Here is a 121896-nt window from a genome sequence, read left to right as displayed (position 1 = left end):
AAAACCCGAGTCCATAAAGATCTGTTTGAATTTTTATCATTTAGTTCCTTGGATAGTTTAGTATTTGGTTCATTTGTAATAGATATTGAATTATGTATTTGATCCAATATGCATGTTTTATTAGATTATGATGAGTTTTATCTTTTAGAGAGTTATCATAGGATTAGCATTCTTTTCCTATAAATATGGGAAAGATTTAGGATTAGAGATAGTCAATTTTGAGAATTCAGAATTAAGATTAAATTTAGTATTTCTAATTATTTTGATTTATTTTATGTTTTGAATTAATTTCTTACAATTTCTATTATTCTCAGTAGTTTCCTTGAATTTTCAGATATATATTTTTTTTATTTTTTGAGATAATTCATAGTTTGGTAGTTTTATCGTAAATTGATCCCTCTCGGTTTACATCAATACGAAGTATCCGTTAAAGAGGTGGATAATAAGCTAGGCTAGTGCTGTTAGAGGTGGCAGGGTTTTATAAGGCTTAAAAATCTATATGTTTATTTACACGAATACCTCTCGATCAACTTGGTGCAAGTTGTTTTGATTCAATCGGACCTCAATGTGGATTCAATATGGTCCAAATGCTGAGCATTGGCTTCAGATCATGTTTTCTCAGCCTAAAAACACGATTTGAAATGTCTAAAAAATTTGTAAGTGGTTGATTTTTTAATCCTTATAAAACCCTGCCAACATATAATTGGAGAGTTTAAGTGTCGACTAGAACTAAGCATGACATGTAGATCATATTTGTAAAGTTAGTTTCACAAAAATTGTTTGGCTTGTGTTGGTAAAATCGGTTGCTCAATCATTGTTTTTTAGAGGAAAACCAATTTTTGTTGAGATACAGAAGAAATTATGTATGTTGAAGATCCATTCTTTCCCTAACTCGATGATACCAATCTGGGTTGAGCATCTAACAGATTTGGAAATAGTCCAACTCAGCTTCTCATTGGCCAAATAGCCGATTGAGACGGGAGTCAAAGTGGAGCCATTGCAATTTTCAAGGGAAATAAATGTTTCACTTTCAAAAAGATGGTTGAAAAAAAAACGGCATAGAAAAATGACTTAAAAATATCCTGAAACAATACATACAGGTTAATTCAGTTTCAATTTTATAAAATGGGATAAAAATGGACATGTATATGATATTTTTCTTCGAAAATCAAGTTACGGTATACGAACTATGGGATTCAGACTCATGAATGATTGTGATTCTAACCAAGGTACGATCCAATTGGATCTATAATTGAGTTTTTTAGAAAAACATTTTTTAAATATAAATTTTCATGTTCTTCCTCCCAAAAGAATGTGCTTTTTTACCATTTTAAAAAAATAGAGGCTTTTTTTATTTTCAAAATTTTATTGAAAAAGATATGTTTTAAACAAAGTTTTGCTAACCGTGTTCAATACCGGTTTGTCCAGTGTCAAACATTTTATATTAGCTTTGTGAGTGTTCTATTAATTGAAATGTTCAAAATACTCTAAAAAGCAATTCCGACTTTAAAAAAACATATCATAAAGTCACTTTCAGGATTTTAATTTTATATTGTTAAATACCTTTTGAAAAGTTTATTCAAATTTTTTATCCCCCCAATCAAAGGACACATTTTAACTTAAAAAGTAACAATGTATTTTCAAAATGTCATTAATTTTGAGAATGTTTATCCATTTTGATCGATTGAATACTGATAGTTTTAACATTAATAAATCCTACATGTAAGTATTCCTATATTTAGTTAATGAAACCATTTTTATAGGAATGAACAATTTTTATTGAAGTTATAATTTTTTATGGATTAATTTTAGAGTTCTAAAAATCTTCATTTCCTATGTTGTTCATGATATTATTGTGTTACTAACATGATTTTAACATTTTTATATTTTCAACGGTTTATTATATTATATATATTTCTTATATTTTTAAAACTTACATGTACCAATAATTTCTCAAAGATTTTTCAGAGTAAAACGTTTTTATAATATCACAAAATTATCCCATGCCTAAAAAAGTCGTGATGTCATCAGCAGCAGGGCAGACACAGATCTAATTGGATTCGGGTATGAGATCAGATCCGGATCTTCACCTATGAGTTGTAGTATGCCTCAGCCACTGGACACAGTCGATCGATCGATCGAGAGAGAGAGGTACGACTTCTCATTCTCTTCCTAGAGATCGGAGATTTCTTGTTGCATAGATGTTGGTGTTGACAATCCAAACGAGAATTTTGGTTATTTATCCAGAAATGCATTCGATCTGTATGATTGATTCTGAAAACTGTTGTTGATCTCTTCTGCAATTTTCTGTTTGCGGTTTCATACTTGTGCATTTACTCTTTGCGTTCTGTATGATTTGCTTCTTCTCCTTCTAATCCATTTTTAGATCCGTTTTCCTCGGTGAGGGGGGTGTTCCGATGGATCCGCTTATTCAGAAAAGTAGGATAAGTTGGGATAAGGTGGATATCCCAACTTATTCTGCTTTTCTGGGTAAGTGGGTACATTGTTTTCATCGGTATCGTGATCTGTGGGCTTGCTTGTTAGAATATTTACCTGCGATATACTCTTTTTATGAGATTTCCAGGGGATAATGTGTGTAAACTGAAACCGACTCATGGTGGTTTTCTTGAATTCCTTGTTTTTAGGGAGCAATGGGCATTTTGTCATGGTTGCCCAAGTTTGTATTAGTTTTTTGATATTACAAGACTGATATAATGTTAAACATGACCAGAATGCATATGAAATTTATAGAAATTACAGCCACTATGACCAACTGCTTGTATACTTGGCTATTCTTTTGGGTCTATTTTATTCCATTCAAATCTCATTTTTTTGTCTATTGAACTTGTGATGAGTTCCTTAAGTTATCCTTAATTATTTCTTTGGAGCATCATGATCCTTCAAATAGTTCAACAATGAAATTGACTGAGTAGTATCACAAAAGTACTGTGATGACTGTGTGTTTTTTTGGTGGCATTCTCATATGCTACGATATTTTTATTCATCTTAGCTGTTTCTACAAAGACAGTTATTGGATACATGATACAGCTGCTTTCGTGGGATTTCTTGCTAAGAATAATGGATTATACATAGGATATAGCATCCTAGCCATTTTTTGTACTCTTCAAATTGTTATTAGTTAAATCTAGAATTACATATGCAATTATCAAAATGTTGATTTAAAGTCTTGCTCATCAATTTATAAGAAATATAGTGTCATATTTTGTTATTTTTAACAGATGAGTTTGATTTTTTTTTCCATGGCCTCTAACTGTATTAGACATGCATGGGGTGGTTGGTTTTGTGCTGTGAAGGATATGGCAGTCGAAGATCCAGTACTGCCTAAGATTGCACTACTTGGTGCTGGTACTTTTGTTCGTTCCCAGTACATTCCTAGGTTAAAGGAGATAGCACATTCCATGGTTCTTAAAGCCATATGGAGTCGTACCGAGGTATACTTCCATGCAAGTTCTATTTATTGATGTTTTAAGTTCATGTCCTTCTGAATAATGATTTTGATAGAATGATCATGTTTCAACTAGCTCACTTAGTCATCTTGAAGCAATAGGTAGGAAATTTTACTTATTATAGAATTTATTGCTTAAGTTCCATCAGAATCAACCTCAAACTTGGTTTATTTCATTTGGTTGGTTCCCAAGATGAAGGTATGTTAAACTCAAGAATTAGTCCACCTATTGAAACAAGGGAAGAAGTTCCCTTGCTTAAAATTGTCCATTTGTGCTTAGTCAAGCCTTTGTATGGGTACCGTGTATTTAAATTACTTGTATTTATTTCTTGAGCTTAACTAAGGGTAATTTCATGAAATTGATACCAAATGATGAACCAAGTATGCCACTGATTGTATTAAATTTTTTCATGGAACTCTATGGTGTTGCTATTGGTTAATCAAATATAAGCAAAATCTTTGACAAATTTTTGACGTTTTTTTGCTCAAGGTTACTCTAACCCTCATGCTGCCAGAAGTGAGTCACCAATCATGAAAATAGATTGCATCCTTGGCAAGCTCGAGTTGTTTTCCCTAAGAAGCTTGCTAATAGAAAGTTTGTTGTGCTAGATAATTATTATCATGTGAAATCATTTTCATACAAAGATGAAAGCATACAAAAGTGTTTTCTCATGAAAACTTTTTTTTATTATGCATGATAGGAGGATGAGTTTTTTTGTTTAATAGATTGGAAAATAGAATTAAATTTAGCCACGCTAAATAAAATATTTTTTATGTCTATTCTAAATTTTCAGTGTGCTCGTGTGAAAGCTTCTTGGTGGAAATTTCATCAACTTAGATCTTCCAAAACCTCCATTCTCCATTCTTTTCTTGTTCTTTCTCTCTCTTTCTTCCTCTTTTCTCTCTATGGTCGATAAAGAAGTTGTCACCGTTCCCATCAAATTTGATGGGAGCAACTATAACATGTGGGCCATGACGGTGAAAAGAATTCTTATGGGTAAGGAATTGTGGCAATATGTTGATGGTTTTGCTCCATAACCTCAACCTATTCTTTTAGAGACTACAGTTGGAAAAGATGGACAACCCAAAGAAGAGACCCTTAAGGGAGTGAAAAGAGAAAAAACTTTGTTAAAATGAAAAAAAAAATGCCTATAAGGAGTCGGAGGTGGGCCATGCCAAGGTCCTTTCTCTTTTTATGGAAAGCATAGATGAAGAACCATGCTCCAATATTCTTGAGTTTGAAAGGGCGGTTGAAGGTTGAGAGTTTGTTAGACAAACTTATACCAAAAAAGATGTCGCTCATAAATGAGATCTAAGAGATAGGATCCATAATTGCAAACAAGGTAACAAAACTGTAAAGGAATACTATGGTGCTCTTAAGCGACTTTGGGATCAAATGGCTAAACTTAAGCCAATATGGGAAACACCAAATGATGCACTTCAAAGAAAGAAGAAAATTATAGAGGAGCTATGTAACAGGGATTCAGCTAGCAGGGTGCCGCACCAGTGTCGACGCGGGTGCGGCACTGGGTGGGGTCAACCCGACTTTCGGTCCAATTTTTGTTTTTTTTTTAATTTTTGCCCTACGAAATGGGCTGCGGAATTTTAATTTTTTTTTTTTTTGGAGGGGGGGGGGGGGGGGGGCGGGGGGAACCCCCGGAGCCTTCTATATATATATATATATATATATATATATATATATATATATTTTTTTTTTTTTTACATTTTTGCCCTTGCCGCACCCCCGCACCCAAGGTTTTTGAAAGTGCCGCACCCCCGCACCCGCACCCATGTGACATAGTAGAGGAGCAATTCTTTCAATTCATAAGAAGCTTTAGACCCAAATTTTAACAAGTTCGGGTAAATATCATTCATAGGGAAAAAACCCTTCCTCTACATGAAATCTTGGCTGAAGTTTGTATGGATGAGACAAGGTTGAAATCCATGTCCGAATCTAAAGATAATGTGTTGGTCATTTTTAGACTGGGCGCCAACACTAATACCTATAAACCACCTTATTTTTCAAAACCTTACTACGGGAAGATTTACAATAATGAGTTAAAAAGATTGATTGTCACAATTGTGGAGAACCGGCACATCAAGTCCTATTGCCCAAAATTCAAAGGAAGAGAAGAAAAGAAGGTGATGTTTGTAGGATCTTCATAAAATGATAAGAGTTTAACCGATGAAGACTCTAAATCCATTGGAACCATGACGTTGTCCCAACTCGTGGAGACTCTTCAACCACTTTTCAAGACTTTTTCTTCCTCAATTTCGGTAGTCACAGTCTCTACATCATCTCCTCCTAGTAAGGTCTCTTGGCTTTTAGATTTCGAAACTTCATTTCATATGACCCCAAATGAATCTTTACTTTCTGATTGTGACACTAATTCAACAAAAATTCATGTTTTACCGTTGATGGAACCTCCCTTGATATAAAGGGTATTGAAAATTTTAAAAGTTTTTCAATTTTTTTTCTCAAAAACTAGATTTGTTCCAAAATTAAATTTGAACTTTCTTTTCGTTTCCCAAATTGTGGACCATGGGTGTAGTGTCGCCTTCTCATCAAACCAATGTTGGGTGCAGGATCTGCACTTAGGAAAGAAGATTGGGTAAGGCCATAGAGAAGAGAATCTCTTCTACATGGTTTGACTTGTCCTTCCAAAAGAAACTTTTTGTTATAATGTACAAAATGTGGACATTGTTTTGTGACATCAAAGGTTAGATCATCTTAGCATATCCAAATTGTCTTGTGTACCACATTTGAAAAAAAATTGGTAATGAAGAATTTCATTGTATTGATTGCATTCTTGGCAAAATGAAAGCTCTTTCTTTTCCTGATAGAACATTTTTCTCCTCTAAGCCGTTTGAATGAGTGCACTTGAATGTATGGTGTCCTACTTATGTTCTTTCTAAGGTGGTTATGCTTACTATGTGATATTTGTTGATGGCTATTATTGATTTTCTTGGATTTATTTTCTTAGGCACGAATATGAAGCCTTTCAAATATTCAAAAATTTTCATAACCTAGTCAAAAATAAATTCAAAGCTAATATTTTCATCTTCCGCTCTGGCTCAATGGAAGACTTTATGTCAAATGATTTAAAAAAATATCTTGAAACAAATGGAATTTTGCATCAAAGATCTTGTGCCTATACACCTAAATAAAATGGTTTGGTTGAAAGAAAACATAGGCACATAGTTGAGACAATTAGGACCCTTTTGATTTCAAAACACGTTCCAAAAGAGTTTTGGGCCCAAGCTTCTTTGATTATCGTATATCTTATCAATAGAGTTCCTTCCACCAAACTCCAAAACATTTCTCCCTATGAGCAACTTTTTAAAATCCCTCCTGATTATTCTAGACTAAGGTACGATTTTGCAAAGGACAAACTTTATGTTTCTCAAAATGTCTATTTTGTAGAAAAAGAGAGTTTTTTTTATCAAAGTGTGCCTAAGAAAAATAATGAATATTCTTTCTTACTTGAGTTATTGCCTAAGAGCAATAATTGCATGATTAATGATGATGAAAATGAAGAATGTCATCCCAATATCCACGATGGTGCAAATCTTGATCAAATTGAACCTATATGAATCCGATATAGTAGACGTGAAAATGACAACCAACCCAGTGCCCTAGAAAACTATTCCAACTTAGAAAGACTAATTAGGAGAAGTGACTGACATATTTGTTTCATATGAATCACTCCCTCTCCTATATAGAGCCTGCCTAGCTAAAATCATGTCCTATTTTGAACCAGCAACCTACAACCAAGCTAAGAAATACCTTGAATGGAAAGGGGCCATGAACGATGAACTAAAAGCACTTGAAAATTCCAACACTTGGGAAATAATAGACTTACCCAAAGCTAAGAAAAACTATAGGTTGCAGGTGAGTCTATAAAGTTAAAACTATGGCTAGATTAGTTGCAAAGGGCTATTATCAAGAGCATGTTATAAACTACGATAAAACCTTTGCACCCATATCTAGGACCACGATGAAACCTTTGCACCCATATCTAGTATGACATATGCTAGGAATCTTATAGTAGTAGTTGTTGTCAAGGGTTGGAAAATTTACCAAATAAATATAAAAAATGTCTTCTTGAATGGGGATTTAAAAGAAGTTTATATGGATTCACCTCTTGGATATGAGGTTCCTTCTGGAAAGGTATATCATTTGAGAAAAACTTTATATGGTTTAAAACAGGCACCTAAAGCTTGGTATACTAGATTTATTTCTGTTATGCTTACACTTGGATTTAAATATTGTTATAATGACATTGCTATGTTTATTAAGAAATCTAATGCTGAGATTGTCATTCTTCTACTTTATGTTGATGATATGATCATCGCAGGTGAAGACAAATAGGAAGATAATCATATTAAAGTTATTCTCAAAAAATATTTTGAAATGATTGATCTTGGTTTTCTTAGATTTTTTCTAGCAATCAAGGTTGCTTATTCTCCTTGAGGTATCTACTTACTCAAACCAAGTTTACTAATGATATTATTGACAAGTCCGAGATCACTAATGAGCAATGTTATAAAAACGCGCCTTGAGGCGTGACCTTCTGTGCCTCAAGGCGCAAGCCTGAGTCGCAAAAAAAATTTTTTTTTTTTTTTACAACAAGATTTCTGAGACAATCAAAAAGACTTTTGTAGGTTAATCTCATATATTTTTCAGTTATTTCAGTTATGTAATCAGCTTCTTAGTACATTACTATATTTTAACTTTTGTTGGTTAATCTCGTATATTTTTCAATTATTTTAGTTATGTAATTAGTTTCTTAATATATTTTAACTTTTGTTGGTTAATCTCATATATTTTCCAATTATGTAATCAGTTTTTTAGTTACTTTTATATGTTAATCTCATATTTTTTAGAAAAATCTCATATATTTTAACTTTTATAGGTTAATCTCATATATTTTCCAGTTATTTCAGTTATGTAATCAGTTTCTTAGTATATTTTAACTTTTGTTGGTTAATCTCATATATTTTCCTGTTATGTAATCGGTTTCTTAGTATATTTTATCTTTTGTTGGTTAATATTATATATTTTCCAGTTATGTAATCATTTTTTTAGTTACTTTTATATGTTAATATCATGTTTTTTAGAATAATCTCATATATTTTAACTTTTGTAGGTTAATCTCATATATTTTTCAGTTATTTCAGTTATGTAATCAGTTTCTTAGTATATTTTAACTTTTGTTGGTTAATCTCATATATTTTCCAGTTATGTAATCAATTTTTTAGTTACTTTTATATGTTAATCTCATATTTTTTAGAATAATCTCATATATTTTAATTTTTGTTGGTTAATCTCATATATTTTCCAGTTATGTAATCATTTTTTTTAGTTACTTTTATATGTTAATCTCATATTTTTTAGAATAATCTCATATATTTTAACTTTTGTAGGTTAATCTCATATATTTTCCAATTATTTCAGTTATGTAATCAGTTTCTTAGTATATTTTAACTTTTTTTTGTTAATCTCATATATTTTCCAGTTATATAATCAGTTTTTAGTTACTTTTATATGTTATTCTCATATTTTTAGTACTTATTTGAGATTTTCTATTTCTTATTGGTTGTTATTGAAAGTTTTCCTCTGCACTGCACCTGCGTTGAGAAAGAGAAGAGAGAGAGAGAGAGGGGGAGAGAGAGCAATTACGGCTGTCACGATTTCAGTAAATGAAATCGTGATCTAACTTGAGTATTTAAGTTACATTACAGTATGGGTCCGGGTCTGGTGTATCCAGACCCGATAAATGTAAAAATAGTTACATGGTTACGTTACATGTTACATGGATTGGGTACATGGATCGGGTCAGATCCTATGCACCTTTTTCACCCCCCCTCAAGTTGATTATGGTTTTGAACCATGAACAACTTGCTTTTAAGCATCCAAAAGCGGTCCTTGGTTAACCCTTTGGTAAATATGTCTGCAACCTGTCTTTCAGTGCTGACAAACTCAGGCTCAATCTTTTTTTCTTCAATCTTCTGTCTCACAAAGTGTTGGTCGATCTCAATGTGCTTGGCACGACTGTGATATACTGGATTGAAAGACATGTTGATGGCACTTTGATTGTCACAGAGCAAGGTAGTGTGGGAGATCTTTTCTCCTACTTCAGTTAGAAGATGCCTGATCCATGTGACTTCGGCAGTGGCAGCAACCATGGATCTATATTCTGCCTCAGTGCTTGATCTAGCGATAGCTTTTTGTTTTCTACTGCTCCAAGAGACTAAATTTCTTCCAATGAAGGCACAATATCCTGATGTAGATCTTCGTTCGTCAGGATCCCCTGCCCAGTTTGCATCACAATATACAGTAATTTCGTGCTCGTCTTGGCCATATGACTATGGTAAATATATCAATCCATCTCCAATAGTCCCTTTCAGATATCGAAGGATCCTCTTGACTGTTTCCATATGTCAAGTACGTGGCACATGCATAAATTGAGACACTTGATTGACTGAATAAACAATATCAGGTCTAGTGAATGTGAGGTATTGTAACATTCCTATTATGCTACGATACCTGGTGGGGTCATCACACAGATCTTCATCATGAGCGCTAAGTTTTTGATGAAGTACACTCGGAGTTCCCAGAGGTTTGCAGTCTTTCATGCCTGCCTTGCTGAGAACGTCTACAATGTACTTGTGTTGAGTGAGTATCAAGCCATGAGCCTGGTTATCAACTTCTACACCAAGAAAATAGCGTAGAATTCCAAGATCTTTCATTTTGAACCTTTGACCTAATAAGTCTTTTATTTCTTGGATGTGGTCCGCAGAGTTTCCTGTGATGATAATATCATCGACATAAATTAATAATAGAGTGGTCACAGGCGGGCTTTTAAAAATAAATAATGAGTGGTCCAGCATGGAACGTGAAAATCCATGTTTCTGAATCTCTAGCGAGAAGCTATCAAACCAAGTGCGAGATGCTTGCTTCAGGCCGTAGATGGCTTTTTTTAGCTTGCATACATGAGTTTTACAATTTTGTTCTTGATATCCAGGGGGTTGTTCCATGTATACTTCTTCCTTCAAATTCCCACGTAAGAATGCATTTTTTACATCAAGCTGACTCAACTTCCATCCATGTTCAACAGCCAAGGAGATGATGATTTGAATCGTTCCTATTCTTACAACCGGACTAAAAGTCTCATCATAGTCTTGCCCTGCTTCTTGAGTGAATCCTTTTGCTACAAGCCTTGCCTTATATCGTTCAATGGTTCCATCTGGCTTGTACTTGATTTTGTAGACCCATTTGCATCCGACAACATTTTTATCAGGTGGTCTGGGAACAACTTCCCATGTTCCACATTCATGCAAGGCTTGCATTTCATCATTCATGGCTTCTACCCATTTCATAGAAGCGGCTGCCTGATAATACATGATGGGCTCTTCGTCCTTATTGATGGCAGTTAAAAACAGTTGAAGATCCAAGGAGAAGTTGTTATAAATGACCCACCTGTCAATAGGATGTCGTATGCGGTTTGATTTTCTGGCTGCAAGAGTATGAGAAGGCACAAGATTGGCGATTGAGACATGATCTGAATGGCTTGATGTTGTCAGTCTCTGTCTAGAATAGACAATACCTTTGTATCTGCCCAGTACTTCCTCTGCATTCTGTGACCCCGACGTCCCAGTGTTCTCAAACACATCTTCTTCTTGTTGCACACAGTCTGAGGAACATGCTTCATTGGAGCCAACAAAATGTTCTGAGCTCAGCCAAGGATAATAAATTTCAGTTGGCATATTCGTTGTGTCAGCTCCGTGATCAAAAATTTGTTCATCAAAGACAATGTTTCTTGAGGTTCTGATGCGTTTGTTGGTGGGATCATAACACCTATATCCTTTGTAGTCATTTGCATATCCCACAAATCTGCACTTTTGGGCCTTGTCTTGAAACTTGTTTCTCAGGGACTGATCGATATGTACATAGCAGACACATCCCAAAACACGCAGATCATAATAACTAAGATGAGTTCCAAAAAGACAGTGATAAGGAGACTTATTTTCCAGAACAACCATAGGCAGTCTATTTATCACATGCACGGCAGAATGAAAAGCTTCTGTCCAGAGGTTGATGGGAAGATTGCTGTCATGAAGCATACTCATGGCACTTTCAACGATATGCCTGTGTTTTCGTTCAACAATTCCATTTTGTTGAGGGGTGTGAGGACAGGACACCCTTCTTCCTATTCCGTTATTTTGAAGAAAAGAAATAAAATCACGGGATGAGAATTCCCCACCTCCATCACATTGAAAAAATTGAATGGACTCAGAAAATTGATTTTTGACAAGGGAAAGAAAAATTGAAACAAAGAGAAGACTTCCGACTTATTTTTTATGAAATATATCCAAGTGTATCGAGAATAATTATCAACAAATATTAGATAGTATTTGCTTCCAGATCTAGAGGCAATTGGAGCGGGTCCCCATACATCAGAACAGATTATCTCAAAAGGTTTTGAAGCTCTCTTATTAATAGAATGAAAAGGCAATACATGACTCTTGCAGGAAAGACAACTGGAACATTTGTGACTTTTCTCATCCCTATTGAGACTTTCTTTTGGAATGAGATTATTAGATACAAGTTTCTCAATAAAAGGACTCCCACAATGTGCTAACCGACTATGCCATAAGAATGACTTATTACATTCAGAAATACTAAAAACATTAGCAGAAGAGGATGAACACGACTCTAGTGAGGGATTTGAATTCAGGTGGACAGGGCGAACGACATGACAAGGAGCTTCTTCAAAGACATACATATTGCCTTGTCTCTTTCCTTCAGCGAATGTTTCCCTCGTGCGTAGGTCCTTGACCTGCACAGAGAAGGGAGTGAATTCAACTGAAGCATTATTATTATCAATAAGTTTGGAAACAGAGACAATATTTTTCTTAATGTCAGGAGCATGAAGAACGTCTGAAAGAGTAAGAGTGGAATATGACATGGGAATGACAGTTTTCCAACATGAGAAACAGGATGGTGGGATCCATCTCCAGTGACAATCTTACTTTTTCCAAAATAAGGAATGGGATTAGAAATCTTACCTGCATCGCCTGTCACATGACTCGCTGCCCCTGAGTCGACAAACCAAGTACCTTCATCACTTTGCTTCAATTTCAACTTTGACAAGGCAGATATTAGCAGATCTTTAATCTCTCCACTATTTGATAACTTCCTTTTGCTTTCTTCTGTGGACCCTTTCCTTTATTCTCTGGATTATGCCAACAATTCGATTTGATATGCCCATTTTTGTTACAAAGGAAGCAAGTAGGAATGGTTCTTGATCCCTGCGCATGAGCTGACGTATTTGGAGTGGGAAGCAGACCACGCCCTCTGTGTCCACTGCGCCCTTGTCCTCCTCGTCCTCTACCATAAGTCACTCCTGTGGCAAAAACTTCCTGGGAATTTGTGTGAATGTGAGATTTCTTAGAGAACCCTACTGAATCAATTTTGCTCGCAACTCATCAAAGGTAGGAAGGGTAGGAAGACACAATAGTGAAGTGACGATCATATTGTAGTCAGATCCCAATCCACTCAGAGTCTGTTGCACCATATCACTGTCACTCACCGCGCATCCTATAACTGCAAGTTGGTCTGTGATAGTCTTCATCTTGTTCAGATATTTCATGATGGTCATGAAATCTTTTCTCAGCATTTGAAATTCCCTCTTGAGAAAAACCATTCGTGCCTGCGAAACTTGTGAATATGTTTGAACCAATTTTTCCCAAAGTTGCAAAGCAGTACAATTGTCGGGAATTGCAACAAGGATCTCTTGGGACAAGGTGGAAGTGATATATGCAACCACCGACTGATCTTTCCTTTCCCAGTTAAGGTACTCTACATTCTTGACATACACAATTGAACTTACTCCTTTGTCATCTTTTTCTTCTCTCATAACAAATTCGAGTAGAGCGAGAGTGGTTCCATCAAGGTGACCTAAGAGACCTTGACTCCTTATAAAAGGAATGATTTGTCTCTTCCAAATCAAGAAGTTTGAGGTAGTTAACTTTTCAGAAACGAGTTGAGTGAGAAAACTTGAAGAAAGATTGGATGAAGAGGAATGAAGATCCATGAAGAAGAGTTTTAACAAGAAAAAGGAACCCCTTTTTGTGTTACCAGAGTACCCACAGAGTGCTCGGTTTGCAGCCAGAGAGGTTTGCTGACTTTTTTTTTTTTTTACGACTAAGAAACTCGAAAATTGGCGACAAGAGGCTGTCAAAAGAAATGCAAACTGTATTCCAAGACTGAGTTTACTCTTCTACTTTTGTAAGGTCGGATATTTAATCAATGAAAAGAAATTCAGACTGTAATTTTAATGTGGAAGCAATGAGGAACGGAAGAAAAAGAAGAAGAAGAAAAAATCCATACTGTATTTTCAATGTGGATCCCACTCGTAACAGTCAAGAGGAATATAATACGAGAAAGGGGTCTGAGAGTCGACTCAAAAGAAGTTGTCACATAGCAGGCTAGACATCAAAGGGGTTTAGAATCCCAGATTTGATGTCGCAGGTCTGCCCCGAAAGCACGATCAGACTTGGATATCCAGCCCAGTAGAAGAAGGAATATCCTGAACCGGGTTTCACGTGATATCGTGAACCAGAAGAAGGGATATCGTGAACCAGGTTTCACGTGATTCCCTTACGTGAACAACTTAGGGATTCACGTGAGACGTGAATCCACTAAAAAAGGAGAAGAAAAGACTGAAGAAAAACAAAAAAGAGAGAAAACGAGAGATGGAAATTGGGGATGGAGGTAGAGACAAAAATCTGAAGAAGAAAAGAAGATGGGAGATGAACGAACCTCAAACCTTTGATCTGTCGCACCTTTGGAATCCTCTTCAACCCCTAGATGGATCTAAGCTCTTATACCATGAAAGTTTTCCTCTGCACTGCACCTGCGTTGAGAAAGAGAAGAGAGAGAGAGGGGGGGGGGAGAGAGAGCAATTACAGCTGTCATGATTTCAGTAAATGAAATCGTGACCTAACTTGAGTATTTAAGTTACATTACAGTATGGGTCCGGGTCTGGTGTATCTAGACCCGATAAATGTAAAAATAGTTACATGGTTACGTTACATGTTACATGGATTGGGTACATGGATCAGGTCAAATCCTATGCACCTTTTTCAGTTATTTCATCAATAAAGCATTTATTTATTTATATTTTTAGATATTTTTTTATAATTTTTTTAAAGTTTTCAAAAAAAATATTTGAGGCTTACGCTTTATGCCTCGCCTTGGTTTTTGGTGGAGCGCCTCGCTACGCCTCAATGTTTTCACAACACTGCTAATGAGAAAAGGGTGGATACTCTAGAAGTTATCAATACTAAAATGAAAAAAGATGATGATCACCTCTAGAAGATCCAACTCTGTATCACCATATGATTGACGCCTTGAGCTATTTAAATATTATCCGACCTGATATTGTGCATGCAGTCTAGATTGCAAGTCAGTTTCAACATTCTCCCACTACAATTCATATGAGTGTTGTGATGAGGATTATTAGATATTTACATAATTCTACTGCTAGGGGTCTTTTATTGTCTTCATCTCCCTCTCTTGAGTTAATTGCTTATTCTGACTCAAATTGGGGAGGAGATCCAAATGATTGACGCTCAACTACTGGTTTTTGTGTCTGTTTAGGTAATTTTGTAGTGATTTGGAGGTGAAAAAAACAGCAAAAAAATATCATTATCATCCACTGAAGCTGAGTATCGTGTGATGGTTGCTATAATATCAAAGATTGTTTGGCTATAAAGTTTGCTTGAAGATATGGGGGCTCATTTGCAGACACCCTGCAGAGTATCATATACATAGCTGACAACCATACATTTCATAAACGGACTAAACATATTGAAATAGATTGTCACTATGTCCGTGAAGAATTCCTGAAGAAGACCATTATCTTTTTCTATGTCACCTCAGAGTATCAGTTGGCTGACTTCACCAAGGCGCTTTTGTCACCTCGATTTCATTTTCTCCTTAACAAATTTTCAGTTTTTACTCCATAAGTTTGAGGGTGACTTTTAACGTACATTGTGTATGGATATGTATATATATGCTATATATATGTTTTTTATGTTATATAAAATATCTATCTATAGTAAAATATGCAAAAATACAAAACGAGGGCCTCTAAGGGCTTACAAGATCATAAATACAAAGTGCATATGCACATACACAAGTCCATCTAAAGGACAATACAAGAGCACAAAGGCATAACACAAACACTAAGCACATTCAAGACATCAAAGAATTAAAGAGAGGAATACAAGGATGTAAAAAATATTCATCTTATTGAGCATGAATGCTTAATAGAAGCATTCGATACAAGAGGGAGAATTGCCCCATTTATAGCCAAAAGGAGAGGACTTAGAACCCTGCGGACCACCCTCAATGGCTCTAAGCATGGTTTTAAAACTCGCCGAGTCAACTCGGTGACTCGGTTGACTCGGCTCGGCTCGGCCCTCCAGCGAGTCAACCCAATAGGGTAAACTTGACTCGGCCTTGACTCGGCCTAACTCGGTTTGACTCGGCCGAGTTCTGGGATATTTGAAATTTGATTTTTTAGGTATTTCAAAATAACAGTTTAATAATAAATAATAAATTACAAGACAAACCAGTTCAAAGATACAATAATCTATCAATCTTTATGTGTTGATTAAACATATTGGCAAAAAAAATGATTCAAAGATCTAACAAAAAAGTGAAGCATACACGTATCGGTGCTTGTACTTCATGTTCTGGTGTTGGGTGCCTTTGAGTGTTGTTTTATGAACACATATCATATCCTTCATTGTATATAAAAATACATTTTTGTACAAAGTCTGTATCACACCTGTGCATAACAATCTGTACCCTGTCATCCTTATTTTTTGACAGAAACACCCATATCATACCAGTTGTGTTGATCTTGTACAGTATGCTTGTACATGTATCCATGTGACAACATTTCCCTTGGTCATAATTGGAATTTCTTCTGGTGATTCATTCTCTTATTGTTGTTTTACCTTGTTGCAACTAATTCAATCTGGCTTTTTATGCAAGATGATGTGTTGCTGTTCTCAATGAGGTGAGATCACTAGAAAGGAAAGCTAACAAAAGCTAGGGTGTCTTCTGGAGAAGTTTAGCTGAAATTCCTAAACCATTCTATTTAGAAACTTGAGTTTAAGTATGTTTCTAGACTCAGTTACATGGGGCCTTCATTGAATACCAAAGACATGCTTGTTATGAAGAAGTTTCTTCATGTAACTTGATCTTTCCATGTGACCTTGTTATGAAAAAGTTTGTACTTTTTCTACTCTGAACTTGCAATTTTTTATTGTCCACTCTTTAGACTATATGTTTACTGGAAAACATGGTTTGAGACAAATTATATATTGTTTTTCTTTTAAAATCAAAAGTTAACAAAACCCGGTCCGAGTCACCGAGTTGACCCGCCGAGTCATGAGTCAATAAAGAACGAGTCGAGTTCCGAGTCACGGGTTTTAAAACCTTGGCTCTAAGAGCTAAGGACCATAATGCCCTTAGCTCAAAGCAAAAATACAGAAAAAGAAAGAAACAAACAAAGACTAAAGTGCCCCTAATGGGCACTTTCTCTTATAGTTCTGTAAAATGATGAAAATATCTCTACAGAGCATTACCTATTATATCATTATAAATAAGATATATACATATATATATGAATATAATATGTATATATGTACAATATGAAACATATATATATATATATGTATATATATATGATAATACATATGTATAAGAACTGAACATATTAGGCCTCATTTCTCGTTCTGCCCCATTCTTCATAGTTTTGAAGTGCTTTATGATAGATCTGAACTGTTAGATGTGTTTAACATGCTCGATTTAGTGGGTTTCGACTCTTGGATCATGTTTTTTCGACGAAAAAACATGTTTTTATGAGCCAGGGAAAACTGGTACCTTTATAGCCATTGATTTTGGATCACCAGAAGGTCAGATTCCGGTGATCCAAAAGTCGGTTCCCACTAAACAAAACCTATAGATCACATCTATGGTGTCAGATGTGAGAAAAATTACCAAAAAAATGTGATTTTGAGAGTGCAGAACGAGAAAGTGGGCAGCGCCACCGCATTACTCCACATATATATATATATATACAACTTAACACTATCAGGGGTATTTTAGTCTTTTCTTATTTGTAATAGGGTCGGACTAGTAGGGGTTGGTTTTCTAATTTTGTTTTTACTTTTTTGCTTTTTATTTTTTATAGTTTTTATATTTATAGCTGTTGGGACAGCCCAACTAGTCGTTGGGCTAGTCCCAATGGCTATATTTGTAGCAGTTGGAGCTAGTCCAACGACTAGTTGGACTGACCTCTTTTGCTTCTTTTGTGTCTATATATAGGGGAGTTACCCATTGTAAATCCCATGCTTTCCTAAGCATTTTGTGAAGCAATACAAGTTATATTTTTTACATTGTTTGCTCTCTTGTGATTTGTAGTTGTGTATATCTGTTGCGAGATTGTATTTGGCCCATAAGCGGCCCTTTTGTATTTGTGCTCTCTTGTAGCCCTTAGTGTCATTCTCTTATATTTTTCATTATTTCATTACAGAAAATAGGTGAAATTCTTCCATCATAGGCTAAAGCCTATTGAATTAAATCAAAGGCTCAACGTGCTTTTAGGTATCACCATCATTAAATTATTCCAACTACATGGGATTGGTTTGATGAGTTGTTTCTATATTGCTTCCTATCCAGGGCTACAGCCTAAGTCGGTCTACACTATCATATCCTCACATCCATCCTCCAAATCTTCATCCGTATCCCTCTTTACCTAATTCCTTATGCTTCCATCTTGTTCATCTTTCTCACGGATGTTGTGATAGGATTATTTAGGTATTATCATGACTACTCTAATTACCATTTGGCATTCAAAATGAGGACTAAGGTACACCACCTCTAAAGAGTCTCTTAGCGGCCTATGCCATGTGAGAGATCACCAATGAGTGTGCTTATTTTTCTATAAGGAACTTGGGAAAAGCTAGATGATCATGCCCAATACAAAGAAGGAAGAAACAGTTACTTAGCCAGGACCTCCAACCCTTAAAATTATAACGATCCTGTCTTCTTTCTTCAATCATCTCTTCTTTGCATCTAGAACAAAATTGATGTCCTCATCCTAGTATGCAAACCATTTTTATTTAAAATATGATGTACATGTGCTCCTGCCCCTTGACATTTCCTTTGTCGATGTTTTTTTGTTACTCTTAATGTCCTTTGCAGTAATTTTTATGCCAATTTAATTGTAAACTGAAGATTTTATGAAGCATTTCATGTTTTTATTTTCCTTTCTCACCATTTAGTTGCATAGTTTGCATGTTACATATCTTGTGATGTTCCTTTAATTCTTCATTGTCAGGAATCTGCCAGAACTGTTGCAGATCATGCACGTGAATTTTCATCAAATATAGAATGTAAATGGGGAGACTCAGGCCTTGATGAGATCATAAATGACAATTTGATACAAGGTGTAATAATCGTATTGGCAGGTCAAATCCAGGTATTACAATAGTCACTTCAGTTTACTTGATCTGTGGGAAGATTCTTGTTCTTTGAAAATGTGCACACACCCAGTACTATAAGGTGCTTACCGACCAAATTTCTTCTATCTGTATCTAGTTATTGTGCATATGCATGCATACATGTGTGTGTGTGCATGTGTAAAGCGTGAAGGTATTATGCCAACATGAAGTGTCTGAAGAAGGCTTTCTTCAGCTCATCTGATGATTGGAAGCTTGCCCATTCTGGCTATTGTTAGATTTAGAGGGTTCACCGGAAAATATTCACAATGAGTGAAGAATAAAGCTGAGGAAGAAGAGACTGCTGCACAATCAGCGCCGTCAGACTTACAGCCTGGGTTCTATTCATTTAACAATATAAAGAGGGTTACAAAATATAAGGGGTCGATTCTACCCCTGATAAAATACAAAAAATTACAACTGTAACACAAACTAAAAAAAATGCCACATGGATCTGGATCTGGACTAAACAAATCCAGTCTGATCCAATCTCCTTTTCTTTCACTCTCCCTCAAGTTGTACATGGTTTTGAACCATGGCCAACTTGCCTTTTAAAGCCCAAAATTTGTCTTTCGTGAGACCCTTGGTAAACATATCTGCCACTTGCTCTTCTGTATGGACAAAGAGAGGTTCTATTTCTTTGTCTTCAACTTTCTGTCTGATAAAATGTTGATCAATCTCAATATGTTTTGTTTGACTATGACAAATCAGATTGAAGGAAATGTTCATAGCACTCTAGTTGTCAGACAATAAAAATGATTGCGAAATGGGTTCTCCTATCTCAGTTAATAGATGCCGCACCCAAGTAGCTTCAACAGTCGCAATGGCCATCGCCTTGTACTCGGGCTCTGTGCTAGACCTAGCAACCACTTTTTGTTTGCGGTTGCTTCAAGACACTAAGTTTGGACCAAGGAAAATACAATACCCTGAGACAGACTTTCTGTCATCTGGATGTCCTACCCAATCAGCATCAGTATAAATAGTAATTTCATGAGCACTTGCCTTTGTCAAATTTGGTCTATATACAATTCCATCTCCAATTGTTCCCTTTAAATAGCGCAATATACGTTTTACCGCTTCTATATGACCAGTACGAGGCTGATGCATGAATTGGGAAACTTGATTGACTGAATATACAATGTCAGGATAGATAAATGTAAGATATTGTAGCATTCCCACTATGCTACGGTATCCTGTTGGATCTTGATATAAGTCTCAATCTTGTTCACTAAGCTTCTGATGCAAAACACTAGGAGTACTGAGAGGGCGACAATACTTCATCCCTGTTTTGGTAAGAACATAAAGAGTATATGTGTGCTTACTTAGTTAGTTTTGCTTTATCTCTGTCAACTTTCACTCCAAGAAAATAACATAAATCTCTAAGATCTCTTATCTTGAATCTATGACCCAAAAGCTTCTTAATGTTCTCAATATGACTCCTGGAGTTACCTGTAAGAATAATGTTGTCCACGTATATAAGAAGGATGGTAACAACAAACTTTTCTCTAAACATAAACATGGAATGATCAAAGGCTGAACGACAGAACCCATGCTTTTGTATCTCAAGAGAAAAACTCTCAAACCATGATCGTGAGGCTTGTTTCAATCTATACAAGGCTCTTTTCAGCCTACAAACATGTGTCTAAGTGTTCTTTTCTGCATATCCAACTGGTTGCTCCATATAAACTTCTTCCTTCAATTCACCATATAGGAATAAATTTTTGACGTCCAATTGACTCAATGACCATTCATGTTCAGTAGCCAAAGATAGAATGATGCTAATGGTTCACATTTTTACCACAAGACTAAAAGTCTCATCATAATCCTGCCCATGCTCTTGGGTAAAACCCTTTGTAATGAGCCTGGCTTTATACCTCTCAATGCTGCCATCTGGTTTACGCTTGATTTTATATACCCATTTTGATCCCACAACATTGCGATCAGTTGGCCTAGGAACAATCTCTCAAGTACCACATTCATGTAAGGCTCCCATCTCTTCATTCATAGCTTCTACCCATCTCTTTGATGTAACAACTTGATAGAATGTAGTCGGTTCACTCTTCTGTTCTAGTGAGGCAAAAAATAATCGAAGAACCATAGAAAAATTTTCATAACTAACCCACCTTTCAACTGGATGTCGAACTCTGCTAGACCTTCTTGGACCAGACGATTCATCAGGAGCAACATCCAAAATACCTGTCCCTGTGCTTGGATTTGAAACAACACTAGTATCACGTCTCACATGTTTAATTCCACTGAATTTATTCACACTTGGATCTGTTGAATGATTGCTATCATTCACTTCTGCCGTATCAGGAGGCAATGATTCTCGTATGCATTCTGATAAACAACCTTCTCCTGTATTAGCAAAAAGTTCTGCATTCAACCAAGGATGATAAACCTCAATATGTGATGCTGATTCTTTCTTATAGAGGGTTTGATCAGCAAGGTCCATCTCATCAAATACAACATTCCTTGAAATTTTGATATGACCATTTGAAGAATCGTAGCAACGGTATCCCTTGTAGCTGTTGTCGTAGCCAACAAATCTGCATTTCACTGCCTTTGCCTGAAATTTATTTCTTAAGGAACGGTCAATATGAACATAATACACACACCCAAAGGCACGTATATGATTATAATCAGGCTCAACTCCATATAGGGACAAATAGGGTGTTTTATCTTCTAAAATCGTCATGGGCAACCTATTTATCACATAAACAACCGTATGAAAAAGCTTCGGTCCATAAAAAGATGGGAATTCTACTGTCATGTATCATACTCATCCCACTTTCAACAATATGACGATGCTTTCTTTCCGCAACTCCATTTTGCTGAGGCGTGTATGGACAGGAAACTCGTCGATTTATCCCATTACTTTGGAGATAATCAATGAATTCTGTGGAGGAAAATTCTCCACCTCCATCACATTGAAAATGTAAAATATTCTCAAAAAATTGATTTTTGACAAAAGAATGAAAGGAACGAAACAACCCAAACACTTCAGATTTTTTTTTTATAAAGAATATCCATGTATATCTGGAATAACTATTGACAAAAATGAGGTAATAACGAGAACCAGATTTCGACACAACTGGGGAAGACCCCCAAACATCAGAACATATAAGCTCAAAAGGTTTCGAAGCTCTTTTATTGATGAAATTAAAAGGTAATACATGTCTCTTACAAATTTGACAACTAGAACACTTTTGACTACTCGACTCTTGTAAACTGGACTTTGGTAAGACACCATTTGACCCAAGTTTTTCAATAAAAGAATTACCACAATGACCAAGACGTGAATGCCAGATATTTGGCTTATTACATTTTGACATACTCAAAAGAGACTCAGATGACAGACATGGCGATGATGCAGAACTGGTGAGCTTCGAAGAAGAGGGACGAATAGACATTGTTGGATCTTCCTTGAAGACATACATATTCCCATGTTGCTTTCCTTTAGCGAACGTCTCCTTCGTGAGAAGATCCTTCACATACACAGAGAAGAGAGTAAATTCAACAGAAGAATGTATATCATCAACAAGTTTAGAGACAAAAACAACATTTTTTTTATATTAGGTGCATGTAACACATTGAACAAGTTGACAGAAGAATAAGTCATGGGAATAGTAACATTTCCAATATGAGAGATGGAGTGATGAGATCCATCCCCAGTAACTATGTTATTACTTCCAAAGTAAGGGACAAAGTTCGAAAGCTTACTAACATCTCCAGTGACATGGGCTGCTGCCCCTGAGTCCACATACCACACACCTTGATCATTCTGCTTTAAGTTAAGCCCAGAGAGAGCCGCCAACATGAATTCTTTCACTTCTCCATTGACTTTCACTGTATTTGATTCCTTTTTAGGATCTTCTTTGGGTTGTTTCCCTTTATTTTGGGGGTTGAACAAACAATTTGCTTTAACGTGACCTTTCTTGTTGCATATAAAGCAAGTGGAAACGGGCCACTGATTTTGATTGCCTGGAATAAAAGGTGAAGGAGAACTAGGTATAGGAAGTATACCTCTTCCACTAGAATAACCTTTTTCTTGCCCATGCCCTCCCTGAAAAGCAAAAGCCCGACGTCCACGGCCATTGCCAGTGTTAGTCATGAGAACATCATGCATAGGAGTCAATGTTAAAGATTCTTCAGAAAAGCCCTTGAGACTCATCTCATATTGCAGAAGCTTGGCAGGCAGATCCTCAAACTTTGGTAATTCAGGCAGGCAAAGTAATGATGTGGATAAGACGTGATATTCCGGGTCTAAACCACTGAGAGCTTGTTGTACCTTTTCTTTATCTGTTACCTCATGTCCAACTACACCCAGCTTATCACAAATATTCTGCATTTTGTTTAGATACTCCATCACTGACGAGGAACCCTTTTGTAACAACTGAAACTGACGTTTAAGATGCAACACACGTGCTTCAGATATCTGAGAGTATGTGCGAACAAGCTTATCCCATAATTCTGCTGCTGTACACTCATCTGGGATTCCGATCAACACTTCTTGAGAAAGAGGTGAGGTAATGTAGGCAACAAGAACCTGATCCTTTTTCATCCATGCAGTATAATCTGGTTTCAGACAACCTTAATGACAGCAACCTCTTTTTCATCCTTCTCCTCTCGAGAGATAAATTCTGGTGGGATCGGGACTGTTCCATCAAGATGACCAACAAGATCTTGACTCTTAATGAATGGGAGGATTTGCCTCTTCCAAATTAGGAAATTCGAATTTGTAAGCTTTTCAGAGACATGTTGGTTCAGGAAACTTGAAAAAGGAATAGAGATTTGAGAAGATGAATCCATTTCCATGACAAGCAAAAAGGAGCAAAGAAAGATTAGAGATATTCTGCCTTTGCTGCAAACAAAAAGTCATGGCAGAATGAAAGTATGAAAAGAAAGTAAGAAAAGCTCTTACAAACTCTGGAAAGAGAGAAAAGAAATCAAGGAAGATAGAAGATTGAAGGAAGACAGAATGTCGACAGTGCAAGAAACAAATTTTAGGAAGTCGACAAAAGGAAAAAGGTGAAAAAGGGAGGGGACGTCAGATCTGTATATTTTTTTACGTCAGATCAGATATGTTTTGCGTCAGATCCGATTTTGATTTTTTTTTGTGTCAGATCAAATTTGTTCTCCTTTTTTTGTGTCAGATCTGATTTGCGTCTCCCCCTTTGTCAGATCACATCTTGAGTAACACCAGCCAAGAAGGAAGACATTTGGGGCAAAAAATATATTTAAGAAAGATTTGGATGAAGAAAGACTAAGAATAATGAGGTAAGATGAAAAGAGGAGTCAGATCTAGAGGTTTGAAGCAGAGTTACCGGAAGCGCCTAGGTAAAAGGGGAAGCGCACTTCTCCGAAGCGCGAAACGTTGCGCGTCCCCCTTTTTTGGGAAGCGCACTTCCTATTTATGGGAAGCGTGCTTCCCCCATGCTTTTCCCACGCTTCCCCATTTTTTCATTTTTTTCGCTTCCCCCTCGCTTCCGGTTCGCTTCCTAGGTCGCTTCCGAGACGGTTCAGAATTTTCTTCTAAGTAGTCTCACGCTTCCCCGCTTCCTAAATTTTTGAAAGTGCCTCGCTTCCCGCTCCCGCTTCCCGTATCGCTTTCCGCTCCCGCTTCCTCGACTGGTAACTCTGGTTTGAAGAGAGAGATCAGAAAGAATAAAAACTTGGAAGAGAAGAGACGATCTTTCTGGTCATTCCTTCTGGAGATGAAGTCACAGATCCATGTCTAACACCCGCTCTGATACCATGTTAGATTTAGAGAGTTCACCAGAAAATATTCACCATGAGTGAAGAATGAAGATGAGAAAGAGGCTGCTGCACAATCAGGCGCCGTCAGACTCACAACCTGGGTTATATTCATTTAACAATATAAAGAGGGTTACAAAATATAAGGAGTCGATTCTACCCCTGATAAAATACAGAAAATTACAACTGTAACACAGACTAAAAAAAAATGCCACATGGATCTGGATCTGGACTAAACAAATCCAGTCTGATCCAATCTCCTTTTCTTTCAGCTATTAGGTATATTTGGTTTATAACTGTTTGATTTGTGGCACTCTTAAGGATTGCACTATCAGAATTCTTTGAACTATTCTGTGGTCATTTGGTTTAACTTTTGGAGTTCAAATAAAAACTGCAATTGCTGAATCTGTTTATGCAGATTGGCATATCGTTACGGATGCTAAGAGCTGGGAAGCATGTCCTTCAAGGTTCGGATTTCTGTGTGCTTATTCAAGTAGAAAAGGAGTGAACCTTTAGTCCATATTCCAAAAGTCTTCTGCATCATAGGCTATCATCTCTGTATGAGGGGAAGGCTTTATGGCCATTCTTGATATGACAGGCTGGAAGATATCAAAAGAAAGAAAGAAAAAAGGCAATGACCTTAACAGCAACTTGTCTATCCTTGCATTTGTGAGGGTCAAATGAGATAACAGGGTTATTAGAAACATGCTATCTTAACTGAGTTATCTTGAATTTGAACTTCACCAGAGATCACTCCCTCAGCTCAGCTATTAAGAGGGGAACAGAAATATGGACTTGGGGAGACATCCCTAATGGTCAACGATGGTCGTGCTCAGTGTTTTGAAGTTCTAGTTTTATTGCACGAGTTTCCCCTTTCCCCAAAATGATTCCTAACCTTTTTTGTTTCTTGTTTCCTGTTTATTCGTTTAACATGTGGACTTCGTGGACTGAAGAGAAACCTGCTGCTAGCTGTAAGTCTTATTTTATTTAATTTTCTCCTTGCGTACTCTATGACATCTATGTTTACTATATTGTTGTGGGTGTTGAAAGAGGTTCCAACTCCTGATTTTGAGATTGCTTCTTGAAATAGTAAAAATGTCACTAGGAATGCAAATGGGTCAAATATGGGATAGGTCACACCTTGACCTGATACTATTTTGGTTTAGCAGGTCCATATCTGGTTCTGGATCTGACTTTGAGTGTAACACCCCAAAATTTCAAGCTTGCAAACCTTTCGAAAAAAAAAAAGACGAGACTAAAAAGGAATCTCTTCATCTCAGAGATGATTTACGAAATCAGCGGAAGACTATACTTTTATTAATTTCAGAAAGGCAAGCTGACAACTTTGAGCGCGTTAGCTAAAAGAACCAAAACGCACAACACATGCTACTTGCGGACACTTGGAAAAGCCACTTTCATTTAAGAAGTTCTCCAAATAGAACAAAATTAGGATCTCCCAAGGAAAATCCGTTACAAAACCCCAAACAACAGGACGCGAGCTAAGAGCAGGAAGAAGAACGTCTTGGAGCCATCTAGCCATCGCGCCATCGCCTGTGGTGTACCTAATCATCACCTGTACCCATAGAATGGGTTAGTTTCACGAAAAACTAGTAGGCGCACAAGAGAGACTACAAGGATCTGAATTATGTAATTTAATTCAGTAAGTTACACAGTTTAAAGCAAATATGCAGTTAAACATGTAAGCAATGCATGCAGATAACCAGTGCAAACGCGTAAGTAGTGCAAGCGAATACGTAGTGCAAGTGAATAAGTAGTGCAACGAATCAGTAGTGCAAGCAAGTCGGTGGTGCAAGCGAGTCAGTAGTGCAACGAATCAGTAGTGCAGCGAATCAGTAGTGCAACGAATCAGTAGTGCAGCGAATCAGTAGTGTAAGCGAGTCAGTAGTACAGCGAATCAGTAGTGCAGCGAATCAGTAGTGCAACGAATCAGTAGTGCAGCGAATCAGTAGTGCAACGAATCTCACGGCCCAGCAACCAAAGTGAACAGACTTTATGTTCCGATATTACTGGCCTGCGGGTACGCGCAGGCAAAACATAGAAACAACTGAGACTAGTTCGGGCGTCTATTATTCTATGTATTTTCAATAACCCGAATAGCTAGTTGAGTCCGCTCCAAAGGGGACGGCTTTAGCCGAGAGAGGATTCCCCAGAGGCTGAAAAGCAGTGCCACGGATGCATCCAACTTCTGCAGAAGTGTTAAGCTAACTATTGTAGCCCCTTTCCCCTAACTCCAATGACTGGGGAGGCCGGATCTTTGCCCGTGGGGTGGTTGTTAACAACCTGTCCATTGGAGTTTTTGTACCGATCTGTCCTCTCCCTTGACAGACAACCAGAAGCGAACGGGTGCGTTAGGGGTTGCTTAACTAACGACCCATTCTATGCTGTGGTCTTTAAACCACTCGAGCATCTTGCCTGTGAAGGCGAATGTGAGGCCATTTATGTGATTACAACAGTTTGCATTTAGCGTTGTTCGAGGTCGCACGACCGTCTCATCCGATCATCGCAGTACTAGACGTGTCGTGCACGACTATAAGTACTCTACGATAAAGGGGGTATAGCTCCTCAATAGAAGTCTCAACAGGAGTGTTTCACAAAGATGTAAAGTTTATCAACTTTACTCTATCTTTTGAAACAGCAGTACCTTGTGCCAACATGATGCATGTGATTATCTCGAATCACATCCGCTATCGGGGTATCTACATGTCTCGCATGACTCGATACCGGCCTCGATAGACGAGATACGGGTTTCTCAACAGAACACCCGCTAAGAAGTTCGCTCGCTCCCGACTAAACTCTTGTCGCAAGAGGGAGAGTGGTAAATGCTCCTTGCATCCTCCACGAGGATGCCCTTAAGGCATCCGCAAAGAGCAAGAACCTGCACGTCATCTGCAACAGCCAGGCAATACCAACACGTATGCAAAAGCAAGAGGCTAGGCGCAGAGCGCGACGGCAAGGTAAAGGGCAAGGATTTGCGAAACCGCATCCTTGAGTGAAGTGGATACTCGTATAAATATATACATATATATATATATATATATATATATATTCAATGGTCGCTTTTAGTTCAATTGAACTTAATTCAAATATCCAAGTCTTCCGTGCAATTTTCCCCTACCTTGGAGGGTTACGAGCTTGCTGACGTCTGCGGACGTACACGATTGACGGCTCGGGTCGCGGAGCGCGAGTGGGATCCGTCGTAGCTGCAAATATGCGATATTAACAAGCAAACTCTGACAAAAGCAAAAGCAAGGCAAAGACTCGACTTTTCCGATACATAGGGTTGGGGCCAACCGTCCCAATTGACTCGAAAAGAAGATGGGGCAGGATCAAAAGACTCTAGCTGCCAAAAGAGGGGTGTAGTCAAATGCGAACAGATGACTCACGCTACTAGGAATTCCTCGTTGGAGACCAACAATTGTAATGATCTGTCCCCATCACGATATAGCTTCCAAAGATTCCCCGGGCTTGTCGGCCAAGGGTATCGGCTTGCGCACAAAGGGCAGGGGGCCATCGGCCCCTGCTGGCAACAAAAAGGCAGGGGCCATCGGCCCCTGCTGGCATAACAAAAGGCAAGGGCCATCGGCCCCTGCTGGCATAATAAAAAGGCAGGGGCCGATGGCCCCTGCTGACAAACTAAAAAGGCAGGGGCCATGGGCCCCTGCTGGCACAAACAAAAGGCAGGGGCCGATGGCCCCTGCTGGCATAACAAAAGGCAAGGGCCATCGGCCCCTGCTGGCATAATAAAAAGGCAGGGGCCGATGGCCCCTGCTGGCATAATAAAAAGGCAGGGGCCGATGGCCCCTGCTGGTACAATAAAAAGGGGCAAGGAGGAGGGGCTCGGCCCCTCCCCTGCCGTAACAAAAAAAACAGGGAGGAGGGGCTCGGCCCCTCCCCTACCGAAACGGAGAGCAGGGAGGGGTGTCGTGCCCCTCCCCTGCTAAAAGGGGGCAAAGGGAGGGGGTTTGACCCCTCCCGTGGCCACACAGAGAAATGAGGGAGAGAGAGAGAAGAGACGGAGAGGGAAAAAAAGGGAGAAAGAAGAAGCGATGGCGTACCAGGGGGTTTTCGGAGGAACTCGCCGAAGAGGAGCTCGCCGGAAGGAAAAGGGGGGGGGTCGCCGATGTCGGTGGCGGCGGCTGTCGGGGGTCGCCGGCGTCGGTGACCGTGGACGAGCGAGAGAGGGAAACGGAGAGACAGAGAGCGAGTGGCGGTGAGGGGGGTTTCGTAACCCTCCTCCCGCCTGCCTCGCTGTCTTTTAATGACAGCGAGGGGCGGTGGCCCGGGTCGGGTCCGGGTCGGATCCGGATCCAGCCCAAACCAAATTTTTTTTTTTTTTTTTGATATTACATCCTACCCTCCTTAAAATAATTTCGTCCGCGAAATTTCTATAGCATAAATTGGTCAAAATACAAGTCGGGGTATTTATCCCTGATATCCGACTCAAGCTCCCATGTACATTCACTAATTCCATGGTGTTGTCAACGTACTTTTACAAGAGAAATCGTCTTCGATCTGAGCACTTGGTCTCGACGATCAACGATTGCTACTGGTCTTTCCTCGAACGTCAAGTCCTTATGGATATCCACATCATCATAATGAATGATGTGCGATGGGTCGTGAACATATCTTCTCAGCATGGATACGTGAAAGACGTTGTGAATCTGAGCGTACTGAGGAGGCAGCGCAACGCGGTAAGCCGCCTCGCCGATCCGATCCAGGATCTCAAAAGGTCCGACGAATCGCGGACTCAGCTTTCCCTTTTTCCCGAACCGGAAGACGCTCTTGGTAGGAGATACCTTAACAAAAACCATATCTCCTGTTGAGAACACGAGCTCTCTACGTCGACGATCGGCGTAACACTTCTGCCGACTTTGCGCGGTACGCAGACGTTCCCTGATCATCTGCACTTGCTGAGTATAGTGCTGTAGCACTATAGGTGAATCTAGCATCCGTTCACCAACCTCATCCCAGTAAACGGGTGATCGACAAGGCTTCCCGTACAAGGCTTCGTAAGGGGCCATACCGATACTGGCATGGTAACTATTATTGTACGCGAATTCTGCCAACCCAGTATGAGAGTCCCATTCTCCCCTCCAGTCCAACATGCACGCTCGCAGCATGTCTTCCAAAGTCTGAATCGTGCGTTCAGATTGTCCATCAGTCTGAGGGTGGAAGGCAGTGCTGAATTTTAGCTTTGTGCCCAAGGCCAACTGCAGCTGCCCCCAAAACCTGGAGGTGAACCTCGGGTCACGATCGGAGATGATTGACACAGGAACACCGTGCAATCTCACAATCTCCCTGACATAGAGGTCTGCCAAGCTATCCAGTGACTGACTGAGCCGTATAGGGAGGAAATGCGCCGATTTAGTGAGTCGATCCACGATCACCCAAATCGCATCGTGCTTCCTCCGCGTCCTCGGCAAACCGACGATGAAGTCCATCGTGATGTCCTCCCACTTCCATTGTGGAATCTCCATTTGCTGCACCACTCCGCCTGGTCGTTGGTGCTCGATCTTAACCTGTTGGCAAGTCAAGCACTTCGAAACGTACTCGGCTACGTCCCGCTTCATTCCGTTCCACCAATATCTGCGCTGCAAATCTTTGAACATCTTTGTGCCGCCCGGGTGGATCGTGTACTTGGACTTGTGGGCCTCAGTGAGAATCTCATCTCTCAAAAAAGGATCTTCTGGCACCCAGAGACGATCCTTACGCCATACACCTCCTTCCTCACTCAGTCGGAAGGGGGTATCGGCCCGCTGCGCTAGAGCCTTCAGCTTATCATACTGCGCATCGATCTTCTGACTGACAAAGATCTTTGACAATAGCTCAGGCTGAGCTACCATGCTGGAAAGACTGATCGAAACTGGAGTGACCACAAACGGTTCCCACGATATCAGATCCTCGACCAGCTTCCACCCCGCAAACAACAAATTTACGGAAACGCTGGGAGACTTGCGGCTCAGAGCGTCGGCCACAACGTTCGCTTTTCCTGGGTGGTAGGACAAGGTAAAGTCGTAATCCTTGAGGAATTCCAGCCAACGTCGCTGCCTCATATTCAGCTCCTTCTGCGAGAACAAAAATTTTAGGCTCTTATGATCTGTAAAAGCCTCGAACCGCTCCCCATACAAATAGTGCCGCCATATCTTCAATGCGAAGACTACCGCTGCTAACTCCAAATCATGAGTCGGGTAATTCTTCTCATGTATTTTAAGTTGGCGCGATGCATAGGCGATCACTCTATCGTTCTGCATTAAGACGCAACCCAAACCTGTCCCGGAAGCGTCTGTGTAAATCACGAAGCCGCCTTGACCCGAAGGTAAGGCCAAAATGGGAGCAGTCGTAAGACGTTCCTTTAACCTCTGAAAACTGCTCTCACACATGTCGTCCCACACGAACCTAGCTTCTTTCTTCAGGAGCTGCGTCAAGGGTAGAGAGATCTTAGAAAAGTCCTGGATAAATCTTCGGTAATACCCAGCTAATCCAAGAAAACTCCGAATGTCACGAACATTCCTCGGTTGCTGCCAACTGAGTACAGCCTCAACTTTCGCTGGATCCACGGACACACCTTCCTTGGAGATGACATGTCCCAAAAACATGATCTCCTCGAGCCAAAACTCGCACTTAGAGTACTTAGCGAACAACCGCTCCTTTCGCAAGGTTTCGAGAATAACTCTCAAGTGCTCACGATGTTGCTCCCAGCTATCTGAATACACCAAGATGTCGTCGATGAACACGATCACGAAGGTGTCCAAAAAGGGTTTGAACACCCTATTCATGAGATCCATGAACGCTGCAGGAGCGTTAGTGAGTCCAAAGGGCATAACCGTAAATTCGTAATGCCCATACCTGGTCCGGAAGGCCGTCTTGGAGATATCATCTCCCTTAATTCTGAGTTGATGGTACCCAGATCTAAGGTCGATCTTTGAGAAGATCCTGGCCCTCTGCAACTGATCGAACAGATCCTCGATGCGCGGCAACGGGTACTTATTCTTTATTGTCGCCTGGTTAAGCATCCGATAATCGATGCACAACCGCAATGATCCGTCCTTCTTTTTCACGAACAAGACGGGAGCTCCCCAGGGCGAGACACTGGGGCGAATGAATCCCTGATCCATCAACTCCTGCAACTGCTTCTTGAGCTCTGCGAGCTCGGCTGGCGCCATCCGATATGGAGCCTTAGAAATTGGCGCAGTACCCGGCAGCAACTCGATGCTGAACTGCACCTCGCGAGGTGGAGGAAGGCCTGGCAGTTCCTCCGGGAAGACGTCTGGGAAATCTCGAACAATCTCCAAGTCTCCCATCGGGACTTGCGTCGGCCCGGACTGGATGACACTGACCAAAAAGGCAGTGCATCCCTTCCTCAGGTAGCTCTGCGCCTTCAACGACGAAATCAACTTGCTCGCCCGAACGGGTTTCAGGATCTTGAATTCCATCTTGGGCATTCCTGGTGGAGATAAAACAATCCTACTATCTCGGCAGAAAATCTTGGCATGATACTTGTGCAGCCAATCCATGCCTAGGATGACGTCAAATTCTGTCATCACTAGCAGGATAGCACAAGCCGGTAAATGCCGATCTGCTAAGACTACGTCCAACTCTGGTACGTAGGCCGCACAAATGGTATTTTTCCCAATCGGGTTATACACTTCAAGAGTATTATGCAAGGGTTTTACAGGTATGTGCAAACACTCGGCAAAATTTACCGAAATAAAAGAGTGTGTGGCACCACAATCAAAAAGCACAAAGGCCGCTTGGTTAGCGACAAAAAGGGTACCTTGCACTAGGTCGCCCTTGGTCAACTGCTCAGCCTTGGCTGAGTAGACACGTCCCGGCGCCCTCTTTTGACCGCTCGTCTGTGGTGGTGGCGACTGATACTGCTGTTGCGACAGTGGCGGCCGAGGGAGCAAAGGTGCTCCGTTGGTCTGCCTGGAATCATCAGCCGCCTTTTTGCGGCAATCACGGACGTAGTGGCCCATCTTGCCACAATACAGGCATCCGCCTGTGTCGAGCGGGCACGCCTGCCCAAAGTGAGATCGCTGGCATCTGGGGCATACGCTGCCAGCCTGCTGCCTGGCTGGAGGATTGCCCTGTGGCCGTTGACGCTTCGAAGGAGGATATCGTTTCCTTCCTCCTTCGCTCTTTACAGGAAGGAACGGTCGTTTGCCTGAGTCGCCGGAAGGTGTCTTCGGCTCACCACCCGTAGCGGGTGGCCTCCTGCTCTGAGCACTCTTAGTGCGCTCCCATGCTTTACTCAGAACGGTAGCGGCAGCAACTGCCGCAGAGAAGGTCGAGGGCATGCTCGTTAGGACCCGATGCATGAGTCCGTCCTTCAGCCCCCGAACAAACTTTCCTGCTCGCTCGCGATCATCCGCGAACAGGTTAGGGCAGTAGGGTTCCAAACTCTGGAATTTGGCGATGTAATCCGTCAAACTCGAATTGCCCTGGCAGAGCTCCAAGAACTCCACCTTCTTCTTCTCCCTTGCGTGAGGTGGGAAGTAGTTCTCCAAGAAAGCCTTCCTGAAAGCTTCCCAAGGAATGGGCGAAATTCCCGAAAACTGCACACCCCGCGCCATGTCCCACCAACTGCGGGCATTCCCCTTCAGCCTGAAGGTCCCGAAAAGCGTCTTCTTGTCATCGGGTACTGACAAGACCTCGTACACTCGTTCTACCTCCTTCACCCAGTTATCAGCCATATCTGGGTCGGGCTTGCCGTCGAAGGTCGGGGGGTCAAGCTTCAGAAATTTCTCATACGTCACTGCGGTATGCGGGATCGGCTCAGGAACGGGCGCTGGTTCCCTTTGGGAACGAATTTGGTCTCGCATAGCCGCTGCCAGGGAACCCAGGGAATCCATCACGAATCCCCGCTGATCTGACCATTCGTCAGCAGACCCTTCGTTCGAGTTCCTTGCCATCCTTGGAGTAAACAAGGAATACCCATAATTAGAAATTTTAGGAAACTCAAAACAAGCAAAAACATAAGTACTATTCATGTTTAACATGAATAGTTTATGAAACCCCAACAATGCTGGTATACACACAAAACACGTCAAGCCACTTAACTTAACAATGCCTTGAGCACCTACTAAGCAAGAGGAAAAGTATACTCACAGTGCGATGCGGATGCCCAATGGTCAAGAATCCTTGCTTCCCTTAGCTCTGATACCAAGTTGTAACACCTCAAAATTTCAAGCTTGCAAACCTTTCGAAAAAAAAAAAGACAAGAGACTAAAAAGGAATCTCTTCATCTCAGAGATGATTTACGAAATCAGCGGAAGACTATACTTTTATTAATTTCAGAAAGGCAAGCTGACAACTTTGAGCGCGTTAGCTAAAAGAACCAAAACGCACAACACATGCTACTTGCGGACACTTGGAAAAGCCACTTTCATTTAAGAAGTTCTCCAAATAGAACAAAATTAGGATCTCCCAAGGAAAATCCGTTACAAAACCCCAAACAACAGGACGCGAGCTAAGAGCAGGAAGAAGAACGTCTTGGAGCCATCTAGCCATCGCACCATCGCCTGTGGTGTACCTAATCATCACCTGTACCCATAGAATGGGTTAGTTTCACGAAAAACTAGTAGGCGCACAAGAGAGACTAAAAGGATCTGAATTATGTAATTTAATTCAGTAAGTTACACAGTTTAAAGCAAATATGCAGTTAAACATGTAAGCAATGCATGCAGATAACCAGTGCAAACGCGTAAGTAGTGCAAGCGAATACGTAGTGCAAGTGAATAAGTAGTGCAACGAATCAGTAGTGCAGCGAATCAGTAGTGCAACGAATCAGTAGTGCAGCGAATCAGTAGTGCAAGCGAGTCAGTAGTGCAGCGAATCAGTAGTGCAGCGAATCAGTACTGCAACGAATCAGTAGTGCAGCGAATCAGTAGTGCAACGAATCTCACGGCCCAGCAACCAAAGTGAACAGACTTTATGTTCCGATATTACTGGCCTGCGGGTACGCGCAGGCAAAACATAGAAACAACTGAGACTAGTTCGGGCGTCTATTATTCTATGTATTTTCAATAACCCGAATAGCTAGTTGAGTCCGCTCCAAAGGGGACGGCTTTAGCCGAGAGAGGATTCCCCAGAGGCTGAAAAGCAGTGCCACGGATGCATCCAACTTCTGCAGAAGTGTTAAGCTAACTATTGTAGCCCCTTTCCCCTAACTCCAATGACTGGGGAGGCCGGATCTTTGCCCGTGGGGTGGTTGTTAACAACCTGTCCATTGGAGTTTTTGTACCGATCTGTCCTCTCCCTTGACAGACAACCAGAAGCGAACGGGTGCGTTAGGGGTTGCTTAACTAACGACCCATTCTATGCTGTGGTCTTTAAACCACTCGAGCATCTTGCCTGTGAAGGCGAATGTGAGGCCATTTATGTGATTACAACAGTTTGCATTTAGCGTTGTTCGAGGTCGCACGACCGTCTCATCCGATCATCGCAGTACTAGACGTGTCGTGCACGACTATAAGTACTCTACGATAAAGGGGGTATAGCTCCTCAATAGAAGTCTCAACAGGAGTGTTTCACAAAGATGTAAAGTTTATCAACTTTACTCTATCTTTTGAAACAGCAGTACCTTGTGCCAACATGATGCATGTGATTATCTCGAATCACATCCGCTATCGGGGTATCTACATGTCTCGCATGACTCGATACCGGCCTCGATAGACGAGATACGGGTTTCTCAACAGAACACCCGCTAAGAAGTTCGCTCGCTCCCGACTAAACTCTTGTCGCAAGAGGGAGAGTGGTAAATGCTCCTTGCATCCTCCACGAGGATGCCCTTAAGGCATCCGCAAAGAGCAAGAACCTGCACGTCATCTGCAACAGCCAGGCAATACCAACACGTATGCAAAAGCAAGAGGCTAGGCGCAGAGCGCGACGGCAAGGTAAAGGGCAAGGATTTGCGAAACCGCATCCTTGAGTGAAGTGGATACTCGTATAAATATATACATATATATATATATATATATATATATATATATATATATATATATATATATTCAATGGTCGCTTTTAGTTCAATTGAACTTAATTCAAATATCCAAGTCTTCCGTGCAATTTTCCCCTACCTTGGAGGGTTACGAGCTTGCTGACGTCTGCGGACGTACACGATTGACGGCTCGGGTCGCGGAGCGCGAGTGGGATCCGTCGTAGCTGCAAATATGCGATATTAACAAGCAAACTCTGACAAAAGCAAAAGCAAGGCAAAGACTCGACTTTTCCGATACATAGGGTTGGGGCCAACCGTCCCAATTGACTCGAAAAGAAGATGGGGCAGGATCAAAAGACTCTAGCTGCCAAAAGAGGGGTGTAGTCAAATGCGAACAGATGACTCACGCTACTAGGAATTCCTCGTTGGAGACCAACAATTGTAATGATCTGTCCCCATCACGATATAGCTTCCAAAGATTCCCCGGGCTTGTCGGCCAAGGGTATCGGCTTGCGCACAAAGGGCAGGGGGCCATCGGCCCCTGCTGGCAACAAAAAGGCAGGGGCCATCGGCCCCTGCTGGCATAACAAAAGGCAAGGGCCATCGGCCCCTGCTGGCATAATAAAAAGGCAGGGGCCGATGGCCCCTGCTGACAAACTAAAAAGGCAGGGGCCATGGGCCCCTGCTGGCACAAACAAAAGGCAGGGGCCGATGGCCCCTGCTGGCATAACAAAAGGCAAGGGCCATCGGCCCCTGCTGGCATAATAAAAAGGCAGGGGCCGATGGCCCCTGCTGGCATAATAAAAAGGCAGGGGCCGATGGCCCCTGCTGGTACAATAAAAAGGGGCAAGGAGGAGGGGCTCGGCCCCTCCCCTGCCGTAACAAAAAAAACAGGGAGGAGGGGCTCGGCCCCTCCCCTACCGAAACGGAGAGCAGGGAGGGGTGTCGTGCCCCTCCCCTGCTAAAAGGGGGCAAAGGGAGGGGGTTTGACCCCTCCCGTGGCCACACAGAGAAATGAGGGAGAGAGAGAGAAGAGACGGAGAGGGAAAAAAAGGGAGAAAGAAGAAGCGATGGCGTACCAGGGGGTTTTCGGAGGAACTCGCCGAAGAGGAGCTCGCCGGAAGGAAAAGGGGGGGGGTCGCCGATGTCGGTGGCGGCGGCTGTCGGGGGTCGCCGGCGTCGGTGACCGTGGACGAGCGAGAGAGGGAAACGGAGAGACAGAGAGCGAGTGGCGGTGAGGGGGGTTTCGTAACCCTCCTCCCGCCTGCCTCGCTGTCTTTTAATGACAGCGAGGGGCGGTGGCCCGGGTCGGGTCCGGGTCGGATCCGGATCCGGCCCAAACCAAATTTTTTTTTTTTTTTTTGATATTACATTGAGTATCATAGTAGAAACCTGAATATGGATCTTATCTGAGTTCTGTGATACCAAATCTGATGAAACAGGTAAATTCTGTTGCTTTTATGTGGGAAGAGGAAAAAACTGGCCTGTTTGTGACTGACCTGATATGACAAATGAAAACAAACATGAAGTCCCTGTACGGGCATGCAGGGAAACATTGAGAAATATTGTCATTTGTCATTGCATAAAGAATGTATATGGAAGGAATTTTTGGGTACTAACACAATCTACAATCTTATACTTTCAACAAATAAGAACTCTTTATATCATAGGTGACAAAAATATTCCTTGTCATTGAAATAAAAAGAAAAGAAAGGCTCAGATTTAACATATGGCAATCTAGCATCCCAGGGTTAAATTTAGTGGGCCATTGACTTTCTAGAGATAGCTACTTCTTTTTGTTCAAGTGTAGGTTAGTCGAGTAAATGTTGGAGGTAAAATATGTTGTACATTAGTGAAATATGAAATAATGCTGAATGGTTCAAAACAAAATCGATCTACATTATTTACCAACTCATTTATCTTCAACATTGGACGATCTCTTTCCTGTCAGCCAATGATCTTTATTTGTATGCCATGGTATAACACCTATATATTTTTGCTTAGATATTTAGTAAATGATGCTTCAAATTGGCTCAAAATTTTCTTCTAGACATGTAGGCACCTGCAACTCCTGGCATGATATTGAAAGTCTACTGATACATATGTGTAAACTGTATGAACTAGTTTATTTAACTCGTTGAACTTCAACACTCAGGGCATGAGTAAATCTTAATTATGCAGCTGTTAGTGAAGCTGAGAGTGCGTTGTCAATTTACAATTCTATTTATTTCAACATACCAAGGCGACCAATTTGGGGTGTTGCTGAGAACTATCGATTTGAGCCTGCTTTTTCAGAGGTTATGCTTCTTTGAACATATTTATTTTGGTTCCACATATTTTAAGCTAACATTTGTTTAATTGTAATTTCTGTGTCTTGTTTCTGAAAGCAACCACTTATATTGCAGGCAAGAAACTTTGTGAAAGATCTTGGTGATATGATGAGTGTTCAAGTCATAGCAGAAGCATCAATGAATAGCTCAAACCCTTACTTTTCAAGTTCATGGAGGAGAAATTTCACAGTTATGGAAAATTATTAGATACAAGCATGCCACACATTTACTTTTTGTTATTAATTCACAATAGTGTCAAGCATGCTTTGGGTATTCTGTGAGCAATATCCTCTTTTTTCTTTCATTCATCCATTCATTTCTGTTGATAACAAGGGTACTATCCGAACAAAGGGTTGAGGAAATATTTGATGGATCATATCATATTATAGATTCCGCCTGTCAATGGGATGGACTCTGTAAGGATGTGGACACGGTTTCTATTGGACTTTTAGTGTGAGTTTGCCTATTCAACTTAAAAAGACATGAATTTAATTTCTAAAATTCCAAACTTTCAAATGCATGGTTCTGTAATAAGATGGCATTGTCTTTCTATATCTATTCATACAAGCAAGCACGATGAAAAGAGAAGTGGAACTAGGGGAACTACCAGTGAAAGACGTTGGCTTCGTTGGCTCAGGCGCTTCCCGGTCTATTCGGCTCGACAAACCTATTACATACTCTACCCTACTAACCGCCAGAGCCAATGAAGCCAACGAAGGTGTGTTTAAGCAGCAGTAGTTCCAAGAGTTCCACTTCTCTTTTCACTTGCTTTTTGAATTTATGTTTCTTGGGAATATAATGTAAAGAGCAAATAAAAAGGTGCTTGGAAGTTTTAAGTTTATAATTTTACCCTTTGTATTAATTACCTCCCAATAGTTATTATTTTATATGCTATTTTGTTTATTTTCACAAAATAAAAAGATCACAGTTTTTGTGTCTACCAAACTTTTATCCTTAATTCTTTCTTTTCCCTCTTAAGGTATGCTGATTGGCTTGTTTATAGATCTCCATAATTAATCCTTATCAACCGTTTTGAAGAATATGAATCTCATCATCTCCTTTGTCTTCTCTATGCAATGCAATATTTTATTGTACATATGGATAAATATACTGTTTCAATATTTTACTTAATTTTCATTAATAACTCAATACTTTTTAATAATTAAGAAATTATTTTTCTTATTTGTTTATTTGTAGAGTTTCCATTATTTAAACTCATTATACGGCACTTTGCAAAATAAATTGCTAATATACGTGTAGAGGTGCATGGTGTGTATGTGTGTATGTTTGCGCTTGCATGCATGTGTTTGTCTGTTTATCCTCATCTTTGTGCCTAATTGACAGATAATAAAGTGGACACATGTTTATAGTCTAGATTGCGTTTCTAGAAATTACTTGCACATTTTCAAAGGGCATGCCAGTTGCTGTTTTACCCTTCGATTAGAAATATGATGACGAAATTTGGTATTTTCTATTTTACTTTATCCAGAATGCTTCATAAAAACAAACTTATTACCCTGGTACAAAACACTGAGACACTTTCCCTTTACAGGGTGGATTCATTTTAGATATGGGAGTACATATAGTTGCAGGGTTAAGGATGGTAAGATCTCCCAGAATTCTTCTTACCCAGTCTAATTTCTTTTAGTTGAATCAGTATACGTATAGTTGGGTTTCTTAGTTACATCTTCTATTTATCATGTGACCGCTCCTTCTTTACCACTGCATGAAAATTTTGTAAGATTTTCAGTGAACCTTCAGCATGTACCATCTCATGTGCGACTTATGCACTCCTGAAAATCGTAACCAGTAGCTTTACTGGCACCATTAGTGCTGAACCATCTTGGCTCATGTTTTGTGCATTTTATGCTATTTTCGCTTGGATATTTGACTCATCAACATTAGTTAAACAGATGAGTCATTTATAGGAGCCTATATCCTTCTAGTTTTGCAATTTTTGAAAGTTATGAGTATCTCTGAATGTGTGTTTTATATCTGCAATCACTTATAGGTTGTGGGATGCGAGCTTACTTCAGTGTCAGCTATAACTCGTCACATTGACATGGCGCTGCCTCCACCTGATCACATATCTGCTCTTTTGTATAATCTAGAACACTCTGTGCAGTTTCCTTTCTAGCTGTAAGATTTTGAAATTATTGTGAGCCCAAAACTGAGTGTTTTTTCTGGCTTAGTCAACTGGAGAATGGATGTGCTGGAGTATTCATAATGTCAGTGTCATCTTCATCACCAAAGGTGAGTTAATACTTTTCCTCTTGCACTTCTTTCTTCTTTTCTTTATTCTTGCAGTAGGGTGAACCTATTTGTTGTAATTGCGAAAAAAGGTACATAAGTGTGAAAACTTGGAAATTCCAGCCACATAACCTTGTATATTTTAAGTTTTTCCAGAACTACAAGGGTTCATTTGCCAATACTTTAAGGGTCTGTTTGGAGAAGATTTTAGCGTAACTTTCACAGTAATTTGAACTTGTATATCCCTTTAACTATTATGATTTCAGATATCCTGGCATGTTGTTGGCTCAAAGGGATCTGTTCAAACTGAACGTGGCATCAAGGATGGGCAACACGGCTATACGGTGAAGCAGAACACTGACTGCTACTTCCCTGTCTTTCATCATGCCATCATTTTCTAAATATTTTAATCAATAAAAACATTAAATAAGGCATCTCAAACACTACTGACAAATCCATTCCTAATGTTGATAATTGGATTAATAATGGCATTGTTGGAGCTTCTTTCTTTGAAGTCGCTCATTACCTTGAAACAGTCTTTATGGCAATGGCAGGTTTCTTTTCATCCAGCAAATGGTCAAAGCCAGTGCTCCTTTTATCCATTTTCTGGAGTATCTGAAGAGTTGAAATCTTATATACATGACATTTCTCAAACCATGTCTAAGGTAACATTCCTACTTGATTTGTTTTCAAGACTAATCACATTTTCCTTAGAATCCATTTTCAATTTGTTTCTATTGGTGACTCTACTTGATTGCATATAAAATTTGAAGTGACCAAAGAAGGGGAGATGTTTTATTGTACCACTAGTGGTTTTATCCATTGGTCTAAAAATCAAGGACATAAAAAAAATAAGAATCTTATGGAATTATTTTTCTATTAATTGCAAAAAATACTAAAAATATTATCTATGTAATTAGAAAAAAGCATAAACTTCATGCCTTGGATACAAATAAATGACTACCTACAAACTTGCCAAGATAAAGGAAACATAGATGAAACCTTGAGGGATAAAGTCCAGAAGGCTTTGGTGAAAGAAGATAAAATAATGGATAAGAAAATATTTCAGTGACTTGTTGAATGTGGAAAAACGTGGATAAAGATCAAAATCCAAAAGTGATAACAAAATTAGTTTTAAAACATTTGCAATGCTTTTAATAGAAGACAAAGAAGGAAAAACGGTTGGATGACATGTGAATTTCAATGGCGAAAAGTAGGGTTGCAAACGGATCAGATTCTGGTAGTTTTTTTGCAAATTTTGGCTGTTCCGGATCCAATCCGATCCGACTCCCCAATGTATTTTGTTATCCAAAATCCGAACTGTTTTCATCCCTAGCGAAAAGGAACCCAACTTTCTTTCTTTTTTACTAGACAGAGTCCATTTAATTGAATGTTTAAGAAACACATCCACTTCAAGAAAAATTCCTGCTGAATAAATAGCGGATACCTTGTTTTCTATTCGTAAGAATAAATTGGATATTTAGATACCCATACCAAGGAATAAACTTTAAGACCCATACCATGAAATTCTGGGAGTAAGTGGCAGCATAATGGTTAGAAATATAACAGAAGCTACTGGTAACTAGTTTTTATTTATGCTAAGAAGATGAACAAAAGCAGATGAGTAAAAGTTATTTTATTCTTAGTAATGCTCTTTTATCTGGCTAAGTGAGGTGTAATGGTAATAGCAGGAGGGTTTTACTATTAGGTTAACATTTGAATCCACTCTGCACCACAACAATGGCAAATCTGGTGGTAAATGCAGGTGTTTCACTATCCTATTAACCTATGTCACGTAGGTGCTGGTGCGGCGATGCAGCACTTTAAAAAAACTTGGGTGCGAGGGTGCGGGGAGGGCATATATATATATATATATATATATATATATATATATATATATATATATATATATATATATATATATATATATATATATTGTAAACAGTTTTAAGTTAGCATTACTAATGAAATAAAAATAATTATCATATCAGGAGCATAAACTAGCATGCCTGAATTTAGGTTGTGCTGAACCCAACAACCATGGGTTCAACAGAGCCAAACCCAGCAACCCTGGGTTCGGTTTTGCTGAACCCAGGAGCATAAACTAGCAGGCCTGGGTTTAGGTTCTGTTAAACCCAGCAAACTTGGGTTCAACAGAGCAGAACCCAGCAACCATGAAAGCTAAACGCAAGGTTGGGTTCGGCCCTTGCCAAAATGAGGGGAGGAGGAGAAGGAAGAGGAAGAAAGAGAGAGGAGGAGGAGAAGAAGAAAGAGAGGAGGAGGCAGTGGAGGGAGGAAGAGAAGGAAGAAGAAGGGATGAGGAGGATTACCTGTCATTGCAGGTGCCGGTAGGAGGAAGAGGACTGCTGCACTGCTACCGTCGGTAGGAGGTGGAGGAGGAGGAGCGGGGACGAGAGGAGTGGAGGAAAGGTCGAGAATGGGGTAGGGGGTTGCGTTTTGTCCATGTGACATAGCTATTAACCTAAGTTTAGTACCTTGCCTTTCTTGGTCTAGGCTTGCCATTACCAAAGGAAACTTGTAGAAAAATGTAGTTAGGACTCTCTCTCTCTCTCTCCTCAAAATGTCTTTAAAGTTTAAACTTATAAGTGGCACCTTGGCTGCTTCACACAATATTAAGTTTTCTTTAGATTTGTTAGGCATCAATTATTAAAATTATTGGGGCTTTTAGTATATGCATACATATATGCATTTATGAGTATATAAGGATACACCTATACACACACGCACGTGTCTGTGTCCTTACTTTTTAGAAAAACTCCTGAATTCATGTAATGAATCTGTATCAATTCCATGTCTGTGCATGTGCTCATATACTTTGACATAGCTTCATTGGTGATCGTTGTGTGGTAGATCTCAGTTGGAGATGATGAACGTCTCTTTAGATTCTAGTCGTTGTTGATTGTGCTCAACTCTCATGCATGAACCAAAAGTTTGGCATGTTATTTTAACTATTTTTTGGGAATGCATGCCTTTGTCTGTGCATCTATATTTAACGACCTTGTATTGCAACTTTTTGGGGCCATTGTAAATTTTTGGAAAATGTTAACTTGAGGTGAATCTCAATTTGTATCAAACTCTTTTTTATGTGCTAGAAATGTTTGTTTTATTTCATAATAGTCTTTCTGTTCTTTGACTCAAACTTGACCTTAACTCATCTCCTTTTTAAGAAACTCATTAAACAATTGAAGAATTAGTGATGAAAACCTTGCTCTCGTACCAAACCGATGTAAATCTCGAAAATATTTTTTCTAAAGATTGCAAGAATCAAACACTATAATCTAAGGTTGCCAAACTAGGAAGCGGAAGTGAGAAGCAAGGCATTTTAAAATTTATGGGAAGCGAGAAGCGAAGTATCAATTTGAAAGCGAAAGATGAAAAAAATAGGAAGCAATATGAGAACTGAATAGGAATCAAACAAGAAGCAAATAAAAACTAAAATAAAATTGATTATTTTTATATTTTATGACTTTTCAATAAAAGAATTATTTTTTGTTAAAATATAACAATAATGGTTACCAATTTAGAGAAAGCACGTGGTGTTAAATTGTACAACAACAACAACAACAACTACGCCTTCATCCCAAAACAATTGGGGTCGGCGATATGAACCAAAAAAGAAAATCATTCTGGGTCTTCCACATGAATCCTTCTCCTCCAATCATTTCTATCCAATGCCATGTCCTCGGTGAGGTTCAAATCATTCTGGGTCTTCCACGTGGTGTTAAATTGTACATATAAAAAATATATATTTTTATGCTTCTTTTTCTTTTATTTTTCTCATTTTGGACTTAGTCAACCTAAGTTGACTAAGCTCTCAATGGCTAGATTTCTAATCGTTGGACTGTTCCAACAACTAGAAATCTAGCTGTTGAGAAGGTCTTTCTCTTTCTTTCTTTTGGATCTCTTAGCCTTCTCTCCTCTCCTCTCTTGTGTATATATATAGGGGTCTTCTCCTCTTTGTAAAGGATGCATTTTTTGCATATCAATAAAATATTATTCTTTTATATTGTGAGCTTTCTTGTGTGTACCCCTTTATAGGCTTTGTGTGTGTGTGTTTCTTAGAGAACACTTGTGTGTTGTTCACTTGATATCGGTGGACACTTTGGTTCATGATTGAAAGCTATTTGGCTCTTTACACATGCGAAGTGAGTGAAAGCGTGAGAGGGAGCACGCAGAAAACATGAAAAGAAACATGAGAAGCATATAGGAAGCATGAACAATGCATGTTGGGAGCATAGAAGAAGCATGGGGGAATCAAGATTCTCATGAATTATCAGAAGTGAGGAGTATCATGCTTCTAAAGCGAGTTTTTGAGAAGTGTGCTTCCCACCTACCTAAGAATCTTCCGGTAACTCTGCTATAATCTAAGCTAAACTAGAATCACTATAAAATTATGATCAAATTAGGCAATACATAAATAAATAATGAAGGAAAATTATATGTGCAAGCATTGTCTGGAAGGAAGGAGCCATTAGTCGAGTACTATAAAAAATACTAAAAGTCTCTTTATTGGAAAAGTAGGGTTTCTCTACAAATAATCTTACTAATAAACAACTGGAAGCCCCAAGAGGGGTTGGCATAGTGGGTGGGGCCTTGGCCGCTAGACTGGCGGTCAAGGTTCAATTCCCATGGGCATCACCCCTCTGCGCAAGCTGGCATGATGGCCATAGGTATGGCAGGCTGAGCCAGCATGCCCAGGTCTTTGTGTGGGGTGCAGTTTCTTCAGGTTATTAAAAAAACAGCTGGAAAGTTTTTTTAAGGATTGAAAACCATAGTTGTATTATCATTTTCCTTCATATTTTGTCGATAAATTTACAGTTCATTATCATCCCTCCCTTATAAGGCAAACCGAAAACCATCCTTCCCTTGTCCCATTTTCCAAAATCATCACTCCCTGTTTGCCAAACCATGGAAGAACCATCCTTAAGGTAACTAGATGTCACATGATGAAAGAGTGCATTTTTAAGGTAACACCCCTTATCCCATTTTCCAAAATCATCATTCCCTGTTTCCAACACGTGGCATTACCATCCTTAAGGTAACTAGATGTCACATGATGAAAGAGTGCATTTTTTGTCCCAATGTTTTGAATCTTAAGGATGATTTTGGAAAATCAAATAAGGTAGGGAAATTCTTGGGCATCGTCCATAAGGTATGGATAATTTTTTAAAAACTCATAATTTAATAATGATTTTAGTTTATTCTAGTGATTGGTTCTTGAAAATTTGAATAAAATTTTCATTTGATTTATTTCAATTTAGTACCATAGCAAGTTTTGTGCCTATGATTATTTGTTTGTGATGTCGAAGGGTTTGAGGATAACTATTGCGGAAGAGATATGTCGAGATCAACCCCATGGCAAAATACATAAGGACTATAATGAAATTAAACAAATATGCATGTGGATAAAAAAGAGTTTGGTGCAAACCGAGCTTCATCTCATGCAAAGATTTTCAAATTTATGATGGCTACAAGAAGATGATCATGTGATCATCCCATATAAATTCATAAACTACAGTATGTATTCCAAGAAATAGTTCAAAAAATGTGCTAGGGACTTTGTGTTACTGCGTGAGAGTTGAAGACAATCAACAGCAACTAGAATTCGGCAACGCATGCAGTCCTCAACTAGAATCTGGCCTACAGTGATGCACTAGAAAGGTCGTTCATTTCCTGAACATTCTTTTCAATAATAGTTGGTGAGTGTATCCAAATGAACAAAACAACCTTCAGCATGTATCTTCGTTGTCCTAAGACTATCACAAGAACTTGATTTCTTTACTGACCGACAGCCCTGACTGGCAACAAGAGTTACCTTCGAAAGCTCACACTGACTAGGCATTTCTCTTTTCAAACCAACAACCACCCCTCCCATCTGTGATTAGGATTGTTGCTTTCCAATGAAAGAATACTTGCGGTGAAATACAAACCTCTATGGAGGCTGGTAAGCTGCCTCCTCTTCCTTCTATCTTTCCTGTTGAATGAATAGTAGAAGTGTTTCTTGCAGTGAAAACCTAGCTGGAGCTTGATACTGGCCAGGTTCCATTGGCGGAAACCTAGCTGGAGAAATGCATCCTTGTTGTGTACAAGAGGTGAATAAAAGTCACCTATAACTCTACTGAAAATGGAAGTGCATGAAAACTTATAAACAAAAAATAGATAAACAATTGCGTGAAATATTTTGAAGATCGAATTATATGCTGATAAGCAATGCATCTATGCATCACCTTAACTTTCCAGCCTAGGTGGGTATTGAGGTGGTACGCTTCCATAATTACCAATTCTAACTTCTCTTAAGGCCATATGATGGATCCTCCTGACTCATGAGGCCTTGTAGAGGAAAGCTGCAGCCCATTTTCTCTCATCGAAGTCTATTAGATAGGATTACATTCTCCAGTATCAAATTTTTCTCTAAATAGTCAAACATGGTTTAGCACTCTGAATATATTAGCAATGAGAGTAGTCTGGCTTATTTGACAACATGCATCATGTGATATGCTTCTGCAGCAGCATGGCCATGATTGCTATTTCAAGAGGACTTTGAAGTTATTTCAGTGCATTATTTTTTTTTGAGAGATTTTCAGTGCATCAAATTAAGAGCTTGGATTACACTTCAGCAAAGGCATGTAATACGTTACCTGTTGCAGGATGAAGCTGGCTATGAGCCAGAATCTCGCAGTTCTTTCCTCGAAGGCGCTCAAGATGTTGCCATCTTAGAGGCCATGCTCGAGTCGGGCAAGAAACAGGGAGCACAAATGCAAGTGAAAAGGCTGTAAACTATGGTGGAACATTGTTGGCAGTGCTTGATCAATTGATGCAATTTATTCAATAGAAATCCTTCTCGGATAGGGACTCAATTTGGCGACCACATCTGTTCAATTATTTAACTAAATATTTGTCTTAAATCAGGTGCTGATCTTGATCATTTGCATGTCAAGAAATGGTGTAAGAGCAACTCATTCGATTGAATCTGAACTGGAAAAGATTCCATATTTAGTCATGTTTCGCTAAAGAGCTTTTTCTCCTGTGATCATTTATGCTGCCTAGTCCAATGAAGGTTGGGGACTCCATGCAACCGTTAAACATAAGGAGCATTACTATGGGCCCATTTGTTTCTTTCTCATTGGATGCTCTTTGCAAAAGGGCTCTTTCCGAAAGGATACAATGTTCAAAAATCTCCTGGCAGCTGGGCCTTCCCATTGAAACTCTTTTCACATGGTGGGAGGTGTGAACGAATTTTCACATGAAATAATATATGGTGAGTAAAACTTGGAACTATTTCTACAGCGTGGTACTTCATGCTTAGATGTTTGTTTCATCTATGATGGGAAAAAAGATTCTAGCTCGGCACTTTTCCATGAAACTGCATGAAACAAACAGGCCATATATTGTGAGATCAACAAGACTTTTATAAAGGCATCTAAATTGCTAGTGATAATGAAAAACACACCGAAGTTCTAAAAAATATTAAAATCACATCTAAACTCTGGTTAATAAGAAAAACGTCAAAGTTTCTGTTAAATGTGGTGCATTTACCATTTCACCCTCAAAAAGCCTTTTGGAAAAACACTCAAACCGATGATTCCTTACCAAATCCGTTTCCTTGGTTCACCTGAGAGTTTCCTTGATCTCTTTAAAGGAGGTTCATTTCTTAGTGGAGATTGTGATTGCCACCCATTCTATGCTAGAACTTTATATAGTCTGAATCTCCATTCCAAGCTCCATGATCCTCCTGTGTCAACCAAATTGCTTGATCACTCAACCTAGCTATCCAACCATCAAAGACTACTGGTTCAAATATCTCAAGTCACCAGAGAAACTGATGCCTAACGTCATGATCCATGACCAGAGGATAATTTTTTTTTAGTATAACTTGACTGATATCTCACCTGATTCTTAATCGGATTTGGTTACAAAATTAATTGGATTTAATTTGGTTTAGAATTTCATGACCAAATCCAACGGATATCTGAATTTGATTACATGTATTTTTTTACATTAAATGACCATTGTATGTCAAAAATGACACAATTCTTGAAATGCCCTAAAAATTTTAAAATCTGCCCTATGTCCAAATTCGCAAATGTCTGAACTTTTTAGGACATTTTTACTCTTCGCATGAGCGAACCTCTTGAGGTTTGCACAATATATCAGCATCCTCGCCAAGTGTCATGAACTCTCACTAAAACATAGATTCACATGTTTTTTTGCGGACCTCATGAAGTTTGCATAACCAAATTTGTAAATATCTTGTAACTGAAACCTGCATAACTTCGCAAATACTCCACTAAATTCACATATATGGTACAGATAATGTGCAAACCTTCTTTCTGATCATTAAGGTAATCCATAAGTATATAGCAATCTGCACATATAACATATTGCAAAGTTTGCATAACCAAATTGATGAACCTCTTATAATTGAAACCGGCGTAACTTCGCAAAAACCTTTCTAAATTTACATATATAGTAAGGCATTCATGAGATATCATGTGAACCTCCTTTCAGTAACTGATCCTCAAGGAGATATGCAAATATGTGACGATCTGTGCAAATTTTAGGTATGTGAATTTTTGTATATTTGTTTGTTGTATCCTGAGAACTCAGTCGTAACAAAACCCTTTTTTGCATCTTCGGAATTACCGGAGTGAGGCGATTGAAGTTTTGGATAGCTATCTTAAGAACGTGCCTCTAGGCTTGAGATCTCTTTTATGAAATCCTTTTTTCACAAGGTTGGACTAACAGTTTTCTGTGGCAGTACCCTTAGAGGCTTGCTATATAAAATGCCAAAGCAGCTAGGGTTTAGGGCACAGGTACTTTGGGAGTATGCCTCTCATGCCCTAGCATCCATACACGCATCATGGGGTCTGTCCTTTGGTAGTTTTGGTTGCATATGTTACGGTCATAAAGAGTAGTCCTTTCATACCAGACCTCTGGTCCTATGCTGGGCCTTGTGCCCTCGACCTGAACAAAATGGACTGTACTCAAACTATTAGGGCTGCATTTTCTGGATCCCAATACAAATCTGCATTTTGATCAACCGATAGTAATCTGAGTCCAAATATGATCTAATGATGTAAGATTGAATCTGGATACAAAAAATCTATATGTTGGTAATGGTAATACGTGTAAAATATATAAAATTTAAGTATACATCCGATATAAAATACTGATCTGAATTTGATCCAAATAAAAAATGATCCGAATGTGGCAATTCTGAATCCAATCTGAATATCTTTAAATCTTACTTTAGTGATCTGTATCACTGAAGAAAGTGTCGAATTGGATATGAGGTTCGGTCAAACAGATCCTTTTTCAACCCTATCTCAATTATTGTAGATCTTTGGTCGGTAAAACCATTGAAGTCCTACCTATCGGTGAGTACACCCAGCTTCAACCTTGTATTAAGAAACGGGCCTTATAAGTTTCGAAGTCGTGACATCCCAGTTAGTGCAGGTAACCTTGTGTTGGGACGTTGCAAGTTCAAAACCCAATGATACTGTTGATTAATAACTGGTGGGGTCTGCCTAACTCAGTTCGGCTTGTTTCCCGTTTGCATCATTGGAGGATTTGGCGCAGGTCCCATGTCAGATGAGATGATCATATCTAACCTAGAAATTCAGGACATTCAGGGTGCACTTGACTATTTCAAATCCCGGATCAAAGGAATAGATCATGGAACCCATGCTAAATCCATGGTTTTTGCAAACACAAGATCCAAGTCCAGAAATTACTCCCACATTCATGATTTTTCTAGCTCAAAGGGAAATGGTCCACGCAGAAATAAGTAAATTTCAGAATCTTTTTCTTTTATTTTTCTTTTTCACCAACCACAAGATCACAAAATCCAGACTGAAATCGATGATTTTAGGGGTGTCAACAGGTCGGATATGACCCGACCCTCACTTGTACAGGTCCAATAGGATCTGGGTTTGGTTGGAAGAAGGAGGTTCGATTAAGAATCCAAGTCCGACCTATAAGATCCTATTAATATACAAACCTCGTATGCTTATGAAAATTCATTCCAGGCCCAAATCCAATTTGAGTTCGGATTAAGATCCACAAAGTTTCAATGTAAAAAAAAGTTAAATTTTTTTATTTTACCAGGTATGGGCCGGGTCTAGTTTATCTAATCCAAATTGGACACCGATCAGACCTGAATTCCAATCCGATACAAACATTTCTTAGTCTGATCCATTCTGGACCCGCCCATTTCTTCTGAAGGTCCGACCATTGACACCCCTAGTTCACGTACCCAATGGACTCACAGCTGGGTCCACAATTGTATGATCCAAACTAAGTTCGTGTCTAAAATGGGTTTATTTGTGCAGTCAAAGAGACGGAAAAAAGAAAAAAAAAAAGGATAAAAGGTTTCCTTTGGTAAAGCTAGACACAGGAACCCAAACATGTCTCGGATCGGAATTCTCCGGATGAATCGATTTTCAGACCGAGTTGAACAATTACTCTCAATTGATAACCTTAGTTTGATATATTCAAGACTCGGATAAGATCTCCCAATAAACCGGTACCTTAGAGACGAAAACGATTCATCCGAGTCGTCCAACGAGCCAAACGTATCTCTGCAACCACTAAACAACAAACGGGTCACGGACACAACATCCTAGACAAATAGGCGACGACATTTTCGAAAAGAGTAGGGGTAGTTTCGTCATCATATGGGTAGAAGTAGAACCGACTCCCTATGGATTCGAGCAGTGAAACGGGACCTAGGCGAGTGTAGAACCACACGTGCGAAAAGGTGGGCCCACTGGATCGGGAACACTAGTAAAAAAAAAAAAGCTGACTGTGGGCTCCACAGGACCCCAAAACAAAGCTTTTCAGCTGGATTCCTGGATAAGCCACGCACGTGTGCGACAGCCATCCAGGGCCTCGCACGTGGCTGCGGATATGGATCACAGGCTTGACCGACACCGGGTCGGATCCTTCCCATGTGGATAAAATGACTCCCATGTGTTTTGCCTCGGGCGTTAGGTATGTCGACGAGTCTGGTATTAGCCGACACCAGGTTCGTACCCGAACCCGATTGGTCGAATCCAGTAGGACTGTAGGAGGCAGCTAAAGTAAGGTCCGAACTCGATATTGGATTTTGTGTATTAACTCGAGTTCGAACCTAATTAAAATCTGAATTTGAATTCATGTAAATGTCTGGATTTAAAGTTGGTTTGATCAGGATTCGGTTTTAGTTAATCTCATCCAACTTTGAATCCGAATATATCAAATCCAAATAGGGGTCGGACTTGGTATTGCCTATATCCAACCAAGTCCCACCTTACTATACGGGGGTGATTATCAAAATGAAGTTGAGCTTGACTTGAATTTTACTCGTAATTACTAAAGACTGGGTTGAGCTCTACACGTTTAAAACTAACAACGCAAGCGTAGACCTCTGTAACAAATATCGTGAGATTTATGAAAATCTTGCTATAATATCCTGAGAAATTGCCTGAAAGTTTAGAACGGTAAATTCTTGCAAGATTTATGAAAAAACATAAGTACCATGATATTTAAGTTTTAAACGGTTATTTATCGTGAAAAAACTATGTATTTTTATTTTTAAATATTTTTTATTAATATTTTCTTATAAAAATAATTTTTTAATTTTTTAATTTATTTTTTTATTGTCAAGATTTTGCCAAAAAAATGCGAGATTTATAAAAAAAAATTCAATTTCTCACGAGTTTTTGACAAACGAGATTTTGCCAAAAAAAAAAAAAACGTTTGTCACTATGGCGTAGACGGTTAGGCACTAACTAAGCTTAGGGGTGGCAATTTCTGACACGACCCGCCAACCCGCCTCTTAGGCGGGTTCGGGTTGGGCTTAAGCCAACCCGTTTAATAAACGGGTCGACCCGTGTAACCCGTTTATTAAACAGCTCGGGTTCGGGTTGGGGGTATGCCAACCCGCCAACCTGGCTGACCCGTTTAATAAACGGGTTAGGCGGGTGGGTCAACCCGCCAACCCGACCCGTCAACCCGCCAACCCGTCTGCCCGACCTGTCAACCCGCCAACCCGACCCGCCAACCTGAAAACCCGTTTACCCGACCAACCCATTTATTAAATGGGTTGGCGGGTCGTGTCGGGTTACCCGTTTATTAAACGGGTCGGGTTCGTGTTTGCCACAGCTGACCCGTTTAATAATCGGGTCGGGTTCGGGTTGAGGTATGCTGACACACCAACCCGACCCGCCAACCCGACCCGATTGCCACCCCTAACTAAGCTTAATAAATCTCAGCTAAAGCAACCCAAGTTTGACCACCGACGGAGGTGGTATGCCATGCGGTATCCTGTGCCAAGCTGAAGGCCCAGGTTCGAATCCCTCTGCCACATGGGGCTTAAGAGATATTTGGTATGAGTCTGCCTAACCCCAGCTTGTCTTTTAAAAAAAACAAATAAAACAACATATTTGGTGGTTTGACAAGGTTTGGCAGAGCATGCTGATAAAATTGGAACGATACAGGGAAGGTTTGGCAGAGCATCTAACCTTTTCTTGTAGGACATGTTATTTATTTGCACACCTTTTAATAACAGGATTTTAATTAATTTTTATTTCTTAATACTGCTATCACTTACACAATTAATATGTAATAGTAAAGAGGTTAAACTTGAAATTTAGCTAAAAATTAGGGGTGTCAAGGGTAGGGGTGGCAAAATCTGACACGACCCGCCAACCCGACCTGTCAACCCACTTCTTAGCCGGGTTCCGGTTTGGCTTAAACGGGTTTGTGTCGTAAATAGGTTGACTCACCTAACCCGTTTATTAAATGGGTCAGGTTCGTGTTAGGGGTATGCCAACCCATTTACCCGAACCCGACATGCTAACCCGCCAACCTGTTTACCTGACCCGACCCGTTTATTAAACAGACCGTGTCGTGTCGGGTTACCCGTTTAATAAATGGGTCGGGTTCGTGTTTGCCATAGCTGACCCGTTTAATAAACAGGTTGGGTTCGTGTTGAGGTATGCTGACCCGCCAACCCGCCGACACAACCCACCAACCCGACCCGATTGCCACCTCTAGTCAATGGGGTACCCAACCTGTACCAAACCTTATATGATCAGGGTATGGTGATAAATATGAAGAACCGATTAGGACCTGAGTTCGGATCCGAAGGTCCAATTAATATATGAAGCTGGGTATAGTTTGTGAAATTTTATACAATACCCAATACCCAGGCCCAACCCGAGTTCTGAATAAGACCCACAAAATTTGAATGTAAAATGATAAAAAATATTATTTTACAGGGTATAGCCCGGGTCTGGTTCGTGTAGTTCTTATCAGATTCAGTTATAATTTTTATTATGGTAGATCCTATTAGACCCGGGTTTGGTTCATGAACAATGCAATTGTAATAATAAAAAGGTTAAACTTGAGTTTGCATTGCTGGGCGGGTCGCTTAGGGCTTTAAAGTTATGTCACAGGGACACCCAAATCTTGGTGGTGTGTCCCAACTGACATGATTGGACACGCTCAAACATGTGAACATGGACACTGACACGTATAGATAAGTATTTAGTGTTATATTATTTTAATTAAAAATATTCATTATAATATCAAAATTTTGATTTTTATTGATTAAAAAATAAAAAATCTCGTGTCCACATGTCTTTGTCACATATCACATTTTACATGTCTGCTCATTCTAGTAATCTTGCCCGTCTTTTAGGATATCGATGTGACTTGAGCTGAAATATTCGAGCCAAATAAAGTTAGGTATGAATTTAATGCAATATTTTTTTTTCTCCCAAGAAAAAAATCCATCTTTGCGTAAACTTGAGCTTAGCAATTTTAGATCCTTCACAGTTCACACTACGGGACTGGTATGTCACAAGAATACACTATGACTTTACTTTAATACTATTTGATATTTTTTAATTATTTTAATAATAAAGTATTTTTATATATTAATGACATAAAAAAAAAGTTTTTTATTGATTAAAATAGTTAATTATTTTTTAAAAAATCCAGCATGCGTGTCGGGATGGTGTCACCCGTATCTTTGTCACGTAGCCAGGGCGCATGTAACCCTGCCTAGAGGCGAACCGGACCCGAGACCGTACGCTGAGATTCGAATGTGAACCGGGTCCGGACCATGACCCACCCACCATTCCCGCCCCTTCTTACAAAGGTGTGGCCGGGGAGGGAAGAGATCGTACGGTTCTGCAGTCTCTCTCTCTCTCTCTCTTTTCTAGGGTTTGAAGTACGGAGTCTGAGAGCTTTGAAGTACGGAGTCTGAGAGCCTTTAATGGTTTTAGGGTTTTGACGAGTATCTTTTCTCAACCCTTTTTCTCTTATGCGTTCTTTCTTACTTGATAGAAATTCCCGGAAAATCCAGGAATTTTCCAAGCGGAGGCCTCTCGAAGCGGGCTCGAGAACGCGATCTACGGCTAGGATTCAGAGGCGGTGATGATGAGCGAGTGAGGGTTTGAGATTCGAGCGTTTTACTCCCTTTTCAGGCTTTTTTTCATCCTCGCTTTTCTGGGGGAGTTCGTATCCTCTCGGGATATTCGGAATCGCTGTTTCGGGGAAAAAAAGATCTAAATATTGGTGGAAATTCCTGAAATTTCGGCATTTTGAAATTTCAATCTTTCCGTTCCCTCGCCTCCGATCTAACTTCTAGGGTTTCCGTTAGCTGTTTCGAAAATTTTGAATTTTCTCCGCAGCCTTTTCCTCTAGTTCTCGATCCGTGTCTTCATAAACCAAAAGTGGAAGAAATGAATTGGTGAGATTGTTCGAGAAATCTCGGTCGTAGTGTGAACAAGTTGCAAACTTTGGCTCTCCGTCGTCGGAGATTACTGGTTTTCTTGGCTGGTTTGGGGGTTCTCCTTTGAAAACGTTTTCTCCGGGAAACTTTTCTCATCTTTCTTGAGAAAAATCGGTTTAATCTGGGATTTGGTTGTTATTCCGGCAATGCAGCTTCGTCCATCGCCGGAAAATTCCAATTTTTCCGTGACGCTTGAAGTCTAGAGTTTAATTTTTCTGCTTTTCATGGAATTCCTTTACCTTTTATAGGGGAAAGGAGTTTCGATATGGGTTTTCGGTTGTTCTTTTGGTAATGCGGTTCCTTCCGTCACCGGAAAAGTTCGATTTTTTCATCGTCGGGCGTAACTTGGATTTGGACGTCTACTTTCTTCCGAACCTAGGGTTTTTGGTTTCCTTTACCCTTTCTGAAAGCGTGTAAAACTCCGTTTTCTTTTTTTTTCTTCGTCTTCTACTTCTTGGTGGTCTGCTACTTCTTCCTGTAAGGCAGGATGCAGATGCAGCGTCCTATTCCGATGGAGGACTTTGCCCTCAAGGAGACGTCGCCGCACCTCGGTGGCGGAGGCGCGGGCGGCGACAAGCTCACGAGCACCTACGACCTCGTGGAGCAGATGCAGTACCTCTACGTCCGCGTTGTCAAGGCGAAGGATCTCCCTGCCAAGGACGTGACGGGGAGCCTGGATCCCTACGTGGAAGTGAAGCTCGGCAATTACAAAGGGACGACCCGCCACTTCGAGAAGAAGACCAACCCCGAGTGGAACCAGGTCTTCGCCTTCTCCAAGGATAGAATCCAATCCACGCTGCTCGAGTGCGTCGTCAAGGATAAGGATCTGGTGAAGGATGATTTCGTCGCCCGGGTAGTTTTCGATCTAAATGAGGTCCCGAAGCGAGTCCCGCCCGACAGCCCTCTGGCACCCCAATGGTACAGGCTCGAGGATCGCAAGGGTGAGAAGTCGAAGGGTGAGCTCATGCTGGCAGTGTGGATGGGCACCCAAGCAGATGAAGCATTTCCGGAAGCGTGGCACTCGGACGCCGCCGCCGTCCCCGGTGATGGCCTCACGAATATCCGGTCGAAGGTATATCTCTCCCCTAAGCTTTGGTATGTTAGAGTCAATGTGATTGAAGCTCAGGACTTGCAGATTAGCGATAAGGGTAGGTACCCAGAAGTTTTTGTTAAGGCAATGCTAGGAAACCAGATCCTGAGGACTAGGGTGTCGTCGAGTAGAAGCCCCAATCCACTCTGGAATGATGATTTGTTGTTTGTTGCGGCGGAACCCTTTGAGGAACACTTGATATTGAGTGCGGAGGATAGGGTGGGACCTGGAAAGGATGAGAGCTTGGGGAAGACTGTGATCTCACTGCAGAGTGTGGATAGGAGGCTTGACTATAAGGGTGTGAACACCAAGTGGTATAATCTTGAGAAGCATGTGGTTGTGGAGAATGGCGGTGACCAGAAGAAGAAGGAGGTCAAGTTTGCTAGCAGGATTCACTTGAGGATCTGTTTGGATGGTGGGTACCATGTTTTGGATGAGTCCACCCACTACAGCAGTGATCTGAGGCCAACGGCCAAGCAGTTGTGGAAGCCCAGCATCGGGGTTCTCGAATTGGGTATCTTGAATGCACAGGGGTTGCTACCGATGAAGACAAAGGATGGGAGGGGGACTACAGATGCTTACTGTGTTGCGAAGTATGGGCAGAAGTGGGTTAGGACCAGGACAATCATCGACAGTTTTACCCCAAAATGGAACGAGCAGTATACTTGGGAGGTTTTTGATCCTTGTACCGTGATTACTGTGGGTGTGTTTGATAATTGTCATCTTCAAGGGGAGAAAGCTGGGACTAGGGATACAAAGATTGGGAAGGTGAGGATACGCCTTTCGACCCTGGAGACAGATCGTGTTTACACACATTCTTATCCTCTGCTTGTCCTGCATTCGTCGGGGGTGAAGAAGATGGGGGAGGTTCATCTGGCAGTTCGCTTTACATGTTCTTCGTTGCTCAACATGTTGCACATATACTCTCAGCCTTTGCTGCCCAAGATGCATTACCTTCATCCCCTTTCCGTCACTCAGCTGGATAGCCTTAGGCACCAAGCTACTCAGATTGTGTCCATGAGGCTGAGCAGAGCCGAGCCTCCTCTAAGGAAAGAGGTTGTGGAGTACATGTTGGACGTTGATTCTCACATGTGGAGCATGAGGAGGAGCAAGGCTAATTTCTTTAGGATCATGGGTGTTCTGAGCGGGTTGATTGCAGTGAGCAAATGGTTTGATCAGATATGCAATTGGAAGAATCCATTGACTACCATTCTGGTTCATGTGCTGTTCCTGATATTGGTCCTGTATCCTGAGCTGATTCTGCCCACTATCTTTCTCTACATGTTTCTGATTGGTATATGGCACTTTAGGTGGCGTCCGAGGCAACCACCTCACATGGACACTCGACTGTCTCAGGCAGAAGCTGTTCATCCGGATGAACTAGATGAAGAATTTGATACCTTTCCAACCTCGCGGCCTAATGATATAGTGAGGTTGAGGTACGACCGCCTGAGGAGTGTTGCAGGAAGGATTCAGACGGTGGTTGGGGACTTGGCGACCCAGGGTGAGAGGCTGCAATCTCTGTTGAGCTGGAGGGATCCACGGGCAACTGCTCTGTTTGTGACTTTCTGCTTCATTGCAGCCATTGTTCTGTACGTTACCCCGTTCAGGGTGATGTCCATCGTCGTAGGATTTTATCTATTGAGGCATCCAAGATTCAGGCACAAGCTCCCTTCCGTCCCTCTGAACTTCTTCAGGAGGTTGCCTGCAAAGACCGATTGCATGCTATGAAAACCATCCATGGTGTGCAGGAGGCAATGGTTCTTAGCGTCTGCGTCTCTGTGCTTGTCGTTATGGCATATGTTTGGTTCATCAGTCTTTTTGGCGATGGTTGCAGGTCTCTTGCAAGCTTCCCTTTTTCTCGATCGATGGTTTCTTCTACATGATGTATAATTTTTATTCCGTACATTTCGTTATCTGCCTTGTTTAAACCTTTGGATTTCTAATGTCTCTGTTGCTTTTCATTTCTTGTTCTCATGGCAATCAGTAGTCTGGTTTCACAGATTCACTCGTTTTTAGTGTGCTGGAGAAGACAAAATGCATGTACGTTGGAGTTATTTATGCACACAGGCTCACATGCTGCTACATGCTTTATGAGTATATGCTGCCATTTTTGGGGTCATTGTGGTGAATTTCCAAAGAGTCTTTGTACAGAGATTGGGTTAACTTGGTATTTTGGTGTTGTCTCTCTATTAAATTTTCCATAAGATTCTCTCTTCAGAGTTTAGATTAAACCTGTATTTTGGATGTTGTTTATTCTAATTGCTGAATTTTCCATGATGGGTCATGCTAATCTTGTGTTTCACTTGTGTTGCAATTGGCAGTTCACCCATCTAGGGTAGTAGTGAATAAGTTCCCGTTGTGGCCTTTGCATTTGTTTGCCTTTTAGGTTTTGACCGAGTCATTTTGGAGGTATATTATAATATTATGAGGGTAGGAGGTTAGCAAACAGACATCCTAAAGGCCTGTTGTGTGATGCTGTTTATAATAGGATAGTCATGTTTGTTTGGATTAGAGTCATAGTGTGACTTTGCTTTTAATAATAAATGATAGCGCTGCATCTTTTTCTAGTGGAATTGAAATAAATATTACATGACTTTAATTTTTGTTAGGTGTCACGTGACCTTAATAGTGTTATGTTTCTGCTTAGGGATGGCAGTGGGGCGGGGCGGGGGACAAGGTCTCCACCACCGCCCCGCCTCCATCCCCCACGGGGATGGATTTTAATCTCCACCCCGCCTTCATCCCCGTTTCATGTCCTCCACCCCCCGGTTCAAGCGGGGATGAGGCAGAGAAAAGTGGCAGGGATGGGGCGGGCCGGGGATCGTGGCGGGGACGGGGAAAAGGGTACGTCCATCCCCGTTTCATCCCCTGTCCAAGCGGGACGAGGCGGGTCGGGGCCCCGCTTTCCCCCGGTCCACTGCCATCCCTATTTCTGCTTTCGTTTACTATCGTCTCTTTCAAAAATGCCTTTCTCCACGGTGCGCATTCGCATGTGCAAATCCTTTTCTTTACTATTTAAGTTAACGGGTTTCGTGGCCATTGCGTTGTTTTCTGGAATTAACAATTAAGAGTGGAGCACAAAGGGTAGAAGAAATATTAAGTGTGAGTTTATTTTGTGGGGGCAAAGTGAATGAAACATGTTTTTTTGTTTCTCATTTTATAGACCAGAAATTTCAAAGATCTTCATCTCCAATTCTTTTCAATATCCTTATATTTTTCGGGGTATTTCTTGGTGCAGTTTTGAGTGTTCTACGGTTTCGAGTTTTGTCTTCATTGTGCCGCTAGTTTGTTGTCTTTCCGTAACTAGTGTCATGTTCCTACCTCATCCGGATCTGGTTCTGCACCTGTAAGGCGTTCTAGATCCAGTTAGTTGATGAACCTGGCTCGTTTTGGTTCAAGTGTTAGCATTGGGTTCTGAGAAAATCCATATGGGTCAGTTTGCATGTCACGGAAGGGGAAGGAAGCCGCGGCACCTCTTCTGCCGAAAGAGAATGACCCCCCCCCCCCCCCCCCCCTTTCTGCTGAAAAAGGGGGTCCAGTGTTGAATCTGGGGTCCCTTTTTGCATGGAAAGAGGAACCCCAGTTTGTTTTGTCACTGTAGGCCCAGTGTAAATGCATGCCCGTCGATGCGTTTCTGCAGAAACAGCCCACTTTCCGGGTCCTATATGGCTAGTTTGAAAATGTGTGTTTGGTTGATGCCGTTCCCATCTGAATCTGAATCCCTATATCGGATCCAAAAGTGCCCATATCCAACCTAATGTCTAGGCTTAGACTGTACTGGTCGAATGAACCGCCGCTAAGTGAATAGAGTCCCTTAATCCGGTTAATTCGTTATTCCAATAGAACTAGTTTGACTAAACGGTTTAACTTGATCCAAATACAAAACGAGTTTGGATCACTGCCTATACTATCTCATCCCATTCTACTAAACCGAAATTAGCTGCAAATGGCTGGTTTCTCAGACATCTTGGTTATGTTGTTCTTGGATATGCACGGGTCGATACTCTGGTTGTGTCTTGGACAAGTTTGAATGTGGATCTGGGTTGCAACAAGTGAATCCTGGACCAGACTCATCTTTAGCACAAAAAGAAAAACAAATGGATGACATTTTGAAGTCGATCGACATCAGTTCTCATAAATTTCAATTGTAACTGCCAACGGCTTAGGGTTTTCTTTCTTCTTCTTTTTTTTTTTTTATAAATCTGAACTGTAGATGTGATCTATGAACAGACGGATTTTAACTTCCAAATAAGTTATTACAGCAACCTAAAAATCGATAGTCATAAGCTGCTGACGCCGAGTCCGCTCCTATGCTGCTAGCTACGCCCTGCTTGGTCCCCCCGCTTGATTCCTAACGAATGGACCATGCTGGATGCATCTAAATTGTGCATACAAATGATTGTAGTAGGGCAGTATTAATTTTTCAATTTTTTGGTAGCTGACGTTATAGAAGTCATCTACATGGTTTATTTAGTTGGAATAAACTTTTTGATAATCGGACATATGTGCAGGTTTCAAAAATAAATGACCTAGATTTTTCATAAATTTCAAGGTTAATGACACTATTTTTTCATCTAAAAGACACGATTTAACAGCTGATTCATAGAAAATGAATCATCTTAAACACATTTGTGGGGTCATATTTGCAAAACAAAGCTTGAAACGTTAAAGATGAACAAATTCCTTTATGAGTCACTAGAATATGAGAACTAATGTGTGAACTGTAATTTTCATGGATTTTTTTTCTTTTCTCTTGAATCTAACCGTACCAGTGTGATCTACATGCTTTATTTTTTAAGAGCCCGCTCGTGAATCATCCGATTTTGATGCATAACCGAGAATTTTTTAAGGCATTGAAATCAAAGTCTCATAATCTTCATAAATGTTCATGCATTCAAAAATCACATTTTTTTTATCTAAAATACATGATCCAATGATTAATTCCTAGCAAATTCACCATGCCAAGCACATCCACATGGTTGAATTTGCGAAAAATGTGCTGGAAATGCCCATATTTCTAATTCTCGTATTCTCTCTCTCTCTCTCTCTCTATATATATATATATATATATATATATATATATATATATATATATCTATATATATATATATATGAAAACCTACAAAATTGGCACCATGCTAAATGAAAGATGATATTGGATTTTTAGTATTTTTTTTTAAATTCTGACCCCATAGATGTGTACAACATGATTGATTTACTAGAAATTGATACTTGGACCATGCATTTTGGATGAAAAAAATGGTATTTGAAGCTTCCAAAATTTATGAAAGTTATAGGCAGTTGATTTATCAAATGCCCAAGAACAGATTAATATAAAAACAAGCATATATATCACATATGCACATTCAGAATTTAAAAAAAACACTGGAAATTCAATAGCATGTTTCATTTAGCACCGTGCCCATTTTGTAGGTTTTCATTTCTCTCTCTCTCTCTCTCTCTATATCTCTCTCTCTCTCTCTCTCTCTCTCTCTCTCTCTATATATATATATATATATATATATATATATATTGGAAAATATTGACTATACTCTAGAGTATTAGGCTCTCAAGCTAAAACTTGCGGGTGCGAGCTTCATTTGGCCAATTTGACTCTGCAAATGGTCCATTTCTTAGAAAATGCAGTTTGGATTGGGTGGTTTAATGCTATTCTTAATAGTGAATCTTTGAGGCATCATAGACTATTGAATTTTTGTAGCTTTTACAAAATCTGCTTATACAATACAATTAGATGATCTAAAACATTTTTTTACTAAGAAAACTATATATTCATAGGGCTTAGTTTACAAAAAAACCCAAGAAAATGTTTACTGATTGGGTGGTTTCTACCAGAGATACAGTAAACTCGAGGCTGGGGAATATTTTCCATATAACAATATAATAGGGGCATATATTTAGCCTATTGTACCTATTATCTAGTTGGAATCTCAAAATGCATGCCATTTTGACTGAATCAAACCTAATAGATGTTCAGCATGGTCGATTTAGTGGAAGTTGATTCTTAGATCACGTTTTTTAGACGAAATTACATAGTATCTTGTGTTAAAAAAATCGGTGCATAATTTATAACAGTTGTTTTTTGCATCACTGGAGAAATCTGCAGACAGGTCAAGTTCTGACTAATAAAAAGCAGGTTCCCACTAAAAAGACACGCAGATTACATTTGCAAAGTTAGATTTAATCAAAAAATAAAACAAAGACTTTTGCTAGGTCGATTGTAGGTTAACTATTGAGCTGGAAATCTCAGGTTCAAGCTTTATCAACTCAATCTGACCATATCGAAGTGTGCTCAGCATGGTTTGTTTGATAAGGATCAAACCTTGGATTGGTTATTTTGATCTAAAAATACAATTTTTGAGTTGCGGAATTTTAATGCATTATGGGGACATTGATTTTTGAAGTATTTTAAAAACCTACTTACATGCCACAATCACATGATCTAAAACCCATTTTCTACTAAACAAAACTTGTAAGTTGTAAATCACCTCGGCAATATCTCATCTACAAATAAAAACTAAAAAAATATGAAAAAAGTTATTTATACTCTTAGTTTTTTTTTTGAAAGGCAAGCCGGGGTTAGGCGGACCCCTACCAGAACAACAGCCGCCCCATGTGGCAGAGGGATTCAATCAAGGGCCTTCAGCTTGACACAGGACCCTGCTTCCCACATGGGATACCACCTTGGTTATTTATACTCATAGCACCGTGTGTGTTTCTTTAGGTCCCATTTTTGTTAGGCCCCAAGTTAGGTCCCATCAAAAACATGAGTGCATGTAATTTTTGCTTGATATAAACTAATGGATGTGTTTTATCATATTCTACTTAGCATATAACATGTATTCAATTAGGTATTTTTTCATACACGTGCTTTTTTAGAAGGGTGAAATCAATGGCCCATATTGTGTTAAAAGTTGATAAAAAAATCTGACTTTTTTAGTAAATTGATTCGACCCGATTCGACAAAAAACGACAAGTGTGAAGACATTTACGTGTTCAGATTCGACAAAAAATGCTTATAACCACGTTTTTTGTTAGGACTTAACTTGGGACCTAACAAAAACGGTACCTCACTAGAACTATATATATATATATATATATATATATATATATATATATATATATATATATATATATATATATATATATATATAGAGAGAGAGAGAGAGAGAGAGAGAGAGAGAGAGAGAGAGAGAGAGAGAGAGGAAAGAAGATCAACATTAATATTCATGAAGATCAACAAAATGTTGAACCCATGAACCGAACAAAGTAGAAACAAAACTAAAATATAGAAAAAACAAAGCTAAAGAAAAAGAATGAGTGAACGCCGTTCAGATGAGAGAGAGAGAGAGAAGGGTATGGGTTCTGAAAGGCATTCTAAAAAATTGGCTCAATTATCGAGTTTGGGGAAGACAAAATTTAAAGGTGGTGGTTGGAAGACCTTATCAAGTTATCATGTGCCGTCCGTGACCAGAAATCTTTTTGTATTATGTCCACAATTTAAACTGTTTGCACTATTCCTGCAAAAGAAAATGAGTGATGGCTTCTGGGAATAGAAGAACAGTGACCCCCGTGACTTCTTTACATAAGTCGTAAATGCAAGCATATCCTGCATTCAACAGTGGAAGTTCTTTAAAAAAAAAAAGATAACAGGAAGTTCAAAGCATCTTGCATGGGTTTTATTTTATTTTTTTGGTGCCCTATATTATTTAACCATATGTAGATTATTAGGCTGAAATCTCTGGGATACACCAGCAAGGCTGGCAGGATTTGGTATCTCTTGAATGTGACATTTCTGAATCATCAAGGTGATCCAGTAGGCCCACTAGGATCAGAATGGGGTATCTTGCTCTTACCATGTTTGAAGAAACTACTACTGTAGAAGTGGGTGAGCACAACCAAACTGAAATTGATCTAAATTGGATTCTCAGCCTATCTGATGTTCTTGAACGGCAGAAACAAATTGGCACCATATGCACCGTGACCAAATACTTGACATCACTCTAGCTATGTCAGTGAATCAGATTTTATCTGATATCCAACCAAATTGGATTCAGATTAGTTGCATTTGTTAAGACAAAATCATATCCGACTACAATCGGATGCAGATATGATTTTAACTTTTTGCTACCAGATCTGGTGAATACCCGAATCCGTTTACATGTAAAAGAACGGATCTGGTATGAGTTTTGACCATCCAAATCCGTTTAGTCGAAGATGCTATTAGATTGGCCACATCTTATGTGAATCTGAACCGTTTACATCCCTACATTACTCTTAGTAGTCTTTTGCTAGAAGTAGTCCATGACATGCTGAAATTTCATTTACATGACTGAATCAGACACTACAACAAAAGATAGAAACTACGGCAGTTTGTACAACGGGCAATTTGAAAAATTGCCATTGTTGATCGAATAGAGGCAATTTGGCAGAAGCTACTATAGGTAGCCTACAGCAGCAGTTCTAAACTGCCAGTTAAATCTATGCTTTATCTACAAGGACAGTTTTAGACTGCGCTATAGCTATGGTTTTCTTGTTTAGTATTTTTCGCACCCAAAAGTTATTAAAAGCACACCTCAAGGCACACTTTCAAACCCTACGAGGCACACCTCACATCATGGTGAGGCACACCTCATAGCTGAGGAGTGCACCTTATTTGGGTCAAATAGGGGTCAAAGCCCCCATTTGACCCCCAAAAGGGTGGAGGCCCAACTGATTAGGGCACTCTCCTTCTCGTCTCTTACTCTCCCTCTCGCCATCTCTCTCTTTTCTCTCTCGGCCTCCCTATAACACCCCAAAATTTTAAGTAAAAAATACATGATTTTTTCGTAAGGCCTTGTCTATAGTATTGCTCCAATCGAACTAAGTATTAGGGGGCCCACTTGTGTGCAAGCATTAAGTGTATATTAACCCATTAGAACTAAGTTTGAAAAGCAAACAACCAAGGACAAGAACTCTTTATCAAAAACAAAAACACAATGAAAAATATTCAATTTAGTTTTGGTTAAAATTTTGTGAGTTACTGGCATTACAATTCAGCATGGGACTGAATACAATTTCTGTTTGCACTTGGGTTCAGGTCCATACCGTGAATCGGTTCCAAGTCAAGAATCTGAATATGAGATATAAAAGAAATATACAATTCATGAATCAATTTAAAATCATTCATCAATGAACTGAATTGTTTTTAAACAATTGTCATACAAATTGACAAGTCTTTTAATTTAAGACTAATCCTAAATTTATATATTTTATTCTTGGCACTACCCTGCATCATCCCGCTATCACCCCAGCTAATTACTCATTACTTGTATGTTGGTGTATATAGGGGTTAGACTCATCAAATCTCAGTAGAAACACAATAACAATGCATATGTGAGCATAAATATGTATACATGAAACATGCTTCTTGTCGAAACATATGCAATGAAACACTATATCATAATGCATTCAATTGGACAACAATATTAGTTAAATCTAGATAGCATATTTCAAAACATGACACAACCATGATTATGCATCTAAATTATTAAGGCATGTTTTCAACACAAGTTATCACAAAATAAATGTGTTCAAGTGTAAGGCTTTTGTTTATCTTTTTATCACTTATGTGGACACGCACAAGATAAGTTGTTGAATCAGAGGAGACCACCTGAGCATTTATTATGTTATGTATTTTAATTTTTTGAGTGACTTATTGAAACAAATCCACTGAGAGTAGTCCGTGATCGAGAAAGAACTCACTAGTGGTTGAGATTCCGTGGATGCATCCTAAACTTATGTAGAAGACATGAACCTACCGCCTAGGATATATTGATAGTCCAGCTTCCTAACTCCGAGGACTGGAGACCAAATGAGACGTGTTGCTCTAAAAAAAAATATAACAGTCCAATAGAGTTTTGTATCACCTATCCTCTCCAAGGTAAGCTTGATCTAAATGAGTTATTGGGTGTTCTGATTAAAAATAAGGTTTATTTCATTTCATCATATTCAGAAGAATATCAGATAAAATCCAAGTCATTGACATCCCTAATCCAAAGCAATCTTTTCATATACTGATCTTTTCCCACCCTCTCTATCAACTTGAAAGAAAAGTTGACTGGTTATTAGACTCACTGCCAGAAAGGCACTCAGGTAATGATATGAGCATGTGTTGTTGTTGCTGTTACTGTATTTTTTACATGAAACACATTCATACAAGCTTTTCATAACATTTGATAAGGCTCCTAAAAAGAATTGTTGCAATTTTTTTTTTTAAATGAAGAAAAAAATATGTTCATACAGAGCTTGTGGGCTCTGTCCGCGCAACCAACACTCCCTAACTGTTCATACAGAGCATCAACAATTCTGAAAGTTTTTGTGGGATCCATCTTAATTGTAAGGAACAGGCATCCAAGTCACCTCTGATGGTAATGCATCAAGGGTACCTCTGACCTCATCCACACATACTTTTGGGGTCAAAAGCAAGTTCAGTAAGTGCTATTTGTGATTTGATTGTTTTGGGTACTAATAGGGTCTTGGGGGTCGTAAAGTAAAAGGAACTGGTCTGTTTCACCTGTCAGTGGACGGTACTTTAGAGTTACCATTGTGAAGCTTTGAAAAGCATAGGCTGCTCTAAATCCTAAGGAGCAATAGGCCTGAAACTGTGAAGGCTGCATCACACCTGAAGGTAAGGCATGAAGGATGAAGGCATGCCTACAGGCGTAGCTTACCCCAATAAGGCAAAGGGCAAGCTACCAACCAAAATAGATACATAGCTCATACTAACACCACAAAGTATACTACTTTGTTTCTGGTGGGAATGAACAACCATTCTTGTCAGTATCATTGATAGGAAACGATCTGATTTGGTTTATTTTTTAATTTTTTTTTAAAAGGGTTTACAATATTTTTAATGTTTTTATTATCATTTTAATATTTTACTGATACGTGTCTTCGGATGATTAAAAATTGAGAGAAGATCAGGTCAGAGTTACGTGTGAAAGGTGTTATCGTGAGCGGCAACTTGGATGCCAAAATGGAGGGCATCATTCAAACAGGGAATAAGGCTCATTGTAAGCTATTCATTTTAAACCATTCAGATGTGTAGTCCATCCGAAACAGGAACGACATCAGGAAAAAGGTAGGGTCCATCTAAGTGATGGGCATCTCATTCGCACAGGTTTAGATGTCGTTCATCTTGAGATCAACGGCATCTGAAAGAGCTCTGATGATACTACTGTCAAAGCACACTCTGACCTGATCCCATCTCTAAAAAATTGGCTGATTCAGTTGAGAATCTGAATTGGCGGATTCCTTGAATTGTTTTGAAAATCGATACAAGTTTGGGACATGGACTAAACATTTACGTGCAAGCGTGTGTGTATATATATATATATATATATATATATATATATATATATATATATATATATATATATATATATATATATATATAGATAGATAGATAGAGAGAGAGAGAGAGAGAGATATGCTCACACGGTAGGTGCTAAATGGGTTTTTTAGTTTTTTTTTATTTATAAATTCTGAATACAAATGTGATCTATTTTCTTGATTTTATAAGGATCAGCTCTTGAAGCGTTCAATTCTAACACATGGGTGGGTTTTTATAAGGTTCAAAAAATCACCAAAATCTTTGTAAAACTTTGAGGCTCCAAATATCATTTTTTCATTAACATGATCCAGGTGTGGATTCCTCATAAATCGACCATGCCTAACACATTTATGGGGTTGGAACTGCAAAAAAACACTGAAAGGGCAGAACATTTAGCACATATCATTTAGCACAAAAAATAGGGCAGACTACTTGCCTTGGTTCTTTTCTACTATATTTGTTCATTTATGATTTTCATTATTGAGTCTTAAATTAGAAGTGTATTAGATGTTTGTCTGCTTGTTTGAAGTTAATTGATCTGTTCTTTATTTTTTGTAAGGCTTCTTATTGTTGTGCTTTCATAAAATGTGTTGAAAATTGTTGTACACAATGGCGTAGCTAGGATTCATGTGAGGGGGGAGGGGGGGGCAAACAGAGGTGTAGCAAAAAAAAGATATTTGGTGTGATAGTCGGGGGCAGCGCCCCCAAAAAACTTTTTTTTGAGATAAAATAAAAAATGTCTGCAATTATTAATAAAAATCTATTTCATATGGACAAATCAAACTATTTGCTACAGTCAGGGCTGGGCTAGGCTAGGACTGGGCTACAAAAATGGATAAAAAACTATTTCATATGGAATCAGGGCTGGGCTAGGACTGGGCTTTAAAAAAAAAAATTAACTGTTTCGGGAGGCAGGACTGGGCTACAGCCCCCCCCCCCCCCCCCCAGCTACGCCTCTGGTTGTACATAGGGTTGAATCTCCTTTAGTTATAAATTGATTACTTTTGACATGAAGATTGGGGTTTAAAACAAATCTGCTTGATTATTTTTTTGATTGCTACTGGATGGGTCATATGCATGAGAGTTTTTTTTGACATGTTTCTGTTATAAAGTTCTCAAATTTTGATTTCTGCATTGTCATGAGAATTGGTTTTCTGTTTTTGTGGTATAAATGTCAATTGAAATTTGTTAGGCCCCAAATGGCATGATCCAATTTAATGTTTCATTTGCCTTTTGGTTTTGCCAGTATTTAGTTAGAGAGGAATTACCATGTAATTCTAAGAAATGAATGGATTTTAACTATTTCATGCTAACATAATATGGAATTCCCATGTCATCTTTATAGATGGATTATTTAGGACATCATGGTTATAAGATGAAAGGTAATGCTAGCTCATCTTGGGTCTTAATGGGATTGGATTGAGCCTAGATCTTAGCTTTTCAAGACCAAACTAGATGTGTTCTTAATAAGCTTGGCTTTGGCCTAGGTCTCATTAGATTTTAGGCAGCAATTGCAGCCCAATTGAATTGGGGATGGCAATGGATTGGTTTTGGTTCAAATTTTTTGGCAACTGACTAACTCTATATTTATCTGATTTCATATCACATTTCATATCCAAAACCAAGTTTGATTAACATCAAGTGCATATAATAGTGCATGCACCTGTATGTGTCGAGGTGTGCTCTATATGTCTATGGGTGCATCTATTTTTCTCTCTTAGTTGCAACTACATATCAAGAAAGGGATTGGAAGCTTTTTGTGAGTGCTTGAAACATGGCATAATTGATTTAGGGTTGACTATTCATGTAATGTTGTGATTGGTCAATGTTGTTTATTATAATTTTCTCTACCTAGGATCTGGCTTATGGTTTGAATTTTTTTTAATGATCTCATTGTTTCAATTTTTTAGCACTATAGTACTATATAATTATAATATAAACAACTCTATCTTAGCTTTACTGCAACCAGTTAATTTTAAGTTAGTATTTGTTTCATAGCTTTATTTAGCATGCAATATCAGCTAATCTCTAACTTTTTGATAAAGTTTTTTACATGATTGTTATAACCTTAGCAATTCTTTATTTTTTTAGGATGGGAAAGTTGGGGTTAGGCATACCCTTGCCAGTTTCAAGCATACTTTATAAATCAAAAACTTTTATCATGAGGAAATCAACCTCCCTTGGCAGAACAGTCGATGCATCTCCATGTCCTGCCATGCTGGAGAGCATTGTAAATAGGTGTGGCTGTGTAAGACAACACACTACTAGGCAATTTGTCTTGCCTTGTGCTTGATTGTGTAAAGCTTGTTTGTGTTTGCTTTGAGCTTGTATATTAGCCCCGGGCTAGACAAAACCCCTCTTAAGACTTGTAATAGTATAGTGAATTTAGTGGAAGACTCATCACACACACACACTACACAAGTGACACCACAAACCCGAGCTCCAAGAGGTAAGTAGCTTAGGCAAATAGCTCAAGAACATCAATCCTCTGCGCGTTTGATTTTTGAGGACCTAACTCAAAGTCAATTGCCTTCAAATATGGATCCTAAATCTAAGGTAATTCTTGAGTTAATAATTGTGGTGACAAACCAACTGAAAGATTGGACAAAAGAGAAATTGTAGCACTAAAGTCTTTTATTTTCAAATAATCCAAGGGAAAAATACATTCTCCCTAAAAATTAGGGCATCAATATGTATTAAACATTAACTCAATCATCCAAGAGAGATCTGAGATCCATTCTACATGTCAGGATCCAAGATCCACACATAATGCTATGTTTTAAGTTGTAACATGATGTTATGTGTTTTAAGTTGTAAAATTCTTAAACCTTTTTACCATTTTTTTTTAATATTGTTGTAACCCCTAATATGAGCATATTTGTTCAATGTAAAGTAAGGAGTTATAAAAATAAGAGGGCATGACTTTCTAGGTGTCTAGTCTCTATTCTTTTGAAGAAAAGGAAAGGTCAAAAAAATTTACAACTTAAAGCACCTAACATCATGTGTGAATTTTGAACTTAAAACATAACATTACATGTGTCCAAGATCTATTCCACACGTCTTAAAACCCTCCCTCAAGTTCAACATGGTTTTGAACCATACTCAACTTGCCCTTAAAAAACCAAAACCTCTTCTTAGTGAGTTTTATTATAAAGAGATTCACTACTTGATCATTGGCACTAATGTACCTAACTTCTAACTCAAGGTATGCTATCCTTTGCATAATAAAATTTTGATCAAGCTCAATGTGTTTTTTCCTTTCATGCTAAATAGGATTTTATACAATTTTGATTGCACTCTTGTTGATACAATAGAGAATTGATTTGGAACACTTCTCAAAGCTCACTTAATAGATGTCGTATCCATGGGCCTAATGGAATTCTTGGCATCTGAATTATATCTAGGATTGTCCTTAAACCATTCATTTGTCTTGATGTGACCCTTCTTTTTTATAAATGAAATAGGTAAGAACATTTTGATTTTCAACCTTAAAAGATTGAGCAATAGAGGGAAGAGAAATAATGCCTTTTCCTCTTCTACCTCAATCATAGGTATCACTGCATCTCATATTGAAGTAGTTTCACCTTGAGTTCATCAAAAGTAAGTTCGAGCTGACACATAAGAGTAGTGGTTAAAATATAGAACTCAACACCCAATCCATTCAGAGTATGCTATACTTTATCTTTATCAGACACTTCATGCCGGATCATAGTGAGCTAATATGTAATATTATTGGTCTTGTTGATGTACTTCTTAGTGCACTTTTCTTTAGATTTTGGAACTCTCTCTTAAAAAACAATACTCTTGACTCAAAAGTCTGAGAGTATGTGAGTGCAAGTCAGTTCCACAACTGACTAGTTGTGCAATCATCTTAAACACCAATCGATACTTCATGTGATAGGGCAGAGGTAATGTATGCTACCAAGGCTTGGTCGTGCCACATCCAAGACACACATAGTCAGGATTCCTGACTACCAAAGAAGTTATCACTACTTTGTCATCTTTTTGTTCATGGATAATGAGTTTGGAGGTGATATAAATTGATCCATCTAGATGTCCTGTAAGATCCTAACTTCGAATAAGTATAATTTATCTTTTCCAAAAAGGATAATTAGAGTTAGAAAGCTTTTTGAAAACTAATTGGGGAAGAAAGTTGAAAGATAAGATTGAATTTTGTTTGTGATCAATCTATTAAATGTTAATCTTAATGCAAAGAGAAAGATATAAAAAAAGGAAGCATATTCAAAAGGAAAAGGAAATGAATGCTTTGATTTCTCAAGATTAGTAATTTTTTGAAGGTAGGATGAAAATTAACTCTGCAATATAAAAAATTGTTTTTGCAGGTTGATTCTTTTTAGCCGATTTGATAGAAGGTGTCAAAATCTGATATTTGATCTTAATATCATGTTTTTTAATAAATACAATAACTCAAAATTTGCTTGGTTTTGACTAGGAAACATTTTTCAATGTGGGATGTGATCTATGTGAATCTCATGCATTTCGGTGGACCTAGATTAGGTTTATGAGTTTAGGTAGGCTAGGTTCAGGGTCAAGTCAAAGGGTTAATTTGAGTAATAGGGTAGGCTTATTCTAATAGGATTTGGTAAAAAATCTGGTATGCCCAATTGGTGTGACAGTAAAAATCTCAAAAATTAAGGAATGATTCTAGATACTTTATAAAATCAATGTTCCAAATCTTAGGGTCAAGCGATTTATATTTTGGGAATTAAAAATCAGAGAAGTTATAGGTCGAGATTGATTTTTTTGTAGGCCGAACTGGGTTTGGGTAAAATAAACATAGATTATAAAATAAATATCTTCATACAGAGATATGATAAAATCTTGATTTTTTGAGGGTCTAATATAAATATTTTAAGGGTGTTTGGGTCCAAGTTTCAAGTCTAAATGACTAACGATTTTGGCTGGGCAGCTTTTACAAGTCTGACAAAAATTTTGTTTTTTCACTAAACATATTATAGACAAGTTGTGGTTTAGGAGAGGTTAAAGCTTTAGAGGGGCTTAGAGAAAGGGTTCCAATGATTTACACATTTCAGGAAAAATATCCTAAGGTTGGGAAAGTATCTGATCTGTCTAGAGTTGGCTAAGGTTCCTCGCACATAACTGGGTTGGGTTAAGCACTCCATTTTGTTGATGCAGTACACCGAACACTAAATAAAAATGATCCTACTTGAGAAGGATGAACAAGTCTAGAAATAGAGACTTACAATGATAAGGAAGGAGAGAGAGTCAAGAGATAGAGACTCACTGAGGTAAGGAAGGAGAGAGAGAGAGAGAGAGAGAGAGAGAGAGAGAGAGAGAGAGATGTTAAGTAGAGAGAGGAGAAAAGAGAGAAGATTTTAGGAGAGATATTTATTTTCAGTTTCATGATATCATACATACAAAACTAGTCACTTTTATAGGCCAAAGAAGATAACATAAAGGCATTACATAAATCAAAGTACAATAAAAACAACAATACCTACATAGGTACTATTTAATTTCCAACTTAGGTAATACTTTCCCAATTCACTTAAGAGGGCCTAATACACAAAAGCCACTTGGGCTTCCAAAGTTCATTGAGAGAGCCGCAGGGTCTACACATTTTTCTTGGAAGGGCTTAATAGCCCTTGGGTGACACCAACTAGGTGGAAACCACACGTCTCCTATGAAGGCTTCTAGAGGGGATGCCCCAAGTGGGTCCCACTTGCATGCATTAAATGAGGGGCGCCCAAGGGCGAATCTCACTTTAGCTGATGTGGCAACCGCATGACTGACTGATGTGGCATCTCCTAGGCATGGGTCCAATGTGGCTGAAGTGACTTGCATTATCTGGAGCTTGGATAATAGGTTCGAATCGATCTGACTTATATTGGTTTGCATGATTTGGACCCTTTGAGTTGGATCAAGCTAACCTTGGACTTGGGATGCATCAATCTAAAAGGTAAAAAACATTTGCAAACTAGGTGTTATGTTTTTATAGTAAATTTAGATTTTACTACACATAAGAAAATATTTTCAGAAATCAAGAAGGTGGGATATTGGGTTTTCAAAAAATAGATATTGAGTTTTCAAGATACATAGATGATTTAGAAAACAAGGAATAAAGATAGATAGAGGAAAGAAAGATGTGCAAATCTGATTTAGAGACCAAGAAATAGCTTTAGATTGGAGAGGAAGATCTTGAAGGACACTGGTAGCTGAATGAGTCCCTCAACCTACTCTGATACCATGTAAAAAGGCATCAGTATGTATTAAACTCTAATTCAATTATCCAAGAGAGAAAGAAGATGGAAACTTTTCTTCAAAAGAATAGAAGTGCACCTTGAAATTTATGCCCTTTTTATTCTCCTCTTTAGGGTTACACCAATATTACAGAAAAGGGTTAAAAAAGATCAAAAAATTTACAACTTAAAACACATAACATCTAATCTTGGATCCTAATGATCCAAGATCCATTGCACGTCTTAACAACACCCTCCAATCTATATTGGTGTGATTACGATTGGTAAAACCAATGTTGTCAATATTGGTATCGGCCCTGAATAGTTTGGCCAACCGATACCATTACTCAAGTGAATCGGCCAAAAAATAATAAAAAAATATTACATGTCAATCAAAATGTAACACATGTTAAAACCATTACGACAATATAAAAAAAGTAATTTTTAGTATTTTTTGAATTTATTAAAAAATAACCGATTCAGGGGTGAACCGTATCCATTTTCCGCTGATACGATGTATCGGCCAATAAGCACCGATCCTGACAACACTGTAAAACCCTTGAGGTCCTCCCCAGCCCACCCACCGGGGAGTACAACCCTTTCCATTGCACGTTACCATTGTCATGAGTTGTGGCTTTTGCCTGGCAAAGAAAGTCCAAAATAGCCAGCAAAACTAAACATTGCACTCGTCCACCCAAATTGGGTGGGTATAAACTATACAATTAGTTGATTCATTCTATAGCATAAAGAGGCCTTGATTCTGTAATCTTCTAAATTATTTCTTACGTTTATCACTGGGAAGCAGATCAAACCGATCACTGAATGAGACCCCAACCGATATGGTTTACATAGTCCATTAAAAATCACGTATACTTCAGATAATGTCAGTTGGCCTGTTATATGGATTGACAATGTATTCAAACATTAACAGGAATAGATCTCGACATCTTAAAGCATGCGGACTAGGAACAAGATAGATCATGCCATTGAGATCCTATTTGGTCGAGGTGCTTTGAAATAGGTGGACGGTCAAAGTAAACCACGTGAAAGTTTTTTCATGGGACCAAAGCCTTGCGGGACAAGAAGTCACTTAAAAGGTAGCAATCCCTTCGAAGTGACTTCTCCTGCCAGAGGTGTTTGGCAAGATTTTCCCATGGAAAAACATTCACCGGGTTTTCAATGTCCATCTTGAAATGGTAGCAGATTTCATAAAACATAGCATTGCTGTGTGAAAGCTAGACGCCCCAAAGACAACTCTCATGGGGTGTTAGTTTCCAAGCCCCCTTTCCCATGAAATGGGCCTAAAATAAACAGTCCCGAGGGAGGGGGAACTGGGTTTTGACAGAAACACGCTCTTCCCTCATTTAGTTAGCAGGCGCCCTGACACCTAATTCTCACAGAGGTGTTTGATGAGAAAGAGGCTCTCTTCACAAGTTCCATAGGAAGTGGGGTGAAGCAAACGCCCCCAAAGTTCCTACAGGCTACAGATTTGGAAGTAGACCACATTCACATAAAAGTTTGGCGAACCATAACAATTTTCCCGTAGGAGAGTAATTCACACGTCGTGAGCTTCCTTAACAGGGCGAGAAAACATGGCCAGAATAAGATGGAAATTTCAGAGCTAGTTGCTGTCCACCTTTGATAGAAAGCCCTCACTTGAGATTTCTTTCCAGTGAACAGCTAATGCTAAAGACTAGACAATTGAAAAAGCAAATTAGGGCATATCTCAATCAAAGAAAAAACCGATATAAAGAAGAAACCGTCACATACCGATCACCCAAATATAGATTCTGACAGAAATGAAAAAATACCAAAATTATGTAGGAATAAAAAAGCAGCAGAAACATCCCAAACAAAACTCAATACTTCCAGGAACAAGTTAGATTATGGGCGGGCCTCAACCCATACCTAACCTATGTAAAAAAGCTATTGGTTCCCCTTTCTTGATGCAATCTAACTAGAGAAAAATTTAAGGACAACTAGGAGGCTTCGCCTTTGACTAATCAACAGCCTGGAGAGATGCGGCAACATCTTCAGCAGTGAATTTGCCTTTGCCTTTCTCGGTGGCCCTGCCTTTCCCCTTCCGCTCCAACAAGGCCTTTCTATCCTTGTCCAACTTCAGCTTGGTCACCATCACCTTTGAAGGATTAACACCAACATTCACAGTTGTTCCTACGTTTGCATAAGTGGGATTTTAGTTGATTACCAAAAAATAAATAAGAAAAAAAAAACCCACTAATAACCAGCCACATTCTTAATAGAGTTGGTGCTACAAAGGTCTCCCTCTAACCAGAAGAGAAACTAAAGCTGACCATACAAATTTCTTTTACTGGTTCTGTCCATTTTATGATACTTTCATTGTGGTCAATAGCCAGCTTGCGATGATCATCCTACCCTGCCAGTGCAAATTGCTTTTAAGAACAAAGCAGCCAGCCCTAGGGCCACCTATTGTATTATTACAAGGCCTATTATGAGAAATTGTGATTTACGAATATCAACTATCAAGGACTATTAGCTGTAGTCTGCAGCTGCCAGCTACCAAGGATAAGTTTTAACCGAAAGAATCACTTTATTTTAGGCCAAATGAAGGATGATAAGTTTTCAAAATGCATATCACGGTCGTGGTTCAGGAATGCTAGAATCCCCACAAACGTCTTGTCATCAGTTTAAATTACATCCAATGGATGTTCAGCACGGGACAGAACACAGCCTGAGATGTTGAATTTAATGGAATGCAAGAGTCGCAATCAAAGGGATGTGACTCTAGCATTCAGAACGCTTGTCACTGTTGTCCGAGAGCCAAATCTCTCCATCTCAAACGCACCCACAAAGAACAAAATGAAATGAGAACTCGACACTGACATCTGCAAATGGGAACAGAGACCAAGAACAACAATTTTGTTAGGTTTGGATATAGTCAAGTGTCACAGAGCATAATGGTCAAAAGATTTTAGAGAGGCAGCTAAGTGAAAGCTATGAATTGGTTCCCCCAAAGCAACCTGAGTTTGGGATAAAGTCACTCATGGAAGATTCAAGGAGCATAAAGAAGTCCACAAGCAAAATGATATGAAATATAAAGCTTCTAGTTGGGCCAGACATTGAGAATTTAGATTGGATTGGGTTGAACTCCTGCAATGGTTGTTTTGGAGCAAAACATCGGGGAGGCATTGGAGTTCAACCCGTTAAAGCCTTCTTTTGTATTTTTACTGAAAACCAGAATCAGCAAATATCATCTAGACCTTACAAGAATTACTTGCATATGGGAAATTATGGTCATTGACCTTACAAGAATTACTTGCATCTAGAAAGATTGAGCTGATTTAAGGACTATAGTAGGAGAAAGCATTTAACAGAATTTACTAGAAATCCTAATAAAAACTAAATGAAATGAAAAACAAACACGAATGCAGGACCTAGAGAACATACCGTTAACCTTTTCCCTCGTAATGCGCTCAATGTGAATAACCCACTTCCTTCTGTAAACCTGCACAATTTTACCTTCTCTTCCTTTGAATGTACCTCTGACAACCTGCACCTCATCATCTTTTCGGACTGGAACAGAACGAACCTGAAAGGAAACACAAAAGCACAAATAACTATCATTCACGAATATTTGAGGACTTTAAGGAGCAGCCATCACATTTTCTGTTCAATAGTGGTAGTCATTTGTTATAGTGAAGAACACTGACTGCTCCATGCATATGGGTCAATTTGGAATAACAGGTCACCTTGAGTATTGAGTTTTCAAGATAGAAGAATGGCTTGAAGCAATGTCACATGGACACAGCTAAAGGACATAGGGACATGCTATTCTTGTATAGCTTTCCATTAAGATTAGTACCTAAAAGGGGGCATGACATGGGAGCTATGTCACAGGGATTCGGCTAGCAGGGTGCCGCACCGGCATCGACGCGGGTGCAGCACCAGGTGCGATCAACCCAACCCTGGGTGCGTTGACGGCACCCAGGGTCATTTCGGTCCATTTTTTGGATTTTTTTTAAAAAAAATGCCCTATGAAATGGGATGCGGAATTTTAAAAAAATCTTGGGGGGGGGGGGCTGCCCCCCTATAACCCCCGGCAGGGGCGGCCCCCCCTGGACCCCCGCCCGCTGACCACACAGCGGGACCCGTGCCGGACACCCGGACCCCCTTCTCTCTCTCTCTCTCTCTCTATATATATATATATATATATATAGAGAGAGAGAGAGAGAGAGAGTTTTTATTTTTTACATTTTTGCCCCTGCCGCACCCCCGCACCCAAGGTTTTTGAAAGTGCCGCACCCCCGCCCCCACACCCATGTGACATAGCATGTGCGCAAATTGTAGCACCCCTAACACAGGTTTGGATTTTTGAAAAGACCTATTAAACTTGGCATTGAATGGGCGAGCAGTTTACAAGAAGACAATTGGCTTAGGATATAGCTGTTGCCTAGTCTCTTAGAAACAGTTTTTGTTGTTTGTTTTTGCTGATTTTTTTGTATGATTTGTTGGTAGCAGACGATGCCCCACCAGTTAAGTTATTTGATTAGTATCAATCATGCCCCTGCAGCAGATGGCCCTACAAAGTGAGGAGTTTGAGGTTCATCTTGTAGATGCTGAAGATTGCAGACATGTTCTTCTCGTATTTGTATTTTCTGCCCATTTAAGACCCTAAACTCAAACTAATTCCAAAGGATCTTGCATACTCAACCAAATTAATCAAGCTATGGTCATCAACAGGTGATACAGGTGTTAAAAAAGTGACAGGATTTGCACTGTCATCCATTTGAGGCCTAAGAAAATTGTGATGGTCTTCGACAACAGAAGATACCACTACCATATTTTCAACAAAGTCAGAGGCAAAATATTGAGAGAGAAATCGTATCCTACATTATATTTGTTCCGAAGGTCAGGTGACAAAGGTGCACTCATGAGAATGCGTCTGACACTTGAAGGTGCAGAAAAGTGTGCCTTTCGGCACTTCCTTCTTGAGCTTGTGACTCCTGCAGACCCATATAGAAAAGTGTGAGCATTCTATAACATAACAAGAAAGAGGCTAACATAGCGAGTAGCATAAACAATAACTAGAAACTCACTTGGGTTATACTTCATCTTGGATTCCCTACTCTAAGGCCCTGTAAAAAATGTTGTTGTTATAGCTCAATGCAATATAAAAACAAAATATATTGAGCAAAATTTTCCACGATAATGTAATAAATCCAGAAAAGAAAAATGAAAGACACCAAAAAGTCATTAACACTCCAGAAAAATTTTCAGAATGAATAAATACACTAAGTCAAAATACTGCCTCCATAGCAGTCCATGAAATGAGGAATCAGAACCCTACAAGAATGCTATCCACAAATAAGATGTGGTGAAAGTGGACCTACTATTGGAGGGCATTCCTCACTTCCATGCAGTTTTTTGTTCCTTTCAAGATCATCAGTAAAAAAAATTCCAATTTATGATTTTTGACAAGACATGACAGTACCAATTTATACTCAATACTTGAGCAACAAGACCAAGTTCACATAATTATATCAATTTACGTGTGGTGCTTGAGCAATAAAACCAAGAATTCATAATGATGACAACTTATATGTGGCAGTGGCACTTTGAGCATTAAACCAACAATTTTAATCAAAATGAATGGGAGAAGATAACCCAAGATAACTGATACACCAAGAATACTATCAAGTAATATGAAAAAGAAAAGGAATAATTACTAGCATTGCATATTACACAACAATCAAGATGTTTTTCATAGCAAAGATTTAGTCATTCAAAACATGAACATGGTAACTAGGGTTTTAAGTCACAAGTAACAAGGCGCCAAGAGACTTTGGATAGACAAGGGCAGGATCACTAGAGGCGCACACAAAGGAGTTTGTGCGCTGGCCAACATAAAGAACTAAAATACAAATTGTTTTCCACAAAAAAACTCCAAAGTGCAGTACTCTAGACGGTCCAGGCTAGGCCAATACACCGGAATCACCTAAACAATCAAACTTACGAGACAGATTGACAGAAAATTTCAGCGAAAAAAACATTTTAAAAAACAAAAAACACCACGATCGAATCTAAAACATTGCATTGAACAAAAAGCCCACAAATAGATTGAAGTTCATAATGCCCTGTATATTGCTATTTAGAGTTTAGGATTCACAAGATAGGGTTTATGCCAGATTGTAATGACTAAAAGGGATGACAACCCAAATGAAAACCATAAACGAAAAGGACTCCGCGCACACATTTTCAGAGCAAATGTCTCACATATCATATAACAAGACAACAAACAAAACAAAATCCAACATGCAACTCACAGAAACAACAGGAGAGAAAGATCAAAAGAAGATGAAAGCATGCAAGCCTTCAGCAGCAGCAGAAGAGTAAGAATACGCACCTCTCTCGCTCTCTAGCAAATGAAAATAGGGCGCCTCTTTTGTACGCCCTAAACATCTTAAAAAGTTTGCCCTAATGGCATCTGTGAAAGTCACCTTGATTTTGTGAGATATTACGAAATTTGCCAATCAGTTTAGCGGGTCGGATCTGAATTCCTATGGATCCGAAACAGAGCCACTTGGACTGGATATGGGCTCGTGTGGGATGCAAACAGGCCGGGTTACCAACTCCAAACTAGTCAGATCCAGGTTAGGATTTGGATTTTGATGGAAAGCGTTAGTTACTGAATCTTGCACCAAATTAACTTAAACGGCTAATCGGATTCTCCATTTGCACATGAAAGGATTTAAATATTAATCCGACAGTGAAAGTGAACATTCCTTATTAATTGGTTGTCATATCTTCCTCCTAATCCAATTAAATGGATATAGATTTGGTTGAATATCCAACCCAAATCCACACGGGGATGAATTAAAAAAACATCTTAGTATTATTGAAATATTATGAAAAGTGATAAAATTTTAGAAACGGATCCAATGAGGCTATATGGATCTACAAAAGACCGACAGTGAACAACTAACAAACTGGGTTGGATCGGAACTAGCTCTATATGAGTCCCAGCCAATGTCCGAACTGATTGCGGTTAACTCATTATCTTTAATGATTTTGGATATAGAACAAGCCGGGTGTAGTTTTGGATTTGAGAGACATTGGGGTTTTTTCCCCCAATTCCTGATCTGGTCTAAGCTCCAATTGGAATTGGATTGTACTCAGTTGAACCCAATCGCATCGTTGGATCAACATCGCTCTAGGTTGAAAGAATCATACCCGACTATAGGTTTGCTTGGACCTACACGGAGGCACCAAAAATACCACAAATAAAATTTTATTATCGCATTGAAACATAAAAATGTCAACTAATCAGCTTAATGTTGAACTTGCTAAGATGAAATGGTTAGAAAGTAAACAATTTTAATAAGAGAAAAAACTAACTAAAAATAACTGTATTGTCCTTGTAAAATGATGTGATTTAAAAAATTATTCACAATTTTCCAAAACCCTCTCCATATCCAAAATTGCTGATTCTCTATTTTTAGGATATTTTTATCCTTCACACAAGTGAACTTGTTGATGTTCATGTTCATGTTCATGTGATATGTACCGTATTTGAAAATCGCAACGTCGCGATAATGAGTCACATGAAAAATTCATGGACTTGATGAAATTCACAAAAAATATTTACGGATATGGCTAACTTGAATCCCAACACATGAGATTCACATATGAAATGTGTGAATCTTTTAAGATTCGCAAGCTTGACACGAACCTTTGAACCTTATAGAATTTTAAAGTTCTAGCTTGGTAGGATCACTTAATACATTTGTGAGTCCTTACTTTTACGCAGACATCAGACAAATCTTCTTTAACTAAAAACTCGCATAAAGTCTGGACGTACGCCCACAAATGTATGAAGTGAACCTCTTGTTAATATTATATGTGAGAGTTCAATAAACATTTACAAACATTATATGTGAAACTCCTTTCAATGAAATGTGAATCTATTTAACATGTGAATGTCTTAAAGTTAATGCTCTTACCTTCACATATTTTTTTGTTCTAATTCAGCATGTTTGTGTCATACATTTGTGGACACCCTAATGTTTGCGCAGACAATTAGGCTCATAAATATTCTCATTACCATTGTCGGAATCTCTTGACCCTCACATGTTACATTTACGAAGCTTTGTATATATGCACATTAAATGCAGCTCTATCTATGTATAGAAGTTGTATTTTACACTTGAAGATCCTTTTCACATAGCATTAGGGTTTCTTTGCAAGGGTTTTGTGATCCCCAACTTATTTTTCAGCAAGTTATTCCAGCAAGGTGTTATTATTTTTGCTTAAGTGGTAAAACTCCATTCTTAAATTTGGTTGTTTATCATTTATTTATCTTGTATTATAAAGTTGACAAGGAAATAATGACATGATTTCTCAAGTTATTTTTGCATTTTCAAAAGCTTATTCAGTTTTTTTTTAATCCAATTTCATGTGTCTTCTTTATTCACCTGTTTACCTCTATCCTCGAACTTGGTTGCATAGGAAATTGTTTATCTTATATTATAAATGTGATGAAGGAAGAAAGTGTCATGAAGGCACCAACTCCTACTTGTCGACCAGATAAACAAGTAGGATATGTACAAGCTATAAAAAAGGCATATTTAAATTGATTTGTCTACCATAAACCTTGTATAATATACTGAAGTTGCTCCTTTTTGAATGCTCCATAAAAATACCTAGTGAATGATGATTCATATATTCATGTACGACAGAAGGTTGATTTGTGGATCAACATGGAACCTGTTATATGGCAAAGAGCATGAGTTTCTGATGTAATTCACAAAAAATACATTAGGAAGATATGGTCAAGATTGCTCCGATCAAATAAGTAGCCTCAGAAAGCAGTGAAATTAAAGTCATTCGTAAGAAAAATATTTACAGAAAATAAGTTGTTGAGTTTGTCTAGTATCATGTCTCTAATCTAGGAAGCATCTAAAGAAGTAGTGTTAGTGAGCAGTAAGTGGGTAAGAAGTTTAAGGAGCTTATGGTTTGATTCTTCGATAATTACTAACTTGCAGGTCTGACTAGAAGAAACAGGAGACAAAGTCACTTGTAATGGCAATAATGAGATGGAAAGGTAAAGAGTGGACAATGTGAGGGTGAAGAGGGCAGAGGAAGAATCTCAACAATGGAAGGAGACTAATTAAGGCTGAGGTGGAGGAGAAAGTGGAGAAGAAAAAAGATCAGTCTCAAACAAAATAAAGAGGTCAATGTTGAGATGCAAAGTCAGAGTGTGGGTGATGAGAAGGTAGAGAAGGAACCACAACAAAGGAAGGCCAATGGTAAGGTGGAGAGTTAGAGTGTGAGTGGTGAGAAGGCAAAGGAGAAATCTCAACAAAAAGAAGAGGTCAAGGCTGAGGTGGAGGAGAGGGTGAAGAGGGAGGATAATCAAATTGAGGTGGATGATGGCAGTGATATGAGGGTGGAGAAGGGTGAGGGAAAAGATCATCTGATAGAAAAGAAATTGCATGCTCCCATGAAGAGGTCATCGCAGGTCAAAAGGTCCATTACTCTTGGACATGTACTTTCTAAATTTGTTGATGTGTATGTAATAGTAAATCAGTTACTTGTTGATGTGTGTAGTTATAACTAGTATACTATAATTAATGCCAAGAATGTTTGGCATTCTTCTTTTAATGAGTCCTGTCTTTCATGGATAACTTGACGAATAATCACATTTTGAAACTTGTTTAAATTCATCAAGTTATCTTTTTCCATGCTTTTATTACTACCCTGGTTTTCAAATTTAGCATGCCGTGCATTTTAGCTCTAGTAGTTAGATATCAATATGAATTATTGTAATTGTCTAATTCTTCTTATTGATAAGGAATGGTTTTTTCTAATGATGATTATTGTACCTTATCCAATCATTTATGTCAAAAATTTTCTTTCCTTAATGATGTTATTGGCAAACATTATGATGCACACATTTATGAGTTGGGGATTCCTTAAACATGATGTGCAAAATGCTAAATTTTGTTAGAATGCATAAGGAACAAGGCAAACCAATTTTTGCAAGCCTCAATTTACATGCTATTTGTTGAAATGTTTGTCAATATTGACAAGTTGAAGTACTTAGTTTAACAAATACCTAACTGGCATTTTTCTAGTGCTCATAAGAATCTTTCATTTTTTTTTGGATAATCAAGCTGGGGTTAGGCATACACCGATCAGTTCATTTGAATACAAAAATATTTACAAAACAATTACATATCACGGACATTGGGAACTCTTTTCAAGTATAAACTGGGTTAATAATAGTTCATATAGCTAAATATATTCTTCTTCTTCCTTTCTTTTTTGCTTGGTTTATATTAGCAGCTTGTCAGTGACCCTTACCTTTTCATGGTGGAATTTTCTCACGCTGAAGTAGATTTGCAAGGTTATTTCAAGAAATTGATACATTCTAATATTTTGAAGATTGAATAAAGCTCGTATGTTTGTTTTATAAGAACAAACCCATAAGTGTGACCTTGAGGACAAGTTTGCAACACCTTGTGAAAGTTGGATTTTCTCAAGTTTTTGTGATTGCAAATTAGTCATAACACCTTATTATATTTAATGAAAGATGAGAAAGTGCAAGTTGTGATTGTGATTCTCACATGAGAATTCTCTTCCCTTGAAACCTAAGTGTGTTACAAGACTCACCCTGTGCCCAATAATCACATTTTGAACTTTCAAAAGTGTAATGGCTTGCCTCACCTGAATCAATAGTTCCTAATGTATGTGTACAAGTGTCCATGATATGATGCATTGAAGGACTCAACAATTCCTTCCCTCAATTTATGTGAGATTATGGTCTCTCATTTAGAAAGGTCGGTCTAAATGAACAATTTCTTTCTGTTTTTATGAATGGTCAGATTATTCATTGTGTGATTAATAATTGAGCCCAGGTGCATTGATTATTTAACCTAGATTGAGCTTAGGTGCATTGATTTTTAGATCAATTTTAAAAGGAAAAAGTTGTGTTTGTAACAAGGCTAATGAATCGAGAGTAAATCTCTTGGATTTTCTTGCATATATTTTTTTGAGAATCTGTTTATATACAGTATCGTATCTCCAAAAAAATAGATTCTTTTGGTACATCCAAGATTTTTTTTTATCCCTCCACCTGAACCAGGTTTCCCCATGATAAATATTTGAAAAAAAAAACAGCCCATTTAGTGGGACTCCTTTGGCCTTTGCAACTTCTTTACCAATTTCAAGCGAATCACATAGGGAATATAAGCATCTTTCTAATGGGAACATAAAAAAAAAGGAACGGTTCTTTAATTATAAACAAATGGATCATGTTTGGAGCTTTGCATGCTCCACTAGGAAAATTATATAGGGGCAATCATCAGCTTGTCAATGAGAAAATAAAAAATGAATGGTTCTTTAGTTGTAAATTGATTACTTTTGGATTTTTACCTTGTGTATGTGTTGTTTACTGCTTCCCACTCACCAAGAAGTTTTTTTTATTCTTAATAATAATTCTTGCCACTTGGAACCAACTCACTTATAAACTATGTTGCAATCCTCCACCATCCATAGAAGTTACTTTCTCTTGGGAAATTAAATAACAATCAATCATTTTTTGGATAGTAAGAGAAAACCACATTACCCACACTCATGAGCATAATATTAATGTAAAGCCCTAAGTCCTCCTTGCACACCAACGAGAGTACACCCAACTTCAATTTCATGGCAAGGGATGCACACCCATGGGTTTTGAACTTGGGCCTCAGCAAATAACAAACAATAATTGCTAGGTCATCAACAGAAACAACAAGTGCCTTCTTAATATTTTACGCTTGGTTTATCCTTAATTAATTCCTTTTTTTGTTTTATGATGAGGAACCTTGCTAGGGATGTGGGTCACTATGGGCCTGCCTTCCTATGAAGTAAACCCTGCGTAGTGCACTGACCTTCATGCCTTGCAGGAGCTGACTGATGAATGTGGTGGGGTACATCCAAGAAGCAATGAGGTTTGATCTAGTGCCCTTCATCTCGAGCATCTTCACATACCCCTACTAGCCAGGTCTGTAATTAATTCACCAATAACAATTATGTCTCCTATTATATTACTGTCAACTTAGTTTAATTTCTACAAAATGATTAATCATGTTAAACTAGATTGCAACCAACCTTGGAAGAAGAGACAAACAGGCTTGCTCAAAATTTCTCATGTTTGTCATTGAATACTTGTTCTTACTAAAACCCTTAGAAACGGGCAAAATAGATGCTTTGTCAACAAGATGAGAGTCATTCTAAATCTAACTTAAGGGAGACGATAAAACCTTTAGACATTTACATTTACATTTACATATATTATAAAGTAACAACTGTTATTTTATATTCCATGGATCATAGAGTTACACTTGTTATTCTTTTGTTTGCAAGGCTCCGCTTGTCTGGTAGGAGCAGTTAGTGCCCGTCACCTTGTGTTGGGACGTTGCAAGTTCAAATCACAATGATCTGATTGTATAACTGGTGGTGTCTGCCTAACCCCAGCTCGCCTAAGAAAGAAACACTATATCCCTACAAGCAAGGGTTCATGTTTTAACAATGTGTACTTAAACTTACACTAAATATAAAAAAGCATTAGTATTCTCATTTCCACAGCTACCAAAATTTCCTTTTTTCATCTTAGTTTCTTGTTGGATAGATGCATGAACTACAATTCTATCAAAAAAAATAATGTGGTATTAGTTAAGCTTTTATCCTAAGTTATAGGTGTAAATAATTTGTTAGACATGCATATAACCAGGGGCGGCTGATGAGAAGTTGAGGCCCTAAGCATATTTCATTGGAGGCCCATATTTCTCCATTATTTTTTTAAATTAAAGGCCCTCGGCATGAAGGACATGCATGCACGATGTTTCATTGGAGGCCTCAGCATGTGAAATATAAGCGTTATATATATATATATATATATATATATATATATATATTCATTTGAAGCCCTAGGCAGACTTAAATACCAAAGAGGCCAGCCGGCCCTCCATATAACCTAAATACATGGTTGCCACAAGGGCTCTGCTCATCTGCCAGGGGCAACTTGTGAATGTTACCAAGTTGACTGGATGTCACAAGTTCGAAACCTGTGGGTGGCGTCCCTTGCTGAAAGGTCGAAGCTGGTTGTATTCCCTGGTGGGCAAGGGTTACCTTAAGGGTTTTACCAATTGGAGGCCAGCCAATCTGTGGTTGGTGATGTTTTTTTTTTTTCCTTGGATTATCTAAAAAAAAGTTTTGCCAAACATGGCATTACAAATACAGTCTATAATTTGATTCCTAATAATTTCGGTAATTTGGTGCCAATAATTAATTAGAACAATTATATGTAATCATCTTAACCATGCATATAGAACTCTAAATATAAAAGTTTCGATCATGTTATATGCTGATTTTTTGTTTTCTTTTATATCTAAGAACCACCACGACTGATCCCTAATTGATCCCATTCTGAAGGAATCGATATCTCTACCGGAGGAGATGAAGCTTCTGTGAAAGATAAGGACTCGGCTGTAGCGATGGCCATTGAACAAACGATGATGGTTGATGCAGGTTCCATTGCCAAGAATGTTGTCAATCCTTGCGGCAACACTGACCCTCTGATCATTCAAAATAAAGTAGATCCAGAGAATCAGTCGATCTCCGGCTCAGGTTTCCGGGCACCCACTGTCACAGCCAATCGTCCTCTCCCCTTTTTCTGGTGACAGTTTTCAATGGCCAAGATCCTGTGTTGCAGTTGAATAAGGGCCTGTTTGGAATCCGTAGCTGGGATGGGCGTTTATAGAGTTTATGCATTTGAAGAAGTCTAAATCCTGGATTTTGCAGCTACCAAATTCATGATTTAGTGATACAAAAGAGAAGGGGCCTCACTTCCCATCCCAAATGCATAAACCCCACCCACTTTCCAAACAGGATCACCAAGGTAGCTTGACCAAGATTTTACCTCGGGACCACCAAATGCTCTACATCCCATCGTCTCCTAATGCTCATTTAGCCTCCAACTCAACATCCAAAGCCCAGTCAGCAACCTTGTCAGCCAAGGCTGCTTTGACGCCATCAACATTTACTTTCAGTGCTCATTCCAAATCGCTGAAAGAGCAGCAGAGGTCGATATCCAAAATCTAGGACTGTAAAATGCTAAGAATCGCAGACGTTAAGGGGCCTTGGACAGTGGCCGTGCTCCTCCATGGGAAATGTCTCAATCGGTGTCAACTCTATGATCTGAACACCTTCTTCATAAGTAGGGATGGCAGTGGACTGGGGCGGAGGCGGGAGACAAGGTCTCCACCCCCGCCCCATTTCAAAATCCGAACCTCCATCCCCGCACGGGGATGGATTTTAACCTCCACCCCCGCCTTCATCTCCATTTCATGTCCTCCATCCCCGGTCCAAACGGGTGTGAGGCGGGACGGGCCCCATTTCCCCTTAATCTATAGTCATCCCTTAAAGGATTGGGGGCGGGGCTAAGCGGGGATTGGGACAAGGCAGGGCGGGTAAAAGTATAAGTCCATCCCCACCTCCATCCCCCCACGGGAATAGATTTTAACCTTCATCCCTGCCTCCATCCCCGTTTCATGCCCTTCATCCCCGATCCAAACGGGGTGAGACGGGGCGAAGCCCGGTTATCATCCGATCCACTGCCATCCCTATTCATAAGCAGTGTGTTAGAATAAAATGGATCGCAAAAGAGTCACTTACCAGATGCAGCCTTGGATGATCCGAACGATACTTCAGTGGAAGCAAGTAGTCAGTGTTCTCCTCAACCTATCGATGCCCACAATAAGCTTAGACTGTCAAGTCGATGATGAGCAAGATCCTTAACCCAAATGAGAGAGAGAGAGAAAGCACCTTAGTTGCCCTTATGGTAGTCATCATCAAGCTACCATGGATTTCTCTTATTTATAGGAAGATTGGGAGAGACCCATAATGGGTTCATAATGTAGCCATAATGAGCACTAGTGGAGGTCCCTAATGGGCATGAAAGAACAGTTATGAGAACCCCCCGAAACCCAAAAGCCTCTCCCATGTATGTCCTTTGATGTGCCCATGTCAATAGGGGTCACATCTTGGTTGGATTTGATTCGATCTAAAATCTAATATTTTTTCACTTGACCCATTGACATGAAAAAACACATAATCTAGATTCTTTACTTAATTTTCATGTGGGTTCACATGCTATCCTGTATCACAAGAATGAATTATACAAGTTATGGAGATGAACACCTCTATATGAGATGTCATATTTCTATGTACTACAATATTATTCATTTTCAATGTTTAGCATGTTAAAATTACCTTTATGAAAAAGTTGGTCTCTAACCCATTCTATTGGTCCTCTGCTATTCTCTCTAGTCAGATGAGAGATTCTTTATATATAATCAACAATACACAAAACCATAGAGAATCAATTTAGCTTCATAAATATGATTACATATAACCATAATATATTATCATACATAAGAAAGAATCAAACAGATGCATCCCCATTATATGTTGAGAATATAATCCTGATGCTATACCTTTAGTAAGGGGATCAACAATCATTTTTTTCATACCGATTATATCAATATATACTAAATGATTCTTGGTCTTTTTTTTAACAACAAAGTACTTTAACTCCATGTATCGACATGAGGTGAAGCTCTTGTTATTATTTGAGGACACAACAACTTCATTATCATATAAGATCTTAGTGACCTCCTAATAGAGTCCGCTATACCAAGACCCATAATGAAACATCTAATCTATATGGTCTGAGGTGAAATCTCGTTTAAATCAATAATTTCTGCCTCAATGACTTTTATAAATTTCTTCACTGTCCTATAGTGAAAGATAACACCTCAAATATTTTTAGCCACTCATTATTGCAAAAGTAACATGCTAAAATTATTTAAGCACTCTCACTTCTTATAAACAACCTTCTGAGTGCTCCCACTTCTCATAGATAACCTTTTGTTCGACTGTACTATTATCTGTATGAGTGAAAGATTAATCACTTTATATGATATTCATATCGAAAAGGTAAACGTGAGACCCTTTATTATTCACCTTTTCTAAGGTAAGCATAAATATAGTCATTATCGTTTAACTTTGATAAAAACAATAATACTCTGCATTGCTTTGCCACCTCAATTCTAAAAAAAATTAACTTCAATTGGTGAAACTAGTAGATCATATAACTAGAGGCAATTCAACACTGTACCTTTAAGTACAAGGTACAAACATGCTTCAAGGGCTAGTGTATACATCTGCTATTATACCCTATGTGAATTTAGAATACAATAACCTACCATTGGGTAGAATCATTGTTTCATAAAGTCACATATAATCTCAATATTAAATTTCACTCTCAACATAGTCCAAAAAAACCCTTAATCAGCAAAACTCAGATAACTTTGGTGATAACCAGAGTGAGTTGATCAAATTTTTTTACTATAAGTTTATGTAAAGTATGTCATAATACAAATAAAGTTTATACATTCATAATCTCATGCTTAAATAATCATGAAAGACTTAAAAAATAATATGAAACACACCTTATATCATGTTAAAGTTATCAAAAAGTATGAGATCAATGACAAAGACATGCATTTACGAGTCATATTTGAGATTGAGGTCTTAAAATGACCTACACGAGTCCTTAAAGCTCTAAATCGGTCACAAAAAGCCTTGAACCGATCACAAAAACTTTGAACCAGACTAAAAAACCACTGAACCGATTAGGAAAACCCCTGAGCCGATCACAGGAGGCCCAAACCAGTCTTATAAACTATTAAATTGGTCCTAGAAGAACCGAACAAGTCTCTAAAAAGATAGAATCAATCCCAAAATGCATGAACCAGTTTCAAAAACCAAAAATCTGGTTTCTAGAATATTTGAACCGATTCCAAAAATCTCAAAACCGGTCTCAGGAACTCCTGAACCGTCCAAGAAGGATCGTATCAGTTCCTGGACCGATTTTGTTCTTAATAGGTTAAATGGGTTGATTCTGGATCTGATCTGACCCATGGTTACTGACTCGGTCCACCTAGGAACAATAATGGGTTTTGAACTGGATCTCAACGGGTCGGGACCAGACCTGGTCCACCCGAAACCCCCAATGAGTCTAAGAATGCTCTTCTCAAAATACAACTTGTTGGAGATCTCAAATGCCAACAAGGTTTGAATGGAACTTGCTCAGAACTTAATTGCAAACAACTTTTGTTTTGATGCCATTGCCGAATTTCACGCTGGTTCACCAGAAAATGCAAATGAAAGCACCAAACTGTGCAAAGATAGATTTCTGCCAAAATTCTGTTGAGCTATCAAAAATCATGCAAGAATTTCTTCACACAACTCTGATGATGCTCAAATCACTTAGATAAGATCCTCACACGTTAGTGAACTCAGATCCACTGGCAAATCATCGATCCTCTGTCGGATATGATCAAAATTTAAGGATGTACAGTAATGGCCGCCTCAGCAGTCGCCGACGAACTGCCAACTGAATGGTTGGCTGAAACGACTCTGGCAGGTGGTGGGTTGCTTGTCAATGCTTCCTTTATCATTGTTCGACATCCCAAAACCAAATGGGAGTCCGACGAGAGAGAACAACACCGACAATTTTTTTTAGCAAGCATCGCATAGACGACGACACACCCACACCCCGAATATGCACAACGAATGCGTGGTGTGGGCTCATAACCCATTGTTAGCATAAAATAGATCTCGAAAGAGCCACTTACTGAATGCAACCCTGGATGATCTGAACAACACTTCAGTGGATGTGAGTAGTCGGCATTCTCCTCATCCTATCGATACTCACGATGAGCCCAAGCCGTCAAGTCGATGGTGATCGGGTCCCTTAAACCCAAATGAGGGAGAGAGTACCTTGGTTGCCCTCATGGTTGTCCTCATAAAGCTACCATGAATCTCTCTTATTTATAAGGAGACATGGGAAAAGCCCATAATGTGTCTATAATGAGCATTAGTGAAAGTTTTTAATGGGCATGAATGGACACTGTGACCCCCCTAAAACTCAACATGTCAATATGGATCACATTAAGGTTGGATCTAATCTGATCTAAAATCCAACAATGTGGCCTTGGAACAAAAAAATCTTGTGAACTCTGGATTCTCAATCAGGTCAGACTGCTCTAAATGTATGTGAATCTCATGTTACGAATGCTACCACAAACGAAGTCAGCTCTACGACTTTGCGAGTCATAACAAATTTGGTTCTAATGAAGAATAGAAATCAGGGGATCATCTCGTGGTCATTTATATCTCTTAATTAGCAGCCTTGTTAGTTTCGAAAGAAGTGTGATCAAATTTGTTCCTAAAGAGTGCAATAGATATGCCAGAACCCGTATGAATGAACATTTTTTTTGAAAGGCAAGCTGGGGCTAGGCAGACCCCCCACAGACACCAGCTATAATACTCAACGTACCACAGGGGTTGGAACCCTCAACTTCCCACCACAAAGAGACATGCACTGATAGCTCCTACCAACCATGAGGAGGCGCCTTGGTCCATGGATGAACGACATTGGTCCTGTATGAACGCTACTGAGTTCTTCCCTTGTAATTATGTACATATGTTGTAATGCTTTTCTAATAAACTGGTAGGGGTCGGCCTAACCCCAGCTTTCTATGTCGAATTTTTTTTATCTAGGTAGCTGAAGAGACAGGTGGTTCGTTCATTACATAATGTCTTGTGTCATGCAGCATCGAGATGGTGCAGTCTCATTTGCTGGTTTCCTCTCGCAGTGGGGTGGCTCTTAGTGAACATAGCGGGGATTTATAAGGAGGGATGAAATTTCAGATACACAGTCAGATGCCAAACGGATGAATTAAAAAAGGCAGAGTGTTTTTCGAATCATGCTAATACCATAGAGGAACAAGAATGGTGTGGGTGGCCAGAGAGATATTACTGAAACTCTACCCCCCAAGCAAAGGTTGTTCTAGAGTCTGGCAGAGCCAACATTGTTAGCAACACACATTTTTGAATGGGGAGGCGAAGCATATGAAATCCTCCTCAGTCTGTCTCCTGAATTTTGTATAGTTTTGTCAATATTAACATACAGATAGCTAAATTTAATTCCAATTGTACAATAAATGCAATCTTGGACACCCTCAAGAAAACCTTCTTTCCACTCTCAGGAAAATTTCATGCTAGAGATTTTCCAAACTCTGCTCCAAAAGTGCTTTGAGGGTTGGCTACCAAATGTTTGGACCTTCTATTTAACAAAGTCTATTGGCCGTTAGTTTCAAGTTGTTCTAATATCATTTGTACGGTACTTCCAACCAGACATTTTTTTAAGTCATGGAGAAGCCACTGATTCTTTAGATCATTGACAGATGCAACATTGATGTGCCCTGTTCCGATGCACTTGTACTAGCCAATCTCTCTCACTCTCATGAAGAAGAATTTGTCCTAAGAATAGCGGAGCAGGTTATATGATCCCCCTCGAACAAGGCCGGTAGCCACATCTCATGTTCGGGGGGTCCCAAAAAGCACCACGTATTTAAGCATGTTCATCTCGTATCCCCATGTTTGTCAGCATTAATTAGCATTGGGGTTTGATGCGATTGCAAAGACTTAAGTACCCTTTCCTCCATTGGTGCAAAAAAAAATGACGATTCTAGAAAAGGAGTGGTTGTAAAGACTTAAGTGCCCCGAAGATGATTATTTAAGACCCAGTCTTTGCACTGCAGGATTATTTGAGAAAGAAATCTCCCCTGGAGGAGGCAAAGAACATCAACCCTCTCACTCTCTCTCTCTTCTTTTTCTGCTTTTGTGCACATCCAGCAGAAGATCCTATATTGCTCCATCAAGCACCGACTGACCTGCACATTGACTGTTGTGGAGCCTAATTCAGAGTTTTTACCCTTACAGGAGGAGGGTTTGGGGGCTCCTCCCAGCGTTGGTAGCATCATTCTACTAAATGAGTTGTGGATCCTGATTCAGAGTTTTTACCCTTACAGGAGAGGGGTCTGGGGGCTCCTCCCAGCTTGGGTAGCATCATTCAACTTGATGAGTTGTGGAGCCTGATTTAGAGTTTTTGCCCTTACAGGAGGTGGGTCCAGGGGCTCCCCTGTGGTACGGGTCCTGCTGCGCGGTCAGTGGGTGGGGGGTTCAAGCGGGGCCGCCCCTGGCGGGGGGCTCGGTTGTTTCTTGCTAAAGGTTTTCGTAACACCCTTTCCCACGATTTTTTTGTTTTTTTTTTCTGGTTTGAAGATGGTGACTTCTGAAAGTTACCGTTCAATTTTAAAAAATGAACCTGTTACAGAGATCAGATTTCAAATATGTAAAAAGCGGTGTCTTTTTTATTGAGTTTAGTTTATTTCTGACAATTTTCAACAATTTTTATGGGCATTTCATTCCCCATTTTGATTAAAAACCAGACCCTTATTATTCTGCATTATTTGAGTTGCACATGTTTTTAGTTCATTTTGCAAGAGTCATATCTCTCCAACAAGAGATCATTTTTCAAATCTGTAAAAAGCATTTTCTTCTTTTATTTGTATAGTTTATATCTAAAATTTTTTATAACTTTTTATATATATTTGATATTTTAAATTGGTTAAAATCCAGGTCTGGTTACAGATTAATCTTATTTAACCATGATTAAACAAACTAGTTCTGGTTTTTTACATATTTGAAATATCAAATAAATATATAAAGTTATAAAAATTTCTAGATATAAACTAGACAAATAAAAAAAGAAAACTCTTTTTACAGATTTGAAAAATGATCTTCCGTTATGGAGATATGACTCTTGCAAAATGAACTAAAAACCTGAGTAACTCAAACGATATAAAGTGTGATAGGGTCTTGGATTTCGACCAAAAATAGGTATTAAATCACCATAAAAATTGCTAAAAATTGGCATAAATAAACTAGACTCAATAACAAAGATGCCGCTTTTTACGGATTGAAAATCCAAAGTCCGGTTAGAGAGATACGCCCCCAACAAGTTGGTCTTGATTCAAATAGTGATTTACGCGTGACGGCTTACTGACGATTTGTAGTGTATTTCATGAGTCACTATAGCGATTTGTGGTATTGTTTAGTAAATCATTATGTATAAATCGCTATTGTGACTTATAGTATTTTCAGAAAATCGTTGTGCGATTTACGGCGTAAATCGCTACCTGAATTAAGACCAATTTGTCGGGAGCATATCTCCCTAACCGGAGATCGAATTTCAATTCTGTAAAAAATGGTGTCTTTCTTATTGAGTCTAGTTTATTCCTGTCAATTTTAAAAAAAAATTATAGTCATTTGTTTTCCCATTTGGATTAAAAACCAGACCCCTATTATTCTGCATTATTTAAGTTGCACATATTTTTAGTTCATTTTGCGAGAGTCATATCTCTTCAATGAGAAATCATTTTTTAAATTTGTAAAAAGGGTTTTCTTTTTTTATGTGTCTAGTTTATATCTGAAAATTTTTATAATTTTTTATACATATTTGATATTTTAAATTTGTTAAAATTCAGGATTGGTTACAGATTATTCTTATTTAACCATGATTAAACAAAATAGTTCTGGTTTTTTATATATTTGAAATATCAAATAAAAATATAAAGTTATAAAATTTTTTAGATATAAACTAGACAAATAAAGAAAGAAAATCTTTTTTACAGATTTAAAAAATGATCTCTCGTTATGAAGATATGACTCTTACAAAATGAACTAAAAACCTGAGTAACTCAAACAATATAAAGTGTGATAGGGTCTTGGTTTTCGACCAAAAACATGTATTAAATCACCATAAAAATTGCTAAAAATTGTAAGACATAAACTAGACTCAATAACAAAGATGTCGCTTTTTACAAATCGGAAATCCGATCTCCGGTTAGGGAGATAAACCCCCAACAAGTTGGTCTTGATTCAAATAACGATTTACGCGTGACGACTTACTGAATAACACTACAAATCGCTATAACAATTTGTAGTGTATTTCATGAGTCACTATAGAGATTTGTGGTATTGTTTAGTAAATCATTATGTGTAAATCGCTATTGTGACTTACAGTGTTTTCAGAAAATCGGTGTGCGATTTACGACGTAAATCGCTACCTGAATTAGGACCAACTTGTCAGAAGCATATCTCTCTAACCGGAGATCGGATTTCAAATCCCTAAAAAGCGGTGTCTTTATTATTGAGTATAGTTTATTCCTGTCAAATTTTAACAATTTTTATGATCATTTTTTTTCCCATTTTAATTAAAAATCAGACCCCTATTATTCTGTATTATTTGAGTTGCACATGTTTTTAGTTCATTTTGCGAGAGTCATATCTTCCCAATGGGAAATCATTTTCCGAATCTGTAAAAAGGTTTTCTTTCTTTATGTGTCTAGTTTATATCTAGAAATTTTTATAAATTTTTATACATATTTGATATTTTAAATTTGTTAAAATTCAGGACTAGTTACATATTAATCTTATTTAACTATGATTAAACAAAACAGTTCTGGTTTTTTACATATTTAAAATATTAAATAAATATATAAAGTTATAAAAATTTCCAGATATAAACTAGACAAATAAAGAAAGAAAACCCTTTTTACGTATTTGAAAATTTATCTTCCGTTATGGAGATATGACTCTTGCAAAATGACTTAAAAACCTTAGTAACTCAAACGATATAAAGTGTGATAGGGTCTTGGTTTTCGACCAAAAATAGGTAGTAAATCACCATAAAATTTTTTAAAAATTGGCAGAAATAAACTAGACTCAATAACAAAGATGTTGCTTTTTAAGGATCGGAAATCGGATCTCCGGTTAGGGAGATACGCCCCCAATAAATTGGTCTTGATTCAAATAGCGATTTACGCGTAACGGCTTACTGAATAACACTACAAATTGCGATTTGTAGTGTATTTCATGAGTCATTATAGCGATTTGTGGTATTGTTTAGTAAATCAATATGTGTAAATCACTATTGTGACTTACAGTGTTTTTAGAAAATCGTTGTACGATTTACGACGTAAATCGCTACCTGAATTAGGATCAACTTGTCGGGAGCATATCTCCCTAACCGGAGATCGGATTTCAAATTTGTAAAAAACAGTGTCTTTCTTATTGAGTCTAGTTTATTTTTGTCAATTTTCAGCAATTTTTATGGTCATTTGTTTTCCTATTTTGATTAAAAATTAGACCCCTATTATTCTGCATTATTTGAGTTGCACATATTTTTAGTTCATTTTGTGAGAGTCATATCTCTCTAATGGGAGATCATTTTCTAAATTTGTAAAAAGGGTTTTCTTTCTTTATGTGTCTAGTTTATATCTGGAAATTTTTATAAATTTTTATACATATTTGATATTTTAAATTTGTTAAAATTCAGGACTGGTTACAGATTAATCTTATTTAACTATGATTAAACAAAACAGTTCTGGTTTTTTACATATTTAAAATATCAAATAAATATATAAAGTTATAAAAAATTCCAGATATAAACTAGATTAATGAACTAGTTTAATCTCCCCACAACAATAGAAACATGCAGGCTATGAAATGTAACCCATGCAAAATTTTAAAGGCCCACTATCGACATAGACCACGCGCGACGGTACAGTCAGTGTGCAGGTCAGTCGGTGTTTGATGAAGTAATGTAGGATCGTCTGCTGGATGTGCACAGAAGTAGAAAGAGAAGGGAGAGAGAGTGAGATGGTTGATGTTCATGGCCTTCTCAAGGGAGAACTTTTTGCCTCGCTTGATTTCTTCTCTAGAGAGAGAGAGGGTTTTACAATGTTTTACGGAGAAGGAAGAAAAAAAAGATGACGATGAAAAGTTCAAACAGACATTTTTGATAGCTCAGGTTCGTTTCGCCGAATGACCATCGGATCGCCGGCTCACCATCGGATCGTCGACTCACCATCGTTTCGCCGAATCACCATCGACGAAACGATTAAGGTTCGTTTCGCTATGTAGACTTTGAAGAGTCAACATCATCCTCGACTTTCTAGATGGAAGACATGTTTGTTCTTTTTTTTGAACCGTTTGTTTTTTCTTTTTTGAATGAAAGGTATTTTTGTCATTTTCTCAAACCATCGTTTTATGAGAAGAATAACAAGAAAGGGTACTTAAGTCTTTTCAATCACACCAGACTCCAATGCTAAGTGATGTCAACATACACGGGAATACGAGCCTCATATGCTTGTATACGTGGTGTTCATTCAGACCCCCGAACACAGACGTGGGATTCAGTGAATAATCGGGGGAGAACATACACCACCCTCCCAATAGCAAATGGGCCTTTCCTCTTAGATGGTAAAACCTGTGTGAGTACCATATCCCGCAAAAACACCCACCATGCAAACCACCGGTCTAATGGTGAAAAGATCAGGTGCATGATTGATTGCACAAATATTTGTGCATTAAGCACCTGATCACCCTTCATCTTGAGGACAGGGCCTGTCAGTTGTGTGGCCCAAGGCCTGATGGACGGCGATCAGGTGCTCAATGCACAAATTTTGTGCCATGTAATTGCACCTGATCCTGACTCGGTCTAATGGCAGGAAGAATCGATCTTGAGCCAGATGGGGGGCTCCACCATCTTTCCATGAACCACCCTAACCACTTGAGCAATATGAGGGCGGGCATGTGCTAGCCAATCTTGTGCTCACTCTAAGGGATGACGTGTGAGCTTACGTCAGCAGAGATTGGAGAAATATAAAAAAAAAGTTAGGCTGCACCTACTGGTCGAGTGATATTCGAGTGCCACTCCCAACTTGCCTTAAACAAACCCAAAAAAGCCCAAAGAAAGAGGAGATGGGAAGGAGGGTGGTGATTCTGTTTCTTCACAGACATAACGCCATCCTCAGAGTCAATGCCTCCCTTGTTCCTTCTTTCCCTCTGACCACACTTCTTCCTTTTACACCCTTATGGATTCGACCATCGTTCAGTTGTACGTTGGCCAGATCACTGTTATAAAGTCTTTGGGCAATACCATCTGATATCATCCTAATAATTTCTAGCAGTTGGTTGTCTGAAAAACAGTTTGAAGGTTTCATACGCATCTAATGGGTTTGTTGGCCGATTCTTTTAGACAGCCATTGACCAAAAAAACGCTCAGATGGTTCAACCAACATGGAGAACCATGGTGTCTGCAACCGTCGATGAGTCAGAAATGTCACTGATTCTGCAACTTCTGTTGCAAGTTTGAGGTTGAGGAAGGTCGAGGGTTTCTGGGCACTGGTGCTTGAAGGTTGAGCGTGAGGTAGACTCTCTCTCTCTCAAATAGTGTAGAGTTCTCCCATTAGTTAGTTTTTTTTTTTCTTGAAAATTTTATTCTTCCATGTTGGGCTATCTTTTATTTCACTTGCGATTTAATCAGTATGTTGTTAATCTGACTTTTGTATTAATCATGGAGTTTCGTTTCTGGTGAATAACAATGTTCTTTTTTCAGAGTTGTTATTTTTCTTTTTGGTTTATGTTAGTTATCTTTATTAAAAGAATCTCTGTTTTCTCTTTTGTGAGATTCAGTCTCCAATTTTTTTTGGCTCTGATTTTAGTATGGCATGAGTGCTAATGTCTTAGTGAATGCTATTAAACATTATATAATTATGATCTAATGTTGTAAGCCACTTCCCCCTCTAAGATAGCTCTGTTCTTGTTGAAATGTCACCCTTAACAATTCTTTCCCTACAACCAAACGGAATAGATCTTCAAAGACATGGTTTCAAAATGTGGAGGTACCCCTGAGATATTTTCATGTGCAGTGGAATCTACTCGAAAGTGTATGAATCATTAGGGCAGATCAGGTCATATTGTATCTATTCCACACGAACACTCCATTTTACCCTCACACACCATTTTACCTTTTGTACATACAAGTTTGTATTTAATTTATAATTATATATTTAATATATAATATATATTTTAGATATAATATATATTTAGATTATATTCAATATATTTTGAATTTATTATATATATATATATATATATATATATATATATATATATATATATATATATATATATATATATAGCCGTGTCTCCATACCCACATTTTTTTGAACTATCGCATCTTACCCTTCATACTCGTACCTGCACCGTACCAGCACCCGGGTGACATAGTATTGTATATTAACTCATTAATAGGTTGTATTCAATCCCCACTGCACATATCTCTTGATGGAGTTTTGCGTTGGCCCCACCCTGCCACAGTTTCTATGCGAGGTGCAAAGTTCCTAAGTGTGATGTGTGGTGGGGATTACATATAGCGATGATCTGTTATGTACAATATGACCTGATCTGACCACATGAATGATCAATCTGTTTATGAAGACTCAAGCTGCTTAGCTGCTGATATGTTTCGAGTCAGGAGTGAGGTGGAGGGGCTCATGGCCCTTGATGCAACCCGGCATTAATCCAACACAATATACCAGGTCATTCACGAGATCCTTGTGGGTGGAGCTAGGGACTCTCTCTCTCTCTCTCCATTCAATTTATCAAAATTTTGTTGGATAATTAGAATATTATATGGCACCAATGTTAAGAATAATAATCAATTATTTTTTAAAATTTCTTTTTAAATCCATCTTTTACAATTGTTAAAGTGTGAATGACTGATTTTATGCCAATTGATCACGATTTCTTATCTTGTTGATTAATTGTCATTTGCTGAGGAATACAAGTGCTGATCGATTTTTTTTGGTGGATTTTGCTCATTAGGACAATCCCCATGGAATTGCCAAGCATGAATTTGGCTACTACGCAAGTGGTTGTTTGGATGCCAACCAACCAGGTTTTAAGTAAATCCTGATTTGGGCAAAACTGGGTTTTCAATACAGTTTAGATATACTCTGATATCCATTTTTTCTAACTGGGTTTTTCGAGCGGTGGGGTCACGATGCTCACCACCCCCTTCTTCCTTACCGCCCATTACTTCTTCCTTCTTCCAATCTATGTTCGGCCATTTTCCATCTGGTCACCGGCCGGAAATGAGCGAATTTTATGTTTTTTTGTTTTATTTTTTTCTTCATAGCCAGCCATTTCTTGGGCACCTACCGTCTGAAAAATGCTCGGAATGGCTTTTCCTTGGAAGAGCAGAGCCATCTTGGCCATTTTTTGGCCGGTGGGTAGCCGGAAAATGGTCTGCCATGAAGCTCCATATGTGAAACTTTGAAACAAAAAAAACTATGGCCAACCATTTTTTGGTCATCCACTGGTCGGAAAATGACCGACTACACGAAGGGACATTTGATTTTTTTAATTTTCTTTTTAGCTGACCATTTTCTGGCCACCCACCGGCCGGAAAATTGCTATGGCTGTTCTGCCCTTGCAAGGTGGTACCATCCCAGTCATTTTCCGGCCAATGATGCGGCTAGGAAATGGTTGTTTTTTATTTTTATTTATAATTTTGCAAATCAAAACATGGAAACCATGTTTTTAGTCAACCAAACACCTATAAACCCAGGTTTTTGGCCAACGTAGTTTGCTAAAAACCTGGTTTTGAGGCAAAATCTACAAAACTAGGTTTGTTAAAAACCTGGTTTTGCTCACTGTCATCCAAACAGGGCTAAGGTACTGTTTGGATGACACCCAAAACCAGGTTGAAAACCTGGTTTTGGTTGTCAAACCAGGTTTTACTAAAAAACCATTAGCATTTTATTGGAAATTCACTATAGTGCTTTATGAGCTTGGGAGTTTTTTTCAACTATTGAAGGCAGAGGGTTTGCTGATAAGCCTTCGTTGACCATTTGATCCTTGGAATTCGGGATGACCTCTAGTGATGGTTGTGTAGGCTATACCTTTGCATTTATGACTTTACAACTTGTACCTTTCTTCTATATATCTACTTCTAAACAGGAACTATATTAGCAGACAATCAGCTGATTCACAATAGTTACATGCCGGGTCATTTATGTTTCTTTGCCGCTTCCTTCCTCTATCAATAGATCTAAATAAAAAAACATCTAAAATATTAATTAATTTATTCATCATGCAAAAGCAGTGAATAATATAGATGGTGTTGCCATTTTGCAGCTGCCAGTAGCTGTGCATGAGGCAATACTGTTGCATGTCTTGGCTAAATTGTGTCTTAGTTGAGACATATATGTGGCAGTGGTCCTGCTGGATCATTCAATGTCATATCATCATATCTATTCCAAATCTTGTATATCTAAACAAAAGAGGACTCTCCACTCGTTATTTGGGCCCCCATTGCCATATCGGATCATTTGAGACCATCTCACCTGAAAATCTTGGATAACTAAGGAAATAAGAGAGATTTTTACTTCACCTTTGCCTCAATGATTAGAAATCAATCACCTTCTTGCACAAAATCGGCCTTTTAAAGGAAGAAAACAAAAAGTTCCAAAATCATCATTCTTGAAATTCCAAATTCTCATGTCAGAGCTTTTAAAATGAGTTGGGGGTGTGTTTTGGGGTAAACAATGACTTAGAAGTGAAAGGGATTTAATCAAAAGTTGCAGGACCTCCCAAAACATAAGTAAAAGGGTATTAGAAGTGTTAAGTTCTGGTATGTCGATATCATATAATACATCCCATATCAAGGTGTATCGTATCTTACAACATGAGGGTTACAATATTGATACACCCTTGAAAATAGTTCTCCTGATAAAGTACTGTCATAATGTATTATGTATAGATGTGTGTGAATGTTGCTTAGGTAGGTGTGATCATTGCAAAAATTTTCCTGACTCTCAATATATCCTGACTATGACCATTGATATATATTTTGAGTTAATTTTAAGTTAAACTCTAATAAGGAAAGAAAATATTTAGAAAAATATGATGATTTTTGAAAAGAGATCCAGTGTGGATCCAATGTTATTCCATAAAAGATGAAAACCCTAAGTTTTGTTCACATTTTGACTATGACCATAAATGCAAATCGTCAACTTAGGATTTAATCACCTTTTATTAGAATGGTGCACGTGTCATTAATGTTTTCATTCGTGAATTTTTGAAGTAGAAGAGAAAATGATATGAAACAAGTATTCTAGAAGATATGCATGCTCATATATTCTAATCTAAGACTGAAAATGTAAATATTCTCATTGATCTAGTTATTACAAGTTTTGAAATGAAATTAATATTAAAATCCCTAATCTAAGAAGTAAAATAGTATTTTCCACAGATTTCCTGCAACAACCGAGTTAGTAAACGGTAAATGAAAGATATTATGTTAAAAGACAAATGCATATGCCTATATCTACTCTAATGGAGAATACATGTATGAAGTGCTATACCCAGACTAAAATAAAGAAATGTATGATGCGTTAATGGGGTTAAAAACAGAAAATCAAAAGCAAAACGAAGAAAGTAAGGGGGAGAGGTTCTTACCTGGTTCTTGCAGAGATTCTAAAGGAGGGAAGATGGCTCTCTTCAGTAGAGAGGGAAAGCATTAGAGGGGGAAAGGATTGCTCGATCAAGAGAGGGGCACATGCATGGGGAGGTGATTAGCGGATCATATATGCAAAAGGGTGGAAGGGTGAAACGCGATCCTCAAAACCCATCCCCTGATGTTGTTTATATAGGGAACGGCAGAAGGATCAAGAGAAATCGAGAGAGAGAGAGAGAGAGCCTCTGCGGTTTTTGCAACGGAAGGCCGTTACAGGCTTTTCAAAGGGGTTCCTTGGGTTTTTCAAAATTTTCAATAAAAGGCTCTTTTCAAAAGTTTTCTCAAAAGGGGTTTTTAGCAAAAGGGTGTTTTCAAAAGGGGTTTCTAAAACCTATTCTTTTGTGTTTTTTTCTTTTCTATTTTTTATTTTTCGTTCTTTTTCTTTATAATTTTTATTTTTTTGGTGTTTTTGATATAAAAACTTTGAAAACTAAAGGGTTTTAAACTAATTTTGCAAAATTCTAAAAATATTTACAAAAGAAGGGTTTTTCGAGAAATCGGGTTTGAATTTTGGAAATTTCTTCAGAAAATGGGTTTAGATCCAGAATTTGAAGAAATATTCGAGTTTGGACCTCAAATTGAGAAATATGGAACAGTGGATCCAAACGGATACTGAATGGATTGTTCGAACCATTTAAAAACTATTTTTGATATTTTTGTAATTTTAATTTGAAAATTGGATAAAGAGGCTCAGATTTAATTTGGATACTGGCTCTGAATCCAAAATTGAGTCAGATATATAAAATGGATTCTGATTCCAGTGAATCCGAGAAATAACTGAAATTTAAGCTCAAAATCGACTCAATTACTCATAAAATGAGGGCCAGGGGCAAAAGAGGAATATTTACAACATTTTGAAAATTTTGGGGTGTTCACAGTAAGCCTTTATGTGTGTGTGGGCATCAAATGGTAATTTGTTAAATAAATTGATTGCCTGACATGACTTAATAAAAGAGATTAGGTGTAAAAATTTTTGCTTATCCTTTTCTAAAAAAACTCTATTTATTTAGTCAAAAGTGTGTTTTAATCAAACTAACTGTATTGTGTAAGCAATATTTTTAGGAGCCCTGAATCAACATTTTCTAATGCAGCAAGTTTTCTCAATTGAAAATAATTGTCTTTATGTCGAGAATACTAGAATGTGCAATTCTTAATAAAAGAACCATGTCAAACATGTGAATTTTGCAACCGTAACTTGTATATGTAAGTAATAAACTGACTTAGTTTGTGCATGTCATGAGTCAGATCGGTTCAAGCTTTGCCCATTATGGAGGGAGTTCAAGCTGCTCATATTGAGCAAAATAAATCAAGCCTGAACAAGGCAAATTGGGACCATTCAGCAGCCCACACACATACACCATGCTCCAGCCTAGAACCTAGGCCACATTTGGCAGCAGTAAAATTTTTCTTAGACAACTTGCATGCTTATATTATTAATTCAGCACCTCTTTGCCTTTTGATGTGAAGTTTTTCATGTGTACAACTGGTTAAATTGTACAAAAACATGAACATCTTGTCTTGTTTAAAATAGCATGAGAAGATTCTACTTTTCACATTTCGTACAGAATTTTTCGAACTTTTGCTTTTTTCATGTTTACCTCCAACAGTCTTAATTTAAACTTTAAAGAGGCCATTTTCGCATTAAGAAGGCATCAAAAGGGCACTGAACAGAAACTCCATGCATCCCAACTGAAAATTTCTCCTCTTTCCTTTTCCTGTTTGGCTTAGTTTGATTTTTTTTTCTTTTTCAAAAAGATTTATTCTCAAGTGGCCATCTAATTGTCCATCTCATGAATTTTTCACTCTCTTTGCTTCTCTCGTTCATTTTCTTTGGGGGTTGGGATAAAATTTGGCATTCTGCATGGAGCAGCCAGATGAAATGAGCATGCATTCATTGTTTTTATTAGGCTGAAGACTTTTGATCTTTTTTAGTAGTTGAGTGTGTTTATTCAACGAGAGCAGTTTTTTTTCCCTCATTGAGTTTAAGAAATTTGATTTGGATTCAATCTAGGTGACTCTGCAGTGGTGGGTTTTGTTGGAAATGGAGAATTTTAAGGTCTCTTCCTTTAGCTTTTGTGTTGCATTTGGCTGTGAAGTTTGTTTGTTTGTCTTTTCTTTTTAGTTGGGTGTATTTGCTCAATGAGAGTGGTTAATTCTTTTACATTGCGTTTAGGAAATTTGAGTTTTATGATTAGGAAGGATGATTACATGCTTGACACATGCTTTTTGCTCGATAAGAAAGGTTTACTTGTGAACTATGTCACAGGGACTCGGCCAACTGGGTGCCGCACCTGCGTCGACGCGACGCGATGCGGGTCCGCGTGCGGGTGCAGCACCCGGTGTCAACCTGACCCTGGGTGCGTTGACCGCACTTCATATATATATATATATATATTACTGCACCCCCGCACCCATGTGACATAGCTTGTGACAATTTTGATTTCTCTTTGCATCTTGATTTTTTGCGTCTTTTTGAGGTTAATTGGATTACAAGTCTTGATTGGTTGAGTTTGGAATGGTGGGTTGTTGGAAATTGAGTTTATTGAAGGTGGTATTTCCTTTAGCTTTGTTTTGCATCCACTGACATGAACCTGTATAGGTATCGATTGGCTATCAGAATTTGTTGGACATGAGGCATCAATGGACTTCAATTCAAAGTGACAAGTTTATTTTAAGAAATTGGTTATTGGATGATTTATGTTATGCTGATCGACTGCAGATTAGAAGGGAGAGTGGCAGAGAATTAATTGGATATCAAGTAGTTGTATGATCAGATATCTGGGCTGTGGATGTTTATCTAGAGTTGTATTTGGATGGAGCATCTTGCTTTGATTGCCACTCAGTTGGGGGATAATTCTGATATCGATGTTGATGACTCGAGGGATAACTTGGCAGAGAATGACATTAGTGATGAGGAAATTGAACCTGATGAACTGGAGAGTCGGATGTGGAAGGACAAGATCAAACTTCAGAGGATAAAAGAGAGGCGGAAAACCACTGCCCCACAGGATGAGAAGCCCAAGAATAAGCAGACTTTGGATCAGGCTAGGCGAAAAAAGATGTCAAGAGCCCAAGATGGCATTTTGAAATACATGCTGAAGCTGATGGAAGTTTGCATGGTTAAAGGTTTTGTCTATGGAATCATACCGGAGAATGGAAAGCCTGTGAGTGGTTCTTCTGATAACCTAAGAGCATGGTGGAAGGAGAAGGTAAAGTTTGATAAGAATGGGCCATCTGCGATAGCAAAATATGAGACAGAGAATATTATAGATAACGACACTGATAGTAGGGGAGGTCTCCGCAGTCTTCAGGATCTTCAAGATACTACATTGGGTTCCCTGTTGTCATCACTGATGCAGCATTGTGAGCCACCCCAGAGGAAGTTTCCACTGGAGAAGGGCATTCCACCACCATGGTGGCCTACTGGGAATGAAGACTGGTGGATACGATCAGGGCTTCCAGTCGATCAAGTGCCACCATATAGGAAGCCACATGATCTAAAGAAGGTATGGAAAGTAGGAGTCCTCACTGCTGTGATCAAGCATATGTCTCCTGATATTGCAAAAGTCAAGAGACATGTTCGGCGGTCAAAGTGTCTGCAAGATAAGATGACTGCAAAAGAAAGCTCAATTTGGTTGTCAATTTTGAGCAGAGCGGAGTCACTCACTCAACAAGTTAGCGATGAGAATAGAACTTCTGGTAGGGCTGGAGCTCCAGTGAGTGATAAGGGGGTAAGACAGGATGTTGCGACTACTAACAATGATGATAATGATGTTGATGGTTGTGAACATGGTGTTAGACCTGCTTATTCCAAGGATGATGAAGGACAAGCAAATGTTGGGGCTTCTGTGTCACATAGTGAATTGGTTGAGAGACAAAAACATGGACGTGAAAATGAGGACCCCACAGAGGAACCGAGAAGAAAGAGACCACACAGGATTTCTGCACTAGCTGAGCAATTATCTGCATCCCCTCAAGATGACAATGTCCAAGAGGAATCACAGAACCATCTTCCTGACACAAATCATACGAACCCTCAACCTGAACAATATCATGTGCACGTACCTGAGCATGATGCCTGCTCAAACTTAGCACCAAGGTCCCAAGAAGGGGGTGTAGGAGATACTCATACCTTGATATATTCAAGGTTACAGAACATTTCTGATTCTTCTGCAAATGTAGTTGCTCACATCATGCATGTCGATGGCCATCCCCTATTATATGTGGGAAACCGAGATGCAGAATCTAGAACTTCATTTGGTTTCTATAGATCGTCTAGGGGATATGAGTATTCTTGTGGAGGACAGCGGCTTAATACGATTGCAATGAATAGCCAGGTCAGGCAGGAGGCCGTGGAAATGCATGAAGAAAGTCAAGTGTTTGGGAGTGTTTTGATGCTAGATGGAAATCCAAGTGAGATTGCTGGAGATGTACATCGTTTAGTTAAGTATCCATTCCATAGTCTGCCAGATAAACTTGTAGCGAGTCACTTTGGATCTCCCATTGGTGGCCTATCACTAGATTATGGGTTCAATGGTCCATATAATCTTGGAGTCGAAGGATCTAGTTCACTTGATCCAGTTGAACTTGATTTTTCACTTGATGAAGACTTCATTCAATACTTTGGAGCATAGAGTAAGTAACATGTTTTAAATAACATTCATTTTTTTAAAATTGTTTTAATTCTGCTATTACTTATTGTAGGAGTCTTATTGTTATTTCACTATTCTTTCAGGAGGAAAGATGTTGAGAACTTGAAATCATGTGATGGCTGATTTGTTTGACCTGGCTGCAGTCACAGCATGGAGGAGATGGTGGATTAACTTTTACCTTCTATTGATTATAAAGCGAACACCTGTTGTAGGAGGGTTCCAGAGCGATTTGATTCTCATTCACTACTTTGGCAGGGAGACCAGTTGATACCATGTGATCATTAGTTGTTCATCTAATGGCTGTCAGTTGATTCTGGAAGATATAGTACATCAGGTTCATTGCTCTTTTAATGTAAAAGTGTCTGGACCTAATTTGCTGCGTCCAGTTGGGTCACATAACCTTTTGTTTTTCAGGGTGCGATTCACCATTTCGATGAATCGTGAGACATTGTTATGTGTGAGTGATCCTTTTTACAAGGTAACTGCTAATAAGGTTGATCACATTCTGCATCTATTTTTGCCCATATTCATTATTCTACTCTACATTCAAATGCATCTTGTTTTATGTTCAATATTTTTGGTAATGTTTTTTGTGATTGTCTCAAAGAATTATGGACCTTTGTTATTAGCTAATTTCTGAGCCCTTTGAAGCCTAGATACTGCAAATAGGTAAGGCACTGTTCTTATCTGTTGCTTGTTGAGTAGTTTAGGTTGTGTAACATGAATTGTAGTCACTTATATCATTCAAGGTAATATCTCAGCGAGGGTTTTTCTCGAAGAGATTTTCAAAAATTAGTTTTCTTGGAAAAATCTCAAAAGTTTTAAAATTTTTAAAAATAAAAAATAATAAGACATAAAAAATAATAGATTTTTTTTTTAATCAAAATTTCTTGCAAAATACAAGGAAATAACCTTGGAAAGTATTTAAAATACAAAAGAAACAAAAAAGTACAAAAAATTGGCCTTGAATATATAAAATAAGAAAAAATTTCATAAATATCTTGATAATATCACAATATTTTCATTTTGGCGATATTTTGAAATTATCGTGAGATTTTCCCGATATTATCAGCTACCTTAATTTCTAAACAATTCTTGCGATGTTTTCAAAATCACTGATGTCGGTTACTATGATATAAATATGTACCATATGTATTTTTAGTTTTTGTGCTACCCTCCTCCCTTGTTTGAAATAGCTATGTGTCCCAAGAGCATTGTTGTCCATTATAAGTAATTGAGAAGTATTACATATATAATCAATATAAGAGGACGTCCCAAGAGGAGCAGGTCACAATCCATACTTTTCTTTCCCATCTGTTTCTTCTCTTCTCTCTTAGAACTTCTACATGTCACACATCTCGAGGCCCAACTGTGTCATGGTATCAGAGCGGGCCAAGGATAAGGCCACATCAAATCTCAACTGCTAATGTTATTCTTGATTTGTCTTTTCTTCTATTCTTTACTTCTCCTTTCTCCATATTATTCTGTGTTTTTTCATCTCATCCTCTATTTCTTCTTTGTTTTCATTATCTTGCTCTCTTTTCTTATTAGCTTTTTATCTCGTTTTTATTCCTCTTTGCTGTCATTTTTTGCTTTTTATAATATCCTTCCTTTCTTTCATCTTCTTTCTTAAAACTTATTGTGTTCTTGATTAGGGTTAATATATCTCCCTCTTTGCATCACATATTCAGATCCACAAACAGATTCTTCTTTGCTATATTTGGATCATCTCCTCTTTGAAAAAAAAAGGAAAAAAAAAGAGGAATTTCATTTAAAAAGAAAAAGGAAAAGTTGATATTGGCTTGAATATCAGTTTCTTTGGTTCAAGTTTACGGTTTAAAAAAAAAAGAGGGCGTACATGTGTATCGCAGATCTGCAGACGTCAACAAAAAGTGTCTCTAGTCTTTGGTTTCTTTTTGTTCCTTGATTCTCGCTTTGTCTCTTTCAGTTGATATTTCTTTTTTGCTTCTTGTCGATTTCTTTATTTGGTTATCCTTGCCTGTTCTTGAGTCTTCATCCCAGTTTGACAAGTCCTATTAATTCATCCTTTTTGACCTAATTGGTCATTGAAAAGCTCAATGAGACTAATTTCATTACTTGAAAAAAGCAAATTATATCTTTTTATTATCCATCATGAATATATATGAGATTGTACCCTTGGAATTTGTGACAGAAGTTCACAACCACAATAAAGATCGGATAGAGAAAAAATCAGTTATAAACGGAATCCAAAATTTGTGGTATGAATGACTAAGCTGTGGTTTACATACATCACAACTACCCTCTTACAGGAAGTTCTGCTTCATATTTCTATTGGTACATCTACGCACGAGCTATGGGATATTTTTTCACAGGTGGTTTGAGCATATTTTGACTCCAAAGGTTTATCACTCGAAGTCAGAGTTTCGTGCATTGCAGAGAGAAAATTCTAGTGTTCTGGAGTTTCTGAACAAAGTGAAATGTATGTCAGATCAATGGGAGTCCTATATCAGATGAGGACTTTTGCTCTCAAAACCTTAGGAGGATCAGAGCATAACATGTTCATTGTCATGTACATGGGGCATTCTCCCAATTAGCCAAATTTTGATCGGTTTCAATCCATGTTGCTGGAGTTTGAATCCGTTTTTAACATGTCACCCAAGAAGGCGGATCAACAAGTGCGACATGCGGTTATGGTTGCTAGCGGCAACTTTCATGGGCCTAACTATTTGGCCGAAGTCAGGAGGTGGCTGAAGACATGGGTGCAAAAATAGTCCTGGCCATGGTGGAGGTGGTAGACATATTCCCACGCCTACTTCAGCACCACGTTCAAACGCTACATGCTAGATATGAGAAAAGAAAAAGGCCACACAAGCTCAGGTTGTTCTTGGTGGTACATTCCCACCTACACTTCTTTATCCACTATGATTTCGGGCATACCTTCTGCCTACAGGGCGTAGGCCCAACTTCCCTTCCCCTCCCCTCCTTAACATGGGACATGCTATACAACATCTGCCACAGAATCTTCATAGGACATGGATGCCTTGAGTGCTGCTTTTGGTCAGATGGGTGTTCAGCAACGAAGACCTCTCAACGTTGGTTCCATTGGTTAATGAGCTAATCCTACACACAATGGCTGAAATGCTGGTCCTAATATCCCCACATGGGTAACATCATCTAGCATGCAATCGACATCTCAGGGTTCGTGGTGGGTGGACTTAGGAGCAACCCATCATGTTATACATAGGTGATTGTTGTAATCTTTCATGCCTTACCCCTTATCATGAAAATGAACACCGGTGATGGAAAACATCATCACATCACTCATACAGACCCAAATTTGTTTTCCATCTGTTTGGGTCTGGGTCCAACTTTTAGTTCCCACTAAAAAAGGGTCCAATTAAAACCAAATTTGCTTACCCAGCCAACAAATTTACAATAGAACCCAATGATCCAGCCCCATGGGGGGTTGGCGTAGTAGGGTAGGGCTTTGGCTGCAGTCAAGGTTAAATTCTCATGGGTGTTGCCCCTCTGCGCAAGCCAACACGTAGCATAGGCCCCGGAAGACTTAGAGTTTTACGCTGCCGGCACGACAACTGTAGGTATGGCAGGCTGAGCCAGCGTGACCAGGTCTTAATGCCAGGGGTGCTTTCTTCGGGTTATAAATCCAAACAAAAAAAGAACCCAGTGATCCATATGAGAAGTTCATATTTTAGCCATAACCAAACCCGAATCTGAACCTGAGTATATCATCCGGCCGAGTTCCAGTCCAACTTTTAGACTCGTTTCAAACACAAAGTTCAGTGAAACATGGTCCTAACCCAACCAGAACCGATCACCCTTAAATAGGGCTTCTTTGGGGGTAAACCTGGGTCGCCAAATGTCTGGTAGGAGCGGTCAGTGTACGTCACCTTATGTTGGGACGTCGCAAGTTCGAATCCCAATGGTATAGTTGTATAACTGGTAGGGGATCTGCCTAACCACAGCTTTCTCTGTCGAAAAAAAAATAAATTAAACCTGGGTCTGCCTTTGCTCTTTAGTATAGATTGACCTTGGTACAACTTTAATCCAGGTGCAAATAGTTATTGCCCATAAGAGACCCGAACATTTGGCAAGGTGAGTTGGTTTAAGGCATTCATGGTGAAGGACGTTTTGAGCTCGATACCTAGAGTAATGTTAGGTGTAAGAAAGAAGGGAGAGAAATTCAAAGAAGAAATGGGTTGTTTAGAGATAGAGGTCTTGATGAGGTGGAATAGTCCCATATTGCTTTTGCTTGAGTTTTCTGAGGGCTTTATAAGCAACTAGGGAACTCATACACTTGTTCCTGAGAACAAGGGAGTGGGATGACCACCACACACACACGCGCGCACGCCCGCCGTGCCGTGTCGTGCCGTGCCGAGCCAAGCCGGGCCGGTTCGGGTTCGGGTAATTGGCCCTTTAGGGCCATATCCAATCAAGACAAGTATCTTTTTACCCAAAGTTTCTTTGGCTTCGGTAATTGGTTATGGGAATGGATAACGGGTCACGACTCCTCGGATTCCGTGCCCGTTATGGAACTTCGGATTTCGTAACGGATCTCGATCTTTCGAAGTCCGTTAACGGATCACGTCCCCTCGGATTTCGTAACGGGCTCCTTCCACGTTTCATAACCGTTCGTGGGTTATAAAAGCGTGGTCAGGGGTGGGGTTACGGATATGCTGAGACAAGCGATTTTCTGAAGGAGAGCTCTGCGATTTCCCATCTCCCCTGTTACTCTCTCTCTCTCTTTCCTGTGAGTTTTTTCCGAAAGGGTGGTTCTGCAACTTTGGTTCGAAGAGGCTGTTTTCGAAGGACGATCCGCCGGAGTGCACCGTTCGGTTCGTCGTGGCTATTGTATCCTGTGGGAAGGACGCCGGACCCTGATTTGCGCAGTATGTGGGGGCGAATCTTCTCTAAGGGGAGTACTTTTGTATGCCTTAGCCTATTACATAAACTAAACATGTTCCTGTTGTTTTCTTTATGTTCTATGCATCTGTTTAATCTTATGCTGTCGTCTGGATTTTGGTCTGATGCGGAAAATGCCATGCTTGCTCCCTGTTACTGTTTCGGTCGTCTGTTAATCATGTTATTTACACTGTTGTATTTCTTGATTTATTTCGTGTTTTATATCATGATGACGATTGTGAAACTGTGTGATCTGAAAAATGATCCAACATGTGAGTCCCTTGCTGCAATGACCAAGCCAACATAACACTACTTCCTATTGGCAGGAGGAAATATTCATTTGTTTCTAGCTATTTCATATTTGCCAATATTTTCTCAAAAAGCAAAAAAAAAAAATATTTTATCGCAAGATGTAGATAGATAGATATAACTAGGGGTGTCAACGGGTAGGGTTTGGTTTCAGGTATGGTATTGGGTCCGGACCCAGGTCTAATCGGATCTACTATAAGAAAAATCATACCCGAACCCGATAAAAACTACATGAACCAAACCTGGTAAAACCATATTTTTTTATCTTTTCTACATTGAAAAATTTTGGGTCTTAATCGGAAATTGGTTTGGGTCCGGGTCTGGTAAAAAATTTTACAAACTATACCCGGGTCTATGTATTAATCAGACCTTTGGGTCCGGACCTAGGTCTTCTTATTTATCACCATACCCGAACCCTATAGGGTTTGGTTCGGGTGGGGTCTGGGTACGTAAGCCAGGCCCTCTGACACCCCTAGATATAACACATCATAAAGCTATGCCATTTGTTACAAAAGATAGATAATACATCACAAACCTATGTCAATGGTAACAAAAGGCTGGACATGTAACCAATGATAGACATGCATCATCCCTCTCTGTCCAGTCTTCTTTGAAACTCTTATTTCTTCCTCTGATGCAATGTTTTCCCTTCAGACCAAGTCTATGGGAATGTCCATCACATATCCTTAGCATGACAGGGCATGAAGGGCCACCAAAGCACTAAATTTGGGTCTGACATAATTGGATATATAGTTTGATCCGATCCGGAGTTGAATGAAGAAATCATCAACTGAATCCGGATCTGTTTGTCATTTATCCTAATTGGATCTAGGTTGATGTGTAATCAGTGTAAGATTGTGTTAAATTTAGAGGTGGAATGGGGATGCAAAAGCATAAACACAAAACCTTACTGGATTAACTAATCGGATACGAGACCCTTTATCGATGACTAAATGTATGGAAGGCTGGATATTGGTTCCAAATCCATACCACTTGCATCCCTAGCACTAACTTCCATTGGAGAATTTCTTCCTGGTTTCTCATGCATGATATTGCAATACTGGTTCCCCTATATTCAGTAGGGATGAAAACAGATTGGACGTGGGGCCAATCATGCCAGATCCGAATCCCAAATACAAAGTGCAAATCCGAATCCAAAACTGCAGCCAAAACATATCCAATATGGGGTGTGCGTGGGGATGGGTTGGATCCAAAATAAATGTGATAAAAATGATCCCGGTAAAAAGAAAGACTAAAAAAAAAATCTCTTTACATGTAAACATACGTTTGAATAACATTTTTAACCAATCCAAACTAAATCCATATAAACACCCATCCGAATCGGAAAATAATCTAAGCAAGTGAATCCAGGTGCACATTGGGATCTTGTGTTTAACCACCCGAATTAAAAAATAATGTACCAGATTAAAATAAGATATCCAACTATATCCGATCCATTTGAACCTCTTATATCCACACACATGACTAGGAAAGGGAATAATAAAACATAAAAAATGCAAAGTCTGCAACAAAAGAAAGAAAAGATCAATTGTCAAGTTATGTTAGAGAAATTGACAAAGGATATGACAATAGTGAGCCAACTATGTTTGGCTCCATATTAACCGCTTTTGAGCTTGACCTTGAGAGGAAGTAGCTTGTCTTTATCTTTCATATATATATATATATATATATATATATATATATATATATATATATATATATATATATATATATATATATATGAGAACGTATTAGGCCCCATTTCTCTTTCTGCCCCATAGTTTTGAAGTGTTTTATTATAGATCTGAACCGTTAACTGTGTTTAGCATGCCCAATTTACTGAGAATCAACTCTTGGATCATGTTTTTAGATGAAAAAATATGTTTTTAAGAGCCGGTAAAAACTGATACCTTCGTAGCCATTGATTTTGGGTCACCGAAAAAAACCTGTATACAAGTCAGATTGCGATGATCCAAAAGCCTGTTTCCACTAAACAAAACATATAGACCACATCTATGATGTTAGTTGTAATAAAAAATACAAAAAAATAGAATTTTGAGGAGACAGAAAGTGGGTAGTACAAGCACATTACTTTGTATATATATATATATTGAAAGCCAATTTGGGGTTAGGCACACCCTACCAGTTATACAACTATAATATTGGGTTTTGAACCTGAACCGTCTTAGCACAAGGTGACGTGCACTAGATGCTCTTACCAGACAAGTGGAGCCCCGTGTTGGTGTCCTTTATCATTCATATTGGAAACATTGAAGTAGGACCCACAAATAATAACTTAGTAACGAAATATTCTCACGATCAGGTCACCATAATGTGACAAAAAATGGGCCAACATGACAGGTGTGTGTGGCTAAAAGATATAAAGAGGTTGCATGAAAAGTTTTGAATACAAACACAGCAAACCCATTTCTTAGAAATAAAGCGCCACCAAAAAGGGGTCTTAGATGCTCACAACATCATCAACTTTAAAAATAATACAAAAAAATAGTATGAAGCGCGAAGCAGGATACGATTGTAAAGCAATTATGCAAGCGCATGAAAAATGAAAAGAAATCATAGAAAATAATATAAGGCATGGGTAAATGAAAATAAAAGAAGTATAAAATCATATAAAACCAGCATGTTGTAAAAAAAAAGTTATGATTTTTTAATATAAAAAATGTAAGAAGTGGAGTAACTAATGGGAAGTGGCAAGAAACGATTTGAGAAACTAAGAGGAAGGGGCTTTCTCACTTAAGAGAATCCAGTTTTTCATATTCTGAAAGCGGGTTTTCCAAAGCTTCACTTTCTTTCAAAGAAGCAAAGAGTTTTTAAGCTTTTGAAGCAAGTTTCTTCATGTAGCAAGAAGCTTTCAGTAACTATGATCTTTACATTCATTTTAAAAAATTTAAAATATTATAAAATCATTATTTAGATGATCATATTATGATTTTATCATAATACATTCTTGTTGGTAAAATATCAAGAAAAGGTTATTCTTACTTTTCACATATTTTAAATATAATTTTCATTACAGGAATTAGGCATAACTGTGGATGCCCCTATATGAGATGCACCAGGAGCATTCGATTGGTGAAGAAACATGCAAAACACACACAAATATGACATTCACCATCACTTTAGAAGCGCCTCTAAAGGTCTTTACCAGTGCTTTTAGATCTTACAGACTGAAGGTTGCTTTTTCATGGGCTTCACTTACTCCGTTTGATCTTGCGTGATCTAATGATGAGCGTGCATCTGTTGATCTGTTAAGGGACCTGCAGCTAGGGTTGTCAATGGGTTGGATCTGGTTAGGAGCCAAGTGAGCCTGATTTTGGGGTGTGGGTGCCAGGTTTGGACTCAGCTCCAGTAGGATCCACAATAAGAAAAACCATAGCCGGGTCCTATAATTAGACATGAACCAGACCTGGTAAAATAATATTTTTTATCCCTTTTACAAATCATGAGTCTTGTTGGAAACTTTGGGTAGGACTTAGGTCTAGTATGAAATTTCACAAGCCGTACCTTGGATCCAACCCAGTTTCTAATCGGACCTTCTTCTTTATCACCAAAGCCAAACCCTATATGCGGCTATGCCCTATTACATTTTCAGTTACTTTTATTTGTGAATTTATTTTCTTAAAAATACAAGAAAATATTATTAAATCCCTTGGAGAAGTTAATAGTCAAATAAGTGACTTTTGAAATGATAACACACACACACACACACACATATATATATATATATATATATATATATATATATATATATATAATGCACCCATTTTGCCCCGTTTTCTCATTCTGCCCTGTTAGGCCCATTAAAAATCATAGTTTTCGCTATTTTTCTCACATCTAACATCATACATGCAATCTATAGGTTTTGTTTAGTGAGAACCCGTTTTTGGATGTTCAGTTTTCTCTCTCTCTCTCTCTCTTTCTGTTAACTTTTTTTTTTTTCATTTTTCTCATTTTTCATTTCTCTTTCTTCTTTTTTCCTTCGTTTTGGGGCTCCTTGGCATGTCTTGGGCCTGGTGGGTTATCTGGTAGGTTAAATGTTGGTTGAACCTGTTTCGTAATGTTGATGGTTATAATTCGGCTCTCTCTCTCTCTCTCTCTATATATATATATATAGAGAGAGAGAGAGAGTAAAAATGATGACCACAGGATGCCGGTGGACGTGTTCACAAAAAAGTTGGGGGCTTACTATTCTTGGCAAAAGGCAAAATCCTGCAAACTTGTTGCGGTTTAACTTCCACCTCTCGAACTTGCTTTTTCCGATTTTGGTAAATGGAGATCTAGAGAGTCCCTTTGGTGTAATAATGCTAATAATCATCAACCTAATTGGTTTTATTTCGAATTTTTTATTTTATTACACATCAACCATCTTTGAAGATAGTTCGGAAAACCTACAAATTTTCATAGAAAAACTGAATACTCACATGTGAAAAGTATGGGACATACATCTGAGGAAAATTTCACCGCCATTTTTTCATCATTATAGGTGGAGAAAATTTTCACATGTACATCTGTGAAACGTTAAACACATGACATGGGAAGATTCTAGTTTTTCATAATTGGTGCAAAATTTTCCTATCTTTTTCCCACAATTCATATGTGGACTAAGACTCAGAAAATGACCTAATAGACTACAAAAGGTTCTGCCGCCTCAATCTCAAACGTTAAACACTACAATTTCCTGTCTTTAATTTTCACAAGTAGGAAATTTGAAATCTATAGCAATTTCCAGTTCTGGTAGGAAAAATGAAATATTCTTAAGTTACAAACAGTAGTCCAAACTTTCTATGTTAGTGAAGCATTGAAAGCAATCCAGCAGCACTCGCAGGCATGCACACACACACACACACAAACATATCTATATTTATTTATTTGTCTTATTTACAGAAAAAAAAATAAATATTTTCCTTGATAAAGATAGAATTTTTAATTGATTTTGCAATTGTTGCATTGCTGTTGAAAATAATGGGATGACTTTAAATAGCAAAACGCCTATAGTAGATCATATAGATTACACTTTCGTTATCAATGATGGGAAAGTTAACTAACTATGATAATTTTTTTTGAGAGAAAAAAAATCATTGTTAGATTTTCAATTGATAATGAAAGTATATTCTGTTAATTTATTGGATTCGGGCGATGTCGGTCGCTCTTGGAAAATCATAATACTGAATGTGTCATGAATTTTAAATTTTAAATAGTTGTGATATAAATTATGGCTCATTTTACTTATATATTTATGATCAAACTACTAATACAATAAAACAGTTGGTGGGTTGAATATTTTGTCTATTAATCATGTGTTTATGATGAAACAAATACGTTAAAACAGTTGGCGGTTTGAAACATTTCCTTCTAACAGATCATTGCTATTTATATCAGTAACTTGTCTAGATTACCAAAAAAAATTTATTTTATTATTTTCGCTCTAAATGGTCAATGGTGTTTATGATTGCTTAGGCCTTGCCATCACTAATTTTAAACGGGCAGTACTTTTATCTTCAATTTAAAATTGTTAATGACTATTTAACTTGAATCAGATCAAAGTTCAATATAGGTAGTTAGTCAGTCTCCATCTGAGTTCATTTTATGCATGTTTGAACATCATATGAAAGAAGACTGTATTTAAAAACTTCTATTCAAAACCATACAGCATAAAAGAAAAAAAAACCCAACAGATTAGAAACATTGAAGTTCATGAAATTGGTTAGGTATTTTGGAACAGACTAGAAGAAATATTGAAGTTTCACGTAATTGACCATATCTTGTACAGCCCAAATTAAATGAAAAACCAGAAATTTCGCTTGTTATCTGACTTTTGATACAATTAAATTTGTTTCTTCGCGTGCAAGATCTTCTTAGTGTTAGGAAAACTTGATATCTAGATTATGGTGTTTTTTTCAATTCAAGGTAAAGCACCCTAGTGAAAAATACTAAATTAATTTTTATTTTAACCTCATGCACTTGGATCATGTTTTCCGGACACATATCGTCGGCATTTTTGTGAGTTGAAAAATCAGTGAACTACAAAGCACAGACTATCATTCTTTCAAGGGTATTTTAGTTATTTTTATAAGATTGAATTTATCTAATGTTAATCATATATATAGATATATATACAGAGAGAGAGAGTAGAAACCCACAAAATGGGCACATGGCTAAATGAAACATGCTAATGGATTTTTGGTGTTTTTTTTTTGAAATTCTGACCCATGATTGATTTACTAAAAACTGATACTTGGATCATGCATTTTAGATGAAAAAGTAATATTTAAAGTAATGAAAAATTATAAAAATTGTAGACCATTGATTTTTTGAAACCTTATAAAAACATATTCATGCTTCGGAATCAAATGTTCTAAGAAGTGATTCCTATAAAAATAAGCATATAATTCACATCTGTATGGTCAGAATTTTGAAAAAAATGACAGAAATCCAATATCATGTTTCATTTAGCACTATGCCCATTTTTGTAGTTGCCTAATACATTTTTAGCTTACCGTCAGCCCACCAACAATGAATAGGTGTTTGTGGGTTGTTTTTCGCCTTAGCAAATGTGTTCACAATGATTGATTTGCTAAGAAATGATACTTGAATCATGTTTTTGAGATAAAAAACATGATTTTTAAGTATTAAATATTTATAAAAATTATAGACCAACAATTTTTAAATCTTATAAAATTCTACTTGCTTATCAAAGTCGATGATCCAAGAGTCGATTCCTATAAATCAAGCATGTAGATCACATTTGTATAGTCATATTTAAAAAAAATAGAAAATCCCTTCAAAAGTCGGACAGTAGGCAGCCACCACCTACTCTCTCTCTCTCTCTCTCTCTCTCTCTCTCTCTCTCTCTCACCCGACACCACTTCTTCCCCCCTCACCCAGTTCCTCCTCTAGCCATCGGCTACCGCCGCCAGTGCCACCCCACTCCCGCGTCGGACTCCACCCACCACAACAAAGCAGGGGATTAACGATGACCACATTCCGTCGCTAACAGGCTTAGCGACGGATTAGCGACGACGAGGCAACAATATGCTTACGTCATGATTTTTTTGACGCTAACTGGCGCCAGAATAAATTCGTCGCCAAGTCCGTCGCTAATTGCAACGAAATAACGAGTGATATATTTCGTCGCCAATCCGCCGGTACTAAACGGCGACCACGGCTTGGCGACGGATTTACGTCCGTCGCTAAGCTGCCGCTAGATTTATATGCATAGCGACGGATGTTTCCGTCGCTAATCTGTCGCAAACACGAAAAAAAAAATAAAAAAATTATTTGAAAATTAAATACCGAGAATGATACAATTTATATTTCCTGTAAATAAAAAATAAACCACACAAAAAATTCCATATAAAAGGAATCTACAACAATTAATCGTTCCACCTTAAAATTAACAAGTTCAATTAACTACAATTCAATAACTACATTTAAGAAACAAAAAAAAAATAAAACTTCTTCAACACAGTTCTCTAATCATCGCCAAGATTTTGTGTGTCTTCTTCTTCATTGCCTTTATCTGTCCCTTCAGCTTCGCTACGCTGATTATCGCTAGCAGCCTACACAAGAAAAGAACAATTAGTATTGATAAACAAAATATAATGAAATAAATTACACACTATATGTGATTCTATCATGTGCTCATATGTGTTCTAAGGCAATAAAAAAAATTTATATGTGATTCTATCATGCTCATATGTGCTCTAAGGCAGGCAAAAAGCTATATATGTGATTCGATCATGCTCATATGTGTGCTAAGGCAGTCAAAAAATTGAATATGTGATTGTAGCATGCTCATATGTGTTCTAAGGCAGACAGAAAAACTCTATATGTGATTCTATCATGCTCATATGTGCTCTAAGGTAGGCAAAGCAAAAAACTTTATATCTGAATATATCATGAATGATATATGTTCTAAGGCAGTAAAAAAATTCTATATGTGATTTTGGCATGCTCATATGTGTTCTGAGGCAGTCAAAAAACTGAATATGTGATTATAACATGCTCATATGTGTTCTCAGGCAGTCAAAAAACTGAATATGTGATTATAGCATGCTCATATGTGTTCTAAGGCAGTCAAAAAAACTTTATATGTGATTCTATCATGCTCATATGTGCTTTAAGGCAGGCAAAAAACATTATATGTGATTATAGCATGCTCATATGTGCTCTAAGGCAAGCAAAAAACTCTATATGTGATTCTATCATGCTCATATGTGCTCTAAGGCAGACAAAAAGTTATATATGTGATTCGATTATGCTCATATGTGTTCTAAGGCAGACAAAAAACTGAATATATGATTATACCTGAGAGGGATCTGCAATCGAAGATCCTCTATTCAACACAAGATTGTTGATCTCATCTCGGAGAAAGGGGGCGACAGTGTCATGGAAGTAGTCATTCATTGTGTTCTTAATGATCTGGCGTACATCATCACCGGAAAGAATAGGCTGTTGCTTGGAGCTTATGTCGGCGAAAGAAGTCTGTGAGTCGTAACTGGAAGAAGCAATAACTGGTGAAGTGTTCAGATTACTCCCAAACCCAAACACGCGACCTTTTTTGGGTTCACCTACTGCAGTCACTCATGCTGCAGGATCAAATGATGGATGCTGAGTAGCGTCATCGCCATATCGTTCTACCATCTGTTGCTCATATGCCTCCTACAAAATAATGTTTAAAGTATGCATTAATAATTAATGATAACATTATGATAACTTGCATATTGCAATGATTATTAATAGAATAAATACATACCGTTGTCGTTCTCGCCTTCTCTGATACGAAGACTCCCG

The 121896-nt window shown here is 38.5% G+C and overlaps 3 protein-coding genes and 1 pseudogene across 4 annotated transcripts; 3 read left to right on the top strand and 1 right to left on the bottom strand.

Moving 5' to 3' along the window:
* The first annotated feature begins 3317 nt into the window (after positions 1-3317).
* LOC149830369 (NAD(P)-binding Rossmann-fold superfamily protein) lies at positions 3318-47381 on the top strand. The gene is made up of 12 exons (XM_090016477.1): positions 3318-3452; positions 18892-19032; positions 25227-25275; positions 25762-25779; positions 37950-38065; positions 38174-38287; positions 39651-39701; positions 40110-40198; positions 40291-40351; positions 40615-40692; positions 40903-41013; positions 47017-47381. Exons 1-12 carry the CDS (start codon positions 3318-3320, stop codon positions 47143-47145), a joined length of 1092 nt encoding a protein of 363 aa, XP_089872603.1. The 3' UTR covers positions 47146-47381.
* A 7164-nt stretch (positions 47382-54545) lies between these two features.
* Positions 54546-58326, top strand: LOC149830368 (FT-interacting protein 7-like). The gene has a single exon (XM_090016476.1). It carries the CDS (start codon positions 55639-55641, stop codon positions 57970-57972), a length of 2334 nt encoding a protein of 777 aa, XP_089872602.1. The 5' UTR covers positions 54546-55638; the 3' UTR covers positions 57973-58326.
* A 17257-nt stretch (positions 58327-75583) lies between these two features.
* LOC149830367 (large ribosomal subunit protein uL24z-like) lies at positions 75584-80277 on the bottom strand. Of its 2 annotated transcripts, none has more exons than XM_090016474.1 (5): positions 80240-80277; positions 78933-78971; positions 78727-78839; positions 77284-77425; positions 75584-76029 (listed from the first exon to the last, which is right to left on the bottom strand). In XM_090016474.1, exons 2-5 carry the CDS (start codon positions 78946-78948, stop codon positions 75857-75859), a joined length of 444 nt encoding a protein of 147 aa, XP_089872600.1. In that variant the 5' UTR covers positions 78949-78971; positions 80240-80277; the 3' UTR covers positions 75584-75856. The 2 variants fall into 2 exon arrangements, with proteins under 2 accessions (XP_089872600.1, XP_089872601.1); XM_090016475.1 differs by having other exon boundaries at positions 80160-80250.
* A 25755-nt stretch (positions 80278-106032) lies between these two features.
* Positions 106033-107853, top strand: LOC149830366 (ETHYLENE INSENSITIVE 3-like 3 protein pseudogene; annotated as a pseudogene).
* Positions 107854-121896: the final 14043 nt, after the last annotated feature.

Source organism: Nuphar pumila, chromosome 8 (genome assembly GCF_984573655.1).
Source record: "Nuphar pumila chromosome 8, dmNupPumi1.hap1.1, whole genome shotgun sequence".
Taxonomy (NCBI): Eukaryota; Viridiplantae; Streptophyta; class Magnoliopsida; order Nymphaeales; family Nymphaeaceae; genus Nuphar; species Nuphar pumila.
This window is presented reverse-complemented; position numbering and strand designations above follow the sequence as displayed.

Bases quoted from the DNA above. Each gene is read 5' to 3' on its own strand.
- LOC149830368 (XM_090016476.1), top strand. From the start codon at position 55,639: ATGCAGATGCAGCGTCCTATTCCGATGGAGGACTTTGCCCTCAAGGAG.
- LOC149830367 (XM_090016474.1), bottom strand. The intron at 77,426-78,726 runs GTAGGATACGAT...GTTTCCTTTCAG, and splicing joins ACCTTCGGAACAAATATAAT to GTTCGTTCTGTTCCAGTCCG. The intron at 76,030-77,283 runs GTATGTTCTCTA...ATGCAAACGTAG, and splicing joins TACGAGGGAAAAGGTTAACG to GAACAACTGTGAATGTTGGT.
- LOC149830369 (XM_090016477.1), top strand. From the start codon at position 3,318: ATGGCAGTCGAAGATCCAGTACTGCCTAAGATTGCACTACTTGGTGCT. The intron at 39,702-40,109 runs GTAAGATCTCCC...AATCACTTATAG, and splicing joins TAGTTGCAGGGTTAAGGATG to GTTGTGGGATGCGAGCTTAC. The intron at 40,352-40,614 runs GTGAGTTAATAC...TTATGATTTCAG, and splicing joins TGTCATCTTCATCACCAAAG to ATATCCTGGCATGTTGTTGG.